This window comes from Oryzias latipes, chromosome 22, assembly GCF_002234675.1.
Source record: "Oryzias latipes chromosome 22, ASM223467v1".
Lineage (NCBI taxonomy): Eukaryota > Metazoa > Chordata > Actinopteri > Beloniformes > Adrianichthyidae > Oryzias > Oryzias latipes.
In genome coordinates this window covers 23,389,877-23,521,904 of record NC_019880.2, presented here as the reverse complement: position 1 = coordinate 23,521,904, position 132,028 = coordinate 23,389,877, and the positions used below count along the sequence as shown (strand labels likewise).

At 43.3% G+C, this 132,028-nt stretch overlaps 1 protein-coding gene across 1 annotated transcript; it reads left to right on the top strand.

The window, feature by feature from the left end:
- The first annotated feature begins 19,960 nt into the window (after positions 1-19,960).
- Positions 19,961-123,508, top strand: LOC101172862 (potassium voltage-gated channel subfamily H member 5). Its single transcript, XM_023951926.1, has 13 exons — positions 19,961-20,762; positions 34,378-34,501; positions 37,045-37,151; positions 40,895-41,023; positions 46,350-46,465; positions 49,624-50,016; positions 62,428-62,585; positions 62,732-63,003; positions 84,106-84,305; positions 86,233-86,292; positions 86,909-87,101; positions 98,064-98,260; positions 121,624-123,508. Exons 1-13 carry the CDS (start codon positions 20,690-20,692, stop codon positions 122,695-122,697), a joined length of 3,096 nt encoding a protein of 1,031 aa, XP_023807694.1. The 5' UTR covers positions 19,961-20,689; the 3' UTR covers positions 122,698-123,508.
- Positions 123,509-132,028: the final 8,520 nt, after the last annotated feature.

Sequence of the window (132,028 nt, the reverse complement as noted above, 5' to 3'; positions counted from 1 at the left end):
ACTAGACAGTGCTCGGAACCTTTTTTCTTCAATGATTTGTGATCTTCACTGGTCTCCATGGATTACATGAAATCTTTCCACCTTTATCCACCTTTGTCATGGTAGGGAGAACACGTCAATGTAAGGGGGGTGGTCATCTAAGATAGCACAAGGGTTAACCTGACAGAAATGCTTCTAGAAGCCTTGTTACTGATGAGGAAAAAATGAGCAGGCTGTTCTGATGAATGAACCTCTCAAAGCTTTTGAGTCACAACTACAGTCTTGTTGGAATGGAATGAATCATGATGAATATCCAGTTGGGTTTAATCAAAAATTACAGCTGGGGAACTCTGTATGAACTACACAAACCCATTCAATTTACTGGCATTTAAACCGAAGTTGTATAAAAATCTTGTATTGGTCAAAGTGGCCCTGTGATGGGAGTGGTGACCTATTCAGACTGACCCCTCTCTCACTCAGGCACTGGTGACCTTAACGAGGGGAGCTGATGCAGTACCTGCTTCTACCACCAGAGGTCAGCACTGACTGTTTTCTGAATGATTGAATTTTTTAAAGATTTATCTCTTGCTGTTAGCTAACAATTACTTTTAGTTGTTTTCTAAATCCTCAAAAATGACTTATTTTGCCTGAAGCAGAATCTTTTTCCTCACAAATACAAAAGTCCCCACCGTGTCAGACCAGTGGTAGGTCCTCATAAGGGCACAAACAAACACAATCCTCTCGGGACAGCATCAGAACCTTGAGTGTGTGTGTGTGCAGCATCCGGACCTTGTGTGTGCAGCACTAAGACCTGGTGTTGTGTGTGTGTGTGTGTTTGCAGCATCAGGACCTAGTCTTGTGTGTGTGTGTGTGTGCAGCATCAGGACCTAGTCTTGTGTGTGTGTGTGCAGCATCAGGACCTAGTCTTGTGTGTGTGTGTGTGTGTGTGTGTGTGTGTGTGTGTGTTTGCAGCATCAGGACCTAGTCTTGTGTGTGTGTGCAGCATCAGGACCTAGTCTTGTGTGTGTGTGTGTGCAGCATCAGGACCTAGTCTTGTGTGTGTGTGTGCAGCATCAGGACCTAGTCTTGTGTGTGTGTGTGTGTGTGTGCAGCATCAGGACCTAGTCTTGTGTGTGTGTGTGCAGCATCAGGACCTAGTCTTGTGTGTGTGTGTGCAGCATCAGGACCTAGTCTTGTGTCTGTGTGTGTGTGCAGCATCAGGGCCTTGTGTTGTGTGTGTGTGTGTGTGTGCAGCATCAGGACCTTGTCTTGTGGGTGTGTGTGCAGCATCAGGACCTAGTCTTGTGTGTGTGTGTGTGTGTGTGCAGCATCAGGACCTAGTCTTGTGTGTGTGTGTGTGTGTGTGTGTGCAGCATCAGGACCTAGTCTTGTGTGTGTATGTGCAGCATCAGGACCTAGTCTTGTGTGTGTGTGTGCAGCATCAGGACCTAGTCTTGTGTGTGTGTGTGTGTGTGTGCAGCATCAGGACCTAGTCTTGTGTGTGTGTGTGCAGCATCAGGACCTAGTCTTGTGTGTGTGTGTGCAGCATCAGGACCTAGTCTTGTGTCTGTGTGTGTGTGCAGCATCAGGACCTTGTGTTGTGTGTGTGTGTGTGCAGCATCAGGACCTTGTCTTGTGTGTGTGTGTGCAGCATCAGGACCTAGTCTTGTGGGTGTGTGTGTGCAGCATCAGGGGCCTCATTTATAAACGTTGCGTACCCACAAAAGAAGGCGTACGCCACTCTCTACGCAATAATTGATATTTATAAAAAGCAAACTTGACGGGAAAATGTGCGGTCCTTCACGCAAGCTCTGACCCAGGCGTACGCACAAAAACGGGTGAAATGAGAAACGGCGACACCGTCGGCAGATGGAAGAAACACGTGAAAGTGAAAATGACAATACTGCCTCTCAGAAATAACATGAAGACTTCACAAAGCAAGTCTTACAATTAACAGCCTACACGAACACGAACACGTTTGATCGATCAGCAGTGAAACAAACAAAAAAATCAAACGAAAATTAAAACAGAAATTCAAATGAACACATATTTGCAGAAAGAAAAGTGAAATATGTTCTGCAATATTGGCATGGTGTGCAATTCATCCTCATAAATAATATAGTTATCACTGTGTTGGCCCCGACCCTGAACCCCATCCCCACGCATTTGAGCCAAATGCTGCTGCTGTGCGCCAGCGTTTGGAAGTGATGCGTCGCTTGTAAAGAACAACAAAAGGTGTGGAAAATATTTATTCAAGAATTCCCTCATCGTGCAGTTTATTTCAGTCAGTCTTGATTTCGCCCAACTCCTTGGCCACCTCTCTGATTGAACTAATGACTTCCCTCTGCATTTCAAGGACTGCATCGGTGAGGACACGTCCACTGCTGGAGGGTTGAGAGCCGCGTGCCGTGGAGACGCTGGGTCCAGACGGCTGCTCAGCTGCAGCATCGTAACCACTGGAACACCCAGCAACTAAAATAAAATTGTTCTATATTAATAAACTGTAATTGTGTAGCCTGCATACATGTGACTTGACTGCATTCATTTTATTTATTTCTCTTACCTGTGTCACCCGGTGCATCTGGCGCATCGGTGTCCCCTCCGCCTCAGTCACCACTCCACTTAATAGGGATTCCCCAATAATTACCGCCAGTCTCTCATCAAGAGGGGTCAGCTCCGGTGTTCCCTGTCCCCCACCCGTGGCAGACACACGCTGGCGATGGAGCGCTAGACGTTTTTTGCCTCGACTTTGATGTCCGACCATTTCTTTTTTATTTCGGCCACGTTCCGAGGTTGTGAGGCTGCAGCATTTGTTCACAGAAGTGTGCAGACGTGTCGCACAGCAGCAACTCCAAGGTTCAAACTCTGCTGGTGTTCCTGCATCCTAACCGCCAGAAGCAGCCATGTTCCACTGATTTATTCGGTGAATGGGGTGAGCGGGGAGCTGCCTGGCATCTTTCCACTTCTCCTGCTCATGCTGTGAGAATCCTCAGTGGTGGCAGATGTTTCTATGAACAGACATCTGACTCTGCAGACGCGGAGAGCTGCTGCTCCATGCAAAGTATTTCTGCTTCCATCACTTTTCTGTTGTTTGGCATCAAATTCTAAACATATTGTGTGAACACTTGGAAATTGTTGAAACTTCATCAGAACTTTTTGGCAGCTCTCCTCTCCTCCTCCTCCTCCTCTCAGCCTTACTCCATACGTCCAGGACAGCAGGAGATAGTGGCCGAAGTTCTGTTTTGTGCAACATTTGGTTGAACTTTTCAGGTTTTTGAGTCCAGCTTCCCCTCCAGACATGACCCTGTAGAGCATGCATGAGCGTTCACTCCAGGATTTGCTTAGTCCTGATGCTGTAATGAACAAACTCTACCAACTGAGGAGCAAGGGTTCTTGGATCCCAGTGGATCATGGTGAGGAAATGATCCAGGAGGACACAGATGGAGAATGTTCTGACTTCATCTGTGAATTGGTCCTACAACATTTTTAGAGAACAAAACATTGAAAGAACATTGGAGTTCTTCAGTTCCTCTGTTCTCTGAGCGGTCAGTTTGTCATTAAATCATCAAAGGATGCAAACTTCTTCTGAGTGTGGCAAAAGATTCATTTTCTATAAAGGATCTTGGAGGAACTTCTTGATGAAAAACACGGTTCCTTGGAGCTCTGTTGGTAATTGTGGACTCCAGACCATTTTCCTGAAGAAAAACACCAACATCTCACCAGACAGTTAAAACTGGATGTTTCATTTCTGAGTCTGCCGTCATTTAGCCTCTTCGAATTGTTTTGAAGTTCTAAAAGTTCTCCTACTGTGCTTCTGCTTCAAATCCTAGCAGAGGAAAAGGTTCTCCTTTCTCTCGTTTTCCATCTTCACATTCTGCCCATTTTGGAGAGGTTTCCTCATCATTCGGTGCTGCTGCTGGATTCTTTTTCCTCCACTCTTCATCCATTAGTCCTCTTCATGCTGCTGATCCATCCATGGCTGTCCCATGTGAACATTTCTCCATGGAGGACCTGAAGCTTCGGTGGACCAAACACATACAGCTGAGGCAGGAAATGAGACTGATCATCTTGGTAATGACATGTATGAAGGAGCTTTATTCCTCAAACAAAACTAGAAGTAAACGTGAAACCCCCCACTCCTGTTTTAGCGCCCCCCCGCCCAAAAAAAAGGAAAAGAAAAAAAAAGCAGTTTTCTAGGACATAGGACTTCACTTCTGAATTTCTTATCCCATTGGCACGGGGTAACCCCCCCCCATTTTCCATCATCCTTCAGTATACATGCTCTCCCACGCAGGCACGTGCAGAGGGGGGGGCTGAGGGTGCTCAAGCCCCTGCCCCATTTGCCCAGATGACCTACATGCCCTTCTTGTGAAAGGTGTTTTTTTTCCCCCATTTTTATGTGTGAAAGGCTGTCTGAAACATTAATTTACCAATAGCATCCACCAGTTAATAATTATTCAGAAGGAAAGAAAACATGATGAATTCAGAAAATAGGAAAAAGTTGCCCCTCCCTAACACACACCTGGCAGCCCATCCTCACATGCCCCGCCCACCCCATCACTCGCTGAAGCATAGCCGCAGTGATGCGCGCTGTACAAGCAGGCAGTAGACCCATGTGGCGCTACAGACCTTTCATTTGGTTTCTGAGTTGCTGGGCTAGCTGCCCCCCCATCCCATTGAACCGCGGACGTGTGACCGCGGTGTGAGCTGAAGTGAGCACGGCGCCGTGCGTTCCTTGGCTGATCGTTGTGATTCAGGCAAGCAGATGGAGGATGCTTTTCAGGTGTTTGCTCCTGCAGGGTTTTATGTGCATCGGATTTTCATTTGATTTATCTGAGTTGATATTCATGTGCTGACGGGCCTCCTGAGGAAAAGAGGTCGATGAGGAGGAAAAAGTAGCTGAATGAGGCTAAAGGCAGAGCATCCAGAATCAGCTGCATAGAGACCACGATTCAATTCAGTCATTCATTCATCTTCTTCAATTTTATCCCTTTTGGGTCACGGGGCTTCTGGAGCCTATCCCGGTCACTTGCGAGCAAAGGCAGGGGACACCCTGGACAGTTCGCCAGTCTGTCACAGGGTCACAATCACACACCCATGCAGTCTAGCATTCACACCTATTTGGACAATTTAGAGTAACCAACTAACCCATGAACCATGTTTTTGGACAGTGGGAGGAAGCTGGAGTCCCTTGAGAAAACCCACACATGCACGGGGAGAACATTACAAAATGTGTGTTCTGGTTCAGGTCCCCCACCCGGGACTTCAACCAGAGGCCTTCTAGCTGTGAGGCAAGAGTGCTGACCACTGCGCCTCGATTTAACAATTCAATTCAATTTTATTTATATAGCCCAATATCACAAAAACAGTCATCTCAATGGGCTTCATACCAGTTATGCTGGTATGAATTAATATACAGTTATGAAATATTATGCAGTTATGCTGTTTGCAGACTACAGTTCCGCCTTCAACACTGTGATCCCGGACAAGCTGACGCTGAAACTTCACAACCTGGGACTGCCTGCCTCTCTGTGCTTCTGAATCAGGGACTTTCTCACCAATGGTGAGAATCAGGGACTCCTCATCACATTTGGATGATGATAATTAAGCCCGGCAGCAGCGATAACCAGGTAGTTTTACTACAGTCATACATGTAAAAATGTGTCTCTGCGGTAAGTATGTGTGTTTGATAAGAATTTCAGAGAAAATAGCAGAAATTGCGAACAAACTGTTTAATTAGGAGTGTTTACTTCCTGCTGCTCCGCAGTGCTTGTGCTGCATATTTAGATGATGACAATTAAGCCCGGCAAACGCAGCAGATGCTCTGACGGAGCTCCGCTTGTTCATCAGGAGGAAACACTGAAAAACCAGGAAGCCGGCCAGAACGTCTCAGAACTCCACTGTGGACTCTGAAAATCAATTCTGTCTGTTTTTTTCTGCAGTTAAATGTCTGAAGCATGCCAGAGAACAGACTAGTGGAACAGCAGTGTTCCACTCCACCGTTCTTCTGCTTTCAACGTCCGCCCTGAATCACTCCCACTCTCAGCTGAAGGGGTAAAGCACCCAACATGAGGGCAGCTATTTTCCCAGGCAGGGTGTCCTGAACTAAACAAGTCTTGTGGGACAGGTCAGACCAAGAGGGGTTCATCATGACCTTTTAGGAAAAGATATTGCTGGGATCTGTCATGGCGAGAGTAGAGGAAGGTGAAGAAACTGTCAGGCTGGAGGAGGAGACCAGGAGGATCTGCTGATTTTGATTGAAGATTTCAGTCTGGTACCATCAGGCCAATTGGAAACATCTGTGCTTTATATGTGGTAAATCCAGAGTTTAGCGACTGATGATGTTGTTGGCAATGGAAGTGTTCCAAATGTAAAGGGAATGGTCTCTTCCTCCTTCCTGGGTAGTGTGGCTGGCTGTTGAAGAGGAACGGCTGCTCGACTGTTGAACGGCAAATTCAGCAGACCATGTGAGCTTTGGTCTCGCTGTGCTACACTTCATGCATGTCCAGATCAGAATTCTTCTGGCCCCGATCCAATTCAGAGTCATTCTGTTTTGAACTGTATTGTGTTTCTGTATTTTGAAACGTTTAAAAAACACGAGAAAAAAAACAACTGATCCAGGCTGGTCCCATTTTAATTTTATTCGCCTTCTTTTATTGTTTGAGATTTAAACAGAGTACTTCTGAAGTAGTTTAACAACCAGTTAAAAATAGTGCAACTATTAACTATTATTAATTTTTAATTCATTATGATCCATGTTTACATTAAAATTATTATTTATTTAATTTCATTTCATGAAGCATATCACATTGCATTGACATATTCTCGAGATGAGCCAGAGGTAGGCTCCACAACAGAGTACAGGAGCACAGAATCTGGAATCACTCCCACTCCCCCAGAGGGTAGTGTGGTTGCAATGGGATCAGATCATCCCTTGAAGTGTGTGTGGTGCAAGGGTCAGGTCGGGCCAGGTCGTAGATGGGTTGGGATGCAGGCAGGATCTGGAGCAGCCTACTAGCAAATAATGGTTAATATTATTAAGTTTAATTCCAACATGTTAATAGTGTCATGACTGACAATGACTAAAACAGACCCATACGCTGAAACCCGGAAAGATCACGCTCGAAACGTTTTGGCAATGGAGGATTTTATTGTTCCTGGTAACGAATGGGATGATCCGTGGAAGAATAGTTTTGGAGGAATCTGAGACGAGGAGAGGACCGGCCCTCTGATATACTGCATGGTTGATGATGGAAGTGCCGGCACCTGGGTCCAATCAGTGGAAAAAGTGATAGCGAAGGGAGGGGGGAGAGGACTCCCGGGGGTACCATGACAGTACCCCCCCCCTCAACGACCCTCTCCAGGCGGTCCAAGGTGATGGTCAGGATGAGCCCGGAAGAAGTCGTCAATAAGGGAGGCCTCGAGGATGAGGGAACGGGAGCTCCACGAACGTTCCTCAGGATCGTAACCCTCCCAATCCACGAGGAACTGGAGACCCCAACCTCGACGACGGACATCCAGAACCCGACTAACAGTGAAGGCGGAGGCGCCATCAATGATTTGGGCGGTAGGCGGGGCGGGCAAAGAGGACTCTCCTGGACGGGCTTGATTTGAGAAATATGAAAAGAGAGATGGATCTTGAGGGCAGCGGGCAAGCGGAGACGGACACAGGTGGGATTAATGATTTTGTTAATTTCATAAGATCCAATGAAGCGGGGGGCGAGTTTCCGGGACGTGGACTGAAGGGGGGTATTAAACAGGGTTTTCCACTCATCCCCCTCTTTAATGTGAATGAGATGGTAGGCATTTCGCAGATCTAGTTTGGAGAAGATGCAGGCTCCTTGAACAGAATCAAAAACTGAACTGAGTAGAGGGAGGGAGTATTTACCTTTAACTGTAACGTGATTTAATTCTCTGCAGTCAATGCATGGATGTAAGGTTTTATCTTTTTTTCAACAAAGACAAATGCTGCTTCCACAGGAGAGGAAGATGGGCGAATGTGACTATTGGCGAGAGCCTCTTGGAGGTAATTCTCCATAGCGTCCTTCTCAGGAGCTGATAGATTAAATAATCTCCCTTTAAGGAGGCTAGCTCCTGTGAGCAGTTTGATGGAGCAATCATACGGTCTGTGCGAAGGTTAGACCGTATGAAGCTTTGGATTTGCTAAAAACGAGTTTTAAGTCATGATAACAGGAGGGAACGTTTGTCAAGTCTATTTCTTCTTCTTCTGGACAGACGGGAGGGGCAGAAACGGGGGTAACAGCAGATTGGAGACAGTTAGCCATGCAAAAAAAACTCCATTTGGTTATGAGTCGTTTGGACCAATTGAACTGTGGGTTGTGTAATTTGAGCCAAGGGAAACCCAAAACTATAGGATTCTGGGAAGTCTGCGTTATTTAGAATTGAATATGTTCATGGTGATTAGCAGAGGTGATGGATGAATGGGTTTGGTCCGATGAGTAATGCGAGACAGATGTTGTCCTCCTAGTCCAGCAGCTTCGACAGGAGTGTCCAAAAGTTTGGTGGGTAAAGCCAGCTGTGAAACCAGATCATGGTCGATGAGGCTTTGTTCCGTGGCTGAATCCACCAAGGCTTGAAGTTCATGGAACTTGGTGTGAAGGCATAACTTGACAGGAATAAACAAATAACTTTGATTAGAAGGGTTATTAGTTTTACCCACTCGCGGCCTGTCTTCTAACGGGGGGTTAAACGGAGTTGGCATTGAGAAACGAAATGGTCGGGTTTGCCACAATAGAAGCATGAGCGTTCCTCCCTTTTCCTCTGTCGTTCTTCTGGGGTTAATTTTGAATGTCTGATTTGCATTGGTTCATCCGTGGTTCTCTGAGGTGATTCCTGTATGGGTGAGGCAGGAGGAGAATTTATTAACAGAGCAGTACGATTGGTGTTGGGATATTGTCTGCGTGATAAGCTGGTCTTTTCGACTTGTCTTTCTTTTAGACGAATCTCGGAGTGGAGTGCTGCTGAAACCAACTCTTCAAAGGTAAGAGCCTCCTGTTGGGAACAGAGATGATCTTTGATGGCTTCATTTAAGGATTGATAAAATATGCCTTTCAAGGCTTTGTGAGCGAAGTGCTCTGTTTGGTTGGTAAGGCACTATGAGGTCTTTGATATAGGATGGGGTCATACCATGTAAGGCCTTATAACTTAGCAAGAGGATTTTGAACTTGATTTTAGAATCAACTGGGAGCCAGTGAAGTGAAAATAACACAGGAGTGATGTAATCTCTTCTGCTAGTTCCTGCTAACAATCTAGCTGCTGCGTTCTGAACAAGCTGGAGACTTCTTAAGGAACTCTTAGGACACGCTGCTAACAAGGAGTTACAGTAATCCAGTCTAGACATAACAAACACATGGATGAGTTTTTCAACATCAATTTTAGATATTATATTTATGATCTTAGCTATATCGGGCAGGTGAAAAAATGCAGTTTTACAAGGCTGTGATATGTGAGCCTTAAATGATAAGTCCTGGTCAAATAGAACCCCAAGGTTTCTAACTGTGGAATTGGAGGCTATACTTATGCCATCCAGGGAGACTATCTGAGCAGACAGACCTTCTCTGAGGTTTTTAGGACCTAGTATAATGACCTCAGTTTCTTTCTGGGTTCAGGAGGAGGTCGTTAGTTGTCATCCAGGTCTTGATGTCTCTGATACAGGCATTCAGTTTCTCTATATTGTCATTCTGGTCAGGTTTAATGGATTAATACAACTGCGTATCGTCAGCATAACAATGAAAACTAATGCTGTGTTTCCTGATTATGTTTCCTAAGGGAAGCATGTAAAGCATAAACAGGATGGGTCCTAAAACTGAGCTTTGTTGGACTGCGTAGCTAACGGGAGTGCAGTGAGAGGACTGTCCTATTTACATTAACGAACTGGTGCCTATCGGTGCCTATAGGATTCAAACCACTGGAGGGCAGATTCTCTGATCCCTATGTCCTGCTCTAACCTTTGGAGTAAGACACTGTGGTCGATAGTGTCAAAGGCTGCACTGAGATCTAACAGGACCAGAATAGAGAGTAGTCCCTTTTCTGAGGTCAATAATAAGTCATTAAAGACTCTAACTCAGGGCTGCTCATTCCAGGTACTGGAGTTCTACCACCCTGCCTGTTTTCCAGCTCTCCCTGCACTGCTTGCTGCTGATTACCTGGACCAGGTGTGCAGCTTCGGTGCTGTGGTGAGGTCTAAACCCTGAATGAAAATCTTCAAAGTGGATGTTGTCCTGTAGGTAAAGCTGCTTAACTACAACTCTTTCTAGGATTTTTGAAATAAAGGGGAAATTTGATATTGGTCTATAGTTGGCCAGTTTGCTATGATCTAAACTGGGATTTTTCAGAAGAGGTGTAACAACTGCACATATAAAATACTGGCACATAACATGTTTCTAGAGAGGTATTTACTATAGTTAACATTGATACATTAATTATGGGAAAGGTTTCTTTAAAAAGATTAGTGGGGATTGAGTCTAAGAGAGAAGTTGAGGATTTGGAAGACGTAATAACTGCTGTCATTTCTGCTTGATCCACAGCAGTGAAGCAGTCTAATATTACAGAGGTTTCTATGGAAACATACTAGTTGCAGTAGGACGATAAGATGATACTTAGTCATGTGAGAGAGTTTGGTGACTGTAGCTTCAGGATCTTCAGAATATTTTGGATGTTTTTGTTCGCGGTTAACCTCCTGCTTAACTTGCTGCAGTATTCCACTGCACTTTACTGTAGTAAAATGTCGTGATCCGTTCCTGATATGCAGACTTCTACTGGGGCATTTATTTGAAACTACAAACTTGAAATACACAGCGCTGATCAAAATAACAAAGAAAGAAATAATTATCTGATCCAGGGGCCTCATTTATAAACGTTGCGTACGCACAAAAGAAGGCGTACGCCACTCTCTACGCAATAGTTGAGATTTATAAAAAGCAAACTTGACGGGGAAATGTGCGGTCCTCCACGCAAGCTCTGACCCAGGCGTACGCACAAAAACTGGTGAAATGAGAAACGGCGACACCGTCGGCAGATGGAAGAAACACGTGAAAGTGACAGTGTGTGCCAAATCGTGCTGCCATGTGCTGTGCTACACAATGTGGCACAGCTTAAAAACGTGCCTCTACCCCCTGGCGCTGATTGCTGTGTTGGCCCCGACCCTGAACCCCATCCCCACGCATTTGAGCCAAACGCGGCTGCTGTGCGCCAGCGTTTGGAAGTGATGCGTCGCTTATAAATAAAAAGAGGTGTGGAAAATATTATTTATTTAAGAATTCCCTCATCGTGCAGTTTATTTCAGTCAGGGCGATCTTGATTTCGCCCAACTCCTTGGCCACCTCTCTGATTGAACTACTGACTTCCCTCTGCATTTCAAGGACTGCATCGGTGAGGACGCGCCCACTGCTGGAGGGTTGAGAGCCGCGTGCCGTGGAGACGCTGGGTCCAGACGGCTGCTCAGCTGCAGCATCGTAACCACTGGAACACCCAGCAACTAAAATAAAATTGTTCTATATTAATAATCTGTAATTGTGTAGCCTGCATACATGTGACTTGACTGCATTCATTTGAATTATTTCTCTTACCTGTGTCACCCTGACCCTGGCGCGTCGGCGTCCCCTCCGTCTCAGTCAGGTGACTGAGGCGGAGGAGGACGCCGATAAGGGGGACTTAATAGGGATTCCCCAATAATAGCGGCCAGTTTCTCATCAAGAGGGGTCAGCTCCGGTCCCCCCCCCCCCACCCCCCACGTGGCGGACACACTCTGCCGATGCAGCGCTAGACGTTTTTTTGCCTCGACTTTGATGTCCGATCATTTCTTTCATTTCTTTTTTATTTCGGCCACGTCCGAGGTTGTGAGGCTGCAGCATTACGGCGTCTGCCACCGTTTGCCGCTAACGTGCCTTTTTGGCATTAGTGATGCCCACACTGTTCCCTCCAAACAACGTTTTATCCTCTTTTCCACCTCGCCAACGATAACTTCTACTTCACATTGAGTGAAGTTACGTTTTTTTGATTTCCTCTCTGTGTTTGCCATGATTTAGCAAGCCATGAATATTAATTTGTGGGCGTTTCACGGACTATTTATGGGCAACTATGGGCGTGTCATGTAGCCGCAAAAGCTGCGCTGCATTTAGAATCGGTTGTGATTTATTAAGGGAAAGATGCGTAGGATGTGCGTGCGCACGGTTTTATAACTCCGAATATTTCTGTGCGTACGCATGTCCTATGTTTCATCCGTACGCCACTTCTGACGCAAATCCTACGCAAAGTTTTATAAATGAGGCCCCAGATCTGGAGACAACATCCTTTATTGATCGAGTCAGAAAAATAAATGATCAGGGCTGATTTCCATTTACGTGATCGGATCGTGATCCAGCAGCTCTTTGCTCTTACTAGGGTCCAGGAGAGCTCTAGAAGCAGGTTAACATTGGGTTCTGGGATTCTGGAAGACATGGCATCTACAGGATACTTCAGGAGCGTAAGTTCCCTATTCCACCTTTCTTCATTGGTCTGGGAAGGCTGTTGTACATCAAACTTGCTATCTGGTAGGTGTCACCGGCTCAGTACAGTCACGGATCAGGAGGGTTCCTGCTTAAAGACTGCAGGATTTTCATTTTGATGCTGTTAATTGGGAAGCAGCTCTCACTGGACTGGTTTTGGTTGACCTGGAAACATCTGATCCTCCTGAGGAAGCTGGAAGGAAGCTGTTGATCTCCTTGATGAGGATGCTGCTCCTCCAAACTGGACTGAATAAAGATGTGAAAAATGGATGGACGAATGGATAGATGCTGTGAAACAAAGAAGTACATGTGAAATCCACAGAGGACTCCAAACTTCCATTTTGGCTGTTTTAAGGCAGTGCGCCTAAATATTTAACACCTCCTAATGCATCGTGCTGAGGAGCAGACTGTCAAATCCACTTAGGAGTACCTTTTGCCTTCACACAGCTCCTCCCAACTCCATGTTTCCATCAAGGAGGAGAAGAAAGAGCTCTTTAGGCAACATTTGTTTTGCTGACAGTCAGATTTAAAAAACAGCAGAGTAAAATCCTGAAGCTGTCAGGGAAACATGCACCCTTACTGTCAGAGCAAAAGGTTTTTCTTTTTTACTAACCAATCAAACATGACTAAAGCCAAAGTTGACAGATGGTGTTGTGAGGAGCTCTGTAAACAAACAAAGCATCCATGAAGCTCTGTGTTAAGACCAGTGATGGCAGGAACTTCAGTCATATATTACATAACATGACTTTTGCTGTGATGTAAGGCATTATGTCATAACTAGTAATATTTTACTCAAGAAATGTTTAGTAACTTGTTTTTCACACTAAACAAAATTTAATTGTTAAAGTCAGGCATAAAAGTGTGCGCAACTTACTATTAACATGTTTAAATTAAATTTCAACAACAACTAGTTGTTAGAAGGCTGCCAGACATTAGAAGCTGGGGAAAGTATGGTGCACTGGGGCTCTGTCCTCAGTCTCATTTGCTTTTCCTCTCTTCTATTCTTGACCATTTAGCTCTCCATTAAAGCTGGATAATTGTTGTCCCTTTTTCCCCTCTCTCCTCCGGGGGAGCGGGAGTGATTCCAGTTTCCAGTTTCCGTCGCTCTTGTATTTGGCCGTGGAGCTCACCTCTTGTTCATCTTGCACCTCCAGCTGTCCCCCAATTCCACCTGTTGCACTATTCAAACATGTAGTTGTAAAGTTTGATAAGCTAATTCTTCTCTAAGAGTTCCGGTACGTTGCCTGGCTGTCCTGGGGGAGGTGTGGACACCCCGATGTTTCTTTTTTCCCCCTGGAATCTGTTTTTTTTTGTTTTATTTTCCTTACCTCGAAGGAGGGTCTAAGGGCTGGGATGTCCAGTTTTCAGGTAGCTTAGTCTGTTTAGTTTAGTTCAGCTTTCAGCTATTGTATTTTATAACTGATGTTAAGTTTGTAAAATTAGTGAAATCTGTTGAGACAATTGTGTTGTAATATTGGGCTGCGATGAAAATAAATCTGAATGGAAATGAACAGATAAGAAAAATTCCCTAAACAACAACTTTTTCAGCACCTGGTTTTTTACTTTACGCTTTTCAAAATTAGTTTAAAGTTAATACACTGTGCTAAACATCCTGTCAAAGTTCACTAACACAGACTTTCAGAGACGTGTAGGCCTCAGGTTTTCTGCTTATCTTTTCTTTAAAGTAGATTCACCATATTTTCATTATTTTACACTTAACAGATTAAAGTCCCATTGGAATGAAAATTGTGTTTTGGTGTTTTTAACATGGTCTTGTGGCATTTTTCTGATGATGGAGGACATATATACAGAACATGTATTGTTATGTATTTCTTTCCTCAAACACTGTGAATTGGGAGCAGATAAAAAAACCTGTTGGAAAAAGATTGTATTTGTGACCAAAAAAAAAAATGCTGTGCCGTGGACCTCACCTATTGTTCATCTGTGGTCCTGCTCCAGCACTTGGCATCAGAATGGAGCTTCCTGCTCTGCTCTATTCTGATGCATCCACTTGCAGACAAATAGCTTTTTTTTCTTTTTTCTCGTCCGAGCTGGAATGTGGATCAAACCTGTACGGATGGAGAGCTCCAACATTGCTTGCCATTTTAGTTGCAACGCTACTTGTTGATAATGTGAGCGGCTGTGAGCTAGCAGAGATCTTAATTATGGTTGGAATCATGTTACACAATAAACTTCATCTTAGGTTGAGAATTACCTATAAATAACAAGTGCAAGTAATCTGTAACGTATCCATGTTTGGAAGTAAGTTGCGCAAAACTGACTAGAACTTCCAAACTGTAAAGCTTGATAATGCTCTACATAGGAGAATTGACGTTCCTAGGGGTCAATCCCATCATCCCTTTGTTTACACTCTTTCCTGCTATCTTATAGCCCTTCAGAACCCCAACCTAATACTTTCAGTGCAACAAAAAAGTCCTGAAGCTCGTCTGGACTTTACCTACGTCCCTGCGTCCACGCCACCACAAAGAAACTACAATATGCGGGCTAGATCATCATTTATTTTCCTTTTTGTTTTTGGAGGCGAATTATCAAAATTGACATTTGACTGACGTCTGTTTTATTTATTATTTTGGCCTTATTTCAGGCTGAGCTTAAACGCTTCACTTTTTTATTAACTTTTTAATTTGGGACAATAAACACTTCTGTCATGTTTAGGAAAAGTATCTTGGCAGCTTTATTAGGGTATTTTGGTGGTTTAGAAACTGAGTGACCCCTCAAGATAAGTCGTACATTGCATTATGTCATCTGTGTGGTCTTTGTTATGAGGACAACTGCAGCTCTTTTAGAAACCAAAGCTGCAGTTCAGACCTGCTGCTGGTCTCCTGACACACTTCTGGCAGAACAACAGAGACCTAACTGGATGGATCAAATCCATTTAGCACCATGCCCCCCCCCGTTATTTCTGTTCTCTCTTGAAGAGTGTCAGAGCATTTCCAGCATTTCTCTACCCCTTTTTTATATGATCAATTAAACACTAACAGAGTCCAGCGTCTGCTGGGATCATTGATTGGTTCAGGGTGGGTCGTTACTTTTATCCTGTAAATGAGGCTTCAGAGTGGTGCTGCTCCTGCCTTTCATCTCCATGCTGTGACATTTACAGCTTTCCTCCTAAAGAGCAGCAGAGCTGCAAATGTCCAGCTTTAATTTACAGCTGCTCGGCTCTTCACAGGAGCTCTGGGATTGTCGCACATCAGGGACCTGTTTGGACTCGGCCTGGTCCTTCCTCAGATGTTGTCTGTTCAGTCCATGTGCCGTTTTGCCCGCTAGCTGAATGCTGACTGGGCATAATGGGTCAGTGGAGAAGCATAATGGTTAGACTCCACGTTTTAAAATGGCCCTGAAGGTTTTTGGGGTTTTAAGAACTCAGCAATCCTGAAGAAGAAATGTAAATACATCACTAACTTTATGGAGTTTGACATGCAGACAGCCTCTGCTGTCATGTGGGCGTAATACTCTGTGACATGATTGACCCCCTGCCTCCCCCCTCTCCCTGCACAGTGTTTTCAAATGTTTTCCCATTACTGTTTACTAGAAAGGGTTACAGTATGCAATCCTGTTTAAACTCAATCACATACACTCAAATTCAAAATCATAAAACCGATGAATTTGCATTTTTTTATGGCTGGATTTTAACAAGCTTCTAAGTAGAGCTTCAAAATGTAAAAAGAATTAGAGGAACAGCGCAAATTTCATGAAAACAACAATTGAACTGAAATGGACTGTTCATCAAAAGTTTAGGACCATAGCACAAAAGCCCTCTACAAAAAAAACACTCAGTAACGAGGAGCTCCACCATTCTTGTTGATCATGTCACATTTTTGTTTTGGCCTGCTTGATGAGGGTTTTGTAGTGGTACAGATGGCTTCATAAAGGGCATTTACTGTCTGGGACTGATGGGAAATTTTTGTAAACCTCCCCTACCATCCGTCCCCAAATGTTCTCAGGTGGATTAAACCCTTGTGCTATCTTAGATGACCCCACCCTTCCATTGACGTGTTCTCCCTACCATGACAAAGGTGGATAAAGGTGGAAAGATTTCATGTAATCCATGGACACCAGTGAAGATCAACATTGAAATCATTGAAGAAAAAAGGTTCAGAGCACTGTATAGTGGGTCTAGATGACCCAACTCCCAATGTTAAAGTGCTTAGGATAGCACAAGTGTTAAATCTAAATCAGAACATGCCATATGGTCCTAAATAGTGAGGTTCTTCTCTGAGTGTTGAGACCTGTTGAAAAACCCAGTCATCAGCCCTCAGTCACGATGGAGGCATCCTGCAACATCTCCACATAGATAGCTGCGGTTTGACGTCCTTCTACAACCAGAAGTTCAGTTGTTCCACTGGAGGAAAAAGCACCACACACCATGATAGTTCCTCGTACGCTGTACTGTGCAGAAAACATTTGAGGTGGGATCTCTTCGTCGTGACCGTAAAGTTGGATGTCGGGACCATCAAGGTTACTTTTTTCTGATCAGAGAAGACAACTTTCTTCAACTTTTGAATGTCCCATGTTTGGTGTTTCCTCACAAAGTCCAACCCGGTAATTTAATGGTGTTGGAGACATAGCCTTAGAAGACACTTTTTGTCTTTGAAGCCCTTCTCTTGAAGATGTCGTCTGATCGTTACTGGGCTACAGTCAGCACCAGTGATGTTCTTCATTTGGGTTGAGAAACATCACGTCTTGGCGGACAGGCCTTTGAATTTTTGGAGTGAATGATTGTTGGGGTCTTTTTTTTCTTTTTTTTTCTTTAACTTGTCCTGTCCAACAGCTGGGCAGACAGATGAGAGCTGAGGGCCTCTTGTGTTGGACATATTTTACTTTAACAACAGGGGTTATTAATCTTCATACAAACCAGAGGTATGTCTGAATAAACCCCTTTTGTAATTGAGGACAAAATTTATTAATTTCAACCATGTTTGAAAATCTTGGGTGTTGGACCGGACGGAAAAGGAAAGAAGGGAAGAAAAGGGAGGGATGTTAGAGAGAGAGGGGGGTAGGAGGGTGATAATAGGAGGGGAGGGGGGATAAGACCATGAAGCAGCACAAAGCAACAAGTTTACTGGTTGTTTATCGTTACGGTAAGGTTCAAATGTAGTACAAAAAGGGCGGGGCCTGTCCACACACACACTCAAATGTTATCAACACACCTGTTAGCTGCACAAATGTCCACATGTCGACATGTACACAAAACAGATAGTGTTCACACGCATACTTATGCCTTAAAACCAACTAGTGTGAAATATTTCAGTCATTAAACCATGCAAACTGTTAGTGCAAAGGGGTGTTGGGGTCTTTTTTGAAGATTGAAAAAAAATTCAGAACTATCGTTTTACTGCATCCAACCTCAGCAGCGAAGGCCTTTTGTGAGAGGCCGTGCTTATGCAGCTCAACAATCCTACCATGTTCAAAGACTGAGGTTTTTCGTCTTTATCATTAAGAGACATTTACAGAGTGATTTCTTATTGGAAAATACCATTGAATGCAAATGCTGGCTCTTTTAAATTCTGTGGTCTTAACCTTTTGATCAACTGATGAACAATCTTTTTCATTTAAATTGTTATTTTCAATAAATTAGCAGCTAAAAACCTTGTGATCTTTTTCCTCTTTCTTCTTTTAGCATTTGGAAACTCTATCGAGAACCTCGCCCCAGACCAACTGTGGTCAAGGTGTGGCAGATTTATAGTTAAGCTTTTTTTCCCCCCCTGTCCAACAGCTGAGCGAACAGCTGAGAGCTGAAGGGGTCATGAATCTTCTGACACACGAGGTGTATATTTAAATAAACCCCTTTTGTAATTTAGACTAAAGTTTATTTATAATAATTATATTTGTAACAGTTTTTGGACCGGACGGAAAAGAAGAGGAGGGAAAAAGACAGAGGGATGTTAGAGGTGGGGGGGATAGGAGGGTGATTATGGAAGGGGGGGTTTAAAACCATAAAGCAACAAGTTGCTGGAAGTTTATAATAATTAATGTCAGGTGTAGATGTATGATAAATCTGAAAGAGGCGTGGCCTGTCCACACTCACACTCAAATGTTACTAACATACCTGTTAGCTCCAATAATGTCACAAACATGTCACCATTGACATAATCCATCTAATATTCAAACGCTCCAGGCAGCTACCCACCCAGCCCCTGGTTGGTCCAGGAGAGAGCAAGGCAGGTCCCACCTTCCTTGTATGTGTATTTGTGTGTGTGTGTTGCAGTGTATATTGTTGTGGGGTAAAGGGTGTGTGTACTAAAGGGTGCAGTTCAAGTTGGCAGGTAGAGCACTGAGAGGACATCTCCTGATGGCTCTCAATGATGAACAAGCACCCACTCACCAAGGGGTGATAAATGTCTAAGGCGCAATTAAAACCGAGAGGGGAAGGTCCCAAATCAGGCTGACACCCCCCTCCCTCCCCCACCCACCCATGGACCCAGAAAAACGTTCTCAGATTATAACTTATGTCTACATGGGCCACACTTTTGGTGGGAATAAATCATTTGGGCATGCGCATTTAAAATACCGGAAGAGGAAATGAGTCCCGCTGTAAACAAACCGAGGTGCCACATACATAGATATGTGGCAGCTCGGTAATATACTAGATGATTTTCTAAACATGCTTTTATTATTGTTATGGTTATGATCAAGTGCCTCATCATTTTATTTTTAATCCGCGTGGTCAGTGCTTTTTTTTGTGGCGGAACGGACCAGAAAGAAAGGTTAGGTGAAGGCTAACACATGCTAACAACATTTAGCTTTGGATGAACATAAAATCCATGCGGGAAAGTTGCAATCTGCATCTTGGCTGCACGTAAATATGTGGGATTATTATCAACCTTTATTTTGTTGGGACATGACCGGAAACACAAATCCACGTGATTGTTTGAACGGTTTCTAAGGACTGAGCGACATTTCTGCTTTGAAAAGCTCACACACCGCCCCAAAGCCGCTGTGAGCTCTGCTCGGAGACACGGTTCTACCAGGAGACTCTCCTGACTCCGGCAGCTCACCCAGACACAGAGCTATAAGTCAGTCTGCTGTGCTCAAAGACACGGTTCACTCGCACTGAGCAGCCGGTCGGTCCTGTTTTTCGCTCCAAAACTTTCTCTGAAGCACCGCACCGTCTATGCGTGACGTAAACCAGAGCAGTAGTGACCCACGATCGGAATGAACTGTTTACATGCACCACGGTCGGATCAACAATCGGCATTACCCACCTATCTCGATTGGAAAGAAATTTTGATCTGAACGAGTCTGATCGGGGCAGAGTATTCCGAACGGCGTATTTACATGACGCATTTTTCTTCCGATCAGGCGTTCATTCCGATTACTTTCATCCATGTAAACGCAGCTGGTGATTACATGAGGAAGAGGGTAAGTTTGTTAAATTGAGGGCTAAAATCATGATCTGTCATCACTAAAACATTGATGTAGGGGGAGACATTTGTAAACACAGACTTCTGACTCGATCAAAATGAAATTTGATGGATTCCATATACGTTCCACCACAGCACAACATTGTTGTTCAGAGATGTGATGAAAATAATGATTTATTAAAGTATGAAGAAAGTAAGTCTCAACCGTTACATTCAATCAAAAGTATATATCTAGGTCTATTTCATTGTAAGAACTGGAGTATTTTGACGTCAGAGATTGAAGTCCGAGTTTGGGTTCAGGTGTCACAGCTGGCACACCTCACGGTCACAGTCACCTGACCTCCAAAAAGTAGAAACAGAGGAACAGAGTCACGATCGTGCAGTCCTCGTCAGGATTTTACCCACAAACCTCTGCGTTCACGCCAACACAAAGAAACAAGGTTCAGGCTGAGCAGAAGTGGCCGATTTTGGAACATTTTAAATCGCCATCAAACATTTAGTGTTAGCACTGCGCAGGCGCGAGTGTGTTTTCCACTGTCAGTCTGTCAATGAAAACCAAGTGAAGGAGGTGAAGCTGATTGCAGAGAGAACCTTCTCCATCTCTCCTGAGGACGGAGCTCCCAGCAGAAGGCACGCATGCGTCCTGCGCGCTGGCACGCAGCGCTGTGAGGCGCGCCGCCCCGGCTCAGCGCGCCCCGAGAAGCCCGAGCGCGCAGTGACGATGCGATCGTTTGGACTGAGGCTCAGCATCAGCACCGAACCTCGAGCCCACAGCCCGCCGCCCACAGCAGCTCCGCGCGCCCGCCAGCCCGCCGCAGGATGCCCGGGGGAAAGAGAGGGCTGGTGGCGCCGCAGAACACCTTCCTGGAGAACATCGTCCGGCGCTCGAGCGGTGAGTCCGCGCTCCGGTTCGGGAAAAATGGACTTTCAGCGTCTTTCAGATGAGTTTTTTTTATATCTGCGAACAACCGAAACTTTACATCCAGGGAAGTCATATGTTGAAGGCGCTGAATGTTTTTACCCGCAGCCGAGCGGAGGCGCTCAGAGATAAAGAGTTGAAGTCTGTCTAACTTTGCTGCTGGAGCGCAGATCCTGCTGCTCCCCCGTGGAGACACGGGAGGTCAAAGGTTACCACGAAGCTGCTCCCAAAGTGTCTTACGTAATACTTCAGCGCTGCGTTCTGCGCAGATTGCTAACACCTGAGTGGTTTCTAGGACCCCCCCCCCCCTTCTTCTCATGCCCATAATGGGGGGTCCCCCCCCCCCCCCCCCACACACTCTGTTCCAGAGTTTCCTAACTGCAACACTCCCATCAGACAATTGTTTTAAAAAAGGAGCCAAACTGTTTGAATCCTGCTCTAACCCATTTGGGCTGAAACTGTTCAATCTGGCAACGCATTACCCAGAAGTCTGTGAGGGAGGTGCTGCTAAAGCCACTTTTCACATTAAATCACATTTTCATAACGGCTCTGTTCTCTGCTGGGAAGGAGGAGAAAAGCAGACCTTATCCAGGGAGGAGTGTGAGTTCAAGTGTGTGTGCATGGCTGTGTGCATGTGTGTGTGTGTGTGTGTGGGTGGGTGGGTGTGTGTGTGCGTGTGTTAGGCTTAATGCTCTGACAGGTCACACTGAGACTTCATTGTGCTACTTTCAAAGTAAACAGTTTCATGTGTCCTCACATCACCTGGATATTCTCATGAGTTTGTTGTAACTAGGACTACAGTATCATTAACACCCCCCCCCCCCCCCCTCACCGGCTCTGACAGTACCTGTGTGGTGATGAAGGCAGGAAATCATCCATCCTTTAGTTCACAGATTCCCTGTCCAGCACGTTTCCGTTCTCCTTTTTTCTCTGACTTCAGTTCTGGAGGAGGACATCCACACTTTTTCTTTTTTTCTTTGACTTTGTAGAAATGGGGAGCTTTAAGGCCGATATGGTTGAAACCGTTTTTTTATCAAACGTCTGGTCCTCATAGCTTTGATGAAGTTTTGGGTTTGCCAGGAATTCTGCACGTCAGCAGAATCTTCAGGGTTCGGCGTGAATCCAAGTGGTGGAAGGTTGGATTGTGTCTCTGCTGTCCTGATCCAGCTCAAAGTGCTCTTCTGTCCTAGAAGATCCTGTTTGAAATAGAATAATCAGGGGAAAAGCTTTAACTCTGTCTTCTAGAGTTAAATAATATGAGTTATTGTCCGATCTGCAGATTATTCTGCCAGGGCAGCAGCACAGAAGACCTACAAATGTAATGAGATGTAAATATTCAGAACACAACGAAATGAGCCTCAAATCTCAATAAAAATAAATAAAATAAAGGTAAACTGAATACAGAAAAATGCTGATTAAGCAAAGGGAAACTTTCTTTTTAACAGCTTTTTGCTTTGCAGTGTCATATCTTATAGCTTGCATTTGTCCTTGTTTTCTAGTCAGAGGTCATAGTCTTCTAGTCAGAGGGTCCCTGCAGTCATGGGGGCTCAGGCCCTCTGCTGGAATCAGTCAGGAGCTGGTTGGTGGTGGCGGATTTGGATTTGGAACAGATTCAGTCACATCCTTGTGTGTTCTTGAAGCTACTCCTTCTGTCGTTCACTGTATTGCTGCTGCAAACACCTCAAGGTTTCTCAGTCAGTTCTGTTCTTTAGTGCTCAATAAAAACTGTTCACTGGAGATTGAGGGAATTCCAAACGACACGTTGAAATCCCGTTCATCACCAGAACAAACTAAAAAGTGAGGACCTTCTGTGTGAGACGTTTCTGAAGATGAAGCAGCACAAAAGACCTCAGCTTTTGTGCTGCTTCAACCTCAGCAGGCCATGTTCGGGAGCCTGCGACTAATGATGACGTCACATTATTTGATGAAGCGACGTTGATCCGATGACGTCTATGAAAGTGATTGGTCTGGTTAAATTACGGTACGTCCATAGAAGAAGAAATTGTAGTCCTATTGTAACAAACAAAGATCCAACATAGAGCGAGATGATCTTTTTTTTTTGAACACTTTATTTAAAGATTTTTTTAATTTTTTATAGAAGCACACATACATATAAAGAATTGCTTTAAAACTGTACAGTCGTAGAGGTAAAATAAGAAAAAAAAAAGTATATACATACATATGTACATATACAGGCCTATACAAATGAAAGTAACATAAAACCTGCCAACACAGCTTGCTTATAGATTCCCCTAGTCAAATTTTTATAAAACAGACAACAACAACCAAAACCCAAATAAGAGTCAGATAGAATAGACCGAAAATAACATAAATGTTACGAAATATATAGGTCAGAAATGGACAGTATATATAAATACACAAACATACTCTTATAGGGAAAATAAACAACAAAACAAAACTAAAACAAAACAATAACACACTTAAATACACACACACTGCAGCTCCCTCCTAAAATCGCTTATACAATCTTTAAAACCCCTTGCGAGATGATCTTCTACACGGGCTTTTATTATTGTTATGATTATTATTAAGTGCATGTTCGTTATAGTTTGTCAATTGCGTGAAGCCAGTGCTTCATTATTTGCTGAACTGACCTGGAAGAAGGATTAGGTTAACATTTACTAACAACATTTAGCCGTGGATGAACTCAAGCTGGAATAACATCAGCCTTTATTTTGTCTGGACCCGACTGGTAACACAGATTCACATGATTGTTTGCACGGGTTTCTCAGGACAGTTCATTCAAAAGCCGCCTCCCCCCGTCCCAAAGCCCGTCCTCTGTCTGGAGATACAAATGTCCCGGGAGACACGGTTCTTCTGAGACCGGCAGCTCGCTCATGCATAAGAGCGTGACGGACTGCGGTCTGAAGCCTCCTCCATTGCGCACACTGTACCAAAACGCCCACCCCTGCCCGTAAACACGAAGCTACGAGTCCAGCTGCTCTGCTCAGAGAGATGCAATGTGTTTGCGCGCAGGATTACACAATTGACTAATTTGTGGGCACAGTTTATCCTTTTTTTTTTTTAACCACTGGCACCTGGAGGGCTCAGTACCACTGGCTCTGACTCCTGCCAGCTTGTAGAAGAAGAAGGGATTCCGGCTAGCTTATAGCTCATGATGTTGTTGGACCAGGAGAGGTTGTCTATGATGGCTGCTCTAGCACCAGGGGTTGCATTAAGTGAAGCATCATTGAAAAAGTCCATCAGGATTGATGACAGGCATGTAACCAAACTCACATTTAGTGTTAAAGACCCATTGCAATGAAAATAGTGTTTTTGGTGATTTTAACATGTTTTCTTGTACCATTTTTCTGATGATGGAGGATATTTATAAAGAAAACAAAGCTTAAAATTGCATTTCTTAGTTCTCTTCAAACTGTTGTGAATGAGGAACAGACACAAAAAAAATCGCTGTTTGAAAAATCTTGTAGTTGTTTCGTAGAAGCTGCAGTCCACTCCATTCTGATGCATCCACAGTCAGACAAATAGATCCATGAACGTCTTTGTTTTCCTCGTCTGAGCTAGAATCTGTACAGCTCGCCATTTTTGTTTCACCGCTAATGTTAGGTTAGGGTTGTTACGGGCTATAAGCTAGCAGGAGGGCGTATAAACAGATGGATGACGGGAAGTGAGCGCAACTTTACTGCGCGCCAACAATCCCCCCCACAACTCAGAGGTGAATTTCTGATGAACTCTTGCTGCTTTGTCCTAGAAGACGACACAGTTTTCTTCTTTTAATTGATACGTCATAATAATAATTAAAAAACCACTGGCAACACTTTGAAAATAGATCAAAAGATGATCACAGTGTGGCTTTAAGTTATAGAGAAAACCTTTGCAGATCAACTCTGTGAGCTTCTGGATAGAAATGACCTTGGAGTTTTGGTCAGGATTCCCATCATCTCTCTGCTGAAGGTAATGTTGATCGCATGGCTGCAGATGCTGGACTTGTTTCTCTACGTTCAAACCTCCGAGCTTCATTTGACAGAAAAGATCAAACAATTTTCCAGAGACGGGAACAAGAGGATTCTAGGAATTCACTGCATAAATTGACATTCTCATGCTTTGGGAAACTTCTCATTCATTTTAAACTCATATACATTAAGATGCTTCTATTATCTCCATAATATACCTAAAATCAGGAACATTCAACTCTGTTCCTGACTAAAAGGCTGTTCCTGAACTTCTCTGAAAAGCGTCCAACCAATCCAAAAAGCTGCAGCCGGAGCTCCGATGAGAACTGCTGGAGAGATCACATTTCTCCAGTTATAGCTTCTCCTCGTTGGCTGCCTGTCAGGTCAGAGATAACACACAAGTCAGGGGGAAGATTCTTCCAGGGCTCGACAACAGAAACACTCGCTCACATCGGTGTCAGTGCTTCATTCTGAGAAACCACCAGCAAAGCAGCTCTGAGAACTTCAAAGTCCCCGTGGTTGTTTCAGGCTAATTGGGTGTAACGTTGCATCTTCAAAACAGTGAGTAGATTAGCTTTTGAAAGATAACATTCTGTGGAAAAGACCTGAGTTGGATGACAAATTGTCTACCTGATAATATGAAAAATGTCTTTGTGCGCCTTTGCTGGTGCCTAGAATATGACCGCAAATTGATTGTCATGAGGTAACCAGTCCACCTCTGCTCTGGGAAGCTCCACAGACCCTGGAAAATCTCCTCTGAGGGAATTCCTCCTTTCACTCAGAGGAGCTCAACAGCATCCTGACAGAAGGGATGCGATCCCATGAAGCCATAAACAGCAGGACAAGCTGCTTCCCGGCTCTTTGTGAAGGCATACAGCTTGTGTCTTCGCTGTGGCTCCCTCCATTCTGGTTTCAGCTCCACATCCAAACACTCAAGGCATCTGTCCGACACTCAGCAGCGTGACACTTAGTAAACAGCAAACCTGTGTGTGGACAATCGAGCCAGAGTTCATCTACAGCATCCTCAAGAGAACCAGAGTTTTCTTGTTTGGTCCAAACCAGAGTTCACGCATGCAGAACCAGGAGGACCATCAACTCTGCTGTGAATCATGACCATTGACTGTAAATGAGAACTGGACTGAGTAAATGTGACGTCATCCATAGGAAATGGCATACTTCCAGCTCCAACCAAACTAAGTCAATTCCAGTCACAATGTTGGAACATAATCAATAAGCAGTGATTGGTCCGAGTCGGACTCAGCCTATGGCAACCCTTTAGCCAATCAGGAGTGAGCTTGTTGGAAGTCTCCTACCACTTGAAAGCAATCTGTCAATCGAAAGTTTGAAACGTTTGATGTGAGACCCTCTACTTCTATTGAGGCGTCTGGTTTCACTACGGAAAAATATCATAAAAAAGAGGATTATCAAGAAGATGTTAAGAAAAATGTATCAGAGCCAGAACGGTTCTTCTGACCAATAGAATGACTGAGCAACAGCTGTTTGTTTCTCTATAGAAGTCTATGGGATTTTGCCGTCTTGGAGCTTCCTGTTTGGAACGCCATGGGGGAGGGGTCACTCAGTCCAGTTCTCTAGATACTGTCAATGTATATGAGAACTTTGACAGGAGAGATGGTAATTTATCGATTTGGATCATCTTCAAATGTCAGAGGTGCCTTAAAACAGAAAAAGATACTGGTGTTATCAGTAATTTCTATAGTTTAGTTCATTTTTCTTGCACTTTTCTAAAATAACCCCCCCCCCCCACACACACACACACACTAACACACACACTACACTGACACTTAGGCTCCCAAAGGTAGGTTATTAGCTCCACTAAAGGTCAGCGTGCTGCCTGAGCGGGAACTCGGTTGCTCTGAAATGCCATGCAGGTCTTCTCCTGGTGTTTGTGCGCTCACTTCATTATTGCAGAAAACCTGAACCGTTCCAGCAGCACATCTGGGATTTGACTGGAGGTCGCTTCTTACTCAGACAGTGACGTCCTTTTTCCAGCTTCACCTGTGAGAGTTTTCCTTCCGTGCAGTGGAATTGCTGAGCAGTCAGATCAATGGTGTGAAGGTGGAGGGTTTAACTCCTACCACTGCCTCAGACAACCACTGACACCCCCTCATCTTTTTGTGCTTCAGTGGAAATGCCTTTAAAACGGTTCTGAAGGTTTTTCAAACTCTATGTGCTTGTGGTTTGGCTCACATCATGTTTCTGTCCTGCTTAGACTATTAAAAATCCTTTTTTTGAAATTCAGCTTCTGCTTTGGTAGAAAAAAATCCTGATCATTAATAGCAACCTCTGAGAAAGTAAATTCAGTCAATTCTAAAGGTATTCAGTAAAGCTTCTGCTTCAATGTCCTTCAAATCTGTGAGTCTTCAGGAAATACTGTGGAGATACTGGACTTTAGAGAGTTTCCTCCTGCTTGGGTTTTGTGCAGGTGATCTCCAGTTACTCAGGTTCTGCTTTTCCACTTGGGTCCAGCATTGACGTTAGGTTTCAGTGATCGTGTCCGTTTCTGATGCATTGGTTGGTCTGCTGCCCACAGTCACATCTGCTGTTCTTCGTGTTTCTCTCGCGGTTTAGTGGAGTGTGAAAGTCAATACGGTTAATCCATGACTTTGACTTGGTTTGTGGTGGGTGGGGGTCCTTTTGGATTGCCTCCAAACAACTTTCCCGCTGTGACCATAATGGGCCAAAACAGCAACACTTTTATCAATATGGTTAAACATTCACACGGCAAGTTTACGGAACCAACATGGAAAACTGGCCGGTAATGAAGCAGTAAAAACAAACATAAACATTTAAAGTCCCACTCCAACCATCTTTTGACCTTTTTACAAATTATTCCCAGTGGTCTTTTAATAGATAGATAGATAGATAGATAGATAGATAGATAGATAGATAGATAGATAGATAGATAGATAGATAGATAGATAGATAGATAGATAGATAGATAGATAGATAGATAGATAGATAGATAGATAGATAGATAGATAGATAGATAGATAGATAGATAGATAGATAGATAGATGACTTTATTAATCCCACAATGGGGAAATTTCATTTATCTGTGGCAGCAAAAATGACATTCAGAAATAATCTATATAATATAACATCAAAAAGGGACATAAAAAATGACATTCATATTAAATTATTAAAAATCATTATTAAAATGATTAATACAATTATTATGAAAATTATGATCAAAAATGAGATTCGTATTCGTAATAAATAAATAAATATAAATAAATATTAAATAAATAAATACAGCTACAAAAGTGTAAAAAACATGTGATCAACTGTAAAAAAACATCTAAAAACTTTTTTTTATTTTTTTTCACACCAAAGTTCACACCAAAACAAACAACTGTTCAGGAACAAAAACAATTGAAAATTAAAAAACAACAACTACAACAAAAGTAAATAAATAAATGAGTGACTGAATGATTATGATTATGAATGAATGATTTAATTATGATTATGTAATTTTTAACCCAAACCCCAAAACTGTTTTGTTTGCTAGGACATAGTTTCTGCAGGGCAGCAGGAATTCATCAGACTTTCATCTCTGAGTTGGGGGCGGGACTGCTGGTGCAGAGTAAAACTGCGCTCTCACTGCCCTCCTCCCGGTCACCCACTGTTTACACTCTCCCCTGCTAGCTTACAGCCCCTCACACCCCCAACCTAACATTAACGGTGCAACAATAATGGCGAGCAATATCGGAGTTATTCAGCCGTACAGTTCTGATCCAGATTCCAGCTCAGACAAGGAAAACAAAGACGCACAAGCATCTTTTTGTCTGCAAGTGGATGCATCAGATTGGCGCGCAGCAGGGAGCTTGTGGCCTGCCCAGCATATTCCCTGCATCACAAGAATATACTCCTGATTCACAAGATTTTGAATGAAAAAATACTCAGAAATGCAGTTTTAAGATCCATTTTCTTTATATATGTCCTCCACCATGAGAAAAATGCTACAAGAGCATGTTAAAAACACCATTTGGTCTACAAATAAAAAGATACAGTCGCCATCCACTAAAGAATCAGTCTTTTTCAAATATTTAAATGGAATACATCACAAAAGTGTCGTGTCAGAAATGGTTTTTGGACACACCAGAGTGTTGATTGAAGGAGGCAGTTTTCGACATTAGCTGTTAATGTTGCTGCTCATGTGTACCTTCACCATGTGCATCAGCAAGACTTTGCTCAAAGGTCAAATGTCTATGGATTTCATGAGTAAACGGCAGATAGGCTTTTTTATAATTCTGCAGTAGTTCTTGATAAGACTAAATGAAAAATATGAACTGCAGCCTTTTCTTCTGTGGGTTTTGTATTGTCGGGCAGACTGGCGTCTTCTGCTGGACTTTAGCTCACTGCCCAAAATCTGCATCAATTATAATGGGATTTTTTGAAAACATTATAGAACCAGAGGATCCGGTATTTCCTTTAAAGGGCCTATACCATGCTGTTCCTTAGCCTTTTATAGTAAACAATATCCATGTATATGATAATATATTACTATATACAATTTACCATTTTTTTATTAAATTAAAGGTGTTTTCCAGAGTTCAACTCAATTCAATTTTATTTCTATAGCCTAAATTCACATCAGCAGTCGTCTCGGTGGGCTTCGTACCAGTAATTGTAAGGTAGACATACAATCAAAATGGATCATAAGTGCATAGAATTCAAAAGGATAATACTAAAACTTGAACTAAATAGACTAAAATAAACTGGGCATCCCTGCCTTTAGACCCCCCTTCGCGGTAAGGAAAAACTTCTAAAAAAAACAGATTCCAGAAAAAACAAAAAAGCCTCAGGGGTGCCCACGTGAAAGAGGGATCCTCCCCCAGGACAGACAGCATTGTTCATCATCACTTTTGGAAAGTATATATCTGATCTGGTATTCCACAAGTGAAAAAATGCAGTTCTACACGCCTGAGATATATGAGCCTTAAATGATAAATCCTGGTCAAATAAAACCCCAAGGTTTCTAGCTGTGGAATTGGAGGCTATACTTACACCATCCAGGCAGACTATCTGAGCAGACAGATCACCTATGAGGCTTTTGGGACCTAGTTTAATGACCTCAGTTCTTTCTGGATAACTGCATAAAAGTGAATATCAATGGTGTGTTTCCTGATTATGTTTCCTAAGGGAAGCATATAAAGCATAAACAGGATGGGTCCTAAAACTGAGCCCTGTGGGACTCTGTAGCTAACTCGAGTGCAATGAAAGGACTGTCCAGGACTGTCCAGAGTTCTTTTCCAACTCTGAAGTAAGACAACTCAATCTTTGAGTCTCTGCCTTTCACTGTGTCAGGGTGCCGCCCATTTCATGACGTCATCCTAGAGCCGGCCTCTGCAGAATGTCTGCAACAAACAATGGCCTGACTGTTGAATGTTTTTGTATACAAAAACATACATCATCCAAACTTTTGCAAAGATGGAAATGCAGATGAAAAAAAAAGCATTTAGCCAATCACCGCTAGCTCCATAGTGGGCGTGTGTTTTATCCTGGGGGCAGTGTTGACAGCGCAGATTCTTCCTGGAAGGGGCTGTTCTCACTTATATCCGTCAGCTCGTGAGAACCCGCTTGTTTTTGTGGATTGGGAGGGGCTGGTGATCACAGCGCAGCTTTTTAGAGGAATACTCAGAAATGCATGAATGGATTAAACACCGCTTTCGGGGTTCTTTTCATGAAGGAAATAACATTATAAAACTCGTAAAAGCTCAAAAAAGTTGACGTAGCACGATATAGGCCCTTTAATATTTCGATATCATTCTGCCCTGGATTGTATGGAGCATTTTTTTTTCACAATTCTTCTTTCTTAATGGCTTTTAAAGTGGGATTTTGACCCCCCAACCATACGCTCAAAAACTCACCAAAATTTGCACACTCGTGGTACCTAGGCAAAATATCCGGTTGATATTGAGTGATAATGAGTGGTCACCTGTCGGCAGCTCTTGTAACGATCAATGTCAACAAGCGAGTCAAAAGTTGAATTATTACAGAATTACTGCAAAGAAAAAGTAGTATTTCTCCAAAAAAGAGAGATGACCATGGCCTCGAAGAAAAACCAAGCAACAAGTGACAACAACTATATCAGAAAAGTGTTTGACGACATCCAAGCTAAGCTATCGCCTCTCGTGGAGCCAGTGGAAGAGATCCAATGACGCCGAGCTCAAAATGAGCAAAGTGTTAAATGCGGCTGTAGCTAACATTGCTAATTCTAGTGCTGGCATTGCTAGCATTTCTTCAGAACCCGGGAGGGAAAGTGAGTCACTTGAACACCAAGTGGAATCATTTCTGAACTGATTACAGCTGCAGAAGGATAATAACCCTGACAAACAATGTCTGCCGACATTACAGCACAAAGATCTCCGTTGAATCCAGAAGGACGGCTGTCAATCAAGCAGCAGAAGAAGGAATACCAACCTTGAACAATGGACAGAATATGCACTTTTTTATTTCACTGCATTATAATAAGTAATAATAATACAATGTCTTAATTATTAAAGATGATTAAATTACATCACTTCATATAATAATCAGCACATATTTTTGATTCTTGATCTGCATGTGCTGTGATGATTTCTGAAATAGTGTTATGTCTATTTTACATACTGTTAAGTACTTCATCTTTGTCATGTGATTTATTAATACCGGTACTTAATACTTAATGGCTGGGCACTCTCCCTCCCTCTCTTTACATTCCATCATCCATTTTAGAAGAACATAAACACTCACTTGAGCACAGGTGTTAGCTCACCTTTGCACTAATGTTTTGCGTGATTGAATGAAATATTTCACACTTGTTGGTTTGAAGGCATAAGTATGTGAGTGTGAACATTATTTGTATGGTGTACAAGTTGACATGTGGACATTTTGGAGCCAACAGGTGTGTTTATAACATTTGTGTAAATAAAGCCTTGATTACAAAAGGGGTTTATTCAGACACACCTCTGGTTTGTCAGAAGACTTATAACCCCTGTTGTTAAAATAAAATATGTCCAACACAAGAGGCCTTCTGCTCTCATCTGTTTGCCCAGCTGTTGGACAGGACAAGTTTAAAAAAAAAAAAACTCTGTTGCCAAGGAAAGCCAAATGTTTTTTTAAGAAACCTCAGTGTGTAAATGTTAAAATAAGCTTTTTAATCTATAAAAAAATTTGAAAAAAGTAAAAATCTGGTCAATTGTACCAAAAATTCTATTTTGAAAACTTCCTGTGCCTAAGGGATGGAAAGAGCTGCTGTCTGCTGATGTGAGCAGAGCAGGAAGAGGGGAGTGAAGATCACAAAGATCACACAAGTGACGGCTTATGCACAATGATTAACGTATACCTATTTAAATATCTCACATAAAAAATTTCAGTTTAGAGAAACCTTCGTACCAATAAATGATATAAAAATCACACAATGTGATTTCCTGAATATATTTTTTCAATTCTGTCTGCAATAGTTGAAAGGTTTCTATCATGACATTACTGACCAAACTCAACTTTTTAGCTGGGTAACCTAGCAAAATTAGTGACTGACAAATACTTTCTGCCCTTGTAAACAAATGTCTGCAGGCATTGTTTAGAGAGCAAATGCAGGTAGAAGCAAAGGATATGAAAATGAACGTTTTTTTTTCTGTTTTATAAATACTTTGTAGTGCCAGAAGCAAAGGTTTTCCAGACATAGGCTGCAGCATATCAAGGGTTGCAATGTCTGAGCTTCCGGAGAAGCCAGGGCCTGATATGGAACCACACATGATGATTAAAGCTGAAAATCACTTAAATTTTGCATTTGACCCTTCTTGCACAGGCTGCTCCTCTCCTTCATCTTTTCTGCGTTCGACCAGCTTCATGGTCTTCAGTCTGGTATTTATTTTCCAGCTGCGCCACATTACCAACTTTTGTTCTCTTTTCTAACGTGTGTAAAATCCATTGTGCACACTAAATATAGGGGTTTAACGATTCATTAAAACAACGATTTGATTCTTATCATCATTTGTGGTTGATGATACGATTCATAGTGGATATTGGTTCATTTAGAGCGATCTGATTCACCGACCTAAAACGAGTCCAGAACATCTTTATCCCAAACTTCAACCAGTGTGACTCAAATTTCTGCTACAGAACTGTGACGTTTTCCAGATTCTTGGATTTCTTCCAGATCATCAAGTGGAAACGAAATATGTGTCCAAACCAACAAGTCAACTAGAATAAATGTCAAATGGATTCACATTTTAGTTTCCTAAAGTTCAGCCCACTGTTGTTTTTCCACATCCAAAGAATCCAAAGGGAACATTATTGGAACATTTTAGCACACTGGATGGTCACATGACTTCATTCAAAGTCTGTCCACACATTGGACTGGAATGATGGACTGATCAGTTTTTGCTGCATCATCCGTGTGTTGTCCGCTGTGATACACTTGGTCATTTATTTATATGAATGTTTTCCAGTATAATCAATTTACTTCATATTGCAACGATTTCATAATGATATACGTTGATTAGATTAATAACTTGCCTCAGACAGACCAATCTGGTTGGACTCTAGGAATAAAAAAAATCGATTGAGTACTTGTTACATCTCTACTAAAGACAGTTTAGATATAATAGTTTGTGCAAATATTCAGAGCTGATCAAACCCAAACCCTACAGTGATGTTAGGTTCACACCGCACTCGGCGAAGTGAGTTCAAGCGACCACTTTCAATGATAAGTGTCACTATGCAAATAATGACCGTTTTCAGGCTCTACATACAGTATAAAACGTGTGTTGAAAGTTAAAGCACCTGAACTTTGACCAATCAGAGACTCAGATTTGGTGGTGACATATGGATAGCGCCCCTGTTAGAAGTAAAGCGAACCGTTTGAAAATTGATGATGGATGAGAAATGAAAAGTTTTAGTTTATGCCCGGCGGGAATTCTATGACACCAAGTCTTTCAAATATCGGAATAGAGCTGTGAAAAAAAGCCTGGAGCAAGACTTCTCAGATTTTCACAAATGTGACATTTCCCACCAAACCTCTTCCAACTGTAGGGGGCGGAGCTGCACTAATAAACAGTAGAAAGAGAAAAAAAAGCAGATGCCCTTCCCTGTTTGTTTGCACCATGTGCTAAACGCGCGTTCAAGAATGTGCATTTATTAGAGAACTTGGAAAGTCATCTTCTAAATTTCCAGTTGATTCTACAAAAGTACTCCCCTTTTATTGTTGCTTGTCTTTATTATGGGATGTTTTCCAATGAGCTGCAGGAAAAAAACAATAAGGGAGTAAGGAAGGACATTTCCTCCAAACCTGATGTGTTCTTGGTGTCTTTTTGTTGTTTTTTTGTTTAGTGTTCATGCTTTGTTGTGTACAGCATTGGGCTTTTCTTTAGTGTTGCTGACATCCTGCCATGGCGGTACATTTTTTTTGTTTCTTCAATTTATTAGAGCTACAGTTTATGACTCTTTCTTCCCCAGTCTGCACCCCTCCATCGCCAAACCCAAACTAAACTTGCCACAGACTCGAGGATTATTGAGCCCAAAGCTACAAGCTTACAAAACAGTGTTTTTCAAGAAGAAATCTGGAGGTTCCAAAAGCTCTTAAAGCGATTACACATTCATAATTTGACTTGCTGAGTTCAAAAGTGTCTTTGTCTTCTGCCCTTTAGAGACCAGCTTCCTGCTGGGAAATGCGCAGATCGTGGAGTGGCCTGTCGTCTACAGCAATGATGGATTCTGCAAGCTGTCTGGCTTCCATAGAGCTGAGGTCATGCAGAAGAGCAGCACCTGCAGGTAAATGCCACCACCTTTCTGCTTCCAGCCGGCAGCACTGATACATCTGAATATGCTAATTACCCACAGGTGACATCTGATTAGTCTGTCCTCTGCTTTGATTCATCCAGGAGTTAAGGAACCTTCCTGTAAACAATGACTGAATGAGTATGTTTGCTTCCTCTCTCTGGCCAGTCGCATGTTTGATGCCCTCCAGTGTTTTCACAGCTGCAGGAATTTATTAAACCTGGTGGCTCGCTGCTCTTCAGCCCCGGACGGGGCGCTGCTCGCCTCACTAGAGAAACAAGTCTCTAAAGGTCAAAATGCTTCTTCAAGCGCCTCTTGTGTCTGACTTAGGGTGACGCCTTTGGATTGCCTGTAGCTGAAAATGTTCTCTTGCACATGGAGCTGAACAGAGACACAGATTTGCCTGTGCACTTCGTGCCGCTCTGGGCTGAGGAAGACACCGACACCATGAAAGCTCTCAGAGATGACGCAGAGAGGACATTCTTATAGGCTGCTGAAGCAAAGGAAGGGCTTTCTGCTGACACCATTACCATTTGTAAAGGCCTATGTACTATTTGCGTATAAACTAAAACTGATCATGCGTGAATATACGTGGAAAAAGCGAGGAAAGTTGTGGTCTTTACATGAAATTTTCACAGATGTATCACGAATGAACCCCGTTAAAACTACGGAAGAATATTGAAGAACTTCAGTTCCTCTGGTCCCCGTAACCGTCACTTAGTTGGGCTGGGGGGTCTATGTGCTGCCCTCCGGGGCCTGTTAGTGGGGGGTGTGGTGTTATGGTCAGGGTCTGGGCTCCGGGGGTTCTCTAGGGCTGAGATCTGAGGGCTTAGATCCTTTACCCTCCTCCGTACCTCATCTTTAGTCTCTATTGTCAGAGCAGTGCAGATGCAGGCCGACAAGCTGCAGAGTCTGCGCTGCAATGGTCTCAGCGTCCTGCTGTAGTGCAGAAAACAAGTGGCCCATTTCATTTATTGTAGACATACCCACCCTTTGGTTTATCTTTACTCTCTATTGCATTGATTTTATGTGCAATCTATCGCACATGCTGACTTGTCAAGCTTTATATCAATGTTTAATCTTTCTTTGTTTGACCAGAGTCATTGTAGTTAAAAGCATGGGAACACTTTTCACATGTTCCTCTAATTTTTCAAGAACAAATAATCAACAGGCTTTATTCAGAGAGCCTGCTTTAGCTCACTGCTCTACTTGAAGTAAACTGACAAACCATGTGGGAGTGTCATGCATTGCATGGTTCTGGGACATTTTGGAGCCAATTTAGTCAGCTGTTGTGGTCTTGACTGGGTATGAATTGAAATAAACTTGACAGTTGTTTGAACATGCCTAGTTTTAGGAGGGAGAAGTCAAAGGTCAGCTGTCACTCTGAATTTCATGGTGGCATGTTTAAGTGGAAGCAAGAAGGCAGGGGTGCCTGATGAAGGCCTGTCAGATGGTTTGCCAGGGGTCAGCTTGAGCTGAACACTAAAAACACAGGAGAACAGGAAGTTTCTTCACAGGAGATGAACGATGCTCAATGACACCCAAAGATCACCTTACTGCTCACTTGTCTGATCAATGTGAGGCGTCGGGTTTGAGCTGAGAATCCTCAGGATTGAATGAAAGGGGTTCATAAGGATGAGATGAGTTGTTTATGTTCATCAAAGAGGCAAAGACTTTGCGGGATATATAGTGTTCCTGAAGTGTTGATATTTTCATCACAGGCCAAAGCTACATTTATTTGCATTTCATTGAGAGCAATAAGTATTTAAACCACTAGTAACCATTAAGAGTTCTGCTACACACAGACTCTCCAAATCAATCTAAATTAAACACATCTGTTTGAACTAATCACCTGTAGAAAAGTCACCTGTCCAAAGAATTAGTCAATCAGTCAGACCCAAAACTCTCCACCATGGACTTCAGAGTTTTCAGTGGATTTAAGGGAGAAGATTGTAGACCTGCACAAGACCACAATGGACTACAAAACCATCAGCAAGAAAGCCAGAGGTTAAGGTGACAACTGTTGGTGCAACATGACCATCAATCCATCTATAGGTCTGGGGCTCCAAACCAGATCTGACCTGGTGGGGTTTCCATGATCATGAGAACAGTGAGAAATCGGCCTACAACAACCCAGCTGGAGTTAGTTGATGATCTCCAAGCAGCTGGAACTGGTCAGCAATAAAACCATTGGTAAGACCTTACACCACAATGGTTTAACATCCTGCTGTGATCGCAAAGTCCCCTGGCTTAAGAAGAAATACGCTGGCCCACCTGCGAGTAATGAACTCCTACATGATTTAGAGAGGGATGGAGAGAAGGTGCTGTGGTGAGATGAGGCCAACATGGAGCTCTTTGGCATCAAGTCAACCCGTCGTGTTTGGAGGAAGAGAAATGCTGCCTATGACCCCAAGAACACTATCCCCACTGTCAAGCATGGAGGTGGAAACATTATAGTTTGGGGTTGGAAGTAGTGGTTCTTGGTCTCATATTAAAAAGTAAGTGTGACTGTTCTTGTTCTGCATGTTTCCCTTCAGTTTTATGTACGGAGAGCTGACGGACAAGAAGACCATCGACAAAGTCAGGCAGACCTTTGACAACTATGAGTCCAACTGCTTTGAAGTCCTGTTGTACAGAAAGAACAGTGAGTGTTGGCGGCAAGCATCTCTACATCTGTGCATTTTCATGTTTACAGAGTGAAACCTCAAGAAATAAGGAGCTCCACATGTTCTGTTTTTATAATTTAGTTAAGAGATAACAAGAATGTATGTTTTCAAACTAAATCTATACCATTGAAATTAACCATTAGATGATTTTCAAAGATACTCTCAAATAAGGATTTGAAATCTTCTATGTCAGGGGTGGCGAACAAGTTTGACACCAAAAGCCGAAATTTTTAACTGTGAGAGTCAAAGAGCCACACCACACACTGACCTGCCGAGACATACACACACAAACACGCAATTAAAGCCATATTATTGTCCATAACACACTCGTCTCCCTACAATACAACAGCAAGTATTGTGCTTATGTTTATTTCAAGGAAAGTGTCCACCCTCACTACATCCATCAAATGCAGCTTAGTTAACACAGCGACTACCCTGGAGGTCAGATACCCACCCACCCACACACACACACACACTCTCTCTCTATCTCACTCTTTTCTCTGCCTCTCTCTGACACACACAACTACTCAGTGACGTGCGGTGAGGTTGATGGCTGGTGAGGCACTGACTCCTCTGAAGTCATATTTACGTTGATAAAAACTTAATATGTCACCGTTCATCCAACAGTATTTAACTGGTAATTCTTTGCATCTCAATATTCCTCTTTCAATGACACTTACACCAACAAATACACAAACATCTGGACAGAGCATCCTTCTGGTGTCTGAGTAATTCATATTCACAATGAACACATTAAATACATTTTAGATGTGTGTGTGTGTGTAGCATCCATTAAATTTAACCTTCAGTAAAAATGTTTTACTTTTATAACTTTTCTTTTTTCTTTAAAAACTAATGATCGACTTTTGCATGAAAAACTGATAATTGATGGAATATTAAAATATTCACACCAGCATGCTCAGTCAGGTGTGTTTTCCAAACTACATCTCAGAATTTCTTACCTTGTTGCACTGATGGATGATGATCTCAGTAGGATTTCTCTTGTTTCTAGTGATCCTCTGCAGATCAGGTTTATATTCAGTCGTAGCCTCTCTGATCAGTTCCTTTACGTGAGTGTCGGTCAGAACGGACCGATGCCTTGATTTCACGTGTTTCAAGGTAATAAACAGGGACTGGCAGACATATATTGAGGAGAACATCGACAGCAGATTGCACACGGGTATTTTTCTGTTCTCCAAAACGTAACAGGGCCTTCTTTCAAAGAGATTTCAGTTCAATCATCTCCGGTACGCTCGCTGCCTCATCAGTGACTAGCGGGGATCTCAGGCAGTCAGTCTCTGCATTAAAGGATCCATGAGAAAAGTGATCTGCAGTCGTTTCTGCTGCAGGTCCTCAAACCGCAAAGTAAAGTTTCCGTCCAGTTGTGCAAGCAGCGTCATATTCTGCGCTTTTTTTCATCTGAATTGCAGCTTTCTGCTGCGAGCTCCGCAAAGAAGGAAAGTGGAATGATGGCCGTTTTGAATGTGTACTTTGAAAAGCTTCAACTCGTTAATAAAGGAGACAATTTGTGTCAGATGATCAGGAAGGGTTTTTAATTTTCTCCGGGATACGTTTTGTTCTTTTCTGCCATGAACTATTTTACTGCTTCCAAAAGCTCATAATAATAAACACAGTGACGCCATTCCGTTCAGTAAAACAGTAAGAATCTTACCATTCTTCCAGAAACGTCCTGTGTTCATCTTTATACAATGAATTAAGTCATTTTGAACATGAGGGTAACAGTCTGCACGCACATTATTGTTTATTTATTTTTTCCGGCATTGGGTGTAACCCACGCAAATGATTGACGGTCACTTATGTGTCGGGAGGAGCATCAAAACACACACTCTGCCAAATTACTTTTATTGATTTTTAATACCCTCTGATGGATTTGAGGGTGGTTTAAGAGGGAAAAAACTATGAAATGAAGCACAAAATAGAAAACATAGAAACGACCCAGCTGATTCGTCACTGTAGCGGAGAGACAAGAGCTGAGCTGCTAATTAATTTGCTGCATTGGGGAACTGTCTGTGCCCCATACACAGCACGACTGTGCACAGTCTCAAAGTCGAAGAAGTAAACAGAGGAGCACACAACATATTCTCCTCTCCGGCATCAATGCCCATGTATTTGCACACACCCCGAACAGCCAAACAGCATGAACTTCACTTCTGCTCACAGCCCCCTTTACACCCAAGATTCCCCACTTCCCATGAGTCTTAGGTGCTGAAGGCGGGGCTAATCCCCAGGTCGTCACAATAGAATGAGACGCAAAGAGCCGCATTCTTATTGGCCGAGAGACGCATGCGGCTCGAGAGCCGCGTGTTCGCCACCCCTGGTCTATGTGTTTTCTTCATGGGGACAAACTTAAAGTCTACCAATTAATTACAGATATCATTTTGACCTTCCAAAAATTCCATTATTTACTGCAAATTAAAAGTGGGACCAGGGAAGACAGAGGAGAAAGGTTCTTTTACCTTGGAAACATTCCCAGTCTGCATCATCAGAGGAAAGCTGGACATGACGTAAAGTGATTTGTTTCTTCGCTGTAAGCGTCGTCAGGAAGTTCCTCAGGAACAAAACGTCAGTGCATCAAGGTTTAATAAAATCCCTTCAGCTGAACATGGATAATGTCCTCATCCAAACTGTTAAGAACATGAGGTGACGTTCCTGACAACCCTGCCGTGATTGAGCTGTGACAGATGATCATCTTCTGAGTCACCCAAAGCACCGTTTCCTGTTTAAAACTAAACCTGTGGATGAACTTTGAAGACACTTTGACTTCTGTGAGGATGTGGATTTAGCAGATTTAAGTCCTTTCAGTCTGAAAACTGCACCGGAGTCTAGAACAGGGGTCAGCAAACTGCGGTCCAGGGGCCACATGCGGCCCATCAAACTATTTAATCTGGCTCTCCATACTGGAGTAAATCATATTCATAAGCCTTATTAATGTTTTATATTCTGGTATGCCCCCATAAAAGGTTCACTACACATAAATGGATTTAGGTTTGGTTCAGCCCTTCTGTCAAATTTTAGAAACCTTTGTGGCCCAGAGTGAAAAGGTTTGCCCAGCGCTGGTCTAGAACCTTAACCCTTCAACACCGGAGCTGTCGCTAATGACAACTAAAAACTCAGGCTCTTTGACATTCCATAACTACTTGACTGTTCAAGCAAATCAGCTGTTTCTGGGTTTTACACCAATAAGCAGCACATTAATAATGTACAGCGGCACAAAAGTGCTTTTCTCTGCAAGAGAATGAGCTGATTTATGTTGATCGTGTGAACATGTCACTGCTGCACTGGGTTCATATCAGCTGCTTTTCTCTGCTTCATAATTCACAGCAATAACATTTATTGCGTAAACAGTTAAAGAGTTATGGTTGTCGAAGGAATGTCACAACACTAGAGCTAAAGGTGTTGTTAAACGGTGAAGCTGGAGTGTCACGTTCTGTCTGAAGTGATCCTTGACTTTGTTGGAAAGCATAAAAAAAGAAGTTTATGTTGAGATTTTGAAACGGATTTTACTTCCTTTTTGTGTCACTATTCTACACATTTCTCTGTGCGACTGTGTAGCTTTTATAAAGGAGGCTAACCGTCCCTCCCAACCCTGACACGCTAGAGTCCATGTCGTCCATTTTAAGCCTTCTTCTTTGCCTTTTCTGGGTCAATGGCAGCAGATCTAGTAAGCGCGGTTTTTCAAAGTTTCCTGTTTTTTCTGTAGGAAGTCCGGTGTGGTTCTACATGCAGGTCGCTCCCATCAGGAATGAAAACGACAAGGTGGTTTTGTTTCTCTGCACCTTCAAGGACATCACTCTTTTCAAGCAGCCCATCGAGGATGAAAGCACCAAAGGTGAGTGAAGAAAGCTGCTGCTTCACTCAGAGGCTCTCAGGAAGCATCTGTGAAGGGTTTTTGGAAAATCTCCTGTACTGAAGTTTTACTGTTGTTAAAGTTTCATCAGAAATGTGAGGGTGGGCTTTGAGGCGAGCCTACAGCCCTTTGGGGCCTTTTATTGGCCAGGTGTGTCTTTAGTGAGCAGCTGCTGTGAACGCACAGCTTCATGTTGGTGAAGATTTGAGCACAACAGCAGAAGCTGAACCCCGCCCAAATATTTGTCGTTCCCATCTGAAAGTGCTGCTCACGTTTCTTACCTGCATCTCTTCGCTTCTTCCCCACCACTCAAACGTTTCCTCGCACCAGCTGATTCATTGCAGTGATCTTCTGATGCGGATTATGAAACAAATGTCAATCATCTGGCATGCCAAGGATCTGAAGTTCTTCACGTGAGCGGGTATAGCTCCAGAATGGGTCTTTGACTTTTCTTTCTTTCATGTTTCTTAAATTTTTCAAAACTCAAAATATTTTGGGAGGCAAACAAACGTTAACAAACCAGTTCAGTCATTTATAAACCCAAAGAGAAATCTGCAGGAATATTCAAGGCAGATCTGATCCTCCTCAAAGAGTCACTTCAGTTCTCCATTCAGAAGTGACGGTTAGATGAATGACCTGCTGGGTTCTAGACATGGACAGGACATCAGTGAAGCAAAGCGTGACACAGATTCACTGCAGGACTCCAGTTGATGCTGAAAGTCCTTCATTCGTGAAGAACAAAAACACTCAATCCTTATGAAGATGAAGTTCTAAAAGCTTCTGATTACCTAACGTGAAAGCTGAGTTTTGTCAGAAATCTGATTAAAGGACCATCCATCCATCCGTCCATCCATCGAACCTGTGTCCCTTTCAGGGTCACCGGGTTGCTGGAGCCTATCCCAGCTACTGTTGGGCAGAGGTGGGGTACACTCTGAACAGGTCACATACTTTTGCAAAACCCAAACACGCATGTGGAGAATACGCAATTTGACCTGAGCCTTCTTACTGTGAGGCGAGTGCGTTAACCTCTACACCACCATGAAGCCATACATATAAAGATACTTTATATTCAAGCATCTCCGTTTTTATTGACTTGATTTTACCCCACATTAAGTATCAAAGTAAAGTCTAACGTACTTCCACTCAAATGCCAATAACAAAATCATTCTTCCTATAATTTGAGCTCTAATAAAATCAAAACGATAAATCTTGTTTAACCCCGCCCCCACAGCTGTCATAAATAGAAAACAAAACCGTAGAATTAAACATGTTTGGACATCAGACTTTATATATGTTTACTTATAAATGTTTACTTATAAATAAACATGGGGGGGTGTTACTTCCTGCTGACATCTAGGTCTTTGAAAGGTGGGGGCTTGTTTTAACCCCACTCTAAGTAGATGGGAGCTTTAGAATGGCAGGTTTGTTGATCCTCTTTGTTCTTCCGGAGCAGGGAGGGTGCAGTGCTAGCTGGTTCCTTCTATTGACCTGGAACATCGGTCGCTGACCTGAGATCAGGATTTAAGGGAGGTGATGCAGGCAGCTGTGCAGACCCTCCAAAGCTGTTATCACGCTCCGAACCAGGAGCACGAACAGTGCAATGTGTGACAGAGCGTCCCCTGCTTTGCTCTTCCACTGTTGCCCGCTCCCTCAGACCACTCTGACTCCAGGCCAAGCAGGCAGCACCTCAGGGCGACCAAAACAAGAGCGTCACGGGTCGACTTGGGTCTGCACAGAGCTTCTGCAGAGCAGGTTTCCTGCAGGAAGCTGTGTTTACATTGAACTCGGTACATCATCACACCTGCTTTGTTTCACTGTTGGGGTTCAGGGTTGGCTTTCATCTTGATCTGTGGTCTTCTTCTGTCTGTTCTTGCTCTCCAGGAAGTCTTTTTCTTTGAGTATTTTCTTTTTTCTGCACTCCTGAAGGCTCGTTTGTGTTTAAAAAAAAAACCCTGCAGCCTTTCGCTTATGTGCGAGAATCTGAAGACCTCCATTCTGTCATTTTTGTCCTCAAGTTACTGATGTGTTTGCCCTTGAACACTTTAACTAACTTCTGTCATTTTTCCATATTTTATTTTATTGCATCATTATTATTTTTAAATCTAAATTCTTTTTAAAAACGAAGGCATTTCAAAAACACTATTGTACTTTACATTTTCCCCCTTTCCTGCCTCCTTTCAGCTCGTTCAGTTCTCCTGCTTCCATTTCTCTCCAGTTGCAAAACTTTGTCCTCCAAAACAGGAAATTACTCACAAATAGATCCGTTTTTATCAAACAAACAATTGCTGCAGCCGGAATCTCTGGTGGCGTTCTGCAGTCATGCGGCCACACACCCGGCCGTGTTGATGTGTGGGATGCCGTGCAGTGGATGCAGCATTTTTGCTGCAAATTGGCAAGCTGTGGGTGAGGCAGTTGGTGAGGCTCGCTGCTGGGGGCGTCGCATGCTGCAGACCCACTCGCGCTCTCAGCTCCGTCTATGGCCACTCCCACGGCTCCACACGCCACATCATGTCAGCATCAGCATGACGCCCGCTAACAGTTTGATCTGAAAACCATGATTTTCATCTGTTCTGTGAGTGTACATCCACCTTAAGTGACTTTGTTTCTCGTGTACAGTTTCATCACTCCCCCCAAAACGTTAAGCTTAATTTATTTTGCTTGATACATCCTAAAAATAGTAAATTTTTTAAAAATATTTATTTAGCTACAGTTGCTGTAGCTGATATATGTTAAATTCTCTAAAAATAAGACATTCTTTCTCAATGCTTGTGTTAATAATTATATGCTGGACGCCCCCTTTACCTGTCAATCATAAAAACACCTCAAATGGTGCATACTTTTCCGCTCCTATGATTATTTATCCAATAATTCCCACATAACTGTCATGAATAAAAAATGTTCCAAAGGGAAAGTGGAATCGGCCTTGCAGGAAGTCTCAGCTGCACATCAGGGCTTTGGTAGAAGAGATGCAGCAGTTAAAAGAGGACCTAACATCTCCCAAAGAGGACAATGAAAACCTGGCAGGTAACATCACTGCTGAAGTCTGTGAAAGAGATCAATTCATAGCCTTTAAAATTTGACATCAAGAAGAAGCTTGTCTACTTACAGGACCAAGACACTAAAAGCTCAGTCCACTCAGGTAGTGGAAGAGCATGAAGAAAAGTCTCTAAACATCTCTTCAGGAGGCTCTCCAAGAAAATGAAGCATTAGGATCACAATATTAACGATTAGGGAAGGATTTCGTCAAGATTTTATTGATACTCCTCTTATCGATGCTGCTTTTTGATCCGTTATGTTATCGGAATCCGTTATGTTACAAGCCACGTTGTTGGTACTATGGAAAAAATATAGCCACACTTTGGACCTTGGTATGCCGCTACGCCGGTACCAATAAACAATGCTGTTGATGCTGAAACGTATCGGCCCGGTCAAAATTGATGATGTGGCACCGGTGCCAAATGGTTTTTGACTAAGTTTATATTATTATGATCCAACCAGATTGATCTGTCTGAGGCAACCCATACCATTATATATTTTATATACTTATTTGCAGTTTCACTTATTCACAGATGTTTTTTCAGTCACGTGACTCCTCGGGTTCATCACAAAAGCTCCAAAAACTCAAGATGCTTGTATGAGATTTTGCTTGGTGCTGCGGAAATTTCTGAGAAGGGGAGCAGAGATGAAGAGCACGCCGGCCCGTCGGCTAACCGAAGTTTGTGCTTCTGCACGGAGAAAAGGCATCAGCTGACTCAGAAGATTCCAGGAAATGTCCTGAAACGCTGAAGAATATAATCGCAGAGAATAATCATCATCTGGATGATGAATGATGGATGAACCTGGCCTGTTCTGGAAGAAGATGCCCTCTTGCACTTAACTGAGGAAGGAGGAAGAACGGGCTCCTGGTTTTAAGGCACAGAATGAAACCCCTAATGCACGTTAAATAGTACGCTGCAGTACAGTCTATTGCTTTGAATAATAATTAAAAAAAACCTATGTTGAGCAACATTCTAATGTTCTTCAATGAATGTTTTTCAAAGCATCACAAATGTTTCAGAAGGGTTTTGGGTGAGTGAGGATCGGTGACGGACATTCTTCAGCTGTGAGGTTGGGGGTGGATGGTTCTCCGTATTTGTGGGGGTCTCTGGTCCTTAACCCTTGCAAATATGGGGGTATGCTGTATATTAATCTTAGAAAATACAATTTGGATTGAGGGGCAGTTTAAGGTAAATCGAGAAGTGTATCCCAGCGAACAGCACAAATGTGAGATTTCATCATTTCAGTCCAATGTGTGGAAACACTTTGAATTTAACGAAGACATGTGACCATACAGTCTGGTAGAAGGTTGTAATGATGTTTGGATAACTGAGTAAAGTGATGGTAAACGATTAAAGTGTCAGAGTGAGTTATTGTTGGAGTAACCTTAAAGCACATACACTGATTATCTGCTGCACAACAGAGTCTAGACGCTGTTGTGAGACAAAATTCTTCAAGTACAGAATTGCATTCATATATTTAGATTTTTATTGAAAAAACGATTCTACCATAATGTTGTTTATGTTCAGTAATATTAGGAGAAAAAGGATGAAGGCGCATCAATGTTGTAATAGAAAATACCACATTTGACTTCCATTTTTATTTGAAGTCAAATTGCTGCATCAGGAGAATCTGATCTGACATGGGGTGTATTTTATTTTGAAGGGGACGTGTACGTGTTGTCAAAAGTAAAATAAGTTGAATGTGTTTTTTATATATATATGTATTTATATATATATATATATATTCAAAAACAGTATGTTATTAAAGTTTTTGTATGTAATTTTTTCAATCCATTTAGCAAAAAATGTCTGCTGAATTTCGACACTAACCAATTTACTGATAGAGTTACTTGGCAGTGATTGACGGCTTCTTTACCTCAGCACAAATGTACAAATGTTTGGTTAATGTGATCTGATGGACTTCATCATCAGAATGAGTCAGCATTCTCCCAAATTCACAACAAATAAACAAATAAAGTTTCAGATGCTTGCTCCGTATGATTGGTCCTCATCATCGGAAGGTTTTCTCCTGCTTTTCAGTCTTTCTAAGCATTTATTTGCATTTGATAAATAAAAAAAACCCCACAATTAATAACTTAACAGATATTCTTCAGGTTTTTCATGGGGATATATGTTCATATATATTCAGATTTGCCTATTTTAAAAGACGTTTCTTTCTGACTGTATGTTTTGATTGACAGGGGGCGGGCTGGATTCAACACAACTCAGGGGTCACATAAATTAAAGTGTCTCATGTGACATCTTTGCAGGATGGACCAAATTCGCTCGACTGACACGTGCTCTCACCACCAACCGCAACACGCTGCAGCAGCTGGCGCCCATGGGCAAACATGAGGTCAGCCACAAACCGTCCAGACTGGCGGAGGTGAGCGAGCACGCGTACATGCACACGCAGTCACACACATGCTCATTCTGTCTGCCATCGGAGTTAATATTGATGAGATAGTCTGGATGAAGAACTGTTAGACAATTACTGAACAACTGTCGCTCTCGTGCACAAATGTTTTTTAGAGCTGAATAGCCACCGGAGAGGCAACCCGGCCAACTCGGCCACAGAAGAACTGTAGTTCATCGTCCAATATTGTTCTCAGTTTGCTTCAGTCTGATCTTATTTTGCTTCATTTGCATTTTTTTTGCAGTTTAACAAATTTTGTGCTCAGAAAATATATCTATAAAATCATTGCAGTTTTCCAATGATTGGATGAAGGTAATATTGAGACAAAAGCAAGCTAAAAAACCATCATCACTGTAGTTTTTGAAAAAAGTCCTGCAGTGAATCTCACCCTGATGAATTGGGCGTAACCAGAAATCAAATCAACTTGCAGCCTGGCTCAGAAACAATACTGTGGTCACAAAAGACACAAAAGCTGATGAATCAAACAGAGAAACAAAAGCAGGAAAGAGTTTTTCCAGTGAGGCTGTGAGTGAAGACGCTGAAGTTCTGTTGCTTTAACATTATTCCCCACTTCACACCTATTCATACAAATATGCATCAAACCACTTTGGCTCCAAACTACGACTTCAAGTTTGTTTTTATAGCTGGTGTTCAGGTGTTAAAGCTCTGTCATTTTTTCATTTTTATAGCTTGTGTTTATTTTTTGTGTTTTCCTGAAATGTGTGACCCATCCCACCCACTGACTGTATATGAGACATGGACCGAGTGACCCCTCCCTCCTGACGTTTTTGCACTGACAGTTATTCACCTTATAAACTGACCAATCAGACGCCTCAATAAAAGTTGGTGGTGTGGCGTTAAACGTTTGAAACTGATTGGTGAGAGTGGTTGCCATAGAAACATTGACTCAGACTGACTCTGGCCAATCCCTGCTTTCTGATGTTGTCGGGCTTCCAATTGCCGATGTCTTTATTACAAAACTGAATTGAAGTCATGTGGTTGGAGCAGAAGTAAGCCATGGGTGGCGTCAGGCCAGTTCTCATATACAGTTAATGCCCCCCAGCCCCCCAGCCCTGGAGCTTTGTGCTGTTTAATCTAATTATTAAAGTATTCTAGTGTCCAAACTCCATCCGAAGAACAGAGCGATAAAGTCTACCCCCCTCCCCCCTGCTACTTTTCTGCAGGTGCCATTAATATTTATGTTGATGGAGAGGAAATGGGGAAGGGGGGGGGGGGGGGCTTTTGCTGGAATTTGGATAATTGCAGGGAGGAGGTAATGGTTTGTGTCTTCACTCACCTGGTGGAAAGAGGATCATCAAAGCTGGAGAGGAGGATGAAAACGGAGTCAAAGAGCGATGGCGGAAGCAAAGAAAGTAGGATATGAGTCTAGGTCTGCTTCCTCCTCCTCCTCCTCCTCCTCCTCCAGCTTCCTCCTGATGCTGAGTCACAGAAACCATGTAATGACCCGAGCAGCCTGAAAGGTACAGCTGGCGTCTTTCTGCTGAGAGGCGCACGGGCACGCCTCTCCTCTTGAGGGAGGGGCCGTTTGACCGGCAGCTGTGATGGGGAGAAGAAAAGATGAAGCTCCATTACCACTGAGTGTGCACGTGTCCTTCAGCTGTACTTTTCATTCTTATGGTTTATGTAACCCCGTTAAAACCCTTTTGTTTCAAAGTATTTAGCTGTTGCTAAAAAGAGAGGTTTTTGTTAGTTTACTGTTGCATTAGAACAGTGTTTTTCAACCTTTATTGAGCCACGGCACACTTTAACCTTGACAAAAATCCCGCGGCACACCAGCATCCAAAAAAATAAAAATAAAAGCAGAAATTCATGGTCTGTATTGATCGACAGCCACCCCCGCCGCCGCAATCTCACGTGGATTTTTGTGATAATTGTAGCAGAAAAAGCAGGAAGTTGCGGCTGTTTTTTCTAAAAGATGAAATCAAAGTTAAATTAGAAAATTTAGAAACTGTTTGCTTGTTGTGGTTTCAAGACGTCTCACAAGGTCGACTCATTATGCGCTGTCCTTTTAATTCAATGCATCATGGGAGATGTAGTGTGAAAACGGCCGAAAAAGGGCAGAAAGTCGGAGCTTCATTGTTTTGTTCACTTCTTCCACGGTCTGACACCGGACTCTGCAGAAAGCTAAACCGCTAAAGACGAGCTTTAGCTGGTATTTATGTTAGAACTGAGCGACTTTATCAGCAGAATTAATTCTGATTGGTCAGACTGATGACATGTGATTAAGCCTTCAAGAATGATTGGTGGAGACAGTTAAAGGGGCGGGACTTTTCCGCAAACTGCTATAGCTGCAGGTAAATCGCGGTACAGTCATTCTTATCAAAATGTCTTTAAAGAATTAAGTAAACACAAAGGAAAAGCAATTTTAAGATCTTTTATATTCTTAACTACTCAGTGTTTTATCAGGGCCTGTTTGGATGAACACAGAGCTGATATCCTGGAGATGGAAAATGTTGTTAGATCAGTTAATGAGGGCAATTTCCCACGGCACACTTGACAATCTCCCGCGGCACACTACACACTGGTTGAAAAACACTGCATTAGACGGTGGTTCTTGAAAGGACGGTGGACCACTGTGTTTTAAAAATTTTTTTTTAACTTGTCTTGTCCAGACAGATTTTATTGTTAAAATAGGGGGTTATGAATCTTCTGACACACAAGGTATATATTTGTATAAACCCCTTTTGTATTTGAGGCTAAACCTTATTTATCTTGATCATGGTTGTATACTTTTTTTCTGTTAGACTGCATGGATAAGGAGAGGAGAGAAGAAGAGAATGAAATGGGAATTAAAGAAGTTGGAGGATTATTAAAGACATAGAAGGGGTAGAATCATAAAGCAACAAGTTGTTGGAGATTTATCAAGACTTCCATAATTTCTGCCTCTCGTTGGTTTGCCCCGCCCTCGTAATTCCTGTCCAATGACTGAAGAGCTCTTTAGTTTCGTGATTTTGTTTAACACGTTTGGTTCGAAGCACATAATTCCGGTTGAAGCAGTCTGAATACAGTCCAAGGGCAAGGTAAAATAAGGTTGTGAATCGTGAGGAACTCCAGTGAGAGGAAACCCACTGAGGATGTTTCCTGTTGTTCTTCCGTCTTGTCTTCAGGTTTTGCAGCTGAACTCAGACATTCTCCCACAGTACAAGCAGGAGGCTCCAAAGACACCTCCTCACATCATCCTACACTACTGCACCTTCAAGACCACCTGGGATTGGGTCATCCTCATCCTCACCTTCTACACAGCCATCATGGTGCCCTACAATGTGTCCTTTAAGACAAAGCAGAACAACATCGCTTGGCTGGTGCTGGACAGTGTGGTAGACGTCATTTTCCTGGTGGACATAGTTCTCAACTTCCACACCACTTTCGTGGGTCCATGTGGAGAAGTGATCTCTGACCCCAAGCTCATCCGCATGAACTATCTGAAGACCTGGTTTGTTATCGACCTGCTGTCCTGCCTGCCTTATGACATCATCAATGCCTTTGAGAACGTGGATGAGGTACGGCCGGCCACACCCCCCTGACTTTATTTGCAGTTCTGATAAAGAGCAGCACATGCTTGTCTTAGTTTTAAAATGTACTAAATTTAATTAAAAAAGAAAATCAAAATCAAATCAATTAAAAAATCTCATGTGAAACAGCTTTTAGAATAGGCAAAAGGGTCCTTTAAAAATTGTCTTGGAGGGTCCCGCATGAGGTTCGGACGAGGTTTGATAAATATGTTCTTCTTTCCAGATTTCAAACCATCTAACTTTGGAAGACATTTAGAGACAATACGGAGTCCAGATCAGAAAAGTAATGTGAACCAGAAACCTCATTTTTGGATGTGTTGGTAAATCTTCTGCTTTGCAGAATAATAATCAAGAATAATAATCAAACATCACCAATTCAAAAATTGCTCTCTGAGTGTCCAGAGGCCTGTGCCTTCTAAAGTTCACATCCAAAATCTAATTGTTAATATGTTACAGAAGTGCTGTGTAACAAGTGTACAAAAAAAACAAAAACACTTGAATAACTGTTTACAACCTGAGATGGAAAACTGAAGGAACAACACTTATGAGCCAGCTTTTGGGCTTTGGGTTGTTCAGGCCCAAAGAGGGTTTTAGAGAGAGAAGGGGCCGCATTTTATCCCTTGTGCTATCCTAGGCACTTTAACATTGGGAGTTGGGTCATCTAGACCAGTGTTTTTCAACCTTTTTTGAGCCACGGCACACTTTAACCTTGACAAAAATCCCACGGCACACCAGCATCCAAACCCCCCCCGCGAAATCTCACGTGGATTTTTGTGATAATTGTGGCAGAAAAAGCAGGAAGTTGCGGCTGTTTTGTTCTAAGAGATGAACCACCAGCTAAAGACGAGCTTTAGCTGGTATTTTTGTTAGAACTGAGCGACTTTATCAGCAGAATTAAGAACAAGGAAGTGAAGACTTTAACCACTTCTGATTGGTCAGACGGATGACATGTGATTAAGCCTTCAAGAATGATTGGCGAAGACAGTTAAAGGGGCGGGACTTTTCCTTACACAGTTATAGCTGCAGCTAAATCGCGGTACCGTGATTCTTATCAAAATGTCTTTAATAGAATTAAATAAACACAAAGAAAAAGTCATTTTAAGATCTTTTATATTCCTAACTACTCAGTGTTTTATCAGGGCCTGTTTGGATGAACACAGAGCTGATTTCCTGGAGATGGAAAATGTTTTTAGATCAGTGAATGAGGGCAATTTCTCCACGGCGCACTTGACCATCTCCCACGGCACACTAGTGTGCCGCGGCACACTGGTTGAAAAACACTGATCTAGACCCACTAGACAGTGCTCTGAACCTTTTTTCTTCAATGATTTGTGATCTTCACTGGTGTCCATGGATTACATGAAATCTTTCCACCTTTATCCACCTTTGTCATGGTAAGGATAACACATCAATATAAGGGTGGGATCATAGGATAGCACAAGGGTTAGAAGGAGCGATGGTGTGTCTTGCAGTTACTATGTGGCTTGTGCGGGACTGGAAATGGAACGTACCATTGTCATGCGTGTGATAAAAGAATCATTAAGCAAAAAAGGAAAAATCTTATCTACTGCACCCTAACTTACCCCTACGTGTTGTATAAGTGTTCACTACTGCCGGTTAACCGTATACATTTTTTTACAGTTTCAAAAATTTTGTGTGTGTGCTGAATAGGTTTGCTCATTTTTTTAGATCACAATAGTCTGTATCCACCCATAAGAGCCGCTGTGACCAAGGCTTTATACATCTGAGGCTGGACTTCCCACGTCTTCTTCAAAAGGCACCAGAACAAGTCTGTTCTTCAAGGCAGCCGGACGTTAAATGTCGGTCTTGCAGACATTTGGTTACTCACGCTGGTAGCCTCGCCTCTTGTGTTGCTAATTGCTGATAGGGAGCTCAGATTATATATGTATTTATTTATTCATTTATTTATTTGTGTGCTGACTGCTACAGCTGTGGCAGGAAAGTTGAATAAGTTAAAGCATTTTACTGTGTTGGTTCTGTGCCAATCCTGTCTGTTCTTGCCTCATTTGTAGCCAAATATTTAAATGTCCTTTACTGAGGTTTGGGCTGGTCCCCAACTCTTAAGGGACATTGTCCCTTTTGTTCCTGAGAGCCACAACCTTAAACTTGGAGGTCCCACTCAACTGCAACTTCTCCGCAGAGAGCTGGACGTCATGGTTTGAGGAAGCCAAAAGGACAACACCATCTGCAAACAGCAGAGACAAGACTGTCATAAAAGCTGGTTAAAAGAGAAAGTGACTGATCTAAATTCACTCTTCAATTAATTTAAGTCATTTTCTGATCGTTCTGACGTAAACTATGTTATGTGAGGCCTGCACTTCTTTCTGTTGTTCTGTTTCTTTGAAGACCTCCTACAAGTCTGGTGTTCTTGAAGTCACTGGTCGGTTGAATTTCATGGGAAGGTTCTTGATTATTCATAATTTTCCCTATTCATTGATATTTCTATATTTTTCTGAAATTCCCCAAAAAGTAGTGATCCTTTTTGACCAAAACAAGTCAGTGACTTTGAATCTGTTTGGATCTACTGCTTCAGTTTCCATGATTTCTATATCTAGCCAGTAGGACAGTGATCGGGTTTGGTTGTGTGAAGACTAACTTTGTAAAACATGCGATCGACCCTTTTTCATGTACGTATAGCTGAGGGGTGGAAAGGGGCCCTCTGTGCACGAGTGCCTCTTAAACCTCCTGGCCAGCTTGTGTCTGTGTTTGTTTGCATGTCTGTCCTGCATCCTGTCAGCACAAACGCTGCATTGTACAGTACAGCACTCAGTGAGGGTGCAGTATTGGTTCAGGTGTCCTGTCCCTCAGGGTCTCAGAGCCAGATGTTGATAGATTGGGTTTGCGATCTGTTGGTGTAGTTTACTGTGAAACAGATTTTGACACGGAAACAATGGTGTGCACATTTGCAGCCTATATGGAGCTCAGGCTCTTCTCTGCTGAACTAACGTCTCTGATGCTGTTTTCTACCGAGAAAGGTGGAGGGATGCAGACGAAGGAAAGTGGGAAGTTTTGTCAAAGAAGGCTGCAGCAGGTTTTTGGCAGAACTCTCTAATGACTGCATTGACAAAAAGTATTTATAGTGCATCCTAATGCGGGGTGGAAGGAGTTGGTGATCTGCCAGTGTTTACAAATTTACTTTCAGTGGAATGCTGGTAACACTTGAAACAATGACATTTAGTCAATCTGCAGAAGCTTTTAGCCAAAATCACTGAATGCAGTCTGGGTCAGGTTTTTTTTGCACAAGGACAGACGGACTTCGACTCCAGATACTCTTCCTTCTTTATCGACGTTTGTAAGCTTTTCAAATGGTGCCAACAAGGTGTTCAGGTCGAATCCCAACGTTGTCTTTCATAGCTTGAACTGTCAAGTGTGAAGCACCTCGGCCGTGGTGAAGAGCAAGAGCGGTAGACCTCTGATCCGAACATCGCAAGTTTCCCGCCCTGCCTGCCCTTGTGTCATTGTGTCCTTGGGCAAGACACTAAACCCCTGGTGGTTACAGGCTGGTGCCAGTTTCCAGCAGCAGAGCCGCCATCAGTGTGTGAATGTGTTAATGGATCTGTGACTGTGAAGCTCTTCTGGTCTTAAAAGAAGAAGAATCTAAGACACACAACAGAAGGAAAAGAAAAAAGGTTAAACAGAAGAGTGAAAATGTAAGGACTAGGCTGAGAACAGCCATAGAGAGCATAGAAACTATATCAGGCGAAAACCAAAATCCCTAAGAAACAACATGAGGGCTGAAACAAAACCACACTTACTTTAGAAAGAGTAGATTTAAAAAAAAACAAAAGTACAGTAGTACATAAAAAACTGGGCATCAAAGAGAGTGACTGAGCAAAACATAATCAACTGAGGGTTGAATGCTATATTTGTGAATGAAAATCAAACTTAAAGTTTGATTTGGCAAAAAAAAAGTATATACAGAAATGATCGAAGTCAACTATAAAGAAAGTGAAAACAGTACAATAACAAAAAGATATGTTTGTAAAAAATGCCAGCCCTGGGAATCGCACCAGCGAGCTTCTGCACCAAGGATTCCCCAAGGATTTCAACGGAGGCAAAAAAAATGGAAATCTTGGAATATCTTGAAAAGTTCAAGGATTTGAAGGACCAAAAACTAATAACTGGAAAAAGGACAAGAGCTGAACATTTTAACAGTTGAATGGTTAAAATAGCTTAAAAAATTTGGAAGGAGTTAAGCGCCAAAAAATGGCGGAAGATACTATTTAATTGACGATAGGCCTGCGCAATAAATCATAAATTCATCGTTATTGCGATATCAAGCTGTGAAATATGCATATCGCAAAAGACTGGGAAAATAAACAGTTAATTTAAATGTAAATAATTGCAATAAATGGTTACTTTAAATGTGCTAAAACAATCTTATGGCAGCTTGAAGTATTTAGCGAATCAAATAAAGCCATTTATGCATTTGACCAATCGGATGAAGCCCTTTTATGTTAGATGCTCGTCTCCCATGTAGACTAGTTTCATTTGGAGCATAATTTCAGGTATGTTAACTTCTATTTAAAATAAACTGCAATGAAATGGAAATTAGTTTTTTGTTTTTGTTATTTGTTCATGTATTGCAATGTGATTTGCACTTCTGGGCAGAAAGAAAGGACACCACAGCTTTTCATAACTATAGTGGGACTCATTCTTACCTGGAAAGCAGTGGATGCAGTTTATTAAGGTTTTGTTTGTGCTGATTTATTTCAAACTGTCATGCATGTTAACATTTATTTTGTTTTTGCTGGTTTGTGTGTGGTTGTTTGCATCCATGAACACACAGGCAGCGACTTGATGTGAAGTAGTGTGAGGTGATTTTGATGAGTTGTCCTCATGAGGATGCTGTAGATGTGCTCTGATGACTGTGTACATATGTAAACAAACATCTCCGCCCCCTGATCGTGAAGCCCCTTTCTGTGGAGCCCTACAGATGATGGCAGCTCGCTGGGTAGGTCTGCTAGTATAGAGGCCGTGCTGAAAGGTCGAGTCAAGCTTAACCTTTGAGTGTGCCGTGCATGTTGCCTCCACTACAGACCGCCACGCTAAAACGGCTGGGAGGAGTCTGTGCCCCACAAAGCTGGAGGTGCGAAATTAACCCTGCAGGAACACAGGAGTAGAGAGGGAATGCTGTTGTCGAGATGCCCATAGATAGCAAAAAAAAGTCTGATAAACTAGTAGCCGGACGGGTTTATGCATAAAAATGCAGCTGCGGTTGTGGAAAGAAATTTGGCCAGTGCCTGGTAGACCGTATGACATCTGGAGTGACATGTTTGTCATAAATCTCCATTGAAAAAAAAAGTATAGTAGAGGAAGATGCTGAGACATGGAGCAGGGACTACAACCTTTCAGCTGTGTTAACAGACATGTGTCAATCAAAGATACAGGTTTTTATGTAGTTTTAATATATAAATATGGGCTTCATAAAAATTCACTCCAACACAACTGTGATAAATCACAGGGCAAATAGATTTTTCTCCCTACAGTGTAAGTCTGTTTGTTTATAAGGTGATGTTGTACTAATTATAACTTAAATATGCAGGAAGCTGCTTAGAGCTCTGCTAAAAGAGTAACGCAAAAATTCCTGGGTAGAAGTGTATATCTGTCTGAAGAACATATGATTATACTTAGCAGCAGTTGATGCAGTTAATGACAGAAATTTGACCGTGAACATTTTGCTCGGTAGTGTTACTTTTTAGGTTCATGAACTAAACTCAAAATGAAACAGGATTTGACACAAAACTCTTTAAATCAGGGTGTTAAAACTGGCCAGAGGTCTGCTGAGAAAAAAACGAGTCCGTTTTCGACTCGTCTGTGTTTGTAACAGTAGCCGGGTTTCCAACACACATATGCGCAAAACGTTTCGAAATAATTAAAATGTCGAATTTTAAAATAAGCGACTCGTCGCATTTCGGGCAGACACTCGGCAGAATTGCAGTTTACTCCCCTAGGGCGGGTCTGTTAATTAACCCACCTGCTTAGCGTCCTATTTAAGTCAGGTGTACAATTGTTCATTCTCTCTTACCTTCAGCGCTCATTCTTTGCCCCTCCCTCCTCCCCGGCTTCCACCTGTGGGCTCCGTTACGGGGGTTGTTACCCGAAAGTGTATGGAAAAATAATTGTCTCAAGGAATTGAACGGAGCCTTATGCCAAAACGAAGTTGTGAATCAAATTGTGAATGTCATCCTAAAGATGTTGTGAAATAAATGTTCTTCTGCAAGAGTTGTCTGACTGAAATAACAGTTTTCATTTAATCATAATTACGTGAATGAACTGAAACCAACTCGTGTTGTAAGTCATTCAAAAACACGAAGAGGGAGGTGAACAATATTTTCATTTACAGCAGATTTAATTCCTGCCGCGGAACTAGCGCTCATCATCCATCAAAGGAGACGGCGGCGTCTTCTTCAGGCCGTGGAGCGGCAAGCTCCTTACATGTGGGAGCGGGTACAGATGATGCCGTTTGGGGAAATGGTGGTTGGTGATTTTACTGAGGAGCTGTGGATCCAACAATTCCACATGACACGCTCAACTTTGGATGAGCTGTATGACGCTGTGGGACCTCTGGTGCGCCAGGCAGCCAGTTCCTACCAAGAATGTGACGGATTGGGCAACAATGAAACCCAGGAGTAGGAGGGACATGACCCAGATCTTCAAATTAGCAAACGGTTCTAACAACCAGAATGCACAGAACCCAAATCAGCCCAGACACTAAACACAATGAAGAAGGCCACACCTTATAAAGGAGCTTGATGAGGAATAGATTGCAGCTGTGGCTCTCACAGAAGACCTCAGAGGAGGGGAGGGCATCCAGGAGGAGTCACAGCCTGCCGGGCTAATAAAAACATAAAAACCACAACAGTAGGGATTTCATGACATAGAAGCACATTGACAACTGGTTGTGGGTCACATGATTCATTTCAATCATTGTCAACCAAATCAAATCAAAATTAAAAAATGTGTTTCCATTGCAGTTTAGTAAAATTTGTCAATTTCGATATGCCTACAAAAACCACCTTCAAGTGCCAAAAAACTGTTTTTTTCGGATAAATGCAAGTTTTCTGAAAATTATCGCGTTTCCATTAAGAACATTTATTTTCGCGAATCCAATTTGTGCAATTTCAGAGTCAATGGAAAACGCAGCTTGTGTGAGCATGTAACAAACACTGTGGGGGATAAAATTGTTCTACACTACGTACATTACAAAATGAGAGAAAATAAATGCACAATAACAAGCTTTTTTTTTAAAGATATATAGATATAGATATTCTTTATTGATCCCACATTGGGGAAATTCAATTGTCACAGCAGTTCCAAAGAGCAGAGAAAAGAAAAGTGACAGCAATGTGCAAAATAGTAAGTCAGTTACTAGTTGGACAGTTACTACTGTAGTATTGCTGAAGTAAAAACTAGTAAAAATATAATAGTTTTTACTTTACTTCTCAGAGCAGAGAAACAGCCGATCAGATTTTTTTCCTATGAGACCAACGCAGTGGTGAAGGCAAAAGTACGACTAAATGTGTGTGCTCAGCCCTGCGACAGACTGGCGACCTGTCCAGGGTGTCCCCTGCCTTCGCCCACGAGTAGGTGGGATAGGCTCCAGCAGCCCTGTGACCCCAAAAGGGACAAAAACGGGTTCAGAAGATGCATGAATAAATGAATGAATGAATGAATGTGAGTGATACGTTTTTAAGTTGTGATGGGTGTCACTTGAGTTGCACCAAATCAAGTTAAGCCAAGTTTGGTCACATGCACCCGTATGGGGGGTTGACCTGTACATGGTGCTGCGGGTGTTTAGGCTATCCAGGTCTGTGGAGGGTCGTAGATAGAAGCGGCTGCGTAGGTGTGTCTTCCAGTTCCCTTGAAGCTCGTCACCTTAAGGGACGTCATAAAAATGGAATGTATCATTGTCATGCGTGTGTTAAATGTCTCATAAACTATTTGTAAGGGTAAGTTACACGCACCTATGACGTAGGGGTGATGCTGTCGTACGGTGCCCTTATGCAGTCTAGTCTTTAGGAAGGGACAATTACTGACCCCTTATTGACCGTGCATGAATGCTGCACGCATGGGGTGTACACGAGTGCTTGAAGGCTGTCCACTCAAACAGCACACAAGGAAAGCACACTGATCACTTGAACAGCACAAGCGGGCTCCTTGTTTAGATTTGAGGGGCATTGATAAAATAAAACTAAAAAATCGGTACGACACATCTGCATCCCACCTACTCACCCTCACGTGTTGTATAGGTGTTTGCTCCTACCTGTTGCTGCTGCTGCTGCTTTACTGCAGAGAGGGATCTCCACATTTTTCATGTGGTCACATTTAGCTGCTGATGTATTTTGGAAATCTTCATCTTGAGATGATGTGCGTGGATGTGATGCTGCTGGACTGTCAGACTCTGCACGTCTGTGCAGACGTGTCCAAACCTTTCTGCAAAGAGGGACACATTTTGTGAAGTGAAGACGTGCCAGGGCCAACTATTTGGCCACCTTTTTTTTTCAACACTTTTGATAACATGAAATGTAAATAAGCTTTTTAATGAAATTTTGTTGCAATGGGATACTTTTCATTTCTTCACATAGAGGAGAATTCGATCTAAATATTTTTTATCATAAGTATTATTATTATATTAAGTAATAAATGCTGACTGTAGACTTCTGAATTTAAATCGTGTGAACAGGAAAATAACAGAAATAGGTATTTTATCCAGAAGTACAAACCACTTTGGTTTTGATCACATAAATAAATAAATCTGTTCTTCTCATTTGGCCCACGGGCCGGACTTTGGACATGCCAGGCATAGAGCCGGAGAACAAAAGAACGATTTGAACAAATAATAATTTGATTTGATTAATCATTGATTTTTTTTCTTCTTCAAGGGCAGTTTTTGGAAATCTGCTTTATACATAAGTTGTGATGATGAAGGTGGAATTTTCACATATTTCACTCTTGAACTTATGAATATTAACAGTGAAAACAAGTTCTTGCTGTAAAAAGTACACAAAATTAATGGATTAGAGGGCTTGATGTTGATTTCATTAGCTGTTTGATTTGGTATTGATAATTATTGTTTTAATCCCATGTGGAGAAAGTGGCATCGTTTTTTTACTTTCCAGAGTTTCTGTGTGATTTTGCATCAAAGGAGAAACTGACGCTCATCTTTGATGACCTGTGATCTTTAGGGGGAGGAGCTTCTCTCACTTGTGTATTTAGTGCAGGGGTCCCCAAATCCAGGCCTCGAGGGCCGGTGTCCTGCTAGTTTTCCATAAATCCTGCCTTATTAGCTGCTGATTACCTGGATCAGGTACATTTAGACAATAAGGAGCTTCAATTGCAGGACGGTTGGAAAAAATGTAGGACACCGGCCCTCTAGGCCTGGATTTGGGGACCCTTGACTTAGTGCCTTTTAGCACTTTGTTTTTAAAAGAATTTACAAAAACTGTTGGGTTAGAGAAGAGCTGCTGACTTTTTAAAATGCATTAAGTGCAAAATTCCTGGACTTGGGCCTCTCTTGCATGGGTTTTGCTACATCCCATAGATGGCAGCACTAGTTATCCACAATGGCAGCGCCCCTGTTTAATTCAAGAAGGGCCCAAGTCCAGAGACTTTAGTTTGTTAGTCCTCTGAAATGATAAAAGTGAGGTGCTTCATATTATAGCATTTGTAAGCTATGAACTGCTGCTAAATCTGGGTAAAGTATTAATCATTTGGTATAGCCTCCCTTTAAGCCATGCAATTAAAATCATTTCCTGGAAAAACAAACCTCTTGGACTTGGGCCACTTTTGAAGTAACCGAATCATTGTTAGGCCTGATTCTGCTCTCCGTCACAATCTTAGCTGGTTTCTCATGTCGACCATAAATTCTTCTTACTCTTTTCCTCCTGTCCCTTTTTTTTGTTTGTCATCTTTTTTTCAGTTGTCGTGCTTTAATTATTCATTTGTATCTACGAATTTTTGACATAGTAATGACCCCCCCCCCAAACAAAAAATGATATCACAGCAGTAAAACTGCCCAAAAAAAATTATTTTAACCTCTTATGAGGTTAAAATAAATATTTCAAAATCCCCTAACAAAACCAAAACACACATATCGGGTATATACAAAGGAAAATTTAAAGTTATTATGGGATGGCCTCAGTAGACAACGGCTGGGCGGCCACAAGTTGGCAAAGTGATTTCCATATTTTCCCACAAATGGAATAGAAAAAAACCTTTTGTATGAGCAATCTTCACAAAAAATTCAGACACACTGCATGCCACCAGGTCCAGTCTTCAACCACGACTTAAATTGTGTTGACCTTTGACCTCAGTAAGAGGCCACCATCTTAAATTTTCCAAAATAAAAATCACCTTTTCATACGTTCTACAAATGTAAACTCCTCAGAGGGATTTTGATTTGTCACCTCTTAACTCCTTGTGCATCATTGGGAAGCTACTTGGAAAATAATTATTGGTTTTAAACTTTGTAGATATTGTAGAGGTTTTTAAGAAGAGGCTCAAACCCACCTTTTTAATTTTGCTTTTAACTGATCTTATCTGCTTATTTAGTCTATTGGTTTTATATTATTTTGTTTATTTTATTAAATTTTTGGCCTTTAATCCTATTCTCAATTGTATGTTTCTATATTCATCTTATGTCTCTAATTTTAGTATCTTATCATGATTTTAGCCCCAGTGTTTCTTGTGGGGATCTTTCCTGCTGTGTTGGTGGTTGTTACCCCTTGCTGGGGCAGCTGGAGTTTGCCCCTGCAGCCTCACGGCTGTGAAGTGGACCCCTCTGCTGTCCCGGTCTGGGTGGGCGTTGTGGTCATGTTCCAATGGCCAAGCTGGCTCCTGGTATGAAGAGATTCCCAAATACTGTTTCCTCACAGCAGAGCCAAGCCTGAAGTTTCTTTGAGGAGTTACTTTCATCAGTATTCATTGTTTGTGGGGTCAAGGGTCATGTGTGTAAACGGTGGGGAGTGGGAAGGGTGGGTTTTTATTGTAATATTGTGTGTTGTTTTTTTTTTCTTCTAAATGTTGAAGCGATTCGAGTTGTGCAATGTATGAGAAGTGAGTGCTATCTTTTATAAATCAAGTTGGACTTGATTTGATTCATTTCATGGCGTTAGTGTGGCGAGGTCGGAAAAGTGGCCTTTCCCTGTTGCTTGCAAATTTTTTACCAGCGTATTGTGAACATTTGATATGAGTCAAGCCGCACAAGAAAATATAACATACAGTATAAAAATTCTTAACAAAAAACGTTTGTTGCTAATTCTTCTGAAAATGACAGAGACCTATTTGTGAACCCCAAGCGACCCAAAAACAAAGTGGTTGCTATGGAGGTAAAACGAACAGAAAATCTCCCATTTTGAAGAAGAAAAAAAAAATATATATAAATATTTTCCATGAATCTGTCATATGCAGCCTAGATCAGGGTCGCAAGAGCAGATGTGGGGAGTGATGGGCATCAGGAGATGGAGCACCTGTGGGTCCAACAACGCTGCTCTCAACTTTAATTGGTTTTGTTTATTTGTTAGGTTCTTCATCGCTCTGACGTATCTTCTAACAATGACATTCCATGAACACAGCATCTTTTCTAAACCAAGTTTCAACCCCTGAGTCTGCATTTGAAACCCGTGCACCACGCGACACTTCGCTCAGGTTCCTAAATGTGAGAGGGAGCGCCCACACCGGCATGTACGGCCCTGGTTTGAGATGTAACATAGTCTGATGCGTTGGTGGTGGAACATGAGGAGGGATGAAGCTGAAACTATCTATCAAAAACTCTGGGTCAGAATCTTGGACCAGCTCAGCAGAGTAACTCCTCCTGTTTGTTGTTCTGCTGCAGAGAACCTTAAAGCTGAATAAAAATCCTCTCCACTAAATGTTGCTCATAAATAACCCTGTCATTTGTAAAACAAAACAGTTGAATATTACTCTTATTAATTCCATTTCCATCTCTGAAATCCCAGTGAAGCTCCCTGTGGCTCCTGATTTTTTGCTGGTTTCCAGCAGCAAAAATAAACTAAGACTCATGGTTATAAATAGACTGAGGAGTTGACACTTTAATAGTTGTACTTTATTTGGGTTAATTCAAAAGCTCTTAGGCTGCTGTTTTCTGCATGAATTATTCTTCTTGTATGTTTCTGCAAACCGCAAAGGGAAGTTTTCGCTGCTGCTGACTGGTGCCGCTTCACAGTAACTGATTCATGACACAACAAGGTCATGCAAGTTTTGGAAGGAAAACAACAAGCTGCCCTGACATGTTCACAACGAGGAGAACTAGAATGTTCTCCTCGGATGAAATAGAAACCCGTCTGACCATCACAACATGGCTGCCCCTTCTGCTTACCCTTTCTTCTTGTCTCATCTCCTTCTCTGACCCTTCAGGGCATCAGCAGTCTGTTCAGCTCCCTGAAGGTGGTCCGGCTGCTGCGTCTGGGTCGGGTGGCCAGAAAGCTGGACCACTACCTGGAGTACGGGGCTGCGGTTCTGGTCCTGCTGGTCTGTGTGTTCGGGCTGGTGGCCCACTGGCTGGCCTGCATCTGGTAAATACCTACTAACTGAGGATCATTTCCTTCGTCTCCTCATGATGCTCCTCCATTCTCCCTCCACTTCCTCCTCTTCACTCTTTGCTGTGATGGTTTTTTTGAGCCAGTGTTCTCATGAAGACGGTCCTGTTTGTGATTGGCAGGTACAGCATTGGGGATTATGAGGTCATCGATGAGGTCACCAACACCATCAAGATGGACAGCTGGCTTTACCAGCTGGCCATCAGCATTGGATCGCCGTATCGCTACAACGTCAGCGGCTCCGGTCGATGGGAGGGGGGTCCCGGCAAGGACTCCCTTTACATCACTTCTTTGTATTTCACCATGACCAGCCTGACAACCATTGGATTTGGCAACATCGCCCCCACCACGGACGGAGAGAAGATCTTTTCTGTGGCCATGATGATGGTTGGATGTAAGTAGAGACTTTGATGGAGAACCCGAGCCTGTCCACAGCTCTGAGTGAAATGTCTCTGTATGGGGATGATGAGCGTCGCTGCTCCACATTTGCTTATTGTTGAGTCTCTGTGGTTTGATGAGCTGAACGGTGGACAAGCACAAAGCGAAGCTGACGTTTCATAAGCCATGCAGACGCTTCTTCATCACCGAGGTGGCGGATTGGTTTCATGATGTTGAAGGAAAAGCCTGATTGTGTTGTTTTGTTGTGTCCTATAGTGCACTTGTGCTTCTCACACACAGACATGACAAAAACCATTCCCAGCTGAGGAATACATAAGAGACAGAAACATTACAGAGGGTGCTCAGGTTAATGAAAACATGGTTTATTAGATCTGTCTAAACGTTGTGAGAGTCTGTACTCCCTTGGTGAATCTGGAATCTCATTTTTATTCTTGCAGAGTTTTTCCGAGTCTTTCTTCGGTTCTGTCTTAGTGCAAGTTTTTCTTCATTCTGATCCTGCTGCTTCAGCCCATCTGATTGAAATGGATCAGTTTTTGTTTTCCCTAAGTTTTCCAAAGCACCGACGTGTGACAATGATAGTCAAAAGAAGAACACAGGAAGGAAGAGGAAACGAACAAGTAAATGAGATCAAATCAGTTACTCTGTAAAGGCCCTAACTTCCTGTGTGAATCTGCCTTTAATGCTATGTTCACACCACCCTGGACAACAACTTCCAGTGTAAAGTGTTGTTATTCACCTATGTCAGTGCTTCTCAATTATTTTTTGCCAGCTCCCCCCTAGGAAAAAGAAAATGTCCACCCCCATAACCTCCCCACCCACACACACACACTCACTCGCGCGTTGACAATATATTAGGTTAGTATCTATAGAAATTGTGTAAGTATACCTAAAATTGTGTGTTCTAACATTAACAAAAGAAAAAAAGCAATATAAATCCACTTTCATCAAATATTAAACTTATTTCGCCAAACAGAAACCCTGTTATAGTATAAAACAGAAAAGAAGCTTAAAGTGCCTAAAAATAATAAGTAAGTCCTTATTAAACTAGAAACATTTTGACCAATTGAACCATTTGATGCTGAGAAAAATAATTCAATCAATAAATAATATTAAATGTAAATTGATCTGAAACATTAACACAGCAGCACCAATATATTTAACATCTTCAGTCTGAAGAAATAGATAAAAACATTGTGCTGATTTTATTTCTAAATGATGGATTGTTTATTTATGATCTCATAAAGTGCAGCTGTTTTCCTGCATTACCTGCTGTCTGTATGTCAAATACTGACACCATCTAAACGACAGGCAGACAAAGAAAACATTTATGAGAAAATGAAGACCATCATCAAAATGTCTACAATAGTTAATAAAGAATGACATTATTAGCATGAGCTGAGTAATCTAAAGGCATGCCATGATCCTGGTGTTGCGCAATCTAGCGCTACGCGTTTCACCTGGCAGCCTGAGCACACTACCCCTCCCCTTTCCTTCTCACACACGCAGCCACATGTGACAGGAGACAAGAGCTGCTGCAGGGACGGGGATTCACAGGTTTCAGGTTATATATATGTTTTTTGCTTTCACAAACTTTTTTTGCATTTGCAAATCACGTTTTCGCGTGCGTTGTGTCAAATCTCGCTTTTTTCCTATCTTTTAATTTTGCTGACTACTCTTAGCGCGACTAAGCGTGATAAAACTGCCACTATTGCCATTACCAAAGAAGTTTTCGCATGCGTTTTTTGCTATCTTTGATTTTGCTGAGTTAAGTTTCAGTTTGATGACAAAGTTGCCATCAAACAGCTGCTGATTGGTCCAGATTCTAACCAATCAGGTGCCTCTGTCTGATATTGACGGTGCTTGGAGGCAGACATGGACTTTGAACTGCCGTTTTCAACCATTCTGGCCCATTTCTCTCAGAGTAAAACCCAGAAGGAGCAGCAAAGCAGCTAAAATAATACAGAGTTTTGTATTTATTTATGTCAGTGTAGCGACCAACGTGTTTTAAATGTTTGTATCTGAACTATTGTTTATAAGTAAGTTTTTATTTTTTTTTGGACAACATACGAGTTCAAAAACACAAGACACAAGCCGTTATTCTTTTGCTTATTATTGCTGTTCATCTAATCCCAAACACATGTGCAGCATAAAATAATATGTGCTTTCTATCTTTTATTGTTTTTTTTTTAACAAACAGATCTTAAAGAAAATCAAACTTTCTACTAATATTTTGCTCCAGAAGATTCACATATCTCACACACTGTTGACAAAATGTCAGTAGATAAACTTTACAGTTTATTTACAGTTTACCTCCCACCGTCCAAAAACATGCTTCATAGTTTCATTGGCAATTCTAAATTGACCATAGGTACGACTGTGAGAGTGAATGGATGTGTGATTGTGGACATTCTACCCTGCGACAGACTGGCGACCTGTCCAGGGCGTCCCCTTCCTTCATCCACAAGTGGCCGGGATAGGCTCCGGCAGCCCCGTGACCCCGAAAGGGACAAGCGGTATAGAAAATGAATGAATGAATGAATAGTTACAAACTCTGTGATAGAACAGATAATAGGAAACCAATTGTGGCACAGATTTTTTTCCTAGCACTGAGCCGCTGTCACCACTGCCCCCACGTTAAATTTGCTCCCCGGACAATTGCCCGTACTACCTGTGCCTTAAACCGCCACTACGGCACGCCCTCCCTTGCATTGCATTGCACCCCCCACACACTATTTGAGAAGCACTGACCTATGTAAACATGCTTCAGTGCAAATTTTGGGCTTCCACCTTCAAAACTCTTACACACAAGTGTTGCTACGCAAGTTTCTCCACAAGCTTTGTCCTGCTGTTCATGAAGGAAACTTAACCGAAAAAAGTATTGTTCTTCGCAAAGGGTGAAATAAGATTATTACAAATATGACCTTCTTGGGACAGTTAATTGATTTGAAATCATTACTGATCATAAGTGATTGAACATGTCTGTAGATACAGATACACTTTCTAAAAAAACGGTAAAGTAAACAAAACAAAAAGTGCTAATGTCCTTAAGTTTTAAAATTTGCCAGATTGGTTCCAAAAAATGGCAAAGCCTCAAACCAGCTTCAGGTTTTTGAAAAGGTTGCAAAGTTGTGTTGTTTGGATTTTTTTTATCCCTCTGGTTAATTTTGTGTTCATGTGAAGCTTCTGTTTTTGCCTCAGGTCTCGTTGGTTGAAGTTTGTAATAAACTGCAGCAGTTTCAGGTGCATTAAACCAGAGTTCTGGCCGTCAGATGCTCCTGTCTCATCACTGTTAGGGTTCTGAGATCTTTAAGTTGGGCTTCGATTAGGTTACCTCCTCCATCCCCCATTAGACGTCATGACAGAGGGGAGGATGTCCAAACTGCAGCGCGTCTGTCTGAAATGACCAGACTGCATGACAGATCATTTGACCCCCCCCCCCCTCAGAAGTCCTCAGCGTTAATCTCACATGACAAACTGTCTCTCCTGGCGACGGCGAGCTGAGGGGTGACACAGATGTGCTGCTGAGGGGGGGATAATAGGCCGGCCACTCTGGATGGTTCGCTTCAATCTGGTTGAAGTAATTGAGCTGAAAAAGCTGATAAATCATATCGTCTAAAGATGCGGTAATTTAATTTCATTTGTCCTGTTTTTTCTTTTTTTATGACATCACTGCATTCCCATGTTATCATTAGGAGGCTTGGACGGGGGGGGTAAACTGTCAGCATGGGGACAGATGTGCCTTCAGGAAGGAGTTCTGCTCACAGAAGCTCATTAAAAATGTCTTCATTTTCCTGGATTTCTTCAGTGAGTTTGATCCACTTTGCCTGATAATGTCCTGCTGAGCACAGCGAGAGCTGTGATGTCTGACTTACACTGCACGCCACTGAAAGAGACGCCAGGGAAACAATGAGGAGCCTTTGGGACAAACAAGTTTATTACGCTATCTGCTGCTAACACGTGGAGCTTAGAAAGACAAGCTAATTGAATACAAATTTAGTTGAGCCAGTTTTTAAAGGTCAAAACTGGGAAACACATTTTCATTGGTTGGTAAAAGCAGGAAGTACTTGCTTTAAGTTAGGGATATTGTTATTTCCACAAGTGTTTTTCCTATTTGGTCTGAAATTTAATGAAACATGTAAAAGTTCTCTTTGATTTGACTTATAATTAATGAGAAGAAATGTCCTTTTCATTCGTTTGTTTTTTACTACCCCAAAAGTAAGACAATAGCAAACAGAACACTTACCATGTCAATAGCAGGTATTTGCTGCAATGACAGCTTGACAGTGACGTCTGCTGCTCCTCTCTAGACTCATGATGTTGTTCTGAGGCGTTCCACTACTCCACAAGTGCTACATGCAGTTCTGCCAGGTCCTTTGGGGCTTGGGTACGGTCCTCCAGTCTGTGCTTCCACTTTTCCCAGACGTGCCCTATCGGGTTCAGGTTACTGCGGTGTCTTGGTATGGTTGTCTGTCATGCCAATCAAAGCGGTGGAGTCGGTTGTGAATGGTTTTCCTGGAAACCCCAATACCCCTCAAATCTGGCGTTTGCTAAACTTTGTCTGAGAGCAGAGGTCCTCAAGTTCTGGTACTGGTTGTGGTCTGTCACTGTCACCAAGAAACTAAAAACACACATTTTCCAACTTGCCTTTCCCCCCCATAACTTGTTATTCCTGGCCTATTATAACCCTTGTGCTATTCTTGGTACTTTGACATTGGGAGTTGGGTCATCTACACCCACAAGACAGTGCACTGAACTTTTTTCTTCAATGATCTGTGATCTTCACTGGTGTCCATGGATTACATGAAATCTTTCCACCTTTATCCACCTTTGTCATGGTAGGGAGAACACGTCAGTGGTCATCTTGACGGTCATCAACCAGCTCAGTAGCCTTGTGGTCAGAGTGTCCACCTGTGACTGGAAGGTAGTGGGTTCAAACCCAGGCCGAGTCATTCCAAAGACTTTAAAAATGCCTCCCTGCTTGGCACTAAGCATTAAGGGGTTGTATTGGGAGGTTAAATCCACCAAACGGTTCCCGAGCACAGCTGTCTCTGCAGCTCCCTGCTCCCCCAGGTGATGGGTCAAATGTGGAGAACAAATTTCACACACCTGTGTGTGACAGATAGTGTGATTTAATTTCATTTTAATCTTAGCGCAAGGGTTAAATGTATATTCTATTCCTTTTATTTTTATTTTCACTTTGCACCTAACAAATAAAATGTATTATTATTATTATTACTGGCAGGGCTCCACTCCTGGGTCTGTCACAAAATCTGACATTAATTCTGGGTCTTGATGATAGTCTGCTTATGACACTATGAGACTTTTTGAGAATTTTTTGGTTTTTGCTCCTTTATGTCAGACACGATGAACACAGTGAGACCATTATGCGGAAACACACAATAAGGTGTCTCCATCCCCCCAAATACAATTGACTCACTATCCTGATTACCCATGAAGTGAATGAAACACCATGTTTAAGACATCCACTAAGTTCTTCACAACATCGCTAGCTTATTGGGAGAAGGAAGTCTTTGTTTGAAGCAAATGCCAATTGGAGGACGGAAATGTTCAAAAAGGTCCGATATTTGGGTCCGATAGCAACTGAAATTACAGGGTGGTCTCAAAAAGAATCTAATCCACAGGGAGAGTTGTGTTTGTGGATCAGCAGGAACATTTCACTTAAAGGCACACAGTTGGTTTTTTCATGTCACCAGCAGAGATGACGGAGCCGTATGAAGCACCTGCTCAGCCGTTCTGCTTCTGCTCGTGTCGCTGCCTTCAGGCGTGTGCGTGCACTGCCGCTGCCAGCTGCATAACGCTGACCTGCAGACGCCTGCATGCGTTTAACTCCAGGTTAAGGTGATGAATCTGCTGGTTTGTTTGCAGTGGAAAGTAATGCGGCAGCTTCCAACAAGCAGTGTCTTTTAAATGAACCCACGCTGGGAGAGTCATTCATCTGTGTGAAGAGCATGACTGATGCATAAATCCATAAATGTACAGATATAGGAACATTTTCAGGTTCTAAAAGTACACAGATGTTTCTTTATAGACACCAGTCAGCTGTGCATGAAAGCTCATGAGAAGCTCCCAACCCCATAATCTGTAGAGGATTCATGTCAATGAGAAATAAATATAGAATCGTTCAGAAATGGATGTAAGGCAGCCAATCAGAAAACAGATATAGAGACATTAGAAAAGTGAAAAAAAAAAGGTTGAAGCTCTGCTGAAACCCTGAAGCAGTTTTCTTTCTTACTCTGTTGTAGTAAGGATCATTTTTTGTTTTACGGCAAGAGTAATTACCCAAGTAAAACATTTAAATTGTTTTGTTGAAAGAAAAAGTGTGCAGCTTAAAGGAAGTACAAAAATCTGTTCGTAGCAGGAATTTAAATGGCGGCTGGGAAACTCTGAGTCTCTGACACCTGAACGGCAGCAGAAAGGGAACACTAGAAAATCTGTTTGGCATGTCTGTCTGCATCCATCAATGCAGACGTCCCTCCTGCTGGGGCACGCCTTGCTGTCATGTTCAGAATAAATTGATTGGATGCATGCCATCACTCAGAATACCACAGTCAACCTATCAACACACATTCAATGGGAATTATGAACGCAGATGTGATATTTCCAGTTCTGTCTACTGAAAATTCAGTTTTTACTCCTACATATCAAAGTTTCTAACTTGTGTGGTTCTTGTAAAGTCTCACTGCAGAAAGTTTGGGGCAAAGAAATGCTGCCAAATTCTAGAGAGGTGGAGGTTTGTACTGGAAAAAAACAGAAGAATGGAGGTCAGCTGCAGTAAATGAGTGGAAGGCAAGCATAACGGTGAGGTTACCGGGAGCAGAGGTGAAGAAGGTGGAGGACTGAAAGGGTCAACAGTCCAGGTCAACAGAGCTTGTAGGAAAGAGGTAGAGAGTCCTGTTCAAGCAGGTTGGAATGGGTGGAGGAAGGTTTCAGGTAAGATGAAAGGATCATGGTAGATGTTCTGGAGGGAAATGCAGGGAAGCAGATGGATATGGTTTTGGAAACGTTGAGAGAAGGATCACTGATGATGTTGGTAAAAGGAGGCTGTGGTTGGAGCTACCGGGAAAGAGAGGAAGACCAAAGAGGAGGTCATTGATCTGGAGGAGGAGGACATGAGGGTGGTCGGTGTGACAGAGGAGGATGGAGAGGAGGAGGATAAAGGAAGCAGCCAAAGAAGATGTCTAATGGAAGGCATGAAGACTGTCAATTCTTCTTGTAGCAGCAAAAATTGCTTCTACAGTAAAATGACAATTTTCTGTGTGTAATATATTAATATTGTTCTTTCCTTCTGGATTTTTATTTCTTGACACCCCCCCCCCCCCCCCCACTGGAAGATATGCCTGGGTAGTGGAGCCTGCAGCTGCTTCCACAGAGTTGAGTGTAGATTTTACAAGATGTGCTCCAGTCTGCCATTCCACTCAACCACCACAGCCCATCCATCCAGCTCTCCACAGAGCGGCAGGGGTGGACAGGGGGGGCCAGACGGGGGCGTGGACTGCAGAGAGGGAGAAGATGAAAGTGAATGACGGAGGGGGGAGGACAAGTAGGCGACAGTGAGAGGTAATGACAACGTGGGAAGAAAGGATAGAGGAGACAGGAAATCTAGTGGAGGAGGGATGATGGAGTGATGGCTGGAGTGTTACCCCCCCCAGCCTCTCAGCCGAGACTCACCGATTAGTTTAGAAAGTTGGAGCAGCAGAGGCAGATGCTCTCGGAAACCAGTGCATGCTGAAAAACTGGAAGGGGGGAAGAGGCCAGCAGTGTTTTTGTCCCTGTAGGCGAAATCACAAGTTTGAAGTGGGGGTGTTGGGGATGGGGGCGGGGCCTCATCAGTGGTAAAATTAACCATTCAACTTGTTCCTCATTTCCTCTCACATTTCCCATGAACTGTTGTGTTTTCCTCCCAGAACAGAGGCTTGAAGTCCATCTCCATCTCTTTTGTGACCTCTGTAGACTTTTCTCTGCAGACTGCCGAGGTTTTGGAAATCTTCCTGAGACGGCGCACAAGACTTGTGTTTGGTTGACTTTCTTAAGGGCATGTCATCATCACAACTAATGGTATAGTGCAAACAGTAGCTGTTGTGTGGGCCTCTACTGAGCGTGCTCGGATTTGCACACAAACATGGTTTTGCTGTTTTTGGTCTAAAACTTTGGACATCTCCTCCTGACTGTTCAGTCCTTTTATGTTTTTAAATCTCATCCAAAGACTCAATTTTTCCCTCCGTGTTAAATTTGCTTTTATTTCTCTCTGTTGCGTTGTTGTTTCCCCTTTTCCTTATTATTTTTTTTAATTATAAAGCACTTTGATTATCTTATAACTGTTTTAGGTTTAAACAAATATGAATCAATTGTCTTCCTGATTCCTCTTTCCTTCTTTTGTGTGTTTCCCCTTTCTTCTTTGTGAGTCTGTGTACGGCTGCTTGTGAAGTTTCTGACTCCGTGCCCCTTTTGCCCTCTGGAGGCTCCTTCATGTCCTCACAGCCTGATTCTCTTTCATCACAAAGCCGTTCTCTGCTCAGCATCTTTACAAAGTCACGGCATCCCCAATAACGGGAAGCTAAACACGGCGCCGGGAGCAGACCGGCTCCGGCTGCTCTAAATAATGAATGTAAAGAGTGAGGTGTAATTTTCTTCACTGTTCACCTCAAGGTCAGCAAACAAAGCTGCTGTTACTCTGCTGCTAACAAACGGAGACACTCATGCCGTGACGTACAAAGGCAGCAGCCTGCAGCAGCAGCTGGCAAACAAAAGGAAAAAAAACAGAACAAGTCTTGAAAATTGTGGCTATACTTTAAATGAACCTTGAATGAAAGTGTTAACTTGTGGGTTAGTATCATATCATAATGCTGTATATCAATGTTAAACGCAGTCAAACCAGATTCTCAAACAAAGACTCAAAGGGCAAAATCAACTTTTTTGAGCTTTTAAAACAACCCCAAAGCCATATTTCGATCCGTTCATGTAAGTCTGAGTATTCCTCTTTTTTTTTTTTTTTGTTTTTTTTTTAACTTGTCCTGTCCAACAGCTGGGCAGGCAGATGCAAGCTGAGGGCCTCTTGTGTTGGACATATTTTACTTTAACAAGAGGGGTTATTAATCTTCTGACAAACCAAAGGTATGACTGAATAAACCCCTTTTGTAATTGAGGCCAAACTTTATTAATTTCAATCATGTTTGAAAATCTTTGGTGTTGGACCGGACGGAAAAGGAAAGAAGGGAAGAAGAGAGAGGGACGTTAGAGAGAGGGGGGGGGGGGTAGGAGGGTGATAATAGGAGGGGAAGGGGGGTAAGACCATGAAGCAGCATAAAGCAACAAGTTTACTGGTTGTTAATCATTATGGTAAGGTTCAAATGTAATACAAAAAGGGCGGGGCCTATCCACACACACTCAAATGTTATAAACACACCTGTTAGCTGCAAAAATGTCCACCTGTCGACATATACACAAAACAGATAGTGTTCACACGCATACTTATGCCTGATAACCAACTAGTGTGAAATATTTCAGTCATTCAATCATGCAAACTGTTAGTGCAAAGGTGAGCTAACACCTGTGCTCAGGTGAGTGTTTATGTTCTTCTAAAATGGATGGTGGAACGTGACAAGAAGGAGGGAGAGTGCCCAGCCATCCCCACCCCAAGACCCCCACCGTAGCAGCAGCGGCAGCGGCAGCCGAAATCCCCCCAACGCCACACGGGAACCGGCAGGGAACAACCGCCGCCCGGGCGACCAAGCCCGCCACCCAGGCCAGGGCCAGCAGGACCGCCGCAAGGCCCCCAGAGCCAGAGAGCAGGGAGGCACGGAGGGAAAGAGAGCTCCGCCCCAGCCCAACCAGGAGAGCAGCCCCCCCGCCGCGCCGGGAGCGCCCAACGCAGGGCCCCACCGGAGAAGGACGCCCACAGCCCCAGACGAGCACCCCACCACCACCCAGGAGTTCCGGGCATCCCCCCGCCCCCACCCCAGGTACGAGCCAGGACCCCCCAAGGGAGACCCGCTCCGCACTCCAGGCAGCCATCCGCCCGGCCCACGGTTGGTCCAGGGAGGAGCAAGGCAGGGGCCCGCCGCCCCCGCCCAGGAGGGGGAACACCGGGGAAAAAAGAGGGCCCACAAGGGGTGTTATAAATACGGCCCGACCAGGCTCGGCCATGTTGGAAGGTTGGCGGGGCCCAGCGCTCAGGGGCAAGGACCAGGACCCACCCCCCAGGGACACGAACACCCCCGGCTCAGGTGTAATATGAACCCCCCCACCGTGTGGAGAGAGCACCGCCGGGCCCAGGGAGCCAGCACCCAAGGGACACGGCCGCCATCGCCAAGGGGCCCGCACCCCCCACCAGGGAAGGGGTAGGGGACAGATGTCTGAGTATTCCTCTAAGAACCTGCGCTCTGAGCACCAGCCCCGCCCAATCCACGAAAACGAGTGGGGTCCTCATGTTGTGACATCACAAAGGGGAGAACTGCCTCTTCTAGAAAGAGTCTGCGCTGCCAGCCCCGCCCACAGGCTAAACCACACCCACTTCCTCTGCGGTTTCCTTATAATGTACTATCTGCTGCGTTGTTGTTTCCCCTTTTCCTTTAATTATGAAAAAATTGGATATCCATGATTACAAACTGAGGCGGGTTCTGGTAATCTCTGCTAACTGGTTTTGGATAAAAAAGTTTAAATCGACTTCTTAACTACAGTTTGAAATAAAAGCTAGGTTTAGGTGGCTCACCCTAAAATAATAATTTAAGATTTTAGGTTGAAGTATTCTGTCAGGTGTGGGGGCCGCCCTCGCACACCTGCTTGAGGATCCGGTCACTCACACCTGTTCTGCATCCAATCAGACAACCTTTAGTAGTCCGTCATGCCCTCCAGCCGTTGTTGGTTTGTCTGCTTCTCAATGGAAGAATTCACAGATTGCTGTGAAGCCTTGCAGAAGCCAAGATTATCTAAACTGAGTCAAGCTGGGTCAAGCCAAGCTAAGCCAAGTCAAGCTTCTTAGAGCAAACCAATCCAAGTCAAGTCTACTCCAGCTATGTCAAGACCTTCTGGATTCATCTCCTCCTCGCCATCATCCTCCCCAGGAAATAGTCTCTGGACTAACTGGCCTCCTGCATGTTCACTGCTCCACCTGATCTTCAATCCAAGAACTTTGCCTCTCAGTCATTTACTTCTACGTTTAATAAACTGCATACAATGCACTTCAAACATAGTCCCTGTCTGCTTTTGGGTCCAGCTAATTCAATACCTGAAATATTCATATAAAACCAATACTTTTTGAGTTACAATAACAGAAAAACTTATTCAGTTTAGATTTAATTAAATTCTAACTCCGATCATCTTTTCATCTATTTTCAAAGTGTTCAGGAGTTCATCAGAAATTCCCCTTGGAGTTGTTAGCATGGAGAAAGCCTGCCTTCATTTCCCACAATGCCTTTATTTACACTCTCTCTTTAGCTTACAGCCCTTCGCACAGTAGTGCAACAAAAATGGTGAGCAATATTGGAGCAATCCAGACACACAGTTTTCAGCCAGATTCCAGCTCAGACAACGAAAACATAAACATTTTATAAATGTTTATCAATAGTTTTTAGTGCTACTAGCACTATGGTAGTACTATATTTCAACTAAAGTAGTGATTAATTGTGTTTCGTACATCAAAAAAAGACCTAAGACCTAGCTCCTAGGTACGGGTGTCACCCATTTATTTTTGATTTGTAGCGGCATGATGCATAATTGTGTAGTGGTTAGCGCTCTCGCCTCAGAGTGTAAAGGTACTGGTTCAAATCCCGGCTGGGTCCTTTCTGTGTGGCGTTTGTTTGTTCTCCTAGTTCATGTGTGGCTTTTTCCCCAGATGTACACTCCAATTTCCTGCTGCTTGACGAGTGAATTGTTGACTCAGAGGTGTGAATGTGTGTGTGTTTGTTTGTGTGGTCATCTGTCTTTGTGTTCCCTGGCAGGGGAGAGTGGGACAGTCGGGTCCAGCATCCCTGTGACCTCAAATGAGAAAAATCTGAGGTTAGAAAATTAATCATTTCCAGCAGAGACCTAAAAGTTCAATAAGTTAAGAGTTAATCATATCTAGTTTAGTCTGTCGTCATTGTGCTTCTACATTCATACATCGTCAGATTCCCTTCTGGAGTAAACATCTTTGTTCGTTCAACCTTTTTTATCTCTCCATAAAGGGCCTTTATCATGCTATTCTTAAGCCTTTCAGAGTAAATTCTATCCATTCACCGTATTTTTAATATATATTACCTTTGACTCACTTTCCAACCTGGCAGTAACAGGACTCGATCTCTGAGGCTCCGCCTTTCGGTCCATGTGGCTGCCACCCATTTCAAGACGTCAGCCTAGAGCCCGCCTCGGCAGTCTGTCTGCATTTTGTCCACGAAAACAAACATCCAAACTTTTGCAATGGTGGATTTGCATATCTTCTCCATAATGACTGAGACTTTAAATAAATGAAAATTGAATAAGTTTCACTGTTATCGTAGCTCATAAAGCATTGTTTATGTATTAATACTTCAGCCTAAAATCTAAAATTCATATTTTAGGGTGAGCCACCATTCTAAACCTAGCTTCTACTACTACTTCACTGAATTTAAGAAGTCAATCATCCAGTGTGAAAAGTCAACCATTCAAGCGGTGATCGTCCAAAACCATTTAAAAGAGATTATCAGAACCCGCCTCGGTTTGTAATCGCAAATGTCCGATTATTTCATAATTCACAAACAAGACAAAAAGAAATCAAGTTACGGTGAATCAAGTTATTTCTGAAACCAGGAAAGAACTGAACTCTGGATCCACAGAAAATGTTCTGATGGGTTCAACATCTAGAGTTATGAGAGCATCCGATGCAGAAATCTCAGCGACATTAGTGGGTCAGGCGAGGACGACCTGAACTCACTGCATGCATTTTTCATCTTCCTCATGTCATTTTCACATGCAACGATGGTAATGCCATAATGCATTGTGGGAAAACAAACAAGGCCTGTATGAAACAAGCCATTCTAACTCAGTTCATTTGTGTTTTTATTTGCCGTTTTGGTCCGGTCCATAAAACTTCATCTGCTCTGGCGTGAGAAGCTCCGAAGGCCTCTGAGGGTTTTAGGAAATGACTGTCTGCTGTCAGAACATTTGAATATAAAAGGCATCCACTGGCACGTGTCTGAAAGTGTGCCGAGTCCCTGCAAGCTTAAGGTTCTGCCTTTGATAAAACATGTTGATAGTCATAAATTTCATAGCGTGCGCTGGAGCTTGACCATAAATAATTAATACCAGTTGCATGGGTTCACGTGCGCTGGAGAAATCACTCCGGGCTTCACTTTTGTCGAGATTTTCAACTCGTTTGCATAATTCCAATCGGCTGTGATCATCCTCACGGCAAAGCACTCTCTGCTCTCTCATTTATGATTCGAATATCTGCAGCACTTCCACACAGAAGACTTGGAACAAGCTGTTTCTCCCCGTTCTTATGATCCCTCCCATCATCTGTGGCACAAAGGGCTTTGTTGAGGCGGCAGTTGCACAGGAGCATCAGGAGGTCTCAACCAAGGGTCACATGTACTAAACTTGTCCGGGTAGCGGTGTCTGCTGACAGCACGCAAAATGAGACCAAGCCGGCATGAAAACAGGAAAGAGTGTCTCCACGTCTGTAGCCGACTCCGATGTTAGATCTGACCTCGGAGCATCCCTCTGCTCCAGAACCAACCTGACCCAACTGAAGAACCATCCATGTCTGCTTCGAGTGTCAGGGGAAGGCAGTGTAGTCAGCGAAATGTTACAAAGACTCTCCTGTATCTGGGTCACAGAGTCGGTGTCACAACACACCTTCATTCTTTTGCATCTTCAAAGATGTCTTTGAATTGGTTTGTGTTGTTGTGTTGTTTGTGTTGTTTTTGTTGTGTTGTTCGCCTCACAGTGAGAAGGTCCTGGTGGCAAATCCCAGTTGGAACCTTTCTGTGTGGAGTTTGCGTGTTCTCCCTGTACGTGCCGGATCGGCTTCCTCTCACAGTCGAAAAACATGCTTCATAGGTTTATTGGTGTCTCTAAATTGCCCCTGTGTGTGCATCCGTGTGCGAGTGTGTGGCCCTGCAATAGACTGGTGACCTGTTCAGAGAGTACCCTGCAATCACTTAACACCAGCTGGGTTGCCTTCAGCAGCCCCATGACCCTGAAAGGGACACAGCGGGTTCGGAAAATGGATGGAAGTCGAAACAGCCCAAAGAATGGAATCAGTCCAGGGACAGGCTTCTTCCAGTGCTTAGAGCTCAATCCGAGCTGAAGGAATAACTGAGGCCTCTGAAGGTCCAGCAGCTCCTTTGTCATCTGTTGAAAGGAGAGTCTGATTAACCGTTTTCAGTGTGCATGCACTTGTTTCCTGGCTTCACAAAATGACCCTGAAGGCATCGTTAGACAAAACCTTTTTAAACTCAAGACGAGACTAGCATGCGCTCAGCAATGGGACTCGGCATTACAGCTGCCTTTCTACTCGTTTTCATGCCACTAGAGTTTAAATTCAAACAGGAAAGCCTCATCTTATTTCAAAGAGCTCACAGCTCTGTTATTTCCACTTCAACTTCATCTTCTGAATTTCCTAAACTACCAGAGGCTGAGGAGCCTTCAGTCCTTAGAGTCCTCTTTATGATCCTGCTTCAGTTCAGGAGGCAGACACCATCTCTGTTTTGGAGACTTTCCTACGTCGTTCAGCTAGATGAATCAGATCAGGCTGCTTAACTAATTGGACTTGATATATGACATATAGTTTGCTGGTTATATTTCAGTGAAAGGAAAGAAACCTTAGACACTTTAGACAATATAAAAATAGTCTTTTTTAAAAGTTATTCTATTGGCGTGGTTAGGCCTGCACAATCTACCGCAAATTTATCGTTATCGCGATATCAAGCAGTGCAATATGCATATGCCAAAAGACACCGAAAATTGCAATTAATGGTTACCTTAAATATGCTTAAACAATCTTATGGCAGCTTGAAGTATTTAACGAATCAAATAAATCCATTTATGCATTTGACCAATGAGATGGACCCCTTCACGTTGTTGACCAATCAGATGGAGCCCTTTTATGTTAGATGTTTGCCTCGGATGTCGACGAGGGTCATTTGGAGTGTAATTTTGAAACTGTTGCAATGAAAATGGTAATGATGTTTTGTTTGTTTTTTGCTATTTGTTTATTTACCGCAAATGTTATCGTTATCGCAATATTAATCACTAACATCGCATATCGCCAGTTTTCCTCATATCGTGCAGCCCCAGGCGTGGTCCATATTACGATATTTATGACTTATTTCTAAAACTGACTGTATCTAACATCCATCCATCCATCCATCCATCCATCCATCCATCCATCCATCCATCCATCCATCCATCCTTTTCCTCATCCCATTTTTTTCGGGGTCACGGAGCTGCCGAAGATGAACCCGGCCACGATTGGGTGAAGGCAGAGTACAGTACACCCTGTACAGGTCGCCTGTCTGTTGCAGGGCGTGTCTCATATCAAGTACTTTAGCTTTATTAGAAATGAGTTTTTTTAATTTGATACACTTGAGTGCTTTTGCTTTGCAGACGGCTGAAGGTTATTCCAGGATGAACTTCTCTTTTATCTGTATACAGATGCTCCTCATTCCGTCTTCTCTCCTGTCAGACCCCCGCCTCTAACATCAGATGTTCCCCTTCCTGACTCTGGTTTTGCTGCATGTTTTGATGCAGTTTCCTGCTCAGTGTCATGATCGAAACTGGGGATTACACTGAGAACTCTCCCATGTACTCTGCTGCTTACCTAATCAGAAATATATTTGAGATAATTAGGCTTTTCTGTTGGATTAAAGCGATCGATATGATATACTTTCTTGCCCTGTGAGACGACTGTGGGTGTGAATCGGTGTTTTCTGAATAAGCTGAAAGATGCAGCGTAGCTAACCTTTGCTGTCACTGTCATGACTTTTTCACCCTGAGACTTCACCCAAAACGGTCATCAGTTCACCGACACAGCCCCCCCCCATTGCTCCATTGTTTTCAGGCTGATAGGGTGAGATGAGTGTATTCCTCCATGACTTCATTAGCTCTGCTCAAACCCACAGAGAGCCTCCACGCTCCCTGATGTCTTGTTAACTTCAGCACCAGAGTCAAGGCGTTGTGATGCGTTTGGATGTGTTGCTATTAGGGAGATGCAACACTCGACATCACATCGGGACAAAAACATTTGAGAACAAACAGAATGAAAAGAGCTCATAAAGGCTGTTTGTTGTTGAGAAAACTGTGTCCCATCATTGGAGGCTTTATTTTTATCTTTGAAACTTGTTTGCCGTGCCACGATCGATGGAGAGCCAACTACAGGAAAGCAGAGTCTTCTGCTCATCAGCAGCAATCACTGTGTGATCAAAGAATGTTTAGACTAGGATGGGCCGCCCATTTCATGACTTCAACCTAGAGCCGGCCTCAGCAGCGCGTCTGCGTTTCTCCCACGAAAACAAACGACACACTAACTTTTGCAAAGATGGATGTGCACATGAAAGGAAAGCGTTTATCCATTCACCGCTAGCTCCATGCAGAAAGTGGGTGTGTGTGTTAGCCTGGGGGCGGGGCTGGCCATATGAAAGACTTGGTGTCATAGAATTCTGTCCAAACACAAATTGCAATCATTATTTACTTTTTCATGATTCATTTTCAAAAAGCTGACACTTCTGTGTTAAAAGGGACGCCATCCATATGTTTTTACCAAATGCAAGTCCCTGATTGGTCAAAGTTCAACCTGGTTTAACTTTCAACGCGTGTTCATTGGCCGAGCGTTTTATATGTAGAGCCCGAAAGTGGTCAGAAAAAACATGCGTCGCAACAGCAGAATGTGACAGTTTTAAACGTGAAAGGCCGAAACACATTTATGCAGGTTTACATCAACCTTTTAATGGAAGTGGTTGCTTGAGCGCGTATTCCAGAGGGTGTTGAGAATATAGCTTTATTGTCTGCAGGCTCTGCACAACAGTTTATCGGCTTTTTGTAAAACACTATTCCATGGAGATATTTGTTAGTCGTTGTCATTCATTAATCAGTCAGTACACAGTGGTTTTTATGTGAATATGCGTGCACGGCACGGTAGAGGTTTCTGCAGTCTGTGAACTGGGGCGTAGATTTCTGTCCTGACACTCATTCTTCCTGACAATCCTCCACCGACGTTTCGCTCAAAGTGCAGATGGAAGACAAAGGGAAGCCTACTGGCGGGCGGATTCCCTCTATCTGCTAAACTATGGCGGTGTTGGGCCGCCCTGGCTACCGCTACCGCTTTGGCGGGGGTCTTGGTGTGGATAGACGGCCGGACACTCTCCCTCTTTTCTCCTCAAAATCTGCACAAAATAGGTGGATAGCTACATAATCATCACATAAAGTAAGTCGGAGTGATTCTCCCAGAAAAGAGAAGATAATAGGCAATATTTCATCATCCGTCTCTCTTTCTCAGAGAAAAGGCATTTATGGGAAGTGAATTATTGTTTCTGCATTTGTTTGCCCAACTCCTCAATGAGAATGAAGTTTCATGGATGAAAACAAACCAAATGAGTTTCCTTGCCTGACATCAGTATCATCATCATCATCATCATCAGACCTTCAGGCACAGAAAAGCCTTGAAGGTCAAAGTGAGCCACAGTGGCAGCTTTACTGCTATGTCAGTTTCACGATCTTTGCCCTTTTTTTTCAAATGTAATCATTAGGCTCACAGCTCAATTGTGCTCAGTTTGGTTAAGTAATGCTCTCTGGATGCTCCGGATCCGTCCTCACTGTGACACGCCTGCACGCTCACAGCATTGACAGCAAACAGGCAGGCCATCGTCTTCTCTGTGTCACTGTGAGGCTGAAGGAGGCTTCCTGCAGACCTCCTTCAGGCAGCTCTGTCAGCGAACAAACCTGCAGGGATGAAACTCTGTGGCTTTCCTCCATCAGATCCATTTTTTGACCATGGTGCAGACTTAAATACACGCTGAGCCGTCAGGGACGGGTCTAACTCAAATATAGAATTAAAGCGACAGCTTCAAACAGCAGCCTGACTGCATTTACTGAACTGTCTACAATCTGCATCCTTTTCAGTCAGACTCTATAAAGAACCTCCACCACAGCCTAGAAAGGTTTACTTTAAAAGCTGCTTGAAAAATTAATAAATATTTAAGGAAACATGCCACATTTCCTGTACTGCATCTTTAAAACAAAGTAATTCCAAACAACTTTGCAGCAATTAAAATAACAGAACATTAAAAAAAAAAAAGAAAAACTTCAGAAATGTATGGATAAAGCTTACTGCCATCAAATTAACTGTGATATGACACATTATTAGTATGCATCATCTGACATACAAAGAGCCTCTACACATTAAGAAAAAGGGTTCAAGAATTGAACCCTGAGGCACACCTCATGGAATTAAGACTAACAGATTTATGATCAGCACAGCAACAAAATGACCTCTGCCTCCAAGATGAGATCTGGTCCCTTCACCTGAGACTTTATCTGATAATTCCACCCTCTTTGCCAGAACATCAAGGGAGGTTTATGGTGCACGGTATGAGAGACTGCACTCATATCGAGCACCTCAAAAATCCACGTTTATTCCTGGCTGCCTTCAACAACAGACTCTGTGGTGGGATGTTGTCCAAACCCTGTATGAAATCTATCCAGGAGCCTGTTTGTAGCCAACTATACTAAACTGACTAATTATAAATGAATGACTAGTCAGCTCCGGTCTGGGTTGCTGCGCAGTTAGTCTCTAGTTTACTTTACTCTGAAGCTGATTTTTGGAGTTGTGAAAGCCCATCTAAAGACTTAGTCACATGCAGCGTACGGGGGTCGACCCGTATGGGTGCTGCAGGTTTTTGGGTTGTCAGGGTCCGTAGAGGGTCATAGACAGGAGAGGCTGCATCTTTAGAGGAGCGCAGGTGTGTCTCGCAGTTCCCTTAAGGCTCGGAGCCGTCATGAAAATGGAATGTGCCATTGTCGTAAGTGTGTCCTGAACTATTCGTAAGGTTAATGGAAGTTTCACCCACTTATGACGTACAGGTGATGCTGTCGTACGGTGTCCTTTATGCAGCATTCTGCTCGTTAGTAAGGCGGGCATGCGCAAATGAGGGCCGGACCCAGGGCTAATAGGCAGACAGACTGCGAGTCAGCTGACAATCTAGCACTGAGTGGGAGATTGAGCTGGGTTTTATACAGTTAATCAGTCTGAAATATTTTGTATACTATTTTATTAAAACTATATTTAGACCAATTTTTACTTTAAGATATTTCTGTGTGAGTTCATTTGCAATATAAACTTTAAAAGACTAAAATTATTACAGGGCTCGACATAGCCATTTGCCCGCTGGCCCGGTCCTGTTTTTCGAGCAGTACGGACCACAAGACTTTATTTTTCACTTGTCCGCTCGGGCCACTAAAATATCTAACGGTCAATATAATTTTCACCTTTTTCAATCAAGTATATTTTGCAAAAACGTGTAGATTTACCTCGTCTTCATCGCTTTGAAAGTTTGACGTCCGCCATGATTATTTTGGTCACGTGGTGCGCACCGCGCCACGCTCAGCTCTGGTGCGGAGATGCGTGCGCACCACGCATCTCTCCGCATCCGTCGGAGCAACTTAATGGCGCGAAAATAGCTTGGAAAGTTGGACAAAGAGTAAACGAACGCACAGATGTTTCTCAAACCTCCCCAAGATGGAGTAATGGGTGGAATTTGTAGTATGGACAGCAAGATATTTAATGAATGCATTGAAGATGAAACTGTATCCACTAAGCTTTAAGCTGAATGTTAATCAAAGGCAACTCCAAATACCTGAATCTCAGACTCAAATGCAGTATAATGTCAAAGTACTTAATTTTGTTTTTCTTTACAACACTGTAAGCAGTAAGTATTTCTAGTCAAAAGCAGAAGGATCTCAGTAATTTAATTTTTCAATTATTTAATTTCATTAAGTAACTAAAGTAACTAAAAAGTAAATGCAACTTTGCAACTTTAAACAAGTAACTCTGCAAATTTGAACAACATAACAGTAATTAAGGATCTAAAACAGTAAATGTAACTTTGAAACAGTAACAAAAAGCAGAAACTCAAGGCAGTCAAAGCAAAAAAGTAAATAAAACTTCTTAACTATTGATTAGGAACCAATGTGAAATAGCAGTGATTAGAAGCAGCATGGAAACTTCTTAACTAGTTTTTCCTGCTACACTGCAGTGCTCTCTTCAAAATATCTGAAACAGACTAGAGCAGATTTCAATTTGATGTGGTCTGTTTTCAGTAATTGAAAAGTGTATAAATAAGTGCTAGATGTCACCAGAATGCACCAAATTGCACCATATTAAAATTTTCCGGGGGGGCATGCCCTAAAGTTGCGGCGTCCGTCACTTGGGTGCCGCCTGCGGCGGCGGGTCTCGCTGTGCGTGGTGTCCGGCCAGTAACTTTCAGGCAGGGCCAGTTACTTTCAAAAACTACTGGCCCTGTGGGCCAGTGCAAATTTCTGGGCTGGTCAACCCCTGTATTATGACTTTTAGGTAACTAAAAGCTATTAGAAATTGCCTGAAGAGATTTAACACAGGCAGGAAAGTTGAAAGATGCAAAATGATGTTTGAAAAAGCTTTAAAGTTAAATGGTACGGGCTGAATTTATTAAAAAATGAATCGTTTATCAAAAAAGTTATGGTGAAGAAAGTAACTAAAGAAGTTTCAGCTTAAATGTTTACATAAATAGTAAGAAGTTAGTTATGTTTTTAAAATTGTCCACTGAAAACTGAAAAAAAAAATCTATCACATTACATTTTTTAAAGTTTGTTAACATTTTTTACTGAACATTTGAGGAGGTTATTAGCTGTCTAAAGCACATAACTAGTACATGCAGTTTAAAGAGAAAGAGAAAAGAAAAATGTCTGACTTGTGTCTCACCAAAACCTAAATTTATGCATCAGGCTGCACAGAAAAAAAGATGTGAAATCCAGTAAAAAAAATGTGACCATGCAGGTACGACTGACAATAAAGCAACAGACGAGCCTTTTAGACAGGAAATGAATAAGGTAACTTATTTTTTTACTGTGTTTGTTTTCTCTGCTGCAGCTCTTCTCTATGCAACCATCTTTGGAAACGTGACCACCATCTTCCAGCAGATGTATGCCAACACCAACCGCTACCACGAGATGCTCAACAACGTCAGGGACTTCCTGAAGCTTTACCAGGTTCCCAAAGGCCTGAGCGAGCGGGTCATGGACTACATCGTCTCCACCTGGTCCATGACCAAAGGCATCGACACGGAGAAGGTATGGCTTATGGGCGTGGCTACGGACAGAAGGGATGTAGCTGCAGAGCACAAGAGTTTTCCTTTCTTTTCCTCTGTTTTTAAAGTTCATATTGAAAGTTCAAATGCAGACTACCATGATTTTAAACACACTATGTTTTTTATAAACTCATCTGATGTAAACATTGAATAATGTTTTAATTATGCCCTTGCATCCCCGGCTACTAAGCAGTGACGTGCAATGAGGTTCACGGCTAGTGAGGCACTGACATCAGCAGTCAGTGTATAAACCCAACAGAGTAGCTAATTCACTGTGTGATTGGCAACAGTTAAAGTGTGTTGTTTAAAGTTTCATTAAATAATTTTTCTTCCGTTTACAAATTGTAGCATAGAAAAGAAAGCACCAACGTTGTTATTATTGACTGTAGTAATGAAGTAATAAAAAATAAATCGTCTTTGTTGACGATAGAAAGACTGAAACAGTACGTAATTAGAGTGTGCAGCACAGCAGAGGTTTATACAAATCTACACTCTGGTTTCTCGAAGCTATATAGCCTCTTTTTGTGATAGTAAAACCTGTCCAACACAAAAAGCCTTCAGCTCTAATCTGTTTGCTCAGCTGTTGGACAGAACAAGTTAAAAAAAAAAAAAAAGAGTGTGCAGCACAGCTGGGGGCAGCTGAGGCTCAACCTGGCGATGCCTCACCTGCAGCTTTCTTATTTATTTGTACATGAAATTCACTACCCGTATTTATTTTTTCTTTTGTTTTTTTTGTTTTTTACCAAGGAACAGTTAAAAATCATAGAACAGATATGTCTAAAAAATATTTGATTTTTATATTTATTTTTCAGAAGGGACAAAATGGGTTTAGAGAATGAAGGAATAAATTCATTTAAAAAAAAGTATATTTATTTTATTTATTTAATCAGAATTGTTCGCTTGAAGCTGTGAATGCAGACATGCAGCGAGCTGGCTGCCAAGGGACCGTCAACAAAGTGCACACTCTGTGAAACACTATTCTGTAAAAATCAATAAACTTTTAAAAAGCGAATACATATCCATATTTTTATATGACATGCATTTGTGGTTCACTCTCAGTGTTAATACAAAAGGATTGAGTTACTTGCTGACACATTTGAATGTTTATCAGAAGAGTTATTGAGGCCGGAGGTCCGAATCTGTGAAGATCTTTCTAACTTAACCGAACTGCAGCTGCTCTGTTCCCATGTTTCTCCACGTAGCTGATAGCTTGCAGTTAAAACTATGCTTCATAATCCCGTCTGTTTGAATTTCCAGGGTTTCCAAAACGATTTTGTTCCGTATTATGCATTTGCATTTGCAAAAAATTAATTGTTTATTGCTCTGTTTTCTCTTCAAGCATGTGTTTTTCTTAAAGCCACTTTGATTTCTTTAGAGTTCAAATTTGAACATTATTAGGGCGACAGTTTCAATTGACAGTTCAATACAATTTTTATTTCTCTTTGTCCAGCCCATTTGGCCACTTTTGGAATGTCGTTAAGTCGGGAGCAAATTTCAGTCAGCACAACACATCCAATCCCCTCTGTGTTTTACAAGAGTTCTATGGCCGATAGCCTTTTGCAGAGGTGCAAAATGTATTCATGGAAGCAACACATGGTCAAAACACGGTTAAGCAACAATCTATGCTTCTGAATGAAGCTTCCTCTGTCTTCTGCTGGACCAATATATAAAACAAGGACATTAAAAAAACTGACCATATGGTGGAATGACCTGTGCCTCTGGCCATCCCAAAGGGCCGACTCAACCAGAGAATCCATATGCAGCCTAGACCAGCTTTCACAGATTACGCACCACTTTTGTACAAAACAAACTCAAAAACTAAACACCATGAATACAAAAAATAATGTTTGTAAACTTGTAAACAATTGTTAATGAAGAGTTTTAATGCAATTCTTTTGTTTCTGTTTCAGGTGCTGTCCATCTGTCCCAAAGACATGCGAGCCGACATCTGTGTTCACCTCAACAGAAAGGTGAGTTCAGTCTGACCTATGTGACAGTGCAGAGTCGCACACCAAGTGAAGTAACTGTATCTCTTCTGACACCGCTGTCACACTGAGAAACATGTCCAATATGTACATGTTTTGTTTTTCTGAAAGCAGGGATTATGACAGAACTCGCACCTATTGTGTCTTGTGCACATGCCCAATGGGGACCAATTTTAACTAGCTGGAAACATATTATTAATAATAATTGATACTTAATTTATCCCACAATGGGGAAATTTTTCTCTGCATTTGACCCATCCCCTGGGGGAGCGGTGAGCTGCAGCCAAACCGCGCTCGGGAGGCAGTAGCGTTAAGGGTCTTGCCCAAGGGCCCTCACTGGGTGATGTTAATTGCTCGCCATTGATATGGTAATTGCTTCAGTACCATTGTTCATTCCCCTCCGGGAATCGAATCCTGGAGTCTTGCATGGTAGCCTCTCACCTTACCAACCGAGCTACCCAGCTTAGACATGTAACACAGGTTATCATTTGTGACTACTATTTTCTTAGAGGAATGACATACTTCTTCATAGCAAATCGCATCATTTTTGGAGGAAGGTGTTTTTCGGAGTGTTCTCATGGTTGATCGGATTCTCCCTCAGGTGTTCAACGAGCATCCAGCCTTCAGGTTAGCCAGTGATGGCTGCCTGCGGTCCCTCGCCGTGGAGTTTCAGACCATCCACTGTGCTCCTGGGGACCTGATCTTCCATGCTGGGGAGAGCGTGGACACCCTCTGCTTTGTTGTGTCAGGCTCACTGGAGGTCATCCAGGATGATGAAGTCATCGCCATCTTGGGTATGTGGCTAGATAAAATAGTTAGAGCGCTTGACTACCTTCTTAGAACACCCTAAGCACTTTACAGTCACAGTTGCATTTGCTCACACATTAACACACTCCGCTGCCTTTACAGACACCAGCTATAAAAGTCAGCTAACGTGGCTAATGTAGCCAATAAGGTGAATGTGGCAATTAGGGCCAATGAGGCTTACATGGTTCAGTAAGCTATTGTGAGGAAAGAAGCTAAAATGCCTTCCGAGTTACTGTGGCTAATGAGAGTAAGAAGGCTATTAATGCTATTTGGGCTAATGGACTCAGAACCTTTTTTATTTACTCTTTCAGCTTATCCCCTTAGGAGACAAAGGGTCTTGCCTAAGGGCCTGCACTGGATTTTAGCTCATGGCATGTCCTCCTTTTGAGTGGACTCTACACTATCATGTGACTCATAAAATAGTAAAACCAATATCACCATGGTTAATGCTGCTTTGACTAATAAACAGAAAAAGTATAAAGTGGACAGTCCTGATAAATATGCTAATGAGACTAATAAAGTTGATGTGGCTAAAAGACTAATGTGAATAATAAGAGAAATTTGACTATTTTAGCTAAAGGGGTGGCCATTGAGGCTAATGTTGCTTGTAAGGCTAGCCTGGCTAATGTGGTTTAACACTCAGAAAGAAACGGTTGGCCTATTTGTTTTTGTGTAGGACTGTGTATGAGATTTTACCAGTTTTTACTCAAGAGTTTACTAATATTGATAATAACAATAGATTGGATTTATCTGTGCTTTTCCAGACGCCTCTCTCTCTGGGGCCTAAATGGCAGCCCTTGTTATTCTTTGCTAGCTTCTTTTTGTCTGTTGGGTAAAAAAAAGATTTGCAGCACATGAACAAACTCATAAACAAATGGGCGGGCACAAACTTGATCATAAGTGTAAAATTATGAAGTGTAGCACTAAAGGTGAACAGTTTCTGCATTCCATTTATACTAAAGCAAGTTATTTTAAAATAAAATAATAAAAAGCTAATATTCAGGCAAAAAGACCCAAATCATGCATAAACCTAGAATGCAGCATTTCTATTAAATTAATTTTTATTTTATTGCCAATACAATAATGAAGGAAACGCTGCAATGTTGTTCGAAATGTGTAAAAGCACTTTTCCAACAGAAAGTTTTTCATTCCGTCTTTCGTTAGGGTGAATGATGGGTAATTTATAATTGTATATATTTCCATGTCAGCAACATTACAAAGATTGTCCTGTTTAGTTCCACTTTAAACAAAAAGAGCACTGGGGCTGTCCAAAGCATTATTTTAGATTAGAGATTAACAATAAAACAGTTTTTTCTACTCGGCCTAATAAATGAGCTGTCCTAAAACATTTGATCTGGTGAAGCCAGTTCCTGTTCACACCTGTGAAAGGCAGGATTTAAAGATCTTTGACTTTTTCTATTTTGCCAAATGCAGCCACTGAATACCCTGAACTGCAGAAGTCCATGTATGTTCTGCAGCTTAAGATTCAACTTTCTGTCAGCAGAAAATCCTTCATCAAAGCATCAGCTGTTTGAAAATAGACCATATAGATCCTATTTCACATGATTCCAGCCTGTTCAAGGTTGACAAGTTTCGGGCTTGTGGTCAAACCTCGTTTAGCCCTTTAGACTGAACTGGGATCCAACCCGGATCCTCAGCCATTATTCCACATGGCTGTGACAACAGCAACATAACTGTACTAGAACATTAAAGTAGTGGAGGTTTAGTTTGTCTCAGCACATCCTTTAGGACATAGATCTAAAAGACGCAGGTGTAAATTGACAAGTTTATAGATAAATGCCTGCGTGTGCACAGAAACATCATGATGTTGCACATTTTTCCTGAAGTTTCGTCCATTTACAGGGAGCAAAATCAATGCAGCATCAACGGCGCACATACAAAATGAAAGTATGATAAACAATCAAACACAGAATTCCCAAATGCCAGTTTGTCCAGGGAGGAGAGTCTGCATGGTGCTGTGAGAGTCCAGCTGGAACCAGAATGGTTTGGTTCGCAGTGCAGGTATGATGATGAACATATCATCAGATGAGTTTGCTGCCATACAGACATCTGCAGCATGAAGGTCTGTGGCCCCCTCCCCACTTTAAAAGAGCTGCATCAGAAGATGCCTGCTGTGAGTATCTGCAAAGGCTTTGGGCACTCAGTCCTGCCGCTGGTTTGTGTGCTCTACACCAGCGCTCATCAGAACTCTCATAAACAGCTGCATCAGCCTTTTGACTCATATTATGTATTGATTTTAATTTTGCAGTTTGGCTCTGTGAAATTACACTCATCAACAGTTTCCCTGTTTATTTTCCTCAACACTTAACAGGTTCTTTCAAAAACTGATTATCCTCATTTGATTAAAAGACGTCTGTTTGTCACACTGAAGTATGATCAGGTCCAGCGATCAATGCTGTTCCTGTGAAGCACAGTCAAGTTGAAAATGGAAATCAGAAAGAATCCGTTAAGGTTGTTCGATGTAGAATACTTAGGGGAACATTTGATGCTAAGAGCAGCTCAGAGGGACGAGCACAGAAACAGGAAAGAGTTGAAGGCCGTGTTACACACCCATTTTGCACATATTGCACGGATAAAAGTTGGTCATACGTGAATATGTGTGGAAAAAGTGAAAAAAGTTGTGGTCTTTTTGCGGAATTTTCAAAGATGTATCATGAATGAACCCCTTTAAAACTACAGAAGTACAAATAACCACGAAAACAACCCGTAAATCAACGTATAACATGAGCAGTTTGTGATTATTGCTCTGTTCATATACAATTCATTAGGGATTTGGGCTTCAATTACGTAATTTGAATGTGATATGTGCGCCGTATACGCGATCTAAAAGTTATATATTGGTGGTACATGCGAGAAAAGTCCTTTAGACATACATCCAAATGTCGTGGAAAGACAAATTTGTCTTGCAAAAATCATGCACAATTGTGTTAGATATACGTAATAATTTTGTATAAACTACGTAAAATATGCCTAAACTACATGATTCTCAATCGACTATAAATTTTAAACACCTCAAAACCAAATCCATGTATAGACCTGTCGGCCGAAACCCTCGACGGACATCTGCACACATTGACGACTGTAAACCGCAATAAACACTTGTGAATTCCGTACATCACGCTTGTATCACGAGAGACTGAAATTTAATATGTGGAAAATGTGCTGTGTGACACAGCCTTCAGGAGCTGTGATGCTGACCCTATGGTTGAGGAATCTCGCTGAGCGTTGTATGAACAGAAGTTGCTGCTTTTTTCACAAATCAGACTGTATGAACGCTGTCTGACTCTGAGTATCACAGCTGGTCTGATTGACCTTCCTGTTTTGTATAGTTGTGAAAATGATCAGTCAGAATCTCACCGCAACCAAATTTCAGCTGTCGTTTACCTTCTAGAACAAAATCCTGTCATGTGATCTGCTGTTAAAAGCGCAACACCGTGACTCTATGATAAAAGAGGAGTTCATACAGATCCCAGCTTGACGAAGAACACGAGTCTCCATGTGTGCAGTTGAATCAAAGGGTCTACTATAGTCAGTGTTCAGCATCAGCCAGAACTTCAGAAGATCCAGAGAGGACCTCAGAGTCCAGCTGAACTGGGCCTCAAAGACTAATTCCAACAGTGGTCCTGCGGAAAAGAGGGTTCAAGAGTGAGTGTGGACCTCAGCCTAGTCTCCATTATTTAGGAACTGATGAAAATGGTTTGGTTTAAGTTTTTAACATGCTTTTGCGGAATTATTTTTGAAGAAGGAGGACTTATATAAAGAAAATTAAGCTCAAAATTGCATTTCCAGTGTTCCGGGTTTATAAATGTGGCCCGACCAGGCTCGCCCGCAGTTGGAAAAAATGAAGAAGGCCGGCGCCCAGGGGCCAGGACCAGAACCCACACCTCCGGGACACGGACACCCCTGGCTCAGATGTGATATGATCCCCGGCTCCCGGTCTTGCCAGAGAGCTCAGGGCCCTCTCGCGTGTGGATAGAGGGCCGCCGGGCCTAGGAACCCAGCACCCCAGGGACAGAGGGGCCTGATTCCCTCCGCCAGGGATGGGGCGGGGGACAGAAGATCAGAAGTCCCTCTTCCCTGTGTGATGTATGTGTTTTAGTGAGCGTGTGTGTGTGTGTATTGGTGTGTGTGTTGGAGTCTGTATTTTGTGTTAAAAAAATATTTTTAAATAAACCATCAACGCGTTTATCTTCAGAAGACAGTGGACTCATAAATAATTGTTGCAAAACGCTCATATTAATTCGATTTTATTTTTCATTTCATTTACATTTCATTTTCTGCCGTTTTATAACCTTTCGGGGTCACAGGGTTGCTGGCGCATATCCCGGCTACTTGTGGGCGAAGGCAGGGTGCACCCTGGACAGCTCGCCAGTCTGTCACGGGGCAAATTAGACTTCGTGAAATTGATGACATCATATCGCCGTTTAAAAAAAAAAATAAATTAATGAGCTTTCAAAAGTCTCTCAGTGGGCCTGGATATTTATATGAGTTTTGAAAGGTCACCCAACATAATTGTGCCGATGGCCCAGAGTTCAATAAAAACTGAGATGATTGTTTAACTTTTCTTTTGACTGAAACTTGTGTGGTTAAGAAGGCCACTAAAGTCCAGAGTTGGAGCTTTTCTTGCATGCCCTCTTCCTGTTTCTCAAAGCCAGACACTCCAGTTTGGAACTGGCGAAACATTAAAGGATTCTGTAAAAGAGGTTTCCTCTGTAGCTGCTGTCATAAATCATTTTTCCAGTCAGAATGTCAGATTTTGTTTCGTCAACAGCACTTCAGCAATCACTGAAACACATGTTGAGGCTTTGGTCTGGCCGCAGACAGTTACTTTCTTCTCCTAACAAGAGTCCATGGAATGGATCAACCAGTTTAAACTTTTTTAAGAGGTTTGATCAGTAATAGTGGATCATCAGTGGATAAATGTTTGCTTGGGGGTGTGAGGGGCTGTAAGCTAGCAGGAGATTCACAACTCAGAGGTGAATTTCTAATGAACTCCTGCCGCTCTGCTGAAATTGTCCTAGAAAGTCACACAGGTTTTTGGATTTTGGCAAAAAATGGATGGGAACGCTTTGACAATAGATAAAAAGATAATCAAAGTGGAACTTTAAACTGAGTCTCTTTTAGTTGTTTTTTTTCCGGTTACCTATGTTTTTATACTTCTTTTGGTAGAGTTGTGTACTTCAACACTTCCTGGCGTCTTCTTTCTTCTGTGATGGTGTGTAAACGCCAGGCTTGGCTTTGTGCGAAGCCCCCAGGAGTCACAGGAGCCACATAACAGTTATTCAGCCGTCACCGATGCTTCATCAGTTTTAATACAACAAATTCCCTCCCTGTGGGAGGACAAACACTGGTCAGGAGTCAGGAAGCATGAGCTGCAGTTATTGGAAGGGCGATGACAGCAGTGAGGACCGTTAATGCTGCTGCTGCAGATACCGGTGTCACCAAAACTAAGCCGCGCCGCTCAGGATAATGACCTGGCAGGCTCACAGCAGCATCAGCACATCAGCTGAGAGCAGCCGCCTGATGAGCTGCTCAGTGAGATAAAGACACAGAACCTGCCCCCCCACCCCACTGCATATTTCCTTTTCTGCTGATGGGCAGCTCGGTCCAGCTAATCAACAGATTTGTTGGGAATGAATGCAGACACTACGACTGTATTCATTCCTCCACAGATGTGCAATGGTCTCATGTGGATAAATCCCTTCAGGAACTCTGCAGTCAGCTGCTCCAACATTCCTCACGGACCCTGGAAACACGGATGTCACAACAAAAACACACTGAGCTCTCACAGTTAAGAACATGCTTCTGTCCTTCCATGCACCAAGACCAAGTCAGCAGCTATGACTTTTTAGAAGTCAGAATACAAAACAACAGTGAAAACATATGAACACAAAGTGAAGTACCTAAAACTATGGATCTGAAGCGTACTTCCATTATTATTGTGACAGAAACACGAGAGAAATCAAGTCGTTAAACGTGAAACACAAAATACACAAACAGGAAGGTGGAATTGAAGGCACAGGGATTAGAAAGCTAACCTCTGACAGTAGGTCCGCCCCTTCAGTCAGGTGGGCGGCGCCGTCAGCAGCTTCTCGTTCTCATTTTTACTCAGCCTGACTGACTCTCACACCTACGATGAAAATGTATCCAAAACTCCAAAGAGAAAAATGTAAACATTTTCTGAAGCAGCTCTGCAGAGTGACATTACATTTTTATATTTTTGTTATTTTTATTTAGCACTTTTTGATAAACATTCACTTTTTAAAACTGTGTTTTAGGTTTTTTTTCTTTCCAAAATGCTTAACCCATCTACCAATTATATAACCCCAAATTTAGACAAGGGATTGGTTATAACACTTGGATGAAAAGGTCTAAAGCAGAGGTGTCAAACTAATTTTCACTGAGGGCCACATCAGCATAGTGTCTGTCCTCAAAGGGCCAGATATTATTTATACATGTAACTAAATGTAATGAGAAATAAATGTAACTACCCTTTAATGTTAAATAACTCATTATTTATCATAACTTTTTTTAAAGTGACAATTGCAGTTGCATAGAAACATATGTTTGCTTGTTACTTTAGCATAAATCCTTTAACATTTGATTCTATCAGGTTAGGTCAGTGTTTTTCAACCTTTTTTGAGCCACGGCACACTTTAACCTTGACAAAAATCCCGCGGCACACCAGCATCCCAAAGAAAAAAAAAAAAGCAGAAACTCATAGTCTGTTTTGATCTACAGCCCCCCCCCGGCAATCTGACGTGCATTTTTGTGATAATTGTGGCAGAAAAAGCAGGAAGTTGCAGATGTTTTTCTAAAAGATGTAATAAAAGTTAAGTTACATACAAAATGTATGTTCGTTGTGTTTTCAAGACGCGTAAGAAGGACGACTCATTAAGCCAATGCATCATGGGAGATGTAGTGTTTGTCGGAACTGACTGAGTTATGAGCTAAATTGGAACAAGGAAGTGGAGACTTTAACCACTTCTGATTGGTCAGACTGATGACATGTGATTAAGCCTGATGACATGTGATTAAGCCTTCAAGAATGATTGGTGGAGTCGTGGAGACAGTAAAAGCTGCGGGACTTTTCCTTACACAGTTATAGCTGCAGCTATTTCGCGTTACCGTCATTCTTATCAAAATGTCTTTAATAGAATCAAATAAACACAAAGAAAAAAGTATTTTATGATCGTTTATATTCCTAACTACTCAGTGTTTTATCAGGACCTGTTTGGATGAACAAAGAGCTGATTTCCTGGAGATGGGAAATGCTTTTAGATCAGTTAATGAGGGCAATTTTCCACGGCACACTTGACCATCTCCCACGGCACACTAGTGTGCCGCGGCACACTGGTTGAAAAACACTGGTCTAAAGTGTACGTTTGAACTCCAAATTATGTCTTCTAAAAGGAGTTTATAGGGGCTTTTGTCTCCCCACCTTTATGGGGCTTTAATCTGCTTTGGTCATTTGAATGAGCTTCAGCAGCAAACTGGAGTCTGGACGGGGCCCAAGCAAAGAGCTTAACCAAAAACCAAAGTCTAAATCTTTTGGTTTTGATCAGATAAATGTTAAGGGTTTGTGTTTTCATGTCAGAACAAGTAGACTGTTGACCAACTAAACAGCTGTGGATCAGGTGAAACCAGGTGAGAGTGAGACTGAGCGAAAGGACAAAACAGAAAAATCCCTTTAGCTACAGACACATTGGGAATTTGACACCAAACCGAAGAGCCGCTAAATCTGGGTTCTTGAACGCGCATTATGCCCAAGCTAGACAAGCAGGGAGGGGCTCCTTCTTTTCCTTATCTACAGTTACTGCTGCATGTCACTACCTACAGTTGAAAGAGTCTTGATGCAAAATGTCAAAGTGTTGCAAATCTAGTGCATCTTGCTCCAGGCTTTTTCTTTCACAGCTCTATTCCAATCAAGAAATGGAATTCCAGCAGGGCAAAAACCACAATCATTCATTTCTCCTCCAAGATCAATGCTTAACCCTTGTGCTATCCTAGGCACTTTAACATTGAGAGTTGGGTCATCTAGACCAGTGTTTTTCAACCTTTTTTGAGCCACGGCACACTTTAACCTTGACAAAAATCCCGCGGCACACCAGCATCCCAAAAAAAAAAAAAGAAGCAGAAACTCATAGTCTGTTTTGATCTACAGCCCCCCCCCGGCAATCTGACGTGCATTTTTGTGATAATTGTGGCAGAAAAAGCAGGAAGTTGCAGATGTTTTTCTAAAAGATGTAATAAAAGTTAAGTTACATACAAACTGTATGTTCGTTGTGTTTTCAAGACGCGTAAGAAGGACGACTCATTAAGCCAATGCATCATGGGAGATGTAGTGTGAAAACTGCGAGAAAACGGCAGAAAGACTCGCGTCTCTGAGCTTCATGGTTTTGTTCACTTGTTCCACGGTCTGATACCAGATTCTGTGGAAAGCTACACCGCTAAAGACAAGCTTTAGCTGGTGTTTTTGTCGGAACTGACTGAGTTATGAGCTAAATTGGAACAAGGAAGTGGAGACTTTAACCACTTCTGATTGGTCAGACTGATAACATGTGATTAAGCCTTCAAGAATGATTGGTGGAGTCGTGGAGACAGTAAAAGCTGCGGGACTTTTCCTTACACAGCTATAGCTGCAGCTATTTCGCGTTACCGTCATTCTTATCAAAATGTCTTTAATAGAATCAAATAAACACAAAGAAAAAAGTATTTTATGATCGTTTATATTCCTAACTACTCAGTGTTTTATCAGGACCTGTTTGGATGAACAAAGAGCTGATTTCCTGGAGATGGGAAATGCTTTTAGATCAGTTAATGAGGGCAATTTTCCACGGCACACTTGACAATCTCCCACGGCACACTAGTGTGCCGCGGCACACTGGTTGAAAAACACTGGTCTAGACCCACTAGACAGTGCTCTGAACCTTTTTTCTTCACTGGTGTCCATGGATTACAGGAAATCTTTCCACCTTTATCCACCTTTGTCATGGTAGGGAGAACACGTCAATGTAAAGGCCCGTACACACCGGGACGAATTTCGAAATCATATTCGCCGACGTTTAACGCCTCGTGACTAAACAAAGGGCACCAATGTGAGTTTGCACACCGACGCGAAAAACGCCACGTGTAAATGCGTCATTTTTTAAAAAACGCCTCGGGTTCGTTTTTTTGGTTTGAAGCGCCGCGTCAAAAACTATACGACCAATGAGAATGCCGCTTTTGCACATGTGTCTGGAGCTTCTGAAGTTACAGTAAAACACAACTTGGGGGCGCTCAAACACAAAACTGTCTTGCTGAGCACACATATGTCACGGCGAAGAAGATAGACGCCAAGTAGCGTCTACACTGCCGCGAAGAAATAAGACGAAGAAGATGCATTCACTGACTGACATCATAAAATATCCCCGAAAACGCTCATGATACATTTTCAGCTCTTGTACCAGTCGATAAAACTCCCCATGTTCTTCTCTTCTCGTAACTATGGGATGCACCCAAAATCTGCGTCTTTTCCGGCGTCTTTCATCATTCAACAGAACAATAATTTCTTCATAACTGGAATTGGAGCTAGAGCTACTGGTGCTGGAAATATTCATGTTTTCTTTGTTTGATTCTGACAAGCGCGTAAATACTTGCTCTCTTCTTCTGAGTGAAAAGCGACTTTAAGAAACGTAAAGTTGGGCAGCGCCACCTTGTGTACAGGAGTATTTCTGTTTTACATCAAGCCCCATCTAATGTCAGGGAATGAAATTGCATGTTCGCTCAGCTCATCGTCAGCGAAAATCGCCTGGGTGTGAACACAAAAAACGTGGCGAAAAACGCTGGTGAATAACAGCTGGCGAATATTCGTCGCGGTGTGTACGGGCCTTAAGGGTGGGGTCATCTAAGATAGCACAAGGGTTAAACAGTTAACACTTCCATGAATTAAAGAGGACGTCATCCATACGCCACTACCAAGTCCGAGTCCCTGACTGTCAAAGTTCAACTAGTTTGACTTGCAACGTGTGTACAATGGCCAAGCGTAGGTAGAGCCCGAAAACGGTCGTACAAACTTGCCTAGCTACACGTGAACGCGAGAGTTTTGATCACGGAAGACGAGGGTGACATGAACTAACAAGGGCAAATGCACCAAGTTTGAAATGAATCCAGGACCATTGAATTTCTGAAAAAATGAAAGGACAACATTATCTCTGTATTTGTACAAATTTAAAGAAGTTAATCTCAACAAATGTAAAACTCTTTTTCTTTTTTACTAGTCTGGAATGGAATTGGTTTATTTCAAGCATTAAATAATTGTTTGAAAGGGGGTGTTTGTATTTGTTTTTTTTAATGAAGCCAACCTGGATTGAACAAACATATCAGCAGTTCAATGCTCTTCATGCATGGCGATCTGCAGTGACTGGAGAAGAGGATAACATCAGGCACTCCAGTCCTGAAGCTCCAGCACCACTTTAACAAAGCGCAAAAACAGAGTGCCTGCATTGGGAGATGCTACTTTACTGTAACATTTGTGAGTCACAGTTTGTCAGAACTGTTAAAGGAAAATGGTCTGTCTAATGAGAACAGAAAAGCTGATCCTGCTTTAACCACAGATAGTAGGCGGAAAAAATCCAAACTAATGACATGTTTCTAATGTAGACTAAACCGTTGTTGTTTTTTTACTCCTATTGCTGAGACCTATATAAAAATAATTGTAAGACAGGTAAATTGTTTCCTATTTCTAATGTGTTCCCATGATAGTTTTGACTACTGGATGTGTAGGTCATGTCTGTGCCCTCCTTACATTAGTGCAACTGTTTACATGAGTCGGCGAACTTTCCGCTTTTGGGACAGTTGTATATGTAGCTGCCCTCCAGTGTGCTGATGTCCGAATCTTTCTAGCTCTTCATGAAAAGCTGCCCATGTCTCCCGTCTGCTGTTTTCAGGTAAAGGCGACGTGTTTGGCGATGTCTTCTGGAAAGAAACCACTTTGGCCCACGCCTGTGCCAACGTGCGAGCGCTGACGTACTGCGACCTCCATGTCATCAAGAGAGAAGCCTTGCTCAAAGTCCTGGAGTTTTACACGGCTTTCGCCAACTCCTTCTCCCGAAACCTCGTCCTCACCTGCAACCTACGCAAGCGGGTAAGGTCTACATGACAGGCTGAGGTGTTGTGCTGCAGGTTGACGTCCGCTTCGTTGCTTCTCTGGTACAAACTGACAGAACTTTTTCCTTTTCTTTTGTCTGTTTCTGCTCCATCTTTTTTCTACTTCTTAAACTCCTCAAATCAATCTATTTCAAGGAGGAAGTTTTCCTCTGATGATCATGGCTCAGAGAAAAATGTTGTCAATTTGACCTAATTTGTGTTAACTGTTGTTTCAAAGTTCAGCTTGTGGTCTATTCATGTTTTCATGACATCTTCCATAATGAGGTTTTCTTCTGAAAAGCCATCAAACACGTGGGGCATAAAGAAGAAAACACCTGTCATAAAATCATCCCAAAGCTTGGAGTGATTTTTAATTTTTAAAACTGTGAAGCCTCTCTGCTTCTGCTCTGCAGCAGCTTCTGTGGTTTTGAAAGCAGCTGATGCTGGTTTTGGTGCCACTGTGTACAGATGTGCACAAGTGAGGATGCAGAAACAGCTCAGGTGTTGTAGTGTTATCTATTGGTACAATCACAATCACTCAGGAGGTTTCTTTTAACCTCTCTAGACCTGCCGTGGGCATCGTATTTTGGCTTTTATTGCCACAGTAGTTGTAGTTTACTTAATAACGGGGCCCTGTGATTATGTGTGTAGTAGAGGGTGAGTTCAAATATTAGCTTGGGTCTTAAGAGGTTAAACCAGAATCATTAACCTTCCTTAAATCTGCTTTGCCAGTGAAGTTTGTGCTCAACAGATGCTTTTGCTTGCTGACACATCTGCTTGCATATGCAGAGGCCTTCGGATGTTTCTGCGTGCAGATTCAGACCCAGTTGCAGAGGAATCTGCTTGCAGATGGATCTGCTAGCACATTTAGGCACATGTGCTTTCTGACTTTCTGACTTTGCAGACACAGCTGCTTGCAGACGCAGCTGCTCGCAGACGCAGCTGCAGAACAGCAGACTACTCGTCTTCCAGCAGCTCGGTTCGTTCAGCTGTGGAGATGAAGATGAAGACTCTGGCAGAACTGAAGCAGGGCTCGTGGGACTGAGGAGAGCAGAATGTGTGTCAGCCTAACTTATTCTGTCGCTCCTACAATAATGACCCCCCCCCCGCTCTTTCTTTTTCTCTGAGGTTCTCTCTCATGCTTCAATCCGCTGCAGCTTCTTCCTTTTCATGCTCTACGCCTAAAAGCCTGTTCGTGTTTGTGCAGAGGATGGAGTTTGTGCCTCATTGCTCTAATTTAGTCACAAGAGCTCAGTCCTGCAGTATGCTGCCTCAAAATAAAAAAGTTTATTGTCTGAAATGCTGCTGAGCCACAGGACTTTAAGGAGACTCAAACAGCCTAAGCATCAGAACTCTACACCTGAACACAAACATTTCTGAGTGTTCCTTACAATAGTCAGCAGAGATAGCTTAAAGGATATTAGTCTCCCTGATGTCTTTTTCTGCCTCAGAGTTTAGCCTCAGAGGGATTCTGGGATGTAGGCAGACTGGGAGGAGGTTCAGATCAGGATCCAGGGTGTATTTGTGTCAGTCTGACTCTTTTTCTGTCCAATAGATCTATTACCTTTACCAAAAAGGCAGAGTTTCTGTTTCTCTCAAACCTTCTTAAAGAGAAAGATGCAAGTTCTTCATCAGAAGCTGATCCAAGTTTGCTTTAAACATAATCCAGTTCACAATGGAATCACTGCATATCTTTTTTTGACTGTCCTCCCTCCTGCTCCAGCAGAGATCAGACTGTGGCAGTGAGGGGAAGTTCATCCTTTAAGGGTGATTTTGGTTTCGGCTGGAGGTTGGAAGTCTCACTAAGAATGCCCAGGCCTCCGCGACACCGCGCCCCCTGGTGGTTCATCACCGCGGTGATAAAAAATCCGACGCCACAGCTCTAGCCGGGAGAGCGTAAAAGTTTTTAATTTCTTCAAAATAAAAATTGTTGTGTATTTATTGATATCTATATATTGGACTTGAAATATCGGATTAGGCAACTAAACATTAGGACTTAAACACTGTCCATATAACCTAACCTTACAGAATCAAATGTAAAAGGATTTATGCTAAAGTAACAAGCAAACATATGTTTTTCTATGCAACTGTAATTCTCACTTTAAAAAGTTATAATAAATAAATAATGCGTTATTTAACATTAAGGAGTAGTTACATTTATTTTTCATTACATTTAGTTACATGTATAAGTTATATCTGGCCCTTTGAGGACAGCCACTATGCTGATGTGGCCCTCAGTGAAAATGAGTTTGACAACCCTGCTTTACGGTATTCCAGAAATACATCATTGATGCCAATTGGGGTTCATTTAACAGTTTTTATGTTCCTTCAGGAGCCTAACCTGGATGTACATCCAATTTCCAATAGACAATCAAATATGGAGCAGGATCACAAATCAAATATGGAGCAGGAACACAAAGGGCCTGCGGAAGCTCAATGTTTAGCAGCGAACTGCAGAATCTGGTTATGCGTGAGGGACACTGCAGCACAGCCATCTGCAGGTCGTCTCTTCACTCCACCAAACATCAACAGCTGCATAAATTTAAAAAACTGTTAAAACACAAATAACGAGCCATGATATTATCAGAAAATTGTTGATTTTTTTTCTGGAAAAAGTTATATCAACATCAGAAAAGCTCTGGTACCCTTCAATCTCTAAACAAAAATTATAAAAATTCCTCAAGAAAGATTCCGATTTTCAGCACAGGTTATGAGGGAAAGGAAAGGAAAGCTGCATTTCACTCTAGTCTTAACATTTACTCCTGGTGGAAGTAAAACAGCTGATTTGTGTGAAACCTTTGGTGTTTTTATGAAAATAAAGTTGGTAAATAGGGATTTTTCTCAGGTCAGAATGACTCAAAATCAGCTGTCTGTTCATCTGTTAATGTCCCAACTTTCTGGATGACCTTTCAGGTCCTGTTACCCGCGTTGCTCCTCCACAGTGGATCGCACAGAAGATGGCTGAAGCTTTGTTTGGCTGCAGGCCTGGCTCCAACTGTCTGAGCTAAAAATAAAAATGTAGACTGTGACCGTGAGCTATCTGGCTGAGGAAACGATGAGCTGCAGGCCAAATCCTAGCACATTTACAAACCTCTTTTTTTGTTCAGCTGCTATCCCATTTACTTAAAGTCAAGTGTCCTTGTATTGGATGTGAAGGAAGGACTGCTGGCTTTGTGCTCTGGTGTTTAGTTGTCAAAAATCCTTGTGAGTGAAGTCTTCAAACCTCAGACACATTCAATTGTAAAACATCAAGCTGCATCTATGTGTGCTTTAGTGTTTAAAGCAGCAAAACCACAAATTGTCAACAGAAAAAAGCCTGCAAACAACTTCTTATTTGCTCTCTGCCTTTTTAGTTTCTTTAAGTTTAACTTTGATGACTGAACCATAGTTTCTGTTAGGCTTTAGCATCCTTCTTCTCACATATGTCCAGTGCTTTAGCATGTATAGAGGCAACAGCTGTGTGTTCTCTATTGCAGTGATTCCCAACTTTTCTCAAGCCACAGAAGGCTCTGTGGGACGATGAACAGACTTTCTATTTTTTTTAAACTTCCAGTTTCCTTTTCCTTTTGAGGGTAGAGTTTATCTTCATCCTCTCTAAATGTCTGCAGCTGCTTTAAACTTTCTATCTAAACATCTAATGACTCAAGGGGGGCATAAGGGCATCGTATGACAACATCAACTGTGTGTCATAAGTGTTGAGGATCCTTACAGAACTTCACAAAACACTCAGCACACTGACCATTTTGGTACGATCCATTTTCATGACGTCCCATGATGTGGCTGCACAAGCCTCAAGGGAACTGCAAGACACACCTGCGTTTGAGACACACCTGCATTTGAGACATCCCTGCGTTTGAGTCTTTTCAGATGCAAAAAAAGGTCAGGTTCTGCTTCTTTTCTCTTTTTTTTTTTTTTTTAAACTTGTCCTGTCCAACAGCTAGGCAAACAGATGAGAGCTGAGGGCCTCTTGTGTTGGACATATTTTATTTTAACAAGAGGGGTTATTAATCTTCAGACAAACCAAAGGTATGTCTGAATAAACCCCTTTTGTAATTGAGGCCAAACTTTATTAATTTCAATCATGTTTGAAAATCTTTGGAGTTGGACCGGACGCAAAAGGAAAGAGGGGAAGAAGAGAGAGGGACGTTAGAGAGAGGGGGGGGGTAGGAGGGTGATAATAGGAGGGGAAGGGGGGTAAGACCATGAAGCAGCATAGAGCAGACAGTTTTACTGGTTGTTTATCATTACGGTATGGTTCAAATGTAGTACAAAAAGGGCGGGGCCTGTTCACACACACTCAAATATTATCAACACACCTGCTAGCTGCAAAAATGTCCACATGTCAACATGCACACAAAACAGATAGTGTTCACACGCATACCTATGCCTTTAAACTAACTAGTGTGAAATCTTTCATTCATTCAATCATGCAAACTATTATTGCAAAGGTGAGCTAACACCTGTGCTCAGGTGAGTGTTTATGTTCTTCTAAAATGGTGGAATGTGAAAAGAAGGAGGAGGAGCGCCCAGCCACCCCCACACCCAGACCCCCGCCGCAGCAGCAGCGGAAGCCGGAATTCCCCCAACGCCATACGGGAACAGGCAGGGAACAACCGCCCCCCGGGCGACCAAGACCGCCACCCAGGCCAGGGCCAGCAGGACCGCCGCGAGGCCCCCAACGCAGGGCCCCACCGGAGAGGGACGCCCACAGCCCCAGACGAGCACCCCACCACCACCCAGGAGTTCCGGGCATCCCCCCGCCCCAACCCCAGGTACGAGCCAGGACCCCCCAAGGGAGACCCGCTCCGCACTCCAGGCAGCCACCCACCCAACCAGCGGTTGGTCCAGGTAGGAGCAAGGCAGGGGCCCGCCGCCCCCGCCCAGGAGGGGGGAACCCCGGGGAAAAAAGGGTGGCCCACAAGGGGTGTCATAAATATGGCCCGACCAGGCTCGGCCATGTTGGAAGTTTGGCGGGGCCCAGCGCCCAGGGGCAAGGACCAGGACCCACCCCCTAGGGACACGAACACCCCCGGCTCAGGTGTAATATGAACCCCCCCACCGTGCGGAGAGAGCACCGCCGGGCCCAGGGAGCCGGCACCCAAGGGACACGGCCGCCATCGCCAAGAGGCCCGCACCCCCCACCAGGGAAGGGGTAGGGGACAGATGGACCCAGGTCCTACCTTCCTTGTAAAATGTGTGTGCGTGTATGGGTGTTTGAGAGGGTGTTTGTGTGCATGTGTGTGTGTTTATGTTTGAATATATATATTGAAGGGGGAGGGGTGTGTGTACTAAGGGGGGTGCAGTTAAAATTGGCGAGTAGGGCACTAAGGGGACATCTCCTGATTACTCACAGTTATGTCCCCTCACCCTCCACACCAAGGGGCCCTAAATGTCTAAGGTGCGGTTAAAATTGGCGGGTAGGGGTGCCAGGAGGACATCTGCTGCTTGCTTGCAGTGACGTCCAAGCACCCCCCCTACCAAGGACCCTACATGTCTAAGGTGCAAATAAAACCGAAAGAGGGGGGGCCCACTCCATACGGCAACCATAGGAGGGGGGCCACTGCCAAGTAGCCCCCCCCCCAAGGCGCATCGCAGGCTAGACCCCCCACCCCCTCACCCTAATATGAGGTTATATGAGGAAGGGGGTAAGTTGGGGACAGCTGGTAGACTGTCCCCCGGTGGTCAAACAGCCGTCCCCCAGCCCCCCCCCCAGCAAAGGGGCCAGGGCCACCTAGCCCAGGGGCCCCACCCCCGGAGGCGCCGACACCCCAGGCCCGGCACCACCCACCCCACACAGAGAGAGAGGAACCAGAAAGCGTCACCCCCCCCGGAGCAAGCCCAGGCCCCCACCCCCAGACGCCGGCCCTAGAGGAGCTCAGGTCAGGCCTCGACGGGACCGAGGAGGCCAACCGGCCGAGGCAACCACTGATTGCCTCAGCGGAGACCCCGACCCGTTAGCCCCCCCGACCCGTACCAATAATGGCCCCCCCTCCCCCCCAGAACGCCCCCCCACAGGACAGGGCCGACAAGCCCCCCACCCCACCCCACCCCAGACCCTGCAGCCGAAGCGGGTGACACCCAGAGCGACCGGGGGCCCCGAGAGGGTTGTCCCGTCCCGTCCCAGAGCCAGGGAAGGGCCGATCCCAGCCCCAGGTGCAGATGGGCAGCCCATCCCGAGCAGGGCCCCCCGCCAACCCCCCCCAGCACAGGCAAAGGGACCACCCCCCCCAAGCCAAGCCAGACTTCTTCTCTCTTGATAGACTGGACAGGTTTACTTGTTCGTTTCTTTGGACTGAAGCCTTAAGTTTGTTCTTCCTCTTAAAGCAAATCTTGTCTATTGGGCTCTTTTAGTGAACCACAGTACTCTAATAAGAAAATGATAATGGAGAAAATGATAATGTCCAGGATGTCTCCAGGATAGGTTCCAGCGGCCTCGTGACCCCAAAATGGAACAAACGGACTAGAAGATCAATGAATGAATGATGAAGAAAATATGAAAACAAAAGCACCTGATCAGTTTATTTACATCCTTTTTTTTAGCTTGTTCTGTCCAACAACTGAACAAACAGATTAGAACTGGAGGCCTTTTGTGTTTGACAGGTTTTACTATCAAAAAAAGAGGTTATAGAACTTTGAAAACCAGAGTGTGGATTTGTATAAACCCCTTTTTGTTACTTTATTATTTTTTATTTATTTGTTACATTTAGTGTAAAAAATGGGGGTTGGTGGAAGAGAATAAAAGGAAGAGAGGTGGAGAAAGTGGGGGAGAAAGTACTGATTTGAATAAGTTATTATTTTAAGCTGTAACAATAAAACCAGATCTGCTGGAAAGACAAATATTACATCAAAGGTGAAATTCTGACATGAAGATGAGTGGAAGACATCCGTCCATCAATACACTGTGGGTTAGGAGGAGGGATGGAGCAGTGTGCCAGTGAAGCAGTGTGCACGTGGGGGTGGAGATATATGCATGCTGCCGAAGTGAGCAGCCAGACCAGGAGGGGGGGGGGGGGGGGGGCAGGCCGGGAGCGCCCCAGGCGACGGGATCCAAGCAGCCCGTAAGGGGGGAGGAGGGGACCGCCCACCTACCCAGCCAGGCGCAGAGGGGCCCCCCGGCGCTGAGAGGCATAGGCAAACCTGGCGTCTGGGCCCCCAGGCTACACGACAGGCGTGCTTAGCCGTACCAGGCAGCAGCCATGGGGGGCGCCGGACACGAGACAAGGGCCAAGGACGAGGCCAGGGCCCCGAGAAGCCTTGAGCCGCCCACCACCCAGCCGGAGCCCCGTCTCCGCAAGCCAGCCCTGGCACCCGACCCAAGCAACCCAGAGCTCACCACGCAACCACAGCTCCACCCCGCCCCCCCCACTACTCTACCCCCCACAACCCTCCTCACCCACAATATTATCCGACCCCTCCTCCCATACCCCCCTAATGCCCTCCCTACTCTGCGATGTGGACGGAGAGCCCATAGAGAATCCGGGTGAGCCGGCGCCCAGGGCTGCCCCACCCATGCACTCTCGCACACACACTCACAATCTTCTGGTTGCCCCCCATCCCCCGTCGCCACACAATAAACCCCTCCGACCGATCGACCCCCCAGCGCCGCACGCCTGACAACCACTACAGCCGACAGGATACCCACAAGCCTGGCCACCCTGAGAGGACCAGGCGGGTGACCCCACCCATGTATGGTGGTGTGGGTGTACTGTGTGTGCTGCAGGTAAAATAGGAGGTCTCCAGTGTGGCGGGCCCCACCACTGCAAAGCAGTAGAGCCCCCCCACTCCAGGGTCCCTCTGTGTTTGGTGTGTATTTGCTGCTAACATGCAGTGTGTGTGTCTAAAGTGGAAGTTAAAATTGTGGGGCGGACCAGTGAAAGATGAGCATGGATGTTTCACCGTGCCCCCCTCCACCAGACCATCCCTCCCTCCACCAGACCATCCCCACAAGGCCCTAGATGAATCAAGGTGTCTAATATGTGAGTAAAAGTGGAATGGAGGGTGGGCGCAGACGTGACCCCAGAGAGAAACACCCCCAGTGAGCCTCGCCAGCATGTCCCACCCATCCAGTTCCCAGAGCCCTATGTGCCTGTGTGCAACATTTGTTTGGGTGAGAGCGGGGAGGAGCAGGCGGATCGGCACAACCGGGGGAAGAAGGCTCCCCCGAGCAAGTTTATTTACATTCTAAATAAACTGATCAAACCTGATCTTCAAGATATTTAGCCTATATTTCCTCCTTGGAGTTTTTAGGATTCTGCCCATCATCCTCATTTGCTTGGAAGTAACTTCCAGAACAGTATAGGAAGAGACGCTGCACTCAGAGCACAGACAGCATTACAAAAAAAGTAAAAGCACACTTCCTCAAGCTTCATCTCTCTCCACACTCCTGCTTTGGAGACACCAAAACACAGCCTCTTCCTTTGATGCTTGTCCTGCACTGAAGCTGAGCTGATTTGGAGATTTCAACTTGATCACCATTTTTCTGATGCATTTTTAATGAACATCATTGATCATTTGGGCCTCAAAAACAAACATGTCTACTCTGTTTTCACATATATGCATTGAGAACCCTTTTGTTGATGACATTTTCAGTGAAGTCATCAATGTCTAGATGTTCAATAATGAACAATATGTGGCTGTGCAGCAGCTAGCCCCTGCTGAGGAAGAGCGCTGCAGTCACTCCCTGTGCACACTGTGAGCAAATTCAGTTCTTCAACGGGAGAGTCTCTTTTGTGTTTGTTGGCGGTGGATGTGAGCTCGGTATGTGCCTGCAGGTGACTGTTGTTTTTTTTTTGGCGGAGAATAGTCTGCAGGAGCCCCACGGAGCCGTGCAGCCAGAGGAAATCATCCATGCCTAAAGTCTCATCTTTTATTCCCCGTCATGTGGTAAATAATGAATTTCTGGAGTCCAGAGACAAACGTAACCCATTTTTACCTCTGAATTTTGAGGGGCATCATAGGAATAGACCCTGTGAACGAATTACTGGTTCATTGTACCGGAAGGTGATTAATGCTTTCAGTTGAACAACGGTGTAGGGGTTAGCATTCTCATCTCACAGCGGTTCAAGGTTCAAATCTCAGCTGAAGAAGAGAAAAAAACAAAACAAAAAACAAATCTCGCTGGGACATTTCTGTGTGGAGTGTGCATGTTCTCCCTGTGCATGTGTGGGTTTTTTCAGGGCAGTCCTGTTTTCTCTCACCATCCAAAACCATGCCTCACGTTTTCATTTGAACTACCGGGTTTAAGTAAATGTTATAAAAAATACACATGCTGCAAAAGAAAATGGCTTCTTAGTAACAGCTTTATTGGAAGTGACCAATCAGCGGTGACATTTTGACATTTTTAAGTAATCGGTTTACATGCATTTAAATGTCCTATCCTGTCGGGGTGTGCCAAAATATCGATATGGTGATATATCGCGATATTTAGTCCCGTGATTGATTCTTGATGCGTCTTCATAAAGTATCGACCTTTTATTTACGTTTGAAGACCCTGTAAAACGTTATATTAATCCTCCTTTGGTAAGACGATTCTGCGGACGGTCGATAGGGGGCGCTCGTTGCGAGATTGGCGGTCGCGGATGGACGAAGAAGAATACACATTCAAACAAAGATGGCGGAGGGGAAAAACAAGGAGAGTAGCAAAAGCAGCAAGTAAAAATTCTTGCCAACAGCATTGAAGCCGCATCGCCCGGAGTTGTGTGAGAAAACCGTGGTTGTTGCTGGCCTGAAGCTGACACAGCCCGGCGTGTTTTTCCAGAAAAAGCTACCACTGTCTTCTGCGAGAGCAAAGGCAACAACAAACGGGATTGCTGTTTAAATGTACAAGGGGCTCCGTCCCTGCAGGGAGGTGGAGATCGAGGAATTTGGGTTTTTATTGAATGCATTAGAGCCACGCTTTGACATTCCCTCTCTGAAATACTGAAACAATGATCCCTGCAGTGTACGCCCAGACCAGAGCTATGGTTGACATGGAAACAGCAGAAAGAGTGGGATCTCTGCCCTTAGACCCCCCTTCTCCTCAAAAGGTAGACGAGCGGCGTTTTGACGCTAAAAAGCCTGTGGTTCTCAAGAAAAACATGAACATATAAACATACATCACATGCAGCTGTTCCCCAAACGTTTTGTTCACAAAGACGTTTACTTTTAGATGCACTTTCATTTCATGGATTTTATCCCTGGTCATTTTGTTTTTTTGAAAGCAGTGTATGTCTTAAATAACTTAAAGGAAAGTTCCTAGCTACTTGATTTTATTTTTCTGGGAGAATTTTGTTTGTTAACACCACATTTGCACTAAAGTGTCATTTATTTTTAACAAAGACATTATAATTTGTTCACAGAATTAATATCTTATTTACAGATATTTATTAAATAATGCAATGACTATAGCTTTGTTTTTCAAAAGTTAATACCAATGTGCCTGGCAGCTACTTGACTTATTCATTTTTTATCCTGTTTACACGAATTTTGTACTAAATAATGGCACTGCTGTTCATGTTCACTATTTTTTAAACATAATTTTAAAGATATTTCCAAATGAAAATTTTCATTGTTTGTCAAAGACAGAGTATAACTGATTTCAGCAAAAGTCTGTTATTCATTACACCAAATAGGACACAAGTTGTTTATTATCATTGTGTTGAAAAACTAAAAATTGAATAGGGAAATATTTTCCAAAAACGGTTTCAAGTTCTTCTTTCTTAAAGTTTGATATATCGTGAGTTGTTGGAGACGACATATATCAATTATTCCATTATCGCCATATCGTGATAGTATCGTTATCGCGAGCAATGTATCGCATATCGTATCGTATCGTGGGGTACCCAGTGATTCCCAGCCCTACTATCCTGGTTGAACCATGCTCCAGCAATCTGTGGGACCCTTATGAGGATGCAGTGGGTATGGAATTGATTGAAGAATATCTTATATACACATGCTGGCCTCTTTATTAGGCCTTCCTTGCTAGTACTGGGTTGGACCCCCTTTTGCCTTCAGAACTGCCGTAATCAATAGTGGCATAGATTCAACAAAGTACTGTAAACATTCCTCAGAGACTTTGGTTCATGTTGTTGACATGACAGCATCACACAGTTGCTGCAGATTTGTCGGCTGAACATCCATGATGCCTATCTCCTGTTCCACCATATCCCAAAGGTTCTTTATTGGGTTTAGATCTGGTGACTGTGGAGGCCGTTTGAGTCCAGGAAACTCATTTTCATGTTCAAGAAACCAGTCTGAGATGATTCCAGCTTTAGGACATGGCGCCTCATCCTGCTGGAAGTAGCCATCAGAAGATGGTACACTGTGGTCAGAAAGGGATGGACATGGTCAGCAACAATACTCAGGTAGGCTGTGGCATTGAAACCAGGCTCAAAGGGGCCCAAAGTGTGCAGAGAAAATACCCTTCAAACCATGATACCACCACCACCAGTCTGAACCTTCAATACAAGGCAGGATGGATCCACGCTTTCATGTTGTTGACGCCACATTCTGACCCTACAATGTGGCAGCAGAAATGGAGACTCATCAGACCAGACAACGTTTTTCCATCTTCTATGGTCCAGTTTTGGTGAGTCTGTGGGAATTGTAGCCTCAGTTTCCTGTTCTTAGCTGACAGCAGTGGTAACCGCTGTGGTCTTCTGCTGCTGTCGTCCATCTGCCTCCAGGTTGGACGTGTTGTTCGTTCAAAGATGCTCTTCTGCAGACCTCGGTTGGAACCAGTGGTTCTTTGAGTTCCTGTTGTCTTTCTATCAGCTGGAACCAGTCTGGTCGTTCTCCTCTGACCTCTGACACCAACAAGGCATTCCACAGAACTGCTGCTCTCTGGATATTATTTTCTTTTTCAGACCATTCTCTGTAAACCCTAGAGATGGTTGTGGGTGAAAATCCCAGTAGTTCAGCAGTTTCTGAAATCCTCAGGCCAACCGTTTGGCACCAACAACTGTGCCACATTCAAAGTCACTTTAATCCCCTTTCTTCCTCATTCTGATGCTCCATTTGAACTGCAGCAGGTCATCTTGACCATGTCTGCATGTATAAATGCATTGAGTTGCTGCCATGTGATTAGCTGGTTAAATGATTGTAGACAATGACATCTTTAGTTCTTTTGGAGATTTTTTGTGGTTCATTTGTAAACTGTTGCAGTTCTCTTCCAGAAACATGTTGAGCATAGATAATGACTGGTAACACTTTTAAAATACATCACATGATCTAAATGGGTCTTTAAAGTAAAAAACAAACAAACACAAGAATTGGCTGATAGCTTCATGAATGAACACATCTTGTTGTGATTGTAAGTTGTAGTTCAGCAATGGACAGATCTACAGAAGCAAATTAACAGACTTTGACTTCATTTGTCCTAAAACATCATTCAGATCCTTATTTCCCATAAACAAAAGCAACATTCATGTTTGTAGGATGCTCTTTGGAGTGGTTGTTTTGTCCCTTACAGTAGTCTGGGCGCGCCCAGTGTGTAGTCAGGTGTGATTAAGCCAACAGCTGCACAGAAGAAGCTCTTTAATTGTGAACAATGTCTTAAAGGTTTGAGGAAACCCTAGAACATGTTGTCTGGTGAGGCCTGTCTACTTGGATCACTGCAAGTCGTCTCAGCTGCAGGCGTGACATCATGTGGCCCATAAAAACGAGTCAATGGCAAAAACCTGTGTTTTCTTCATTTGCAGTCTTTTGACTCAATAATATTTCTGTGTGTCAGAAAACCCAACTTTGCTGCTGAGGTGAAGTTATATGGAATATCCCCGCCCTGAAGGAAATCGTTCCCTCATGAGTGTTGAGCAGAAACTGGAGAAAGACTTAGATCTGTGGTCAACATAACTGAACGAGGAGCTTTTTTAAGTGAAGTTAAGAATTAAATCCTTGTGCTGCCTGCTTTGTGTTATTTTTTCCGTCATTGTCTTAAATCAGCAAACAAATCCACCTGTGGGTCACTGTGGCAGGAAGCAGCTTAGCACACGCAGGCACAAGTCGCTAAAGTTGGCTGCAGACAACAGTAACTTGGTCTGCTGAGGGACAATAGTGGCTCCTAATGTCCTAGAAACTGCGGCTCCCCTGGGCTTGGCACCATCATCTGCGGGTTTCCTGGAGGAGAAGGTGTTGATGCCATAACAGGTATGGATCCATCTGGACTGAATCCATAGGCAGCCAGCCTCACTCTAAACTCCAGTATGTTTTCATGTTTAATTAATTGACTCGGTCGATGTACAGTCCACCGGGTGTAAATTATAAATTTCACAGGGGCTGTGAGTTTATTTTATACTATAGTTTTTCTATTCTTTCTGTGTTCCTGAATCCTTGTTTTGTTTTTCTTGAGGCTGTTGCCTTTTCACCCTAAATTGCCAGAGTGCTGTGATTCATCTCCTGTCATTTCTCCCTTTGTTCCCCTTAGGTCTTCTGCTTTTCACTTTTCTAAATGCTTCTTTCTCCTCATTTTTTCTTCTTTTTCATTCTACTACTTTGTTGGTCCCAAATAATAACATTTTTAGTGCTCATTTCCCTTCATTTCAAACTCCTGTAATTGAACATTAATGTTTTTGCCGTTGAAAGAACAATGAAGCTTTCCCTTCCATACTATACTATCATTTCTTTTCTTTTTCATTTCATGCCTGTCCTCCAGCAAAACTACTAAGGAGTCAGTCACTAAGTCAGGCATGAAGACATTTCTTGTTCTGATCTGCATCTCTGAGAAGTCCTGATAAGCCCCCACCCCGCCCCGCCCCTCTGCAGGGCTCATGCATATTTAAAGGCACATGCTGGCAGCCCCAGAATGTGCTGCGAGGCTGCTGTCACAGCTTCTCTAGCGCTGAAATCTACTATAAATTTAAATTGTGATGAAATTTAAAACAACAAAAGAGATTCTTCTGATCGTGTAAAGACTTCTTAGACTCAAAAAGCAGAAACTGCTGAGTCAGAATTCTGTTCACAAGGACTTTTGTGGGTCTTAAAGCTACAACTCTGTTTAATCTATCCAAATTACCCAGTGATAGGGATTTTCAACAATGCATTCTTAATCTCTACATTTAAATCTTGTAAAAAATATGCTTATTCCCTTGCTTAGAGTTTTTCTGTTAACCCTGGAAACTGTTCTGAGCAGTTGTCAAAAGCAACATTTCAGCAAAAGGTTGAATAACTTTGATGTTAATGATGCATTTTCTTTTTCTTAGCTCATTGTATCAAAGTATTTTCAGCACTTTCTGTTGGAAGTCAAACACTAAAACCATTTTTTTCTGGAAGTGGCCCAAATGTTTGCATGCAGAGCAGCACACTGCAGCTGTACACCAGTGACCACAGTCGCACTGACTGTGAATGCTTCTCTATGGGTGTTTCCGGGAAAGTTTTTAAATGGGGCTACAGTGGTGCATTGTCTCTGCATCCATGGAAAAAAGGAGAAAGCAACAACTTATATTTATTTATTTTATACAATGAAACCTCTTTGCATTCTAAAAATAACCTGTGATGGGTGAAATCGATAAATAGGATTACAGATACGATACACTTTTCTCTCTCGCCTAAACTCCCAAAGTTCAAACCTTCATAGGAAAATAGATCCAGGATTATAGAAGAAAACAAAAATCTGATCACGATCAAAGAACTACAGGAGATTAGGCACAGAGACGATTGATTGACAAGGTCTACAACCTATCAGGATGTAGGACACGGTGTGCTGTAAAAATAACATGCAAAATTACACTAAAGAAAATTAGCAAAAGGGGAAACGGAGATATAGTGAGGGTTTTTGGGCGTTCGTGTTTGCAGGAGGTTGTAGAGAGGAGCGGCTCAAGAGGAGCACAGGTGTGTCTTGCAGTTTCTTTGAGGCTCTTTGGCCCACCTCAAGGGACATCCAAAAAATGGAACGTGCCAGTGTAGTGCGTGTGGTAAGTGTATCATGAATAGTTGTAAGGATAGAGTAAGTTACACCCACTTTTGAAGTACAAGTGATGCTGTCGTACGATGCCCTAACGCCAGTCTTTAGTGAGGTGTCAGTACTGGCTTCTTATTGACCGTGTGCAAATGCCACACACACGGAGTGTGCTGGTAATACATAATAACTGTACATGCCCACACAAACTACACAATGGTTGTCTAATCTCCTCATTTTTGGCAGTCAGGCTGTACCTTTCACTTGAAGAGCAATGGGTCCTTGCTCAGTGCAAAGGGTTTGAGGGGATGGAAAAAAAGAAAATGTCAATAAAACACACATGCATTTCACTTACTTTACCCTGATGCTGCATTCACACCGGCCGTGTGTAGCACGTTCAAGTACGCTCTGTACGGGGCTTGCAGACACCAGACTTCCAGGGAGCAGCAGAGAGGAGAATTCTTCTTCTTATGTATTTTTACTGTTTACTAGCCCTTTTCCACCACCTACACTGGGATGAAACTTGATGTGAAATGTCAAAGTGGTGCAAATCCCACAAATCTTGCTCCAAGCTTCGTTTTTCACCGCTCTGTTCCCATAAATGTTGTCTTGGTTTCATATGAATCTAGCCAGGCACAAAACACAATTTGTAACTAGACCCTTGTATCATTTTCACTTCGGTTGGTACTTCCGTGTTTTCAAAAGGACGTGATCTACAAGTTACTATCAAATCCGAGTCCCCGATTGGTCACAGTACCAGATTGCAGGGATGAGCGTGAAGAAGTTCAACTGATTGAAGTTTCAATGCGTGATCAATGAACGCTTGATTTGTATGTAAAGCCTGTGACTTGCATAGCAACGCACGATCACCCATGTTCAGGACGCGGAAGCCCAAAATTGTACATTTTTAATGAAAGTGGCCACTTGAACGCAAGACGATGCAGCTGGTTTGAATGCAGCTTTACTTACCTTTACGTGTTGCATAAGTGTTTGCAACAACCTGATGCCTGCAACATGTCCATAGAAAGAGTGTGTGTTGACTTTTTCTCTCTGCAGGTTCAGCGAGCGATCTATGATTTTAATATTTCCTGTGTCTCGTACAGATTTGCTCCTTTTCACCCAGAAACAGCCTGTATCCACGCATAAGGGCAGTTGTGCCTAGGGGTGTGTAGGGGTGTGGCTTAAAATGTTCAATATTAGTCTAGCAATATGATACACACCGCGATACATGTCTAACCATACTATAGTATTGCAATACATCCAAAGACTGTACCTGAACAATTTTTAAATATTTTTTTAAAGAGTATGTCTAAGAAAAAACCTTAATATTAATACGCCTTTCATTGTAATTAAATGTAAAAACTCATTTTATTTTAATTATCACAACACAATGACCTCGTTCAAAGTATGAACCTGGTTGAAGACATTACTGGCTTTATTAGAATTCAGACAACAGTATAAAAAATGACAAAAAAATGAGTTACAACACGTGGTCTATGCCACTGCTCAAAGTGAGACTGTCATGATTACAGCCGGCAGCTGCACCCCCTTCCCTCCTCCTCCTGTGCAATCACCTGGATCTCAGCTGTTGTCTGTTTGTAATTTGTGTTTGTGTATTTAGGTTCCTGTCTCTGTGGTTTCTGTGTCGCAGTGTCCTGTTTGTTCAGTGTCACTGATGTTTGTTTCCTCGAGTTTTCGAGTAAATCTTGGACTACTCAACGTTTGGTTTTCGAGTCTTTCCTGCATTTGGGTTCCTCGGTCTCGAGCCGTAACATTACACTGCGACCATGACCAACCCAGCAGGAAGTTCGCATCTTGGGGACTTACCTGGATCATCCGCTGAAGGAAGCTCTGCCGCCGGGGAAGAGCTGTCTGTCCTGGCACGGGAGATGCGGGGTTTCATGTCCGGTCTGGAACAACTCCATGATCGCCTCTCCAGGCTGGAACATGTTCCTTCGTCTCCGTCCCCGTCTCGTCAAACCCGATTGGGCCGTCCGGAGCCATTCGATGGAACAGCTGAAGATTGCCGGGCCTTCATCACCTCCTGTCGCCTTCACTTCGACTTCAATCCTGACGAGTTTCCCTCCGAGCAGAGCAAGGTGGCATTTGCCCTGAGCTTTTTGACTGGTCGGGCCAAACGATGGGGAATGGCAGAGTGGGAGCGCGGAGCTGACCTTTGCCGCTCTTTCAGAGCGTTTTCCACCCACCTCCTCACAGTGTTCGACCCTACTACACCCCACAGAGCTGCCGCTTCGGAACTGCTTCGTCTCCAGCAAGGGGCGCGCAGCGCCACGGACTACGCCGTGGAGTTCCGGACTCTGGCTGCCACCACCCGCTGGGCGGACGAAGCGCTGGTGGACGTGTTTCTTCAGGGCCTCTCCGGCATCCTCAAGGATGAGCTGGCGGCGAGGGAGATCCCCGAGGAGCTGGAGGAGTTGATTGATTTAGCTGTGCGTATCGATCGGAGGATGCGGGAACGGGGTCGTGAGCGACGCAGCAATACTAGCCCCCGCCCGTCCTTTCCTGTGAGTGATCCACCGTCCCGTTCCAGCACTCCGCGCCAGGACTTCGTTCCTCCCCCCGTGCCCATGCAGCTGGGAACAGGACGTCTGACTCCCGCTGAGCGATGGCGCCGTATGGGAGCTGGACTTTGCTTGTACTGTGGACAGTCTGGACACTTAGTGCGCGACTGCCCGGGAAACGCCAGGGTTCACCAGCACGGAGGGAACTGGTGAGCCGTACCTCCTCTTTTTCTTCACCCTCACGACCCTCAACCAAGGTGTTGATGAACTATGCAGGAGCCCAGAAGGAGCTGGAGACTCTTATCGACTCTGGTTCTGATGGGGACTTTATATCTCACGAGTTGGTAACCGAACTTAAGGTTCCTGTTGAACATTTGTCTCCTGCGTTGCTTATTCGTGCTATTATCGGGTCTGTCATCCATAATGTGTCTGCACGTACAGTTAATATTCAAGTAACTGTGTCCGGTAACCACACTGAACTGCGTCGTTTCCATGTTGTTGACTCTTTGAAACCACAGGTGATCTTAGGTTTCCCCTGGTTGTGCAGACACACTCCACATATTGACTGGACTTCTGGGCGTGTATTGTCCTGGAGTTCATTTTGTCTCTTGAATTGTTTAACTGCTGCCGCTGTTCGCTCCTCAGTTAAAAGTCCTCCTCCCGAACCTCTGGATCTCAGAGCTGTTCCTTCAGCTTATCATGACCTAGGTGCTGTCTTCAGCAACTTCGGGCTAAGTCTCTTCCCCCACATCGTCCATATGACTGTGCCATTAATCTTCTTCCAGGGACACAACCACCTAAGGGACACATATATCCTCTCTCACGTCCTGAGCAGGAGGCTATGGAGGAGTACATCCAGGAGGGCCTTCAGGCCGGCATCATTCGCCCCTCTTCCTCTCCTGCAGGGGCAGGATTTTTCTTCGTGGGCAAACGAGATGGCGGTTTACGACCCGGCATTGATTACAGGGGGTTAAACAACATCACTGCTCGGAACACGTACCCCTTGCCTCTCTTACAGACTGCCTTTGACCAGTTAAGAGGAGCCCGGATCTTCACTAAATTGGACCTTCGAAGCGCGTACCATCTAGTCCGTGTTCGAGAGGGGGACGTGTGGAAGACAGTCTTTAACACTCCTAATGGTCACTTCGAGTATTTGGTCATGCCTTTTGGACTTACGAATGCACCTGCCGTATTTCAGTGTTTAATCAATGACGTGCTCAAGGACATGTTAAACAAGGTCGTGTTTGTTTATTTGGACGACATTTTGATCTTTTCTCCAGATCTCGAGACCCATGTGCAGCACGTCAGAGCCGTACTCCAGCGCCTCCTTGAAAACCAGCTATACTGCAAGGCCGATAAGTGTGAATTCCACACCACACACACAAAGTTCCTCGGTCATGTAGTTTCACCTGGATCGGTGCTTATGGATGACGACAAGGTGAAGGCTGTTTTGGAGTGGCCTGTTCCTACCGGGCGCAAACAGGTCCAGCGTTTTCTAGGGTTTGCCAACTTTTACAGGCGGTTCATCAGAGGCTTTAGTGACGTGGCTGCACCCATGCATGGACTAACATTGGCTAAGGTACCTTTTATCTGGGAAGGGGGCGCAGATATAGCGTTTACCGAGCTAAAAAGACGGTTCTCTACAGCTCCTGTTCTTACTCAGCCTGACACCTCCAAACAATTTATTGTGGAGGTGGATGCGTCTGAGACGGGAGTAGGGGCTGTTTTGTCTCAGAGAGCGTCTGATAACAAAGTCCATCCCTGGCGTATTTCTCCTGCAAGCTCACTCCTGCAGAGAGAAATTACGACATTGGGAACAGAGACCTGCTTGCTGTCAAACTAGCCCTTGAGGAGTGGCGTCACTGGCTGGAGGGGGCTGAAAGACCATTTCTTGTGTAGACGGACCACAAGAATTTGGAGTACATCAGGACTGCCAAACGCTTATGCCCTCGCCAGGCACGGTGGGCTCTGTTTTTTGACCGCTTCGCCTTCACCCTCTCTTATCGCCCTGGCAGCAAGAACACAAAGCCGGACGCTCTGTCTCGTCTACATCAGAGAGAGGAGGGTGGGGACTCGACTACATCCAGCCCCATTGTTCCACCTCATCTAGTTCTGGGTGCGACGCGCTGGTCCCTCGAGCGCCGGGTCAAGGCTTCTGTTCCAGATCCTGCAAGTATTCCTCCAGGCTGTCCTGCGGAATGTCTATTTGTTCCCTCGTGTCTCCATCAGTCCGTTTTAAAGTGGGGACATTCTTCCCGTCTAGCCTGCCACCCAGGAGTTACGAGAACTGCCTTCCTGGTGGCCCAAAGATTTTGGTGGCCCACTATGTCATCGGACATAAGGGCGTTTGTTTCCTCTTGCCCCATATGTGCCAGTGTAAAGACTCCCAGGTCTCCCCCTGCTGGGCTTCTTCAACCTCTGCCTGTACCTTCCAGGCCATGGTCCCATATTGCAATGGACTTCATCACTGGCTTGCCCAATTCCAAGGGGAAAACGGTCATAATGACTGTGGTGGACAGATTCTCCAAACTGGCTCATGCAGTCCCGCTGCAGGGGTTACCATCAGCCAAGGAGATGGCAGTTTTGGTTTCGAAACATGTGTTTCGGCTGCACGGTCTCCCACAGGACATTGTTTCTGACCGTGGACCCCAGTTCATAGCTTCGTTCTGGAGGGAATTCTGTAAGCTGTTGGGAGTTAAGGTTAGTTTAAGCTCTGGTTTTCATCCCCAGACCAACGGCCAGGTGGAGAGATTCAACCAGGATCTGGAGACCACCCTGCGAGCGCTGTGCTCAAAAAATCCCAACACCTGGTCGTCTCATCTCTCCTGGGCGGAGTATTCTCACAACTCCCTCGTTGGCTCCACCGTTTTTTCTCCCTTTCAAGCAGCTTATGGCTACCAACCGCCTCTCTTCCCTCACCAAGAGCAGACGGCCGCGGTTTCAGGTCCTGCAGCATTTGTTAGGCGCTGCCGTCGTTTCTGGAAGGGCTTTCGACACCGGTTGCTGAGGAACCAGGAGAGGTTCACCGCAGTTGCTAACCGCCGGAGGACGGCCGTTCCGGAGTACAAGGTGGGAGACAGAGTTTGGCTCTCTTCTACAAACATTCCTCTGAAAGGAGGTGCTAGGAAGCTGATGCCCCGCTACATTGGTCCATACCCTGTTGTGGGAATCATCAATCCTGTGGCGGTCAGGCTTGAACTTCCTCGCACTCTCAAAGTTCACCCGGTGTTCCACGTCAGTAAACTCAAGCCTGCAAAAGACTCACCTCTCCAGCCTCCTCCTGCACCCCCTCCTGCACCTCGTATCGTGGATGGTGGGCCCGTGTACACTATTCGGAAACTCCTCGCCTCAAGAAGGGTTGGCCGGGGTGTCCAGTATTTGGTGGACTGGGAGGGCTACGGTCCTGCTGAGCGTCAGTGGGTGCCGGGGCGCCATGTCCTCGACCCGAATCTGATCGCCTGTTTCCACAGGGACCACCCTGATCAGCCTCGTCGGGGTCCGTCTGGGAGCCGGACTTTGTGAGGGGGGTTATGTCATGATTACAGCCGGCAGCTGCACCCCCTTCCCTCCTCCTCCTGTGCAATCACCTGGATCTCAGCTGTTGTCTGTTTGTAATTTGTGTTTGTGTATTTAGGTTCCTGTCCCTGTGGTTTCTGTGTCGCAGTGTCCTGTTTGTTCAGTGTCACTGATGTTTGTTTCCTCGAGTTTTCGAGTAAATCTTTGACTACTCAACGTTTGGTTTTCGAGTCTTTCCTGCATTTGGGTTCCTCGGTCTCGAGCCGTAACAGAGACATGAAAAAAAACGATTACGTCTTTATTCATATCTCTGAAATCTAAAATTAAACCACTCTTTTGAAAACACAAATAACTATTTAACGCCTCCATGTTCATTTTCGCTGACTTTGGGTTCTCCATTACAATGAGTTGCACCTGTCTGTCTCACAACGTCTGCCTTTTGAGCACAGTTCTGCGCTGCTGCTCGCGTACCGAGCAACTGCTTAGAGAGAAAACTAAAGTAAGAAAGGGTAAAATATTATAGAAAAAAAACTATTCCCATGAAGGAGGCAGCTCATGTCTTTCACACCAAAGAGCCGACTTTAGAGTTGTTTCATTCGCAACCTACTCATCAGTACTCGGGGCGGGTCTCTGATCTGCTGCTCACCTGCTGCTCCTCGAGGAGCATCTCTTTTCGTCTCATCTTTGAGACAGTCTGAAAAGCAAAGTGACTGCAGCAATGAGGGCGTCTCTGGGCTTTGACCGATCCCTAATTCTGTGCACACATGCCTGTCCGTATGCACCAGTTACTCCTTAAAAAAAAAGAAAAATTACCTCCCTTTCATTTAATTTAATCAAAAGAAAATGTCTGAGCTTACAAGACCTTAGTAATGAAGCAATGAGGGTTTCTGTAGTCCAGTAATTCTAATGAATTTTTGAAATTTTAATTGCAATTCATTATGTTCCTCCATTACTGACAAAAGTAATTACATTACAGTATTTTGTTACTTTGTAATCCCTTACCGCCATCACTGATTGAGATACATTTGTTCTCAAAGGAAAAAGTCAACTTTGTCCGATAAACACAACCAAATATTTTTCAGTATAAGAAAAAAAAACACAGAATAAATGTTCCTTAACTAGTAAGGTTCTGTAGGTAGTCCATCTCTCATAACACCGAAAACCGCAAGACCTCGTGGTGGTCTTAGTGGGCGGTGCTGTCACCTAGCGGTTGAGGATTTAAGTGGAAACCATAGTCTGACGCTGAAGGACCCTCATAAATAATTAAATAAATATCGTCTACTATCGACAAATTAAATACTCACAAAGGCATAAACATGTTGTCTAATTATAAATATTGTAAATGGCTGCATCAGTATTTATATGAAAAACCAGGATGCATACATGTGGTTGAGCCGGACCTGCCGCCTCCCTCTGACCGTCATCTGGTTCTTTATTAATGCCTCAATTCCTACTTCTGACTCTGAATACTTAGCTCAATCTTTATCATCTCTACCTTGTTTGATTACAGTACTACAAACTGATGGTAGGCAGCTAACTTTTTAAATGATTAGTCTTTAACGTTCATCTAATCCTTGTTAGCATAACCTGCAGCACAAAGGTGTCCTGCAAATCTCCAACATCCTTGTCTGCCTCTTCAGACTTCCTCATTCAGAACCACAGCTCCTCTCTCTGTACCTGTTCGTAGACCTTTATAGCATAAATGATGTAGATGTGATGACTTTTTCTGCCGTCCTTCATGAAGGACCTTTAAAAGGATGTGACTGAGTAGATTTCAATTTCAAAATCCCTAAACTTTCTGGGTACTTTCCATGGATGAGTTCTCTACTTGTCAAATTGCGTTTAATTAAAGGTGTGACTCTTTCCGCTTTTGCCTCCAGGCAGCTGCAGAGGCTGAAACAACTGTTGGCTCGTGTCTGTCCTCGTAGTTTCTCCCCAAAAATAAGAGCTGGATCTGCAGGGGCTTGCTGACTCATCACTGCAGCAGGTTGGGAGCTGAGAGATGCGCTTATCGCCGTCACATTTTCCACTTTAACCTGAAAGATGGACATGTCTTCCTTCCGTTGGGAGCATTATTAGTTTTAGCAAGAAAAACACTGTAAAAGCATGTTGGTGAGCGAATAATAGAAATCTCTGCCTGGCAGGGATTTCTATTATTCTCAATGTAATTAGAGTGTAAGAGGAGCCAAGGGAGATCCAGCTGCCAGATTAGGCTGAATATTACAGTTGAGCTTCAATGGATAATTCAACACTTTACAGCTCCTGGCTGCGCTGCTGAAGGAACGTGATGTGAAAATGTGCAAACGTTGTGAGACGTTTCATAACACTTAAGGTTAGGTTTGTAATGAAGAGAAATGTCTCGTGTTAAGGGAAATGCCTGATGTGCAAACTAAGGTGGGGAAAACCCCACTAGTTATTTCCATCTCATTTCTTCTTTTGTTTTTTTCTTTTCAGATCATTTTTCGAAAGATCATTGAGGTGAAGAAGGAGGAAGAAGAGAGGCAGCGAGCAAAGAACGAAGTGCAGCTCACCATCCCCCAGGACCACCCAGTTCGGAAGCTTTTCCAGAAGTTCAAGCAGCAGAAGGAGCTGCGGAGCCAGGGAGCTGCCGCTGCTGCACAGCTGGACCTGGAAAAGAACCAGCTGCAGGTGGAGCAGCACCAACACCAGCTCCTGCACCCCCAAACCCTGCAGCTGGGAAACTCCGGCCTGCAGCGACCGACTGCCTCCCTGCAGAACGGGGCCCCGCCCAGCAGCAGCACGGTGCTCACGGTGTCTCAGGTCACGCCCCAGCAGAACTCGCTGGCCTACAGCCGTCCCATCGAACCTACCGCCAAGCAGAACAACTGTGACATCATGGAGCTGCAGCCCAGCGCCGCGGCAGGTGGGGGAGAGCCACATGTCAGACTCAAGGTCAACACCAGCCCCGCGCTGGGGAAGCCGCCTGTGAAGGCCTCGGGATGGATGCGCTTAAAGAACAACATGGCTCCAGTGGAGGCTGGCAGGGAGGGGCTGAACAACAATCTTAAGGCTGTTTCCGTGGAGACGCTTTCTCAGGACACTAAAGTTCAGGATGGGGGGCGTAGGGACACGGGACAGGGGGGGGTGTCTAGCAACCCTTTGCGCAAGACAGACTCCTGCGACAGCGGCATCACTAAGAGCGAGCTGCGGATTGACCGGGTGGGGGAAGCACGCACCCCGGCTTCAGTTACCCCCCTCATACACAGCCCTGTGGCTGGAGGAACGGGCCCCCCTCACCCTTTCTGCCCCATTCCAGAGCAGGGCATACATGCTGCACTGCAGGAGACCAGATTGGAGCTGCGAGAGGACATCCAGACTCTAGGGGGCCGCCTGGGCACCTTAGAGGGTCAGGTGGCTGAAATCATCAAACTGCTGTCCGATAAAAGGAGGGGGTCTGGGGGGGCGCCAGCAGCCGTCATCACCCCCAAAACAAAAATTCAGCGTCAGGACATTTTTACCGTTTCCAGACCCGTTTCCCCAGACTCAGAGAGGGACGAGGGGCTTTGAAACAACGCTCAGAATGTTCTGGAAGAACATCACAAGTGCTGCAGAACTATAGCTTTAGGCTCTCTGTCACACTGGGGCGTCCAGTGAGGACCCACCGCAGACCTCCAAAACCAAATAAAGACTGCCTACAGAACCTCTGACGTTTGCACACAGATCTGACATCCGGATCGCCTGAAGGTTCAGCGCCAATGACCTGGACCGGGTTTTGATTGTACATATCTATGCATGTCCAGCTGGGTTCTGGTCTGCCAAAGAAACTACTGAGCATACCTATTGCCTGTATATTATGCAGTGTACTGCATGCAAAACTTAAATATTTTGTAATGATGGAATATCAGGGTTAGCACTGCAGACTTTACTTACAAACAGGTTTTGCTGGCAAAGCGATTGTGCATGGATTATTACTCATTTATGAGCCTCAAAAGGACAGATGTTTTGTTTCACTTTTTTAATTTACCTTTTCCAGTGCTGTTCTCTTATGTGAACAATCTGCATCTTCTGACAATATCAGCTATTTTTTGTAATTATTTATATTTTTGATCACAGTTCCAGGTTTGACGTTTCTAGAAAAACTTCTGAGAATCCTGTTTTGTCAGAATCTTCCTTGTTGCTATGCATCACTTGGAACGTGGTTGTTTCGTGCGTCGTTCTGCATGTTTTAGGCACGACAGAATGTAGAGGCTGGAATGATCGCTGGACAGGAAAGGCAACTCAGCACACACATGTAACCCCACACATTTACAGGACAAGAAACCAAATCCTAATGCAGATTCAGCACAAAAGCTCCAGAAATAAACACTGAAACTCTGTACTTTGGATTAGACATGTTTTCTTCTTCTGCATGTTTTGTTTGTCTCAGTCCCCACGTATGAGAGCTGACTGACTCAGACACTTGCATGCATGGCAAACCTGAAAGCTTTTGTCTACGGAGCCCGTGACCTGACATGGATAAAATAAAAAATATCTCGTTCCCACAAAATTATTAATTCGTGCAAACGAAATAATGTCTTGTTCCCACAAATGAATATCTCGTTCCGACGCAATTATTAATTCGTGCAAATGAAATAATTATTCATGTCATAAGTCATTCATAAACACGGATATGCTCTCAGTACTACAGCAAAAGCCGCTTTCAGCGGTAACTTTTGTGTCTCTGTGACCGATATTCATTCAAGAAAGGGCAAATAAAAACAAGAATGATCAATTTATTATTGTCTCATTGAATACAAGAAAAATATCATAAGATTTAGGATGCCCAAGCTTGATGCTTCGCCTACCGGACACATAGCTCCTCCTACGAGCTCCCGCCCGCCACGGAGCTCTTTTGCTTGTCATGCCATGCTCGTTAGCAGTCGCTTTACATCCGAAGGCTATTGGGCTACATGCAATCTAGCCTATCATTTGTCCTGTTGTATTTGAATCCAACAGTCACAGTTACAAGGCCACGGTGATTGGTCGAGATGCATTATGGGATATGTGTGACGCATGATGGCATACGTAGCATGTAGCCTTCGGATATTAAGTCACTACTAACGAGTATGTTATTAAAGACAAGTCCTGAATTTTGTTATTCCTAGTCGACCCTGAACTACAATATCCCATACCGCAGCTGGCTGTCCGAATGCCGGAATGACGAGCAAAAGAGCTCAGTGGTGGGCCGGAGCTCGTAGCACAGAGCTTATAGCTCGAGCGAGCTATGTCTGGAGAATTGCTGCGGTATGGCGAAGCAGCAAGCTTGGGCATCCTAAATATTATGATATTTTTCTTATTTTTATCAAGACAATAATAATAGGACACAGGCTTTTCCACGAAAAGTGGAAAATGACTTTTATAGGTGGGGTAAAAGAGTGTTTGTTAGTCACTGAATATACAGTACAAGTTGTCCCTCTCAAAAAGATAGAAAGGTTGATAATGTTCATGATAGCTAAACTTCAACTGCCAGAAACAAAATGTAAAAAAGAATCTAGGAAATCCCACTGTTAGATTTTTAAAAAAAATATTGGTATAATTGTGCAGAAAATAAGTAATTGGTTCCTATGAACAAAAAATGATGTCTTTCACAGACCTCTTACTTCTTATTTAAGAAGCTCTTAGATCCTCCACCACCTGTCTGAACTTCTTATCTGTATAAAGATACAGAGGTCCACATCCTTAACCCTTGTGTTATCTTAGATGACCCCACCCTTCCATTGACGTGTTCTCCCTACCATGACAAAGGTGGATAAAGGTGGAAATATTTCCTGTAATCCATGGACACCAGTGAGGATCACAAATCATTGAAGAAAAAAAAGGTTCAGCGCACTGTCTAGTGGGTCTAGATGACCCAACTCCCAATGTTAAAGTGCTTAGGATAGCACAAGGGTTACACTTCTGTCGACATGTCATTTAAGCTCAGTGACTGACGCCAGAAGTTTTAGAACCTTCTAAACATTCTTAGACAGTTTTTTAAATTTATTTTTCCAACAGCTGAGCAAGCAGACAGGAGCTGAGAGCCTCTTGCATTGGACAGATTTTACTGTTACAATAGGGGTTTATGGATCTTCAGACAAACGAAGAGTATATTTGTATAAACCCCTTTTGTATTTAAGGCTAAGCTTTATTTATGATAATTATGTTTATATGCATTCCTTAGGGAGCCGGTTTAGCTCGTGCTGGTTTGCGGCGCCTTCCGTCCGTGAAACCAGGGTTCGACTCCGGGCTGCTCCCTGTTCCCTTCTCTACCCCTGTGCCGGTTCCAAGCCCGGTTTGAGAAGGTTGCGTCAGGAAGGGCATCCGGCGTAAAACATTGCCAAATTTACCATGCGACTTGTTCGCTGTGGCGACCCCTGATGGGAGAAGCCGAAAGAGGAAGAAGAAGATGTTTATATGCATTCCTTAGACAGATGGTAAACTACCTTTTGAAGCTGATTTCGCGTCATAAAGAGCTGTTGTTGTCCAGTCAGACACTCACTCTTGTTCTGCCGATTGTGGCCTAACTATGTCAGAAACAAAGAGCTCTAAAGCTTACAGTTAAACTCCAAAGACGTTTAAGTTTCATTTAAAGGACCGGCATGGGGAACTGTTTTTCGATCTATTTTTAATTGATAGCATTTGTTATTAGAATTTATTGGAATATCTGAGGTCTAAGGGGCTGAGGTCAGTGAAAAACGCAATTTTTGAAGAAATATCAATGGAAAATTCATGGCTGAATTATATGTGACATAAGCAAAAATCATCATCTTCAACTGACAGCTGAGGTTATTTAATGTCTGTCTATGCTACCGCAGATGAGACAAATCTTAAATAATGTCAAAATTGACTGGGCTTTAAAAGCTCAAACTGCATCATTTCTCCAGCAGCTTTATATCCGTAGACTCCTGGAAAATGTATTTTATGTCCCAGGTGATCCAAATGTCTTTGGACCACAGACAAGCATCTTCACAATTGCCTGTGACCATGTGTCCTCATACATAGAAAAGTGTTTTAGTTTTTCTACAGCATGATCTATACCACATCTATTTTTCATGCTGAACCAATGAAAGCGCTTGGAAGTGACCAAGAATTCAACAATGACGTCCTGTTCTTGTCTTCTCACGAACATGAAGTGATGTAAAATAAGCATGAGGGTTAGTCATTGCTAAAATGTTTGCATGAAAAAATAATGAAAAACGGAGTGCTGAACACTGGCTTTATAAAAAAGCTCTAATCTCATTTTTTTCTTTTCTGTAGTTAAGAAGCGTAATAAACATTCATTACTGACCTTGATCCATTTATGTATGAGTTGTAAATGAATCACTGTCACCTCCAGCATCAGGTACAACAACACAGCAGTCAATGTTGGTTTTTGTGAGCCTGCAGATGTGAATGTAGAACCCTTAGTGTGGATTAGTATGAGTTCAGTTAGTGAGTGGGACATCACCTGTAGAAAATGGTTTACTTCCAGCTTCAACCAAATGAAGTCAATTCAGTCGACATTTTGTCACAATACGGACGCCGCCATTTTGGAACCAAAAAACACCAGTAAGCAGTGATTTGCCCTAATCTAGAGGTTCTCAAAGTTTTTGTAGCAGAGGCAAAATTAAGAACTTTACATGAAACTGGGCGCCAATTTTGGTGAAAGAAAATGGACAAACAGAAAAAGTTGTTTTTAAAAACTTGAATAACCAAGTGTCATTTGTACAGTTAACCAGGCCCTCCAGATGTTTTCCCAGAGGTTGCTGTCCAGCTCTTCTACTCTTCTAGGATTTTTATCATTTAACAGACTTATTATTTTATACTTTTTCTTTTGCTCTGGACAAACAATGTCAGCTACTTTCAGCATACGTTCTTTTTACAAACTCCCCCTCACTTACGGGCTTGCTACGCAGGGGCATTTCCAAAGCCACAACGTAGCTAGCTTCTGTCACAGCTTTGCCATTTTTGTAAATATCTGGTGTGCAGCTTAGCCTCCTTGGAGCTTATTGTTGTGCACAGTAAATTTTTCATAGTTTTTATGATTTGTAACATAGTGACGATTTATAATTAATACTTTGAGCATTGCATTTACCTGCTTGCAAATAAGGCACATGACTTTATCCAGCCCATGAGGTGCGACAAAGTAAGCACTTATCCACTTAGCTTGAAAGCTATTTTTGATATGGGCGAATAAGCACTTATCCACTTAGCTTGAAAGCTATTTTTGATATGGGCGAAGTGGGCGGTCACCCAGGGCGGCACTTCATAGGGGGCGGCATTTGCCGAGCCTGATGCGTTACACATAATGTGCTACTTACTATATTCAAAGATAAGCTTGGAGCTTTTAATTTGAAATTGCTTCAGCAGCCGACACTTAGCGCTTTTATTTTTGACATATCAGACTCTTAAGAATGTCTTCCTCCTATTTCCTCTTCACACTTGTGGTGCAAAAAAAAAAAAAAAAGATGAAAAAACTCAGAGTGAAACAACGTAAAACAGGCACATGAAAAGGAATTAGGCAGAACCCAATTTCGTGCTCAACCCAATTTCGACAAAAGCAGGCAATGGGGATTATTTCCCACAATTCCTTGCTCCAACACAGCACACCCGACGCGCACGTGACCACCGCCCTCTGCTGCAAGACGCTTGCGGCCACACCTCTTTGCGGTAGTCTTTGGAACATAAGTCAAAAAACTCGAGAGGGGAGCGCAACTCGCCGGTGGCTGGCTGAATCACACCAACAGGTGATTAGGAGTCTTTTTCGATCTAACAATCAACTCTGGGCCGCAGCTGCGCCTCCCGTCATAGAGACGGAGCCGCGGAGCCGCTGGAGTGAGCTTGGTGGAAGTTCAAACCCCTACCACTTAGAAAGCCAGTTCGGGATAATCTGTCTATCAAATGTTTTAAGTGTTCGAGGGGAGACCACATACTCTTGTTGAGGCATCTGATTGGTCAGTTTATAACTTCAATAACTTGGACTACAGAAAAAAAAGATGAAAAAAAAGAGGATTATCAAGAACATGTTAAAAAGAAAAGCATCAGAGCAAGACAGGTTATTCTAGGGGGTTATAGGCAGCCTAAGGACTCACACTATATTTTTCTAGGATTCATTGCACACCGCGGGATGCGAAACCTGGTTTCCTGCCAAACAGACAACTATCAGCAGACAATTAGAAAGACAGAGTAACAGCGGTTTATTTCTCTATAGAAGTCTTTGGAATTTTGGCTTCTTGGAGCTAGCGAGTACTTCCTGTTTGGAACGACAGGGAGGAAGGGGTCACTCAGTTCTCATATACAGTTAAAGGCTGTTATCCAGTTTGTGTAGGTTGGTCTAAAGACCGTGCTGAGATGGTTTGATGGCTGCTGGTCACATTGCTCTTTCACATTGGAATTCATTCCGTTGAGATCTCGTGATTACAACAGACGGTCACAATAAAAGCAATTTAATCAACCATGCAAGGGGGTTTGCCAGAGCAAATCATCGGCCACCATCTAGTCCTTTATTTGACAAGAAGTCAAATGTAGTACAAAACAGAACTGTTTTGATATTAACCATAACTTTTTGTAACATATATTTTATAATATTATACTCTAAATGTCCCTGTTAGTTTTTATCATCTGAGGCTTTAGCACGTAAAATTAAATCTGTGGACTGTGATATAAGGGCTCCTTGGTGGTGTAGTGGTTAGCACTCTCACCTCTGAGTGAAAAGGACCTGCGGTTTGAATCCTGTCTAGGACCTTTCTTGGATGTTATGCTTGTTTATGCTTGGGTTTCCTCCCAAGCACCCTGGTTTGTACAGAAACATGCTTTGTGGATTGATCAGTATCTCTAAATCGTCCTTTGGTCATGTGTTGGAGATGTGGTCCTCTAACACAGTGTTTTTCAACCTTTTTTGAGCCGCGACACACTTTCACCCTGACAAAAATCCCGCGGCACACCAGCATCCCAAAAAAAAAAAAAAACAGAGATTCATGGTCTGTATTGATCGCCCCCCCCCCCCCCCCCCCCCCCGTGCAATCTCACGTGGATTTTTGTGATAATTGTGGCAGAAAAAGCAGGAAGTTGCGGCTGTTTTTTTCTAAGAGATGAACCACCACTAAAGACGAGCTCTAGCTGGTATTTTTGTTAGAACTGAGCGACTTTATCAGCAGAATTAAGAACAAGGAAGTGAAGACTTTAACCACTTCTGATAGGTCAGACCAATGACATGTGATTAAGCCTTCAAGAATGATTGGCGGAGACAGTTAAAGGGGCGGGAGTTTTCCTTACACAGTTATAGCTGCAGCTAAATCACGGTACCGTGATTCTTATCAAAATGTCTTTAATAGAATTAAATAAACACAAAGAAAAAGTAATTTTAAGATCTTTTATACTCCTAACTACTCAGTGTTTTATCAGGGCCTGTTTGGATGAACACAGAGCTGAAATCCTGGAGATGGAAAATGTTTTTAGATCAGTGAATCAGGGCAATTTCTCCACGGCACACTTGACCATCTCCCACGGCACACTAGTGTGCCGCGGCACACTGGTTGAAAAACACTGCTCTAACAGACTGGCGACCTATTCAGTGTGTACCCCAACAGTCTTTGCCCAACAGTAGCTAGGTTGGCTCCATCAACCCCGTGACCTTGAAAGGTTTTCAAAAGTTTCTGAAGATGAATGAATGGAAGAACCATGACATAACTTGAAAACTATGAATGGGGCCCGAAACTTCTGGTACAGTGAAGAATGTGTTTGTAAGCTGACTCTTCTTTATCACAAATAGCAGCAGCAAGGCCGGTGGTTGAACACAAATATACCAAGATGCTCTGCTGGGCTTTTCATTACCTGCAGGAGATTCGCCTTGAAGGTGCGTAAGAAGTACTATATACAGGATGGAGCAACAGCTCTGTGCCCTCATCAATTATGCAGCAGTTCACTGTTGAGGACAAAAAACAAACACTGTAGAAGGAAAAGCTTTGGTATTTTGTTCCGACAGTCATCCACTGACTCACTACCATGCAGCTGAGGATTCACTGAACTGGCTGAATTTCTCTGTTGACATGCTTAACCCTTGTGCTATTCTATGACCCCACCCTTACATTGACGTGTTATTCCTACCATGATAAAGGTGGATGAAGGTGGAAAGATTTCATGTAATCCATGGACACCAGTGAAGATCACAAATCATTGAAGAGAAAAGGTTAAGCGCACTGTTTAGTGGGTCTAGATGACCCAACTCCCGATGTTAAAGTGCCCAGGATAGCACAAGGGTTAACACTGCTTGCAGTTTTGAAAAACATAATAATGCATCACTGTGGTAACAAACACATGTCCAAAAACAATCCATTTGCAGAACTTTTCTGTCTTTAACGTTTGCAGGTTAGCTGTCTGAACAAACGTTGAATGAATATATAAAACCTTAAACTTTTAATTCCGAAACAGACTCTTGAATGTAAAGCAAATCAAAGTTGTACCTTATTGCATTTATTTCTGCCTCTGAATTCCTTTTTTAGCTTCCTCTAAGTCAGATGGATTTTGGAAGTTTCCTATCAAACTGTCTTTCTCCATTACTTATAAAGACCTATGAAAACATTAATTGTCCTTCTTTCTTTCTGCATCTTTCTTTTCTTCACTTTTTGTTTATGTGTAATACAATCATTTCACAGCCTGGAGGCTCATGCTTTCTGGGATGACCAGTGTGAATGAAATGATTGTGTAAGCAGTCTGTCATGACAGGATCTCGTTAAAGTAGTTTGACAGCTTGGAGGTGTGTCCTTACTCTGGTGGCCTAAAGGCATTAAGGACTTACTTTAACCACCTGAAAATGCTAACAATTTTACATTTCTGGATCACTGTGGCTTTTCCCCACAAGTTTCCACCAATTAATCTATCAAGCTAATGCAATCAGACATTTCTTCTACACGAGGGTCCATTTTTAAGAAGAAGGCTAAGAATTTCTAAAGCCAATTATAGGCAGACAGCCGAATCATCACGGTTAGTTTCCTGTAGAAGGTGAGAGCTGACAGAGAAAGGAAAAACAGAAGAGAAATTACGCTGTCAAAAGTGTGCTGCGGCACCTGTAGGCTGACCTGAGGCTCAGCTCAGACACACCTTATGAAAACATACAGTCAGAGGCACACTGAACCCAAACTGACACATGTCAACTGGAGACACAAATAGGATTCTCCTGGAAAACACCTTTAATTGGTAAAAAGTGGTGATAGTCTGTTCTCAGGCTTTCCTTTCCTGCATTGTAGCCTTGTTTTATTTTATTTTTCTGTGAATCAAACAATCTCCAGATGTTTTGTCCTTTCCTGTCTGATCTCACAGGATTCTGATCTTCAGGTCAGCTGGAGTTTAAACTTTGACTCGAGTATCTTACCAGCTCTCAGGTTACATTCATTGCAATTCGCATACGGTGGGCATACGCTTTCAATATACAGACAGACGTCAACCGTGCATATTGGGCATTATGGGACAATGAATGCTGGTGAAGAATTCGCAACCAATCAAAGACTCAGGTTTGACCCCGTGACATGTTGATGAATTTGTCAGTGGGTGGAGTCCAAAATCAACATTGCTGTTTGTTCTCTTCTTGAACTTTTGTTTTACATTTTTTTCATTTCTTAGGAGCCAATAATACAAAAAGATCCTCTAAATGTTCCTTTTCTTTCCTTGGACTAAGCAAGTCCTCGTACTGGATCACAGAGAGATGGAAATACCAGGGCCATCATGTAGTCGCAGCTCTTGCAGTAGATGGTGAAGCTCACGGTACCAAGAGAATCTGTAAATGATTTCATGAACCCAGACATGGAGAGATGATTACAGATGCTTTTGTAGAACTCTTTAAAAAATAAATAAACCTGATCTCAAAACATCATCCATGTTTTCCATGCATTGACTGGAAATGAGA

Excerpts from the sequence above, each read along its gene's own strand:
- LOC101172862 (XM_023951926.1), top strand. The coding sequence starts at position 20,690 with ATGCCCGGGGGAAAGAGAGGGCTGGTGGCGCCGCAGAACACCTTCCTG. Across the intron at positions 20,763-34,377 it reads CATCGTCCGGCGCTCGAGCG|AGACCAGCTTCCTGCTGGGA; the intron begins GTGAGTCCGCGC and ends TCTGCCCTTTAG. Across the intron at positions 41,024-46,349 it reads CGAGGATGAAAGCACCAAAG|GATGGACCAAATTCGCTCGA; the intron begins GTGAGTGAAGAA and ends ACATCTTTGCAG.